We start from the raw sequence: 112,500 nt of genomic DNA on the forward strand, positions 1-112,500 counted from the left end.
CACCATAAAAGTGGTCCTTATGACTCTCATTCCTCTTAAATAACTTGAAGTCTTCTGAAGTTATATAAGATATATAAGAATAGAAGACTAAAAAAGCAGGTTTTTAAACTATCCCTTTAAAGCTGTAGTTTGTTAAATACAGTGGAAAAAAGAGTGAAATATCTGTGGAGTGAAACTGACCTGAACAAAGAATTCCAATCTAAGCTGTATTAATCAGTATTAATGAGGAAATGTAAATGAGATGGGTCTGTTCTGACTGCTACAGCGTGGGTAATTGTTCCCGAGGGTGTGCCGAAATTAACATGAATTTTAAATCTCTTATTTATTATATTTAAAATCCTTTTTATTTAAGTGAGCTAAAACAAAGAAAGAAGTATGAGTCAAACTCTAACATGTCATGTTTTCTATGCAGTATCATGTCCCCAAATATATATGTCTTAATATTTTAGATAAAATATTAATCTCTTAGTTTTTAAATCTAGATTTTTTTCTTGGAAATGGAAGAGTAAAAGAACGTTCGCTTTGACGCGCCCAGGTCGTTTGCGTCTCTGTACAGACTTCACAAGGATCAAGTGGATGGTTTATTTTTATGGCATCCCAAAGGATTATATGTTTGTTCGGAGCATTTTGTTTTGTAAATGAGGTACAGTGTAATGGAGAGTTTGCAAAGAAACTTCTGTTGAAAGATAAAGCAGCCAACTATATTGGATCTGACAGTCTGCATCACAAACCGTAAGTAAATGATTTCATAATGCTTTGTCTGTTAATAATAATTTTATATAGACAATGTTTTTCAAAACTCTAACCCAGCACAGTAGAGTGGTGGCTGACACATTTTTGTAGGCCAAAAACCTGAAGCAAGTTAGCATTTTAGCACTTCCGATTCCATCGTCCCAAAGCCAATTTGTTTGTTAAAATGGGTGAAATAAGGTCCGTGGTTAACACAAGCTCAAGATATTTTAAAAAGACGGTTACTAACAAGTGGCTAAACTGGACAACAGAGGCTGTCGGGGAGATTAAACACCATTACACTGGTATGTTCAGTCCGCTTTTACAGTCTAGTTATGCTTATAACTGTGCTCTTACAAACTATTCTAATTCAAACTTTATGGAAAAATGTTTTTAGATAAAGAATAAGAGTTGTCGGAGGCTTAGTGGTGGTAACTTTGAAATTGCGGGACCTTGGTGTAGTTCGTTTATAGCCTACATTTAGCTTTTTGCTTCTGGTGACTGCATTTAGGCTTCAAAAGTCATAAAAGCTGTGAAAATTATCTTGATGGACAAAATGTCGCAGAGCTTATTTTTTTTGTGATAAATCAAAAGCCTATGGGAAAATCCTATTGGGTTTTTGTCGAGGACGCCAATGAGATGCTAACTGCAGATTAGCCTACAAAGTGACGTCATATGCTGCGTTCATGCCATCTCGTATTTACCGGAATCGAGAGATGACAACACGTGACGTTATATTCTGAGCTGTTCTTGGACTGGGAATTATGCGTTTCCATAGCACCACTATCAACTCCTAAATAAATCTACAGCAGTAAGGTGGTACATGTGGGAGCTTTCAGTAAACTCCCAGCTTACAAGCTACAAGCTGTAATTACGAGCTCTACGAGGACGTGAACGCTTTTTACGAGCTAGAATCTCGTAACTACAGGAATTACGAGGCCGTGTGAACGCACCTATAGTTCCACCACTTGACGCTGATACCAGGGTTGCCAGGTTTTCACAACAATGACCCTTCACAAAGACCCGCCCCCCTTAGTTACGGTTGCTTTGTCCGACAAGCCATGGCGCTGTCACGCCACACGCAGTGAAAAATGCATCGTGTTGACACTGACAACACGTCGACAGACAAGACAGAGCACGTTACTTATGATATTGTACAATGTCCCAGCTTTCAAATTGTGTTTTATTTTTTGTCTTGTTTTTTTTAGAAATTCAAACAATAAAAACCATTTTGTGGCTCTTTAATGTGTCGTGACAGATTGCTGTAGAGCCTCAGCTCAAGCGGCTCGTGAATCGATCATCTCTTCCTACTAGTTCATTTTTAGCATCAAATAAACATGAATGAACATCAGAAGGAATGTTGTTTAAAACGCGGCAAGACGTAAATACACACCATTTTTCAAGTTCAAGTCCACCGAGGTTAATCTTCTAACTCCTGTCTGCTTTGTCGGACAAAATGGCGGATTCACCGTTATGATTGGTTAGATTGCTTGTCAATCAAACTCCCGGCGAAGGGTCAACTGCTACTTAAAACTAGTCCAATCGCATTTCAGGGGGGCTCCCCGATAAAAATCGTGTTCCTGGGGGAAAAAAACACACGTTTTTGGCGTGGTTCCCCTAGTAAAAGGCTAAATATCATGTTATGTGGGGTCACTTCAACCCAACGGTGTAAATGTAGACCAGTTCTGCGGGAAAACCACAGACTTGGCAACACTGGTTGATACTGTTTCCTATGCAATGACTTTAGCCATTCATAACAATGGCTGCCCTTACTAGACGCCCTTCAAAACATATCATTTCAGTCAGAGGGTCCGAATGAAGTTTTTCCATGATGTATATATTTGTTTTTTGTGTTAAAAAAAAAAAAATTATTAAAGGTGCCCTAGGATGTTTTTTCACAAGAAAAGGTGTCTAAGGTCTCTCCTGAATTTGTCTGTGAAGGTTCAGCTCAAAATACCCATAGATTTTTTTTTATTCTTTTTTTTTAACTGCCTATTTTGGGGCATCATTAAAAATGCGGCAATTCAGCGTGCTTCCCCTTTAAATGCTCGCACTCCCCGCCCCCGAGCTCGCAACTCTATAATACATTGCATAAACAAAGTTCACACAGCTAATATAACCCTCAAAATGGATCTTTACAAAGTGTTTGTCATGCAGCATACCCAATTATGTAAGTATAGTATTTATTTGGATGTTTACATTTGATTCTGAATGAGTTTCATAGTTAGCCAATGGGGCTAAAGCTAACATTACACACTGTTGGAGAGATTTATAAAGAATAAAGTTGTGTTTATGAATTATATAGACTGCAAGTGTTTAAAAATTAAAATAAAGACAGTCTTGTCTCCGTGAATACAGTAAGAAACTATGGTAACTTTAACCACATTTAACAGTACATTAGCAACATGCTAACGAAACATTTAGAAAGACAATTTACAAATATCACTAAAAATATCATGATATCATGGATCATGTCAGTTATTATAGCTCCATCTGCCATTTTTCACTATTGTCCTTGCTTGCTTACCTGAATAAATTCTGATGATTCAGCTGTGCACAGATCCAGATGGTAATACTGGCTTGTGTAATGCCTTGAACATGGGCTGGCATATGCAAATATTGGGGGCGTACATATTAATGATCCAGACCGTTGCATAACAGTCGGTGTTATGTTGAGATTCGCCTGTTCTTCTGAGGTCTTCTAAACAAATGAGATTTACATAAGAAGGAGGAAACAATGGAGTTTGAGACTCACTGTATGTCATTTCCATGTACTTAACTCTTGTTATTTAACTATGCCGAGGTAAATTCAATTTTCAATTCTATGGCAACTTTAACATTGTAGTGAACAAGGAACATAATTTTATAATGTTAAATAATCCATTGCATGACCCCTTTACAAGTTACTGCATAACAGGAACGACACGTTAAACACGTGACCCAGTTCTGTTTAGTTTTGGATCAGACTCAAATGTTACCAGACATGTCGGTTCAGCAACCCCTCAGTGTAATAACCTGTTTCCCCGCGGCCTCGGGCCGCCCCATCCACCGCACCTGATCATACCCGTACCTGATCATTTCCTGATTAGCCTGTCACCGCTGTGCTTTGTGGCCCTTAAAGCCTGTATATTCTCTGCGACTGCTCCGACACAGGTTGACATTTCCCTCCGTAGATAAGTGTTTTTCCTCCAGGCCTCAGCGGGGGATATCAACGGAGAGACGAGATGCTGTAATGACCGGCGGTAAACAAACTGACTGCTCTCACGCACTGGAGGAATACCAAAGTAAAACGGAGGTTAGATTCAGTCTCTAGAACGAATTATAAACATATTTACATTAGAAAGTGCAGTTCATATTGGAATTTAAACCGGTTGAAACTGGTCTAAACCAGCGGGTGTTTGGGTGTAGGCTACGTCATTTTGTGTGTCCGACTGCAGCGAGCAAACAAAGATATCAGCTATTGTGGTTGGATCCATCCCCAGAGAAAGAAGGAAAAGTAAATTTGTTCTTATTTAACCGGAGCTGTCCATTCAGTTCCGCCTCAGTGGGTTAAACCCAGCGGAAAGTCCTCGGGGAATCTGTTGCCGCCCTCCCGCGTTCGCCTTTACCTACCTCGCTTTCTCTCTCACACACATTATTCATAATTTAATCTCACATTCCCTCTGTGTAAATACAGCCCGGGCCTTTTCGTCCGTCCCTTCCTGTCAGCAAATACACCACTTCAGTGACATGAAAAAATCCTGTTGGCTGGAATTTTAAAAATCATAATATTATAATTTAATCTAAACACCTTTCAACTGCTCTTCACTCTTCATTAATATGTTATAGTCCAGCCCAAAACAGAAGCTGCAGACTATTCCCGCACTGAAAATCTGCGGAAAGGATGGAAATAGGATCAAATGTGTTAAAGGATTAGTTCACTTTCAAATTAAATTTTCCTGATAATTTACTCACCCCCAAGTTCATCCAAGATGTTCATGTCTTTCTTTCTTCAGTTGAAAAGAAATTAAGGTTTTTGATGAAAACATTCCATCATTTTTCTCCTTAGTGGACTTCACTGAAACCCAAACGGTATATAAGGGTCTTATCTAGAGAAACCATCGCTCATTTTCTAAAAAATTAATAAAAAAGTAAATAAACAAATAAAATTATATATGTTTTAACAATAAACTAGCTCTCTTGTTCTCTATTAGAATTCCAGCATTGTAGACACTGCTAAGTGTATTACTGCCCTCCACAGGTTAAAGTTTGAACTAATTGTTATATACTTGCACTAGCATATTGTTAATGACAATTAAGTTCAAACTTTGACCTGTGGAGGGCAGTAATACACTTAGCAGTGTCTACACTGCCGGATTTCTAATAGAGAAGAAAAGAGCTAGTTCAAGATAAGAGCATTTATGGTTAAAACTTTTTTTTTTTTTTTTTTTTTTTTGAAAATGAGTGATGGCTTCTCTAGATAAGACCCTTATTTCTCGTTTGGCCGTTTGGCCTCAATTGAAGTTCACTATATGGAGAAAAATCCTGGAATATTTTCCTCAAAAACCTTAATTTCTTTTCGACTGAAGAAAGAAAAACATGAACATCTTGGATGACATGGGGGTGAGTAAATTATCAGGACATTTTAATTTGAAAGTGAACTAATCCTTTAAATTAGGGTGTCTGCGGATATTAAAGAGCATTAAAATGCCTTGGATTCACTTTTTTTAAGGTTCACAACTTCACATTCACAAATGTAAGGCCATAAAAAGTATTACATATCCTAAGTAGCACAGAAATAAAGTTTAAATGCAGCCTAGTTTACGGAGGTCTTAAATAATCCTTTTATTATGGCAATTTCACGCAGAGGAGTTAAAGATGCAGTGCTATATGTAAATGAAGTGCTATCAGAGAGTTGTCAATCATTTTGTTTTTTAATGGCTGTGCATGAAAATTAAGAATCAACTTTTGAGCTGGAAATATATTGTGCTAAAGTGTGTAAACTGATGATTTCATGGTATATAAGATTATTCAGATTCTGTACTTCCTTTTCAGTGTTAATATGGCTATAAACTGCATTTTTATACTGATTTATATGCTAACCACTGCAGCAATAAATAAATAAAATCACATTTTTAAGCCTTCACAGTATATTATATATATATATCACTGAAACATAACTATTTAATTAATAAATATTATTATATTACTGGTTTTATCTCAGTAAAATTTGCATTATATTCACTCTTCCTAGTAGCTGAAAAAATATTTTTTAGGCTGTATTCATGGCAAATATAAAATAAAATATAAATAATAATAAAATAATACAATATATACAAATAAACTTCTGACAATATTACAAAATCAAATATATAAACTTTCAATTTAATATTTTATATACATTTTAAAATTTGAAACATCTATTAATCAAAATTCTCAGTAAAAGCATTTATAACATTATAAAAGCTTTACATTTCAAATAAACGCTGTTCTTGGTGAGCAAAAGAGTCTTCTTTCAGAAACATGGGGAAAAAACTATGTAGCTACTATAAAACACATTTCTCACCTATAAAACGTATTTAAACTTCATAGGATATGAGTGACATTTCATACTTAATTTGCGTAGTGTGACATTTCTCATTGAAATGTGATATTCAATGAGAAAAAGTGTAGGATGGGATGGGATTATATCTCTTGGGAATTTATTGGATTGTGAAAAGTGTGCATTACATACCAGAATGAAGTCAGGTGGTTCCATCACATTCTGAACAGCGCCCTCCGGTGTTCTGGAGTTGATGTTGGTGCAGGCAGGAAATGGCAGTGTGATCCTGTAAAGACCGCTTCCTGTGTTCCAGGAGAGCAGACAGGTGGATGCTGGAGTAATGAAGCTTAGTGCCCCAGTGACCTGTGACCTCATGCTGTGAGCGACTGATTGATTGATGGATGGATGGATTGAGACACACAGCAATGCTTCTGTTACTGCTGCCTGCTGACCGCTGCGCGCATCTGACCCTTCATAGCCTTCACCTAACAGAGACGTGACAGAAGAGCTAGTCTGATGTCCACACACACACCGGCTGTGTCCTTCACTCTGCTGCATCTCAGTCATTTAGATGTTGAGATCTAAATGAGATTCCACAGTTAATCAATATTGCATTCCTGAAATTTGTTCCTTCTCAACAGGTCATGCAGTTTCAGGCTGGCTTGATTAATTGGTTTAGAACTACGGAGCCCGGGAAGTCACATGAGAAAAAAAAAGACCCACAAGTCCGTGGCCACAGTTTTGTAATTCGTCCCCTCAGTTTATTAACTGTAATCACAGATTCTTAAATTGTTCCCTCAGGTTTAACAAATCACACCCATGGATTGATAAACCATACCCACAGATTTCCAAGCTGTCCTCTTAGATTTGTAAACCATACACACAAATTCACTATCTGTAGTCTTCTGACACAAGAACAGAACACTCACACTCACACTTCTGTTAACGAATCTATCTGTAAAAAACGAGGCCGCTGGAGCAATTGCTAATGAGAGACGAGCGCGACACACGGCTCGAGAGCAGCAGAACTTTTATTATGCCACAGTCGCCGCTTCCGCTTCTTCCAGTCAAGTGTATGTGGAGTAACGCAGAGCTATTTTATCATATCAGATACATTTGAGTGTTGAAAGTTGTCATAATGCTACTCTGTGTTCGTTCGACGGCTACTATGAGACTCTTGTTGCACACTGCAGTAAGATAGATCGATATTAGGCATGGTAAAACATGGTACTCGTGGTAAATCAAGAGGACTCAAATCAATAAGACTTATTATGTTTAAACAATGATTCGTCTTCTGTCAATGAATGTAACAGTTGCTCATCTGTCTAACAAAACACATAATATTTCAAAGTGTCTTTGGTGTTTCCATGGTTTCTACAAAATAAAACAGGAAACCGAGAGTAACGCGGGTATGATGTCATTGATAGGTGACGAACGGACTGGTTAAAATTGCTTATTTATCTGGATTTAAACATTCTTTGAAATATTTGATAATGTAAGTACACAAGTCAACAAAATATATAACATTGTTCTAGTGGTTTTTAGACATTTTAATCCACAAATCTTACATATGATGCCTTTTACTAGAATATTGGCTGTTTATGTAAAGCACATATTAATGCCTTATTCTGCATTAATATATTCTACATTCTTAATCCTACCCAATACCTAAACTTAACAACTATCTTACTAACTATTAATAACAAAGTCCCTTTAAGACAAGTAATTTCACTCGGCGGCCATCTTTGAAACGCCTCGCGGGCATCCTGGGCATCCATGCAGCTCCTATCTCTTTGAATGGGGAAACATCAAATTCTCCAAAGCTGTTTGCCAAGCTTTCAATTAAATTTCATATTTGAAATCACCAACGCTCGAACGCTCGAAACATGACAAAAAAAACTGTATTTTTTAGGCTGGATCAAGCTCTAATGCGCAGACCTAAATGCGCGTCTCTTATGACTCATTTCGGAGGCGCGCGTCTGACTGTTTCTATAGAAACCAGTGCTTCTAACGGCCGCTGCAGTGATGCGATGACTTTACCAGTCGGCGATTGGCTTTTATTTTGAAGGCGGGACTTATTCCGCCATATAGAGGGTATGCATCGGCGTCACTTTCCCGCCGAAAACGCGCTCCCTCAGCTGGGCTGAGTGGCAAAAGAACCTGCTGCATAACTGGATTAATAAGAGAAACGGCGAAAACGCAAATAAAACTAACAAATTACCCTAAAGATTGGACTCGAAAATGTTTCTTACAACGTGTCAAATAAACCTAATCCATTGACATGCAGCGTGTTTCCTGACATTTCTACAGTATGTGCCCGATTTGACGCAGGGGAAATACATAAAGCAAATCTGTGAATATTTTATATAAATACAATATCGGTAGGTTTAAATCTGCTTAATCACTTATATCAATGTTATATCATCATATTGTCCAGCCCTATATAGTTTTATAGTATAGTTTTTGACAGTGTTGTTTATTTAAAAACACCCAATTATGCAGAATATAAGATGGAAAATATTTAATTGATGAGTCATCAACATAATATATAACAATACAATATATAATGTATGATTTTACCTCAAAATCCAACAATTCGACACAAAATGATAACTGCAAATCCATGTTTCTCTGCTGGAGTCCAGCTGTTTCTGTGAATTGTAGTGATCCATTTGCTTCTTTTTCTGTTGCTTTCTCTAGTTTTTAAATATATACCTCAGGGTTTGTGTCAAATCTGTACAGTCAGCCGCAAAGCTCTTTCCCGTTTTGAATGTGTTTTGTGTGTTTTTCGCGACATTCACGCTGAAAACCAATGCTGCTGCTCAGTCTTTTGCCACTCAGCATGCGTGACCACAGTCCTAACGGTCGACGGTGATGTCACGAGCATACCCTCTACTGCACATTAAACTTTCTCCCATTCAAAACAATACGAGTGACATGTCTTGTGTTATTCTATAGTCTTTGTTAATAAGCAGTAAATTAGGAGTTTATTGAGGGAAAAGTCATAGTTAATAGTGAATATGTGTCCCCCATAATAAAGTGTTACATATCAAACTCTTAACTGCATGCTTAAATTCTAGGCTATAATTTGTAGTGGGGATGGAGTGAAATAGAGAACAAATTAAGTAAGGGATAATGTACATCCAGGCCAGTGTTGCCAAGTCCGCGGTTTTCCTATGGAATTGGGCTCATTTGAACACTGTTTTCGCAGGTTGTTTTTCATGTCTACAGGCTGAAGCAACCCCAAATAACATGATATTTAGCCCCTGGAATGCGAAATTTACCAGGGGAACCCTGCCAAAAAGCGGATTTTACCCCCTGGAATATGATTATTACTGAGGGACCCCCATGAAATGTGATTGGACTAGTTTTGGGTTAGTTTTGAGTAGCAATTGGGCAGGTTTTGTTGTGAAAACCTGGCAACCCTGATCCAGCCGGTACATCAGGACCCCGACGTGAAACGGTGGGGTCTTGCATCACCCTGAAGGAGTATGAAACATACCGGAGGATAGAATTAAATAACTGTATGCAAAATATTGATTTGACTTTTAATATTTTATTAGCTCACCAAATGCAAAACTTCCACAAAGAAAAACCATTCCTAGCAAGCGTAAAGCACTGACTTGACTTCAGTTACCTGGATGAGCCTATGTTATTGGGCACGATTGACCAATCGGAATCAAGTATTCCACAGAGCCGTTTTATAATAATAAGTGCGTCATAATCATGTTAATCTATTTCTTTTTGATATTCTAATACTCTCACTTTTTATTGGTGTACTTTCCTCATTAGTATAGTGCTCGTTAATTAGTGCCAGTCCTCGTTAGTATAGTGGACAGTATCTCAGCATGTCAAACGGAAGACCGGGGTTCGATTCCCCAACAGGGAGGCTCCTTCTGGGACTGTTGTGGCCTATTGGTTAGAGAGTCTGACTTTTAACCCCAAGGTCATGGTTCAAGTCTCAGTTCCAGCAGGTGTGGGGAGTGAATGAAGAGTGCTCTCTTCCACTCTCACACAACTGAGGCATTTCTATCCCTGTATGTAGTTTAAAGTGTAATTTAAATAACAACAATATAAAGATGTATGAAAATAATATAATATTTTGTGTGTCTGTGAAAAAATTGATATGTTCATTAATTTATTTATTTGGAAAGTGTGTGAAAACCTGTTCACCTTGTCAGGGTTTATTTAGAGGTAATGACCAGCTGACTGGAACCAAACTTTAAAGTCAAACGGACGCGTTTCTGCAAATGCCTTCAGATCTCCGGCCACCAGTTCATTCCAGATCTGATTATGAATACCTGGCGGCACAGGTTCACTCTCGACCGCTGTATAAAGAATTGAGACCAAACACTGTGTCTTAATTAAGCAGAAGAGATCACAGCCCACAGAATGACATCAAAGACTCCCAACTCCCTTTCATTTCAGCAGGAGCGATGAGAATGGACACGCATCTCTGTCGGCCTGCTGTCTGTCTGTCTAACATAAAGAGAAGTCCACTCGAGCAGAGGACATGCAGATTTACTCAGCTAACCGGCGAACGCCGCGAAACTCCTCCTGACAGACGTCCTGTTTAATGTCCAAACATCAAAGCAGAAACTCCCTGATGGACGGCACACCGGTTCGTCCCGGGTAGCCAGAAACATCAGAGGATCTAAACAGGATAGGGTTCGATTGCTGGGTCTGAACACAAGTTTGATTCTACCCCCCTCCACCTGTTAGCAAGAGTACTCGTCGCACCTGTTTAACTAGGGTTAGTTCACCCAAAAATGAAAATTCTCATGTAATTCCAAACCTGTATAACTTTTTTTCTTCTATGGAACATTAAACCTTGTCTCAGTGTTTTTGTTGTTGTTGTTTTGTCCATACTGGACCCATACTGAATTTAATTGTTTGGACAATTGTCTGATTTAGTTTCCAACTGTTTTTGGGTTCATTTTAAGCCAGGCATATAGTATTTTTTTTTTTTTTTAAACAACAGATGAGTTAAATAAAACTGCCCAGCAGGTTGGTCAGACATTTAACTCAACCGCTGGGTTTGTCCATTTTTAACCCAACATTTAAAAATGATTGGGATCCATCTGTAAAACTTTATATGCATTAATTCAGAAACAAGCAGTTGTTAAAAGTAAAGATGCAAATTATACTTCATCAATTGGCCCTTCGTTAAGCTCCGCCCCCCTTTGGTTACTGTTACTTACTTAGACAAGCTTTACTGAAAATGCCATAAAAAATGAAAAAGAGATTTCTGAAAATTGAATTGATATTAATCTTATGTAGATTGGAATGAACAGCGACATTTCAAAACATTTTTTATCTGTTTTTCCAGAAAAGAAATAGTTAAATCACATTATAGCATGACAAAAAAGTAGATATTTTTCACAAAATTATATTAAAAACTATCCAAATCCACAGATTCTCATCAGACTTAGATAAAACTGAGGGAAGACTTGCAGAGAAAATGGCAAAACCCAAGTTTCAGGAGGCGATTAGTAATGTTTTCTAAAGTAGGCAAAGAAGAGATCTTTTATAACTTTTATAAGACCTTCAAGACACATTTATGTTTATTTTTCATTAACAGTCAAACAGAGACATCCGCTAACGTGTTTCTTAAGGAACATCTAGTACCTGATTCCCATTTAAAACCACTTTATCAGTATCCTCCAATGGATAAACCTCCAAAACTCCCACCTTCGTATCTGAAAACACATGAATAAGTAAACAGACATGCTTATGTTTGTAAAATGTAGGAATTTCTTATCTTCTTGTGGAAGTATCCAACGCCTGACCTTTTCCCAGAGGATAACAACATCCCAGAGGTCCATCTGTTTGGGGTCTCAATCCCTTGATCACACACACACACACAAGTATTTTCTGCGGGTAACTGTTGTCACGGGCGATTACAACCTCCAGCCATGAGAACCGTTTCAGAAGCAGGCGAAGCAAATGTCAGCGACCTTCACAATGACAATAACCACCATTAAAAATAAATTAAAATGAGTGTTCCTGGAGTCTCAAGATGCTGAAAATATCAGCAGGCAGAATCACAAATTCCCCCGCCGTGTTTTAAAACCACATCAGCCAAGGACGCTGAACAATAGCCAGACAAGGCTTTCAAATCGCATTTCCATCCAAATTTCTACTTCCCAGTGGAAAAGCAAAATGCTGGGTTTTTTTCCACGTTCAGAGAAAAGAGCAACCGCGTCTAACAAATAATAACGCTGTCAGCCTCTGATTTGGCCCTGCGCACCGTGAGCTAGACTTTTAGTTGGCCGCTTGTCTCATGTTGTCCTAGAGATGAGGATAACAATGTCTGTAGTTCACATAGAGATGAGGATGAAAATGTGAACGGTGAGTACTGTTATAACGAAAAACTGAAGATCTGTCTGTGATAAAATGTTGTTTTTGTGTGTTCAAGAGTTTATTTTGTGTTCTGTAGGGTTAGGCTCTCTTGAGCTTGAGTCATGAGATTACAAGTCTGTTATTTGCTTAGAAACGCTGCCGAAATCTGACAGATTTGAAGTACAAAATCACTCCATCAGCTGGAAGATGTATTTGGAGTATTTCATTTGGTGGCTTTTGGTCTAGACTAAAAAAGAACATGATTTAATCCTGGTTCGTCTAGTGTAACCCCTCCTTTTCGAAACGCCCACTCTAAGCGGGACTCAGACCTGGGTCCGCCGGCATGGGAGTCGGGCTCTCTAACAAGGACGCTAAAGACCGCAGTCTCTAGCGTCAGTCACTAGAGCTCCTCTTGAGTTCAGGGAGTGAGGTTTACATGCACAGCTCTTACTAGCCTACGTCTGTTACACTAACCCCCTTAAACCTCACTCCCATCCGGGTCACGGAACCAATGCAGCTGCCCCTGTTTGATCAACCCGCTCTAAGCGGGACTCAAACTGGGAGTTGGGCTCTCTAACAAGGACGCTCAAGACCGCAGTCTCTAGCATCAGTCGCCAGAGCTCCTCTTGAGTTCAGGGGAGTGAGTTGTAAATTCACAGCTCTTTACTAGCCTATACGTGTGTTACACTAACCCCCCTAAACCTCACTCCCATCTGGGTTACGGAACCAATGCAACCGCTCCTGTTTGCACAACCTGCAGGACTCAAACTCGGGTCACCAGCATGGAAGTCGGGCTCTCTAACAAGGACGCTAAAGACCGCAGTCTCTAGCGTCAGTCGCCAGAGCTCCTCTTGAGTTCGGGGAGTGAGGTTTACATGCACAGCTCTTTACTAGCCTATACATGTGTTACACTAAACCCCTTAAACCTCACTTCCATCCGGGTCACGGCACCAATGCAACCGCTCCTGTTTGAACCACCTGCTCTAAGCAGGACTCCAACCCGGGTCGCCAGCATGGGAGTCGGGCTCTCTAACAAGGACGCTCAAGACCGCAGTCTCTAGCGTCAGTCGCTAGAGCTCCTCTTGAGTTCAGGGGAATGAGCTTTAGATGCACAGCTCTTTACTAGCCTATACGTGTGTTACACTAACCCCCCTAAACCTCACTCCCATCTGGGTTACGGAACCAATGCAACCGCTCCTGTTTGCATAACCTGCAGGACTCAAACTCGGGTCACCAGCATGGAAGTTGGGCTCTCTAACAAGGACGCTAAAGACCACAGTCTCTAGCGTCAGTCGCCAGAGCTCCTCTTGAGTTCAGGGGAGTGAGTTGTAGATTCACAGCTCTTTACTAGCCTATACGTGTGTTACACTAACCCCCCTAAACCTCACTCCCATCTGGGTCACGGAACCAATGCAACCACTCCTGTTTTAACCACATGCTCTAAGCGGGACTTGAACACGGGTTTCCGGCATGGGAGTCGGGCTCTCTAACAAGGACGCTAAAGACCGCAGTCTCTAGCGTCAGTCGCTAGAGCTCCTCTTGAGTTCAAGGGAATGAGCTTTAGATGCACAGCTCTTTACTAGCCTATACATGTGTTACACTAAACCCCTTAAATCTCACTCCCATCCGGGTCACGGCACCAATATAACCCCTCCTGTTCGAACCACCTGCTCTAAGCTGGACTCGAACCCCGGTCTGCCGGCATGGGAGTCGGGCGATCTAACGAGGTTAAAGACCGCAGTCTCTTTGTGGAATAGCAAAGTATTCACTGGCTGCACACTTCAGAACACACTCTGCTGTCTGCATACCGTGCAGCAGGGAACTACACATAAGAATGACTTAACAGACAGCATTTTGTGTATGAAGACACCATTATGTCACATCTAATGATCTAGAACAAATTCAAGTGAGCTTTAGAAATAACCAAGTCAATATTTAATGACTCTGAGGCTTATTTCTCTGTAGAAATCGAACCATGAGTTGAAAAATAGAAAACATGGGCATTCATGAATTAATTTGACTGCTCAATGAAACGGCATATTTATTCTTTCCTCCAACTGCCAAATTGCATGTACAGGATAGCGATGACATCATATGCTAAGAAGCTAAGTTAAATATAATAAACTGTAATGAGATTTACACTTTGAACTATATTTTAAACACAATTATTCACAGTACATTCTCTGTCTTGATTGAAAGTGTAAGTCTAAACAACACATCCCTACATGTTCCTCGATGCGGTCTCAGAGACAAAACAGAAAAAAAAGAAAAAAAAACACAGCCAAACCGAACACATGGAGACAAAAATCTGAACTGGATCAACCCTAAATATTACTGACAGAGACTAGGAACTCATTCATATTATAATGGGTTGTTTTCCCAGTCTGTGAAAGTAAATCTGTAAATGATCTCAACAGATTGCTGTGACACTTCCTCTCTTAATCTGATTGTTAACAGCATCATGTTAGCGTTGATGCTGTTTGTGTGTTCAAATCGCTTTAGCTTATCTTTTAGAACCGCATTACCGCTAATAGATAGCTTTCTCTATTTTATTTTTTATTGATCTCCTTAGGTGGCATTCACACAGCTCCACGTTTTTAGAATGCCGCGTCACGCACGAGATGCTGCAAAAGATGCAAGCACAACGGTCAAACATGTCCGTCTAGCATTGAAAAACAATGGAAGGGGAAAACATGCTCTGTGTGAACAGCCCTTAAACAGGGTTGCCAGGTTTACACAACAAAACCCGCCAAATTGCTACGCAAAACTAGCCCAATCGTGTTTTGTGTTTGCGGGGGTAGTGGATTTCAGTAAAAATTGCATTCCAGGGGGTAAAATCCATGTTTTTGGCGGCGTTCCCCTGGTAAAATTCGCATGAGTGCTGACTCATCCCGCTAAACCGAAGTGTACCGCCTGCGGGCGCCACCTAGCTACAAAAAAAATTATAATCATATTTTTCAAAACTACTGCCTTGATCAATACAAAATAGGTGTAATTTGAAAGCTTAGAGTCTGAACTTTACAATGAATGAAGCCAATTTGATTAACTCCTAAGTAGTGCTGAGTTATTTGCTGAAAAATAATAATAAACATTTTTTTTCATAATTTATTAAATTCTTTTTGTACTATGTACTGCAATGTGTCAAAAACATCATACAGCTCAGATAATCATGTGTCATATGTCATTTGAAAGGTCTCACGGAGTAGAATACAAGAAGCATAATTGTTTTGGGCTTTGACTAAATTTTTATACGTGAAGCCCCGCGAGACCCATATGTAAATAATATACCGATGCGGCATTTCTCACATTTTCACTCGTAACTTCATGAAACATGCAATGTCTGCATCATTATTTACAGCAGTTTCTCATGTGGCATTTTCAATTATAACTTCATGAAACATGCATTGATCATAGAAAATGGCACATCATTACTTACAGTGGATACTCCCGATTTAATTGAGTCCAATATCAACATAATCCCTAGTCGATCACGAGATATTCCTAATGGAGGAATGTTTTTAAAAATGCCCATTAGGGGGCGTCAAGGGCTAAACAAAAAGGCTATCTTGGTTCCATAATGCTGTAACTTTTGATTACTTTATGCTATCACCCCAAAATTTGCTCAAGATGCAGGTCACATGTTGCGGAACTTCACCAAAAAAGAACTGTCCTCCTACCTTATTTCCTTCCTGATTTATTTAATGTCAGTAAATAAAAATCTAAAAATTTAAAAAGTTTTCTATCAAACAGATCTCCTTGCTATAGTTTTGGAGTTATGAGTCTTCTAAGAGTGTTTGTTTGCTTATTGCCTCAGCTTTCTTGGCTAAAAAAAAAAAATGTGGCCAATCAAAAACAATTTTCGAGATGGTGATTTCTTTTTTTTACGCGATTCATACAGAAACGTGAAAAATGTAAGCATGAAAGTACACACCTAAACCTCAGTGAGGAGTGCACCGATATGAAAATGTATGAATATTTACTAATGAGATTAGCCACCAATTCGCCAAAATGGAAAACAGTCAAGAGTGTGTTGAATGTGGCAACAAACAGCGATGCAGCATTTTGTCATGCTACATTGCTCCTTTTGGGAAAAGCTATGCTAATTTGAAATCAACTGAGCTACTTTTAGACTACTGAAAATGTAGCTAAGCTATTAGCACCAGTTAATCATCACTATGACAGCAGTCATTTTCTATCCAGTGCTCTTTTAGCGTCTCTTTCAGGAGCAGCGGAATATAATTCTCCTTTACCTGAGCGTAACTCTCCTCTGCTGCTCGGCAATACTGCGCTTGTCATTCCAATGTTTTGTTGCTCTTTTTTTAATCATCAAAGATTCAGGTGCTGGTTTACCAGGATAAAACGCAAGAGAAAGAGACAGCCTTTCATGATATGTATGTGTCTGGCACACTGGAGCTACATGTTACGCCAGCAGAACTTCAGACGCACAATTTCCAGCTGTGTTGATCTACTGGGAAGAACCTGTGGATGTTTATCTGTCATTCTGTTTGACTGGATCAAGATCTTCATCCTGCGTTAAACAGGAGAGGGTGATATGACCAAAATATCACAGTGATTTTATAACAAATCACAATAAATTTGTTTTGCTGGAAATTAGACAAAAAATACTTTATATTTTAAATAATGCAGCATTTTGTATGATGATTCAGGTGGTAATGCCTATTTTTGAACAATACAGTGAATTAAATGGATACAAACCAAAATATAAAACTCTGGTGTTGGTGCAAAAACAGATATAATATAATATAATATAATATAATATAATATAATATAATATAATATAATATAATATAATATAATATAATATAATATTTTAAATATGAAAATATAATTTAATATTATATAAAATAGAATAAAATAATATTTTAATATACTAATAATACACATTAATAACAATATTACTAATTAATTGATTTGATGAATAAATATTAATATAAATATTAATAATAACGATTTGTTTGGGATGCAAGTCAAGGGATGGAAGTCAGATACATTGGGTCTTTTTAATAGAAAAAAAAACTCAAAATGAAAAAAAAATATATATATATAAAATAATATTTAAAATATAAAAATATTTAATATTACAAAAAAATAAGATAAAATAATATACAAAACAATATTATTTATTAATAATAATAATAATAATAATAATCAAATGAATTTACTATAAATAATATCATTGTTAATTTATATAAAATGTATAATTACTATTTTTAAAATATTAATATAATGATAATTATAATAATAAATATTATTCATATTAATTTAATAGAAATAATATAATAATAATAATAATTTATATAATAATTTACTTATATTATATATGAATTTATATAACATTTTTAATATAAATATTTTAAATATTAATTATACCAATAAAAAGTTATATCTTGTCTTGAGTTGTTTGGGATGGTAAAAATAATATAAAATATAAAAATATTACATAAAATATAAGATAAAATAATATACAAACAATATTATTTAATAATAATAACAATAATCAAATGACTTTACTATAAATAATCATTAATAATTTATATAAAATGTGTAAATATTACAATTTATATTTTTTAAATATTAATACAATTATAATGATAATAATAAATAATATTCATATTAATTTTATATAAATAATATAACTAATAATATTAATTTATATAATATTATATAAAAATGTACTTTATATTAAAAATGTTATTTTATTAATTATACCAATAAAAAGTTCTATCTTGTCTCGAGTTGTTTGGGATGCATCCTGCTTTGTCTTTTCGCATTACTTAATGTTTCTTTCACATGTCAAACAGTCCTGCCCATTAGTAGTCGCTCAAATATATTTACCACCATATAAGTGGCATCACAAAATCAGTGTCACTGACTCATTCCTACCATCACACATAATATAACGTCATATCGGCCAGTCTTACTGCTAATTACAGTTTTTGAGTCATGATTTGGGTCTGACGGTAAACTACCCTCGTCTCTGACATGTGGAGGCTCTAAAAATGGCCACGGGTTCTGTAATGTGGTTGAGCGACTCCACCCACGGGAAGACCAGATGATTGTGCCAGCCCAAACTCCCTCCATCTGCTCCCAGAATACTGTCCTTCTCCGCTGAACGTACGCCAAGTGATTCGCATTGGTGGCGCTTCTGCTGCAGTGTTTTTTATGCAACGCGACCTGATGGCATCCGTTGGTGTCAGCACGTTAAAATCACGCATGCACAAAAAGTCTGCTCCTGGTCTGTTGGTTTTTGGGTTACACTTCTATCCCAGTAGCCGACGGGAAGGGTCATATGGTTTAAATGTTCCTGCTGACATTATTCACCAGCTGTCTGAATCACAAGCCTGTCAGCACCAAAGCAAAGAAGCTCTGCAATCTTTCAGCACACATCAGATGTGTTTGTGTGTGTGTGCTTTTAAACGCTGACCGTTAAATGCTGCATTCTCATCTCTGTAACACTGTGACAGAAATCATTGTCTTGAGTTTTGGTTGCTGTTTTCTAGTAATCACATGCACTTTCTGTTTCCTCTTCTGCTCTGACACTGAAGCACTCCTCACGCATGGAGGTGTGAATTCATAACTGCGAGGCTCGTTTGAGGAAGAGGAGATTTAGCGAGCACAATCTGTCTCCTGTTGTTTTTTTTTTACATGTTTTTTGTGTGTGTGTGTGTGTGTGTGTGTGTGAAATTGCTGATGATGGTTTAGATCCAGAAAACCCAGCGGCAAACATCTGTTTGACTTCCAAGCAAGAAAGCAAAGTACAGCAACATCACAGAACAGAATGCCTCATCTTTATTCCGCATGGATTCACATGTACACTCACATAGGCTTAAACATTCGGGAAACTGATAGAACTGAGCGATGTGCTGTAGGAGAACATTGTCATCATGACATCAAATTTGACTCTGTTTACCTTCTTAATTTGTAAATTTCTCCAACCAGCAGACAACAGTCTGATGTATTACTGTATGCCCACTTCTGATGGTCCAAATAAAATTAAGTCCTGCTCATTTCACATAGAAAATACTGCTGATTTGGGCATTTTGAGTTTAAAATAAAATTTATGTGAAATAAAATTGACCATATTTACTCCCATAATAATATTTTTGCACAATGTTTAAGGAGGAAAATGTATGGAAGAGGATAGAAATAGTAAAAAAATAAAACCATCTCGAGATTAAAGTTGTTAAATTTCGAGAAAAAACTCGTTCAATTTCAAGAAAAAAGGCGAGATAAAATGTTGAGAATAAACTCGTTAAATTACGAGAAAAAAGTCGTTAAATTACAAGAAAAAAGTCATTAGATTATGAGAACAAATTCGTTAAATTATGAGAAAAAAAGTCGTTAAATTTCATAATTTAACGAATTTGTTCTCGTAATTTAACGACTTTTTTCTTGTAATTTAATGACTTTATTCTGAACATTTTATCTCAACTTTTTTCTTGAAATTTAATGATTTTTTCTCGTAATTTAACGAGTTTATTCTCAACATTTTATTTCGACTTTTTTCTCGAAATTTAACAACTTTAATCTCGAGATGGTTTTATTCTTTTATTATTGCTTGGCCCTAATCCTCTTCCGCAAAATGGTCTTTGAAATCTTTGATTAAAATGTCATGACTCTGGTTGATACAGTGAAATGATAATTATTTTTATGTTATATCTGATTACCCACAAATGTTAAAATTCTATATTTTTTGTCTAAAAACTAAAAAACTAAAATCAATTGCTTGAAAATCTACAAGTGAAATTAGGCAACATATAATGTACAGTATGTAAAATGAATATTATTATTTTTTTTTTATGAATTGAGCATTGGATGGTATATAAATAGAAAAATATGGGAAATGACGATCATGTACAAAATATATTCAGCATTGACCGATAAATATAAGCAGATATGGTACTGATATATTGTGCATCCCTGCTAATAATAGCAAATAATGATAGAGTTGAAAATAAATAAATACATACATCTTCTTTCAAGTAAATTTTATTGAAAACACAATATGGATGGATGGATGGATAGATAGATAGATAGATAGATAGATAGATAGATAGATAGATAGATAGATAGATAGATAGATAGATAGATAGATAGATAGATAGATAGATAGATAGATAGATAGATAGACTATCTATCTATCTATCTATCTATCTTTGTGTGTGTTCCTTTAAATGCAAATGATGCTCCCCGCCTCCTTTCCAGAAGAGGGCGGAGCTTTAACAGCTCAACAACAACAAAGCTGGAGAATCTCACGCAGCCAAAATGAGGATTGTCAGTAACGGTGTTCAGCCTTACATTGTTCAAACCGGAGTCGACTCTGATGGAGAGACTCAGGAAGAAGTTACAACTTTCAGAATGAAACTGGACATTTCTGAACGGTTAGTGGATCAATTTATGTAGTTGCTGTGGAGTTGATTCAACTTATCCACTAGCATGTGCCGTCATGTTATAATCTTTTGTGCAAAACCTGTATGGACGCCCACATAGCATACCTGTTTGCCAAACAGAGCCATACACACCAGGTTAATGTTTATCATTGCTATCAAATGCTGTGAATGGTCTAATTATTTTTTTCCAAAATATCGCTTGGACAGAAACGCTCCTTCTTTAGCAATCGAGCTTGCCAGGGACAACTTGCAGGCTATCCAAGCTAACGAGACTCTAGTGTTCTGTGTTCGTCTGTGCAGCCAACGACAGAACAGTTAGCATGCTTTGCTCAAACTTTTGCCTTTGAACTGGTACACCGTTGTCGCTTGCAAAAACAAAATGGCGCCACCGTGGGTGGAAACGTGCAGATTAAGTGATGGTAATATTGTAATTCCTACATCACAAGAGTAGCAAAATCTGAACGACTTGTTTTTGCACATGCTTGCAGAGAAAGGCTTACCAAAACAAAGTTACTGGGTTGTCCTTTTTCACGTTTTCTGGGTTGCTAGATGCCCGATTATAGCACTTAAAAACAGATTTTCATGATATGTCCCCTTTTAAATTTGGGTTATTATAATCCAATCAATTCCCAATCAATAAATCCATTTTTTCCCCTCATTAAATAATCAGTATCACTCTTAAATGTGTCATATTGCGTAAGTAAAATGGGTTGTGAATGCCTTTTCATGTAAATAAGGCATGCTGGGGCTTGATCCATTAGTTTAATTGGATTGTGAAAAGTGTGCTATGATATTATCTGTTAAATTTATTTCCCCCATCCGCACAGCAGCCTTGGTTACATCAGCAGAGAAAATTATGAAGATTTACAAAAATAATGTGCACTAATGAATCATGCACAATAAGGCCACGGGCATTCGTTAAGAAAGTAAATAGGGTCAGTTTTAATTTCACATTGACTTTAAGGCATGAAATGGCTGTTCTGGATGCATTAGACCATTTAAATCTCATGCGATTCAATCATTAGAGCTCTTCATGTCACAACGGCAGCACATGACATTTAAACGCATTACTTTGAGAAATCATCTCCGGATGTGAAGCCAGACAGTTTGAACGATTGTCACCCTGTGTTATTTGGAAGGGGAAGATCGTAGCAGGTAAAAATGCTTCTTGTGTTTCTCATTAGATGCGAGAGGCAGCAGCTTTCCCCCGTGACCATTCGGCTGCCTGTAGCACAAGTTTATTTAATAATGCACAGTGTAAATGCATTTCCTCCACATTTCACAGCAGATTTATAGTCCGATATTCTTAGAAATCTCATCTCATTACATTGTGTTTTATAGCAGAAGGCATGCAGTGAGAAAACACACTCGGGGTTTCGGTTTCAGGGAATGGATCAGTGAAGTTCAGAGGTGGGGTTCTTAAAGTTACCATGAAACCAAAATTGACAATTGACCCTTCGCCGGGAGTTTGAGTGACAAGCAATCTAACCAATCATAACACCGAATCCGCCATTTTGCCAAAGCAGCTGAGTTAGAAGATTAACCTCAGTGGACTTGAACTTGAAAAATGGTGTGTATTTACTTCTTTCTGTGTTTTAAACTACATACCTTCTGATGTTCATTCATGTTTATTTGATGCTATAAATGAACTAGTAGGAAGAGATGATCGGTTCACGAGCCGCTTGAGCTGAGGCGCTACAGCGATCTGTCACGACACATTAAAGAGCCACAAAACAGTTTTTATTGTTCAAATTTCTTAAAAAATTACACAGTTTGAAAGCTGGGACTTTGTTTAATATCATAATTAACCTGCTCTGTCTTGTCTCTCGACGTGTTGTCAGTGTCCTCTTTGCTCCGCGATGTATTTTTCACTGTGTGTGGCGTGACAGCGCCATGGCTTGTCAAAGCAACAGTAACTAAGGGGGCGGGTCTTTGCGAAGGGTCAGTTCTTAATTTTTACATGCAAATTTTGATTGATCCGTGCACGTCATTATTTTGAAAAAAATACATGTGCCCTCGTTGCCTTTAATTAAAATAACTTCCCCTCCTCGACATCTCTGATGATGTGTTCACCGGCTCGAGGGTGGGGCAACCTGTCACTCATATGAGATCGACCAATAACGAACCACAACCATCCAATCAATTCCTAATGGACAAAATCATGTCCCGCCCCATTTTTTTGTTGTTTTTTTTGCTGGAGAAGCAGTTTCACGATATACGTCACAATAGAGAACAAAGTAAGCTACTATTGCAACCTCAGTTTCATGCCGACTTTTAACTTGTGACTTTAAATTCAAATAATAAAACAACAGGTTGCAGGATATGCATCAACCTCAAAAATGTGTAATTTATAAAATTCCTATTGTAAATACATTATCAATGCATATTTAAAATAAAAAAAAAAAAGTTTTTTAAAATGTAAAATGTGATCGTTTGAGGTTAGGGTATAGTTATTATAATTAGCTTCATTTAAAAACACTTGAAGTCTATGGCATTCCCTCTTTTAGCTACGTAAATGTGTATGAGGATCTCAATCGGTTTGTCTTCATCAGGTTTGTCTAATTATAAATGGGATTCAGTATCTCCATCTGCTCACAAACACAAGAACTACTGCCAAACAGCACTCTCTGACTGTCTCTTTTTCTATAGCTCTCTCTTCCTGCAGACGATTGATCAACAGCTCCCCCTACAGGTTGTGTTTTTCTCTCGTTTCCTAATATATATGTGACTGAAAAAAGATTTCAGACAAAACGCACGCTACTAATGAGAACATTGTGAAGGCACAGGTTGTGGTGTGTTTTGCATCTGAGCTGTGCATCTTTGTTCTGATTCCAGTTGATTATCCCTCATACCGCGGCTGGCGCGGGTCTCTGTGTTGTTATGGTCCGGTCTCACTGCCAGATTCCCTGAGGAAACTCAGCAGGTGTGTGTTGCTAATCAAAAGCGTCGTAAATGCAACCAGTTTCTCACAAACACAACGCCATTATTTTAGTTTATCTGTTTGTTTATTGTTCTCTTCGTGACTGCGAGGCGTTTATTGACCCAGAGCTGATAGTGTGATACTCCCGCGTGTCCCCGCAGGGTCGTTGGATTGATGCCCGTCACTGATAGTGTTCAGGTCCGATACACACCTCATAACAAACAGCCTTCATCAACTTGAAGCGAGATCCACCAGTCAGAGAAGTGGCTGTTGCCATCACCTGTACATCTAACATATATATATATATATATATATATATAAAATGAAAATACATAAAAAATATTTTAATATATTAAAGTATTGGACAATTATTATAAACAATATTTATTGATAATGTCCTCATTTTTTGTCATATTTAAAAAAAATATTTGTGTTGTTTTAATATTAATATATAATTTTATGTATTTTAATAATAATAAAATACATGAAAATATATTTGAATACATTTATTTCAGTAGAGTAATTCTTAATATTTATTATATTTTTTTCTTGTTTTTTTATTTCTCTTGTTTGAGAAACAAGAGAAATAAAAAAAACAAGAAAAAATAACAATGCGTAAGTAAGCTATTTTCTACGAAGCCCCGGACATGACATACAGGAAAAAAATAGTAGGCTAAATCGTGCGCACAATTTACCAATTCCTTCCCTCGATTTACTATTTCGTTCCCTAGATTTACTAAAACATGCACACGATTTAGTAAATCGTGCGAACAAATGAGTAAATCGTCATGTGCGGGGCTCCGTAATTTTCTGTTATTGTGCGGTCACTTCTGATTCAGTAGCCGCTATAGTTACGGATAACAAAATGCAGTAAATGGTAAAATAATTTGCACTTCAAACCAATATGTTTATGATAACAGTTTGCAATGTCAAGCTGCATAATGGACAGTTTATAAAAATAACTCAAGTCACAATGGCCGCACTTGTTCTTACGTTAATAATAAGGCAAATTGTAGGTGAAAAACAGTATGTGACAAAAGAAGTATGTCCGAAATCACAGTACTTATAAAAGAAGCAAAAAGTACCCGGATCACCTACTACTCCCAGTGAAATTCTGAAGTGTGCATACAATCAAAGACTATAGAATAACACAAGACGCTTCACTTGTATTGTTTTGAATGGGAGAAAGTGCAACGCGCAATAAGGCGGAATAATTCCCGCCTTCTAAATAAGAGCCAATCACCAATTGATATAGTCATCGCGTCACTGCAGCGGCTGTTAGAAGCTCCAGTTCCTATAGAAACAGTCAGTCGCGCGCCTCTGAAATGAGGCACAAGAGACGCGCATTTAGGACTGCGCATGTGCATTAGCTTGATCCAGCCTGAAAAACAAAGTTTTTAGTCATGATTTGAGCGTTTAGAAACAAAATTTATGACACAGTTGTTGTCAGATTTCATTGGTGATTTCAAATATGAAATTTAATCGAAAGCTTGGCAAACAGTTTTGGAGAATTTGATGTTTCCCCATTCAAAGAGATAGGAGCTGCACTTGAATGCCCGAGAGGTGTTTCAAAGATGGCTGCCAAGTGAAATGACTTGTCTTAAAGGGACTTTGATACAATGGATTGGTATGGTACTATACAATGGATGGTACTCAAAGCACTTTATATATTGAAGGGGGGATCTCCTCAACCACCACCAATGTACAGAAACCACCTGGACGATGCGACAGCAGCCATATTGCGCCAGAACGCCCACCACACACCAGCTTATTTATAGAAAGGAGACATATTGATGAAGCCAATCAGTATATATGGGGGTGATTAGGAGGCCTTGTTGATGGGCAGAGGCCAATGGGCAAATTTGGCCAGAATGCTGGTGTATCACCACTACTCTTTTTTTCAGAGGACATCCTGGGATTTTTAATGACCATAGGGAGTCAGGACCTCGGTTTAACATCTCATCTGAAGGACGGTGATTTTTGACAGCATAGTGTCCCCATCACTATACTGGACGATCACCACACAGACCACAGGGTGAGCACCCCCTGCTGGCCTCACACTAACACCTCTTCCAGCAGCAGCCTAGTTTTCCCAGGAGGTCTCCTATCCCAGGTATTGACCTGGCTCAACCCTGCTTAGCTTCAGTGGCAACCATACTTGGGCTACAAGGTGAATGAGTAAGTATAAGCGTTCATTAGTAAGTATAAGCAATTGATCGGGTGGATGCTGATGACTAAAAAGTGAGTTAATCAAATGCTATGAATGTTTGTGCTGGTCGGTTTGGTTGTTAGAACTCTTTACTGAAGAATTTTCTGAAATGCCATGGAGAAAATGAATGGGGAAGTACTTCCCAAAGGCCACTGTAAAAGTGGGCGATCGCTGATGAGGCCTGTTGAACTGAATAACAACCAACTGCTCTGTAAAGCTCAGTGAAGTTATTCAGCAAAGTATGAACAGCAGGGAGATAAAATAATGTCTGTTTTGTGTATCGTGCATATGTGACTCATTTAGCAATCAGAAACTGTTTGGTATTCAAATATTCCACTGTTTTGTCTTTAATTACAGAAAGAGCAGATCTGTCTGACACACTAAGTAAAATAACCTATATCAGATGACTTAAAAAGTAACTAGCTGCTTCAGGGATTTGTGTTTAGTTGTGCACAGCCAGAATTTATGTAACTGGTCCTACTCAACCCGCTCCGAGTAGGATTCGAGCCGGCATTGGAGGTGGGTGCTCTAACAAAGATGCTAAAGACTGCAGTCTCTAGCGCGCCTCTTGAGGCCAGGGGAGTGAGGTTTACATGCACAGCTCTTTCTTCCGTTACACTCACCCCCCTAAACATCACTCCCATCCGGGTCACAGCACTAAATGTAACCGATCCTACTCGACCTGCTTTGAGCAGGATTCAAACTGGCATCTCTGGCATGGGAGACGGGTGGACGCTAAAGACTGCAGTCTCTAGCATCAGTTGCTAGTGTGCCTTATGAGGCCAGGGGAGTAAGGTTTACACACACAGCTCTTACTAGCTTGCTTCTGTGACACTCACCCTCCTAAACTTCACTCCCATCCGGGTCACGGCACCAAATGTAACCGGTCCTACTCAACCCACTTTGAGCGGGATTCGAACAGCATGGGAGGTGGGAGTGCCAAAAAGGACACCAAAGACCGCAGTCTCTAGCGTCAGTCGCTAGTGTGCCTCTTGAGGCCAGCTGACCTCTGTTACACTCACCCTCCTAAACCTCACTCCCATCCGGGTCATGGCACCAAATGTAACTGATCCTATTCGACCCGCTTTGAACGGGATTCGAACTGGCATCTCTGGCATGGGAGGCAGGCGTACTAACAAGGACTCTAAAGACCGCAGTCTCTAGCGTCAGTCGCTAGTGCGCCTCTTGAGGCCAGCTGGCCTCCGTTACCCTCACCCTCCTAAACCTCTCTCCCATTCGGGTCACGGCACCAAATGTAACCGATACTACTCAACTTGCTTTGAGCAAGATTTGAACGGGCATCTCTGGCATGGGAGGTGGGCGTACCAACAAGGACGCTAAAGACTGCAGTCTCTAGTGTCAGTTGCCAGTGCGCCTCCTGAGGCCAGGGGAGTAAGGTTTACATGCACGTTATACTCCGTTACACTCATCCCCCTAAACCTCACTCCTCTCTGGGTTACAGTACCAGATCTAACTGGTCCTACTCGACCTGTTCTGAGTGGCATTCGAACTGGCGTCTCTGGCATGGGAGGCGGGTGCTGTAACAAGGACGCTAAGGACTGCAGTCTAAAGAATCAGTTGCTAATGTGCCTTATGAGGCCAGGGGAGTAAGGTTTACACACACAGCTCTTACTAGCTTGCTTCTGTTACACAAATCCCCCTAAATTTCACTCCAATCTGGGTCACGGCACCAAATGTAACCGGTCCTACTTGACCCACTTCGAGCGGGTTTCAAACTGGCATCTCTGGCATGGGAGGCGGGCGCACTAACAAGGACACTACAGACCGATTGGCTCAAAAAAAGAGCGCTTATGAGGAATACTAATGGATGAATGCTAACAACCGCTCTCTCTGGGTATATAGACCTCAGTGTGTGCTGATCGGTGCTAAATGATGAGATTTTAGCTTAACAAACTCCATTTAATGATAACCTTGTCTGCTTTCGACTCCCTGACTGTAGTTCACATTGCATGCCAGCTGGATATCGACTAACAGGTTGCCAGACTGTCCTTTAAAACAGAAAACGCATCCCAGTGTGTTTTTTAACCAGTCTGAGTTTGTTTTAAAGCAAGAGGGAGAGAGGTTTATGTCTCGGAGGGTTTCCTGTTCTCCTTCCTGCTGGGGTTAGTTTTACTCCTGGAGATTTTTGATGAGTTCTTTTGGAAAACATCCCAAAAACACTGCTTTCCCTCTCTCTCTTTCTCTCTCCATCTTTTTCTGCTCTCAGCGTGAGAGAACAGGAGAATTTACTCAGACCCAGGAGGAGCTCGGTGATGGGGGAAAGAGAAATCATCATGAATACAAATACAGAGAGAGAGGGTGAGAGAGAATTGAAAGGTCTCCTGTTCTTCTGAATGTGTTTTTTGTTTGTGTCTAGAGGGGCATCTTGCTGTAATTATTGACTTTTCTTTGTCTAGCTCTTTTTCATCCTCTTAGAGAGAGGGAGGAGTAGAAGCCTGTCATCTGTTCCCCAGCGACTCTCACTCAGGTTAAAATGCCGAAAATCACAGAGTGGCTGCGGTGTGTTGTAGTGAACACAAACATGCGTGTGTGTGTCTGTGCAATTTTGTAGAGGTCTGACTTATAGGGTCAAATCTTGGAAAAAAATATTGTACATTGTAATCTGCATACCTATATTCATGGATAAAAGGTTTGTTGTTTCACAACACAAATTTGTTCTTATGTTCAAACATTGATGAATTCAGATTATTCAAAATCAGTGGGTCTTTTGTTTACAGAAGAGGATTAGGGCCAAGCAATAATAAAAAAAATAAAACCATCTCGAGATTAAAGTTGTTAAATTTCGAGAAAAAAGTCGAAATAAAATGCTGAGAATAAACTAATTAAATTACGAGAAAAAACTTGTTAAATTTCAAGAAAAAAGTTGAGATAAAATGCAAGCAGTATCAATAATGTTAAAAATGTGATGTGCAGTCAAATGTCCCAGTGTGTGTATTTTGTTTAAACACGTGTTTTTCTCACCGATATGCTTGTTGAGTTTTGTGGAGTTTTGACATGTTTTATAGACACAATATTGTTTCTTAATCAAATGTGGTGAAACCCCTCCCCTACACACACAGCACCCCCATCCTAAAACATCTTCCCACGCCCCTGCTTAATACACTAATAAACATCTCAGTATACGTTTTCACTCAAGATAAGGCATAGAAAGATCTTCAAGCCAAGTGTTTGTGTTTCATCTGGCTTTAAAGGAGACCTATTATGCCCTTTTCACAAGATGTAATATAAGTCTCTGGTGTCCCCAGAATGTGTCTGTGAAGTTTCAGCTCAAAATCCCCCACAGATCATTTATTATAGCTTGTCAAATTTGCCCCTATTTGGGTGTGAGCAAAAACATGCCGTTTTTGTGCGTGTCCCTTTTAGGGGTGACCCTGAATAGTCGACGATTCGGTGCTTCGATAGGAGGAGCCTGATTCTACTACCAATCTCACAGTCGAATCTTTGCAGAGGTGTTATGAAATGAGATATGGCGGTGCTCAATATCTGATTTCACATAGACCTAACGGTTTTCTCCCAATAAGTTAATATACTATATAATATAATATATATATGCCTATTATGATAATGCTGTAAATGAAAACGAGAAAAGAAAGCTTTTAATAAATCTTTTTAATGTGCGTGAATAAATCCAACCAGCAATGTGACAGAGTTAAATTTTACTTTCCATGATCCGTGACCGACAGAGGAGCAACTTGGCGGCAGGGATTAAATCTTTAACAATGTCTGGGTAAGAAAATTTTAAGTGTGGAACTGGATGCACTTCGAATGGTAAAAGATTATCCAAAAAAAGTAAGATGCATGGTGTGCCAACAGCTCATTTCCTACCAATCAACAACAAACATTGCGGCGCGCTTCTGCCGACCAACGTTATCGAGCTGACTAGTGCACTATTTGAAAAGACTCAAATGGACACAGTCAGATCGCGTGAAAGGTAGGGTACAAGTGATTTCAAAACATATCAGCTCGTTCTAATTTGATTTTTGGATGCTGTGAATGTTTAGCTAAAAAGACTGCCACTCCAGTTTAGCATTTGTCTCTGCAGTTGAAAAGACAAAGTTGACAATTCTGGCTATGCTTTCGTTATTTTAATAATTTCGTTAATTTTTATTTATTTATTTATCACTCTGGGTTACATAATTTAACTATTTGTGGTTTTGAATATATGTTCCCTTGCACTTCAGGCATTTTGAAATTGTGACTTGATTATGACTATTTAATTTTTTTTTATTATTATTTATTAGAATGGTATATTCTGTTCTAATTCAATTCTGAAAATGTATTTTTGATTGTTTTTCTGTGCATCGATGTTGCACTGTAGATAAACTTTTATTAGCATTTAGCATTGTTTTTCTTATAGATTTGTGCTACATTGGCTGTAATGTTCACAATGCAAAACTCTTTCCATCCAAAAAACATTTGGTTAACCAATCATAACAGAGGTCATTTACATATAGGAAAATGGTCATGCCAAACTAAATTATGACTTTTGGTTAATGAAATCTTGACATAGAAATATGGCCCTTTAAGATGTTTTTGTGGTTGAATCAAGATGATTTATTTCCAGTCTACTGAAGAAAGTGTGCAATCCAGAAGTATGTCTGTCTGTCTAAAAATATTTGTAAAGAACATCAGTGATATCTGAATCCAGTAATGAGAAACCATCAGCATATCCGCTGATTACTATGGCAAAGAGCCACACACATTCAGAATACTGGCCAAACATTGGCAGAATGTTGGTTCGATGCTGGCAGTTCAGCTTGAGCAGGTCATTGAAAAGCATTAATAAAGACATACCCAGAGATAGAGAAATCAGAATCATAATGCCACTTTAGGTGATCAAGGACTGAACAGACAGCTGTGCAAAGTCCAGGAACATCTCCGCTTGTTCCGTAAGTTGACCCAAACGGTGGAATTCTGGACTGAAACTGTGCGAAACTCTCACCTAAACAATATCTCATACAGCAAATAGTATTTGTTTACAGGAGGAAGAAGATAGTCATGAAGACGTAATTGCAGGCATGAAGACACACAATCAACAAACCACCTCTTTGAAGTATGTCCAGCAGAGGGCGGTATTCTCAAAAGTACCCCTGCTGCCCACTAAAAAATGTCTTGACTAAACACTTACTCCTTTTAGGCTTCGTTCACTAGTGAAGATTATCATGATGAACAAATGGTGTAAGAATCATAAACTGCCAATGGAAAATCCTATTGGGTTTTTGTCGAGGGAACCAGGGTGATGTGAACTTCCGGATTGGCTTACAAACATACTGTACTTCATCCCTGCAGTGCTCTATTTTGATCATTTGAAGCACTAAGAAAACATAATGTTTTGAACAGAGTCTAAAGGGTATAGTATTCTGAGGTAGGATTGAATCCTGCACAACATTTAGCGGGTTTTAGCACACTCACATTTTCTTGTAAAAGTCTAGTTTATGTTTTGTTTTTGTAGAGCATAACTGAGTTTTGCTCAGGAGAGAAAGAGATATTTTGGTTCGGCATCATTTCTAAGGACTATTTTAGAGGATAATGCAAATAAAATTTTATGAACCCATTGTTAAAGCACTAAAACAAAAACACTCCAATTTAATGGCTCGTTTAAGCTGCTGTACTGTAAGTGATGTTAGAACTGATGCTAACATCCACCAATCTCCATTCCTGCAACTACATCTCCAAATCCTGTCTGCGAATGCACGAAATGATTGACAGGCAAAGAGCCATCTTTAAGTCTTCTGATTGGCTAACACTCATGACTGCTGTCAAAGAGACGTGTGATTTCCCAGGACACCTATTTCAGTGGCCTCGAAATGTATTTGGACTCTTAAGTCACTCTAAAAATTGCATGAGTGTCATTCCATTAGATGATTAAATATGAACCCAAGTGCTATATGCACTCAAATGCTGCAGGAGCTTTTTTTCAATTTTTGCTCAGAATTGGTGTTTTTTTTTTTTATTTTTTTTTTTAGTACATGTATGATGAACACAATCGGAGATATGTTTAAAAGTTTCCTGGCTCTAAAGTCGGGGGGCTATTTTGAAAGCAAACACACAAAATGCATCCATTCATCATAAATATAATCCATACGGATCCAGGGGGTTAATAAAGGCCTCCTGAAGCGAAGCGATGGGTTTTAAGAAAATCCATATCCATATTTAAACCTTTATTAAGTAAATAGCAATTCTAAGTCATTTCCATGTTCTATAAACAGTTTTATAGGCACACATTTTATAGAAATGGTAAATGTTTTGCTTTAAAAAATGAATGCTATTTGTTTAGAATAAATACCACTTGATTTGATATAATGCAGAGACATTCAGACATTTTAAAGTATGTCTTATGCATCCAAACATTCTGTGGGGCCGCTATCTATCAGGTAGTAGGGATATTTTCTGTGTGGGATTAAAAAAAATGGCTTACAGCAGCTTTAAGCTCTCCCGTAATTTGATACCAGTGACTCCTGTGAATAGCAGAAACCGAATGTGTCGGCGAGCAGCGATACGGCGCTCCTGAGCTGACTAATATAAACATGAGTGTGTGGGATTCCAGATGATGTCATGACTAAACATTCTAACACTGGTGCTGTATGACCACACACACACACAACCACAGTTTATTTTTAACTTTCTAATGGCACTGTGACAATGAGTCTTTGTGAAGGTCTGGAAACTGTTTTTGGGGTGATTTGGAAGGGTAAAGAATTTCAGCAACACGCGTTTTTTGTGTAATCAGAAACGCACAACCGTAGACATGACGGGAGGAGGGCGTTTTCAAATGGTTTGTGTTTGTTAGGGGTCAAGTGTGTGCGTGAGAGTTCATTTTTAGCTCAAGATAAGACTAAACACTATTCTGCACAGCTGGTAAGCATTATACTTGATAATAATTAGCGGTGTTTGCTAAAATGTGCTGTTTTGTCTATAAACAATTGATTTTCACCTGGCAGATGATAAAATGTGGTAAGACTCATAGACTGATAATGAAGGAGGGACTCAAGCCAAGGGTAGACTGCCTTGCAATGCCTTTGCAACCACCTTGAAATGCCATAGCAACTACTCAGAACACCATAGAAACCACCTTGCAGAGTCCTAGCAAGTATTTAAAACCTTTATTTATTTAGCGCTTTATACAGTGATACAAACAGAGTTCACTTCTGCTGTAAAGCAGGGATAAAAAGAAAATAGAGTCATTATTTAGCTAAATTAAACAAAGACTATAGAGATAGGAATAAGGTTCACTCCTGTTATTTATGAATGGGAGAAACTGCAACGCGCAATATGGCGGAATACGTCCAGCATTCAAAGTAAAAGAGCCAATCGCTGATTGATAAAGTCATTTGCTGCGTCCCAATTTGCATACTATGCGTCCTAAATAGTATTCGAAAAAAGAATTAGTATGTCCCAAATCGTAGTATGTTGAAATGAGTATTCCAAAGATACCCGGATGGTGTACTTTTTTCCGGTTAGAATTCGAAGTGCAGATCCGTGCACACTTCTAACGGCTAATATTGCCCATAACACATTGCGCTGTGGACGAGGATTTGATTAGAACTACAAATACGAATAAAAAGTGTTTAAAAACTACAAACATGACGGACGTGCGAGGTACAACGGTTAAGATAAAGGCCTTGAATGATTAATAAGCAGTGTCTAACCTGACAAAAAGATATGTTATCCACATTATATTTCATCTGCAACAGCATTGTGAACTTTTATAACGATGTGTTAGGTCATTAACTTTTAACTGCATCATTATGCAAAGATGAGGAGAGTTGAAAGACCCATGACTGGCAGATCAACGTGCGACTACATTTCTCTCCGAAACGGTAGGAAAATAAATTTAATTCAATGTGGAGGATTTTAACTGTGACAAGATGATTGACAGGTAGTTTAAACAATTACAGGTTGAGTAACTAAGCAACAGAACGTCCGTTAAAGACGCAGTTATGACGAGGTAGTATGTCCCAAAACTTGAATACTCTTCTACTACACACTCAAAAGTATGTACTTTTTCTTTACAAAAACAGTACATACTTTTAGGACGTAGTATAAGTAGGCGAATTGGGGCGCAGCAATTGCGTCACTGCAGCTGCCGTTAAAAGCTCCGTTTCGGTTCCCATAGAAACCTGAGACTCGCGCTTTGCTCTGCACATGCGCATTGGTGCACATCAACGCTATTTGGGCGAAAGAAACAATATTTATTGGACAGTTCGTGTCAGATTTTGTTGATGATTTGAAATATTATTTAATTGTGAGTTCGCCAAGCAGTTTTTGAGATTTCAGGATTCCCCCATTCAAATAGGCTTGGTCTTGGATGCCCGAAATAGCTGCCCGGAGGCGTTGCAAGTATTCCCGCCAAGTGAACAGATTTTCCTTGAAAGGGACTTTGGCTGAAATCAGTTAAGTGTTGATTCATTTCGTTCAATAACTGTGTAAAGTGCATCATTATGTAATGAGTGCAATTCAGCTATAAAGCAGCTGTAGAAAACATCCATCTCAGTTCAGTTCTCATCCAATAGTGTCAGTGCAGTCAGATCAGTAATGTTGCTGCATATTAGTATATGAAAATATGCAAACTTTTGTTTAACTTAAAAAGTTATTACTGTTCATGCTAACAACTGATAAATAGTCTTAAATTGATGAAAAATGCTTTTATGGAATAAAAAGTTCTATGAACTCATTCAAAATCATTTTTATAAGATTCTTAAAGGGATAGTCCACCCAAAAATGAAAATTCTGTCATCATTTATTCACCCTCAAGCTGTTCCAAACCTGTATAAATTTATTTGTTCTGATGAACGCAAAAGAAGATATTTTGAAGAATGTTTGTAACCAAAAAAATGTGGAGCTCCATTGTATTTGTTTCCATACTAAGAAAGTCTATGGTGCCCCACAACTGTTTGTTTACCCATATTCGTCCTTTGTGTTCAACAGAAGAAAGACATTTATACAGGTGTGGAACAACTTGAGGGTGAGTAAATGATGACAGAATTTTCATTTTTGGTGAACTATCCTTTTACGGTTGTATCCTCATCTTCTTGGATTGGTTATAAGGTACTTTGGAGATTAAAAAAAAAGTTTTTCATGTCACATTTTAGGTTCTTCAGTTCACCATATTGTTTTCTGTGATCTTTAAAGCATCATTACATAGATGGATCACTAGGGAACTAGTCACAAAATAAAAGTTGCTACAAACAGAAGTTGCTGGCAGGATGTTTTAGTGTGTCAATGTTAGTTTGTCACTATGCCGATTAACAGGGTGTTTTGGGTGATTGCTTAATAGTAAGTAAAAAAAAAGAAAACACTCTTAAAAATAAATATTTCAAAAGGGGTTTTTGTGGCGATGCCATAGAAGGGTTGCCTAAAGAACTTTTTAGTGAAAAGATAACCATTTTTCCTTGGTTTGAAGAACATTTTAATAACCTTTTCCACTATAAAGAACCTTTTGTGATTTGGAAAGATTCCATGAATGTTAAAAGTTCTTCATGGAACCATGGATTCCAATAAGAGAAGTGTATGAGGTTTTAGTCCTTACATACTGTATGGCATCTAGGTGATTATTTCACATATTTTATAATCCAATCTTCTGAACTTTAAAGGTTTAGAGAAACTCTAAGGTCCGTCTGCTTTTTGAATGAAAGCTGAATCATTTTACAGAGCACAGAGGATGGAAATTGGGGGTGGAGAAGCACAAGAGAGAAGAAAAAGAGGTGTAGTTTTTCCAGAGGGGCGTTGAAGGGTTGGGCAGGGGTGTGTGTGTGTTAGGGGCTGGATTTCTCTTTGCATTTGGGGGGGTTCAGAGTATCATTTTCATCCGTGTCCGTCCCGCCCCCTCCATGAGTACACCCTGCACACGCTCCAAGTCCCAAAGTGGCCACAGAGACTCTGAGACTCGGACTAAAGTGGCAAGATGAGCGCCCTGTGTCCGCTCCTGTCTGTCCTGTTTCCGGCACTGCTGTACCTGCTCCAGACTGTCCATGGAGGTAAGACCGCCCACTCTCTGTGTTTTATAACTAATAAGCCAGTTAAGCATAATATCATGTGTGTTTGCAAAACTTTTTAAAAGTTGCATTATTGTGTATTCTGCAAGAATATGGAGCTCAAGCTCAGTGGAAAAGCTTCTCAAAGTGTGTGTGGAAGGTTTCCTCACAGAAAAACTCATTCATACTTGTGAGGCTCGACTCTGTTCTGCCGGTGTACAATAAACTCACAGTTCGCCGACCCCTCCTTCTCTCGCTTCCGTTGAGGGCTCTTTGCGTGCATTGGGCAGTCTGGCAACGGCTCACGCAGATCAGAGGTCCTGAAATAAAGAGTCACTTTCAGAGGTGTGGATCAGCTGCCCTACACACAGATGTTCTTGCTTTTCCGCTCTTTAGTGGCGCCTGTGAGACCTGCAGTCTAATTAGCATGTGAGTTAAAGTGGCCCTGAAGTGAGCGTTGTTCAGCTTCGGATCAAAGCATTTCTCCATGACCAGCTGCCACAAACTCACATGATGGCAGAGATACCGGCAACACCAGAATTGATCTACAATGAGTGTTTGAGCTGGTATAATATCAAGTGTTTTGGCACTTATGTCTTGTATCATTACACCACATGAGGGCCGCGTGTGGAGATGATGAAAGTAAGAGTGAATAGTAGAAATGTATGCTTAACGGTAGCTGTAAGACAGCATGGGTGTGGCAAGGTGGGCGTGGCCCAAGCAGATGTTGAAAAATGAAGAGTTTATTTAACCTTTAGACAAAATATTAAATAAAAAAATGTTTGCATGATTTTTGTTGATGCTTTTAAAGGATTGGTTCACTTCAGAATTAAAAATTCCTGATAATTTACTCACCCCTATGTCATACAAGATGTCAATGTCTTTCTTTCTTCAGTCGAAAAGAAATTAAGGTTTTTGAGGAAAACATTCCAGGATTTTTCTCCCTATAGTGGACTTCAACGGGTTGAAGGTCCAAATGTCAGTTTCAGTGCAGCTTCAAAGCACTCTACACGATCCCAGACGAGGAATAAGGGTCTAATCTAGCAAAACAATCAGTCATTTTCTAAAAAAAAAAAAAAAAAGTATATACTTTTTAACCACAAATGCTCATCTTGCACTGCTCTGTGATGCGCCACGCATTACGTTATCATGTTGGAAAGGTCATGCTTGTCATAGGCAGAAGTACCGACCCAGTGTTTACAAATCAATCGTGAAAAGACTAAGTCAAACAGACTTTACAAAAAAAGGTAAAAAAACGATGTCGGACGATTTCGAAGTTTTCGCACTACTGCAGTACTTCCGCCTACTTCACGCATGACCTTTCCAACATGATTACGTAATGCGTGGCGCATCGCAGAGCAGTGCGAGACAAGGATTTGTGATTAAGAAGTATACAATTTGTATTGTTTTTTAGAAAATGACCAATCCTTTCGCTAGATAAAGTCCCTTATTCCTCATCTGGGATCATGTAGAGTGCTTTGAAGCTGCACTGAAACTGACATTTGGACCTTCAACCCGTTGAAGTCCACTATAGGGAGAAAAATCCTGGAATGTTTTCCTCAAAAACCTTAATTTCTTTTCAGCTAAAGAAAGAAAGACATGAACATCTTGGATGACATGAGGGTGAGTAAATTATCAGGAAATTTTTATTCTGAAGTGAACTAATCCTTTAAGGCATCAGGCTTTTATGGCACTTATAGTATGATATGGTAAAAATATTGAGCTCATAATTAAGTAGGGAATTCAAAAAGGGAATTTATTCAGCTGCTCAAACTAAACAAAAATATGCAATTTGATCAGATATCAATCCCCCTATCAATCAGATGACAGAAGGCATGTAGTAGATTGCCTGCAGCAGGATTGTCAGCAACGTTTTGATCGTGTTGATAATTTAGAGGCCTTAGAAATTAATGTATCAAAAATGTAAGTAACCTTTATAGGGTTAAAGGAATGTTCTGGGTTTAATACAAGCTTTATCCACAGCATTTGTGGCTTGTTTGTTAACATAAGCTCCGTTTATGATTGGTCAGTTTTGTGTTTGAACTTCCGTTTTTGTGGTAGCTGTCGAAGAGTGATTAGCTGGTTTATTGTAGAGTTAACGATAGTTATTATGAGCATTGTAATGTTTGAAGCGAATGTCAGTTAACCTGGGAAGATTTTAAAACAAGCGCTTCATTCATAAATTCGTAAGATCTTACCTTCATGTTGTCAAAATACAAACAGGAGACAGAACACAATGAGCGCATTGCTAAAAAGGGGAGGGGCTACAAAAGGTTAATATCTTTATGGCACTTTCAGCATTGTTTGTTTCAGTGATCTGACATGTGAACATTTTGCTCAACCAATGGCATGAGTTTGGGCGGGGCTTCCTGTTTGATTGGTAGATGGCAGGAGTTTTTGGGAAACCTATTTGAAAACAATCATTATTTTTACATTCCACCCAATGGGATTATAGACAAAGACACTAATGTTAGTGGGGACTTTGCAGGGTTTAAGCAGACGAAGTCAATGCAAATGTTGAATAGTTCACAATAAGATCAATAACATTGATTGGGTTAATTATAATTTCATGGCCACTTTAAATTGAATCATAAGACATCGGAGACTGTGACTGTCATGGTGAATCAGGTTTTTAGATATTACTGACTCAGTAAGCCATGTACCAGCAACATCTTTGGACTATGAAACCTCCAAGCTGCCGTCTGTCGCCACGGCAACACGTTACACAAAACAGGCCTGTGAGCTGGTAAGTATTTAAGGCTATACAAGGAGTGTGTGTGAATGCGTCTTGTGATTGCAGCAGTGCATATGTTTGAGTTCGGGTTGTTGGCAGGGTAATAAATGTTTGTACAGCTCTGCACATTAGATTAATAAACATAATATTTGCATTTGTAAATTGATGAGATTAGTTCGCTGGTCTCAGAGAGAGCTGCAGTTTCCAACGCGACAAGGGGCATCTCAGAAACAGAAGGCAAACATTTATCTTTGCTGATCTCTCAGTGGTCTGCTGTTTGTGATCGGATAATGGGACCAATGTTTCAAGATTATTTGAATGTGGACCTTGAATGGAAATAGCATGCCTCACAGAAAGTTATAAATCTGTCTATCCATCTCATGATGCTAGTTTTAGGCAAAGATTCATTCTCAAAATCAGATTTCCTGATTCATTTCAGATTTCGATTTGATTACACTCTCGTTCATTTGCATTTATTTCAGTTACAATGTTCATTAAGGTGACGTGAAAGAAACTCTATCAGTGGTAATGCTGTAAATTATACAGTGTGGTGTTTCAAACCAGTAGCTTTTATTAAATTAACCCTCTCAAAAGAGTCATTACTTTGGGGAATTGGGATTAACTGATTGCAAAGTATGTGTCTGAGACTCTGAATCACTTATGAACTGAGCCAGTTCATAAGAGTCGTTTGCTCATGAATCGATTTGCAGTGGTCATGCTTTATGTGTTTCATTTACTAAAAAGAACTGGTTCTTCAGAGTCATTTGTATTATAAGTCAGGCTACACTGTTTGCACGGTATGTGTTTAATTCACTAAAAGGAACTGGTTCATAAGAGTCATTTGTTTTTGAATTGGACTACACTGGTTGTGCAGTACTTGTTTGATTCACTAAAAGAACTGGTTCATAAGAGTCAATTGTTTTTGAATTGGACTACACTGGTTGTGCAGTACGTGTTTGATTAACTAAAAGAACTGGTTCATAAGAGTCGCTTGTTTGTATTGATTACACTGGTTGTGCAGTAGGGGTTTGATTAACTAAAAAGAAATGGTTCATAATGGTTTGTTTGTTTGTGAATCAAACTACACTGGTCATGTTGCATGTTGTTTTTGTGCACAACCTGCGAGGACAACTGAATTGAAAGACATTTCTTGTCATTATTTTGCAGTACACACTCTTTTATTTCACAACTCAAGTATTTAATTAATATCTAGATTGTGATTAATCTAAAAATCTATATTTTTTACCAAGCCTCATACCTTTACTATGTAGGTGGACGGTTCCTGGCCAGAATAGGCTGCAATTCAGCCAGACTTTAGTCAATATATAGTCAAACGTCTGGCTATGCGAGACTAACTCTACTCCAGTAGTTGAGGTTGGGTCTACAGCGTTCCCATCTGCAGTCCCCATGGAAACCTGCCGCCCACGCAGGAATCAATGCAGAAAGTTTGAAACCCTGATGCTTGAGACTTTCCCTCCTCACTGTCCTCCTCAATAAATGATATGTCAGTATGAAACACCATACACACACACAACCTCGACAATACCAGACCGTAGGGAAGAGATAAACTCCATACTCCATATTCCTGTCATTTCATATTCATCCAATAGAATCTCATGTGGCACTATGGAGACACAGAAGTATTTGTGGGTATATATATGCCATGGTCTGGGCAGTCGCCCCGACAGTGACTCTTGGCCAAATCACTGTCACAATAGATCAGGTTAAATTTTCCATCAAAATCATCACTCAACCATTGGCCCATAAACAGACCTAAACACACACACACTCCCTATAGGCATGTCACTGTGTGGTATGTGAGTGTTTTATCCTTTTTGTGCCCCAGAAATTCAGAATTACCTCTGAGTAAACTCTTTTGGGCTTACATTTTTTGTTAAGTCAAGCATCACTATTACTTCTGCTAGTACATGCATTTATGGATTTGAACAAACCCCTAAATATTGGCGTGCCATTTGGATGTTTCTAAAATGCCTTAGGAGACTCAAATTATTGACAGATTATTGACAAAATTATTGTGGACATTGTAGCTCGGATAGCTTGGTCATTAAATAATTTGAAATTAATATTGATGATAGTGTTTGAGTTTATATTGAGATCTCTGTTATTTGATTGGAGACTGGGTTTGAATTTATCCATTATTATAAATTAAATTTTTTTTTTGTTTTTATTTATATTTTATTTAACTTTAACTTTCTATTTTAACACTTAAATTTTATTTTAACCTTTAAATTTAGTTTAGCTTTCTTTTTCACTATATCATTAACTCTTAGTTATCTCTTCTTTTATGACAAAACGCCTCTGCGCCATTAATGCGTTATTGCGGCTTTCCATGTTTTCACTGTTATACCCTAGGGGCGCTATCACACATATTCTGAACGACTACAGTATCTCCAAATCGAAAACATAGGCAAAGAAAAAGCAGAAATGAGCGATCTAATATGTAAGCAGATGCATATGAAAAATAATGCGATCATCAACAATAAACAGCATATAAATCAAAACAGCCTAATGTTATAGAGTGAAAGGTCAACCCAGGAAGTGGTTAGGATGCTTAGGGGGTGTTGATGGACTTGATCTACTCCATCTATGTTCTGATCATCGTACTGAATCTGATCCAGATGTAGTCTTTGACAAAAACATGATTTTTGGTCAGCTTTTTGCTCAAAATATTGCTTTTTTTTTATGAAACTTGCCCACATTCAAGTGTTGATTAAAAAAAAGAATGCATGAACCTAGAATAAAACAGGTTTTTTGTTATTCTGGGGGCCATGCCATTTTTGTGAAAATGACAAAAAACTCTGACATAGGCTGGCAACTTTTTTTTTTTTTTTTTAAATGCTGGCAGGGAAAGAGTTTTTTTTTTCAGTTTATTTCTTTTTTTTTTAAGATTTGTTTTTGGGCGTTTTTGCAAGATATTATTATAGGACAGTAAGAAAACAAGAAGCGAAGTGTGAGAGAAAGAAGGGAACGGGATCGGGAAAGGTCCGCAAGCTGGGAATTCAGGTTCGTGTTGCCTGAAACACAGTGGCGCAATATGTCGTGCTGCCCACGAGGCTATCGGCACCAACAGTTTTTTTCATTTTTATTTTAGTTTTAGTATTTTAGGCCTGCCAAAGTTAATGCATTAACTAGCATAATTTAAAAATGTTTAGAAAATTGTAGTGTTATTGCTAAATAGAGGTGTTTTTGTTAATTTTTTTATTTATTGAAGCTGACGAAAATGTTTTCATGGTTTTCATTTTCAAGTTTTTTTAACCCTCAAACAGCCTTTGGGACAAATGTGGCCAAAATCATTTTGTTGTTTTAAAATGCTGTCCTTTGTGCAGTTTATATTTGTGCATTTTTTTTTTTTAAATGAACAAATTTTTGTTATTGTTGTTTTTTAATTCTACCATTTTAACTTGTGATAAAATCTAAGAATCAAGGTTAAGTTCGTTTCAACAATGGTTTATGGTTTTCAGCCTATATGCAGCCATTGAGTACTACTGTCATATAGTGGCCATTGATATTTTTGTTATTTTTATACCAACATATGACACCAGATAATAACACAGCATTGTTATCATAGTTTTTCACCAAACTTTAAGCCACTGTTCACATCTCCTCTGAAACTTTGAGATTACTGGCATCTTTTTCTCAGGGGAAAGATCTCAGAAGTAGGGGACTTCTGCAAAAGTTCTCATTGGCGTGTAGGAGAACAATCAAATTGAATATTAAAGAAACCTTTGTGTGTTTTTTTTATTAGAACATTATCCTGATGAGTTTATGAAATAAGTTATGAAAGAGCATCTGGAAAGTTTTGCTGTGCTCTTTCGAATGAGAGCTTCACGAGTTAATAGTTAAAGTTTTACATTGATTTGGCCTGGTGGAGTCCCTGAGGGGAAGTTTTGCATGAGTCATCTTCATGAGACAGAACAAGGAGCACCACAACATCACACAGTTTCCTCAGAGACAAACGCTTTCCAGTCTGCTGATCAGGAAACTAGGCCAGCAGCCACCATCTTGGCTTGACAAGATCATTTACAGTGCGGTATCGCTGGCTCTGGAGAGGGGCACAACTGTCCAACCGCTGGGATTGAAGCCCATGCAAGAACAGATGGATGAAACTACATCTGTAGTTCACAAAACTCAGGAAAATTTACAGGATTTTACAGTGGCGATCTACACAGGACAGTATTTATGGCAGACGGTGTATAAGATATAAATAAATTCCTGTTTCTCAATCTTAGAAATCCCATGACAGCACTAAAAATAAAGCTTTGCAGACTGATGCAACAGGAGAACCTTTTAAAGTTCTGCAGTTCTTTAGAAAGAAGAATGGTGATTTAAAGAACCAGGAGAGATTGATGTTGTCTTTGTGAACAATTAATACCAAAACAGTAGGTTGATCTTAAGTACCTACACTAAATAAAAATGCTAAAATGTACCATGGTATTATGTTTTGTTGATGCTGATTCCAATAGCATTTTAAATACTTTAGAGTAAAATGTAAACTAAAACGTACTGAATATTAAGCATTCTATAAAAATGCCATGCTACTCAAATTACCATGGTATCATGTTAAAAAGCATGGCACTTTTATATATACCATAGTACTGAATGTTTACCATGCTATTTACATTGTACTCCAAGGTACTTCAAAAAATACCATGGTACTACGTTAAAAAACATTTAAAACACCAATGTATTTTGATATTATACCATTAAACCGTATATGATTATATACCATATTTTTTAAACATGGTACCATAGTATTTCCAACAGCATGGTATTTTTTAAATTATTTTAGAGTGAAATGTAAATGGTATGGTAAACATTCAGTATTACGGTACAGTATATACCAAAATACCATAGTATTTTTTTTCATAGTACCATGTTAACTCCCAATACCATGGTAATCTTGGAAGAACATTGAAGAACAAGTAAATTAATATTGTAATCATTCAGTACCATGTTATATATCAAAGTAACATGGTGATACCATTATTTTACCATGGTACCATCACAGTACTTTTGAGTTGTTGCCAACTCAAGAACTCTATATAGCTAAAATAGCTAGACTCAAACTTTTTCATTTGTGAACAGTCTTATCTACAAGTGATCTTCCATGTTTGCAACGCTCTCTGGTTTGGCTATAGTCTGTGAACGGAGGGGCGATGCTAGAACTTTCCATTGGGATCCTCACGTAGCCGTTAGCATGCCTGCGTGTCAGCTCTGACTTCTGTCCTGCATTAAACCTCCATCCAGCCAGAGGCGTTCTGGGTAATTTGCAAACATCTCTTTAGAAAGGCACTCTCTGGAGACAGAGTGGAGCACTGGGACAGTCCTTTCTGCAGTGGAGGGGATAAATATAACCCGCTCTCAAACGGGGCATGTGCTGCCTCAGAGGCTGCTGTTAGCAGACTGGGTGGGGTAACAGGTCGTTACTGTGAGTCACAGGGACACAGTTATTCCGTCATCGCAGAATTCTGTGAGCTTAAAATAAGTAGGAGGGAAGGAATTATATGAGCAGAGTGCCAGGGAGGGTGAAAGCTGTCAGTCACAGACCTCTATAGAACAACTCAATCTTTAACATAGCAACACAGTCTATGCTCTTTTTAAAGGGATAGTTCACCCAAAACTGAAAATTCTGTCATCATTTACTCACTCTCAAGTTGTTCTAAACCTGTATGAGTTTGACATGAGTTGAACACAAAAGAAGATATATTGAAGAGTGTTGGTGGATGAACTATCCCTGTAATGACTTTGTGCTTAATGTGTATTTTGTCTTACTGCACTGGCAGATTTATTCATTTCTTTTAAGTACAAACCAGTGCAGTAAGACAAAATACATTTATATTTAAGATACAATTTATGAAAATAAGTCTTAATATCTTATGTAGTTTTGCTACTCGAGGGCATTTGTCTTTTTTCAAGGATTTTCACATAATTTAACAAAAAAATTATACAAAAACATTTTTGTAGTGTAACACAGCTCTATACCACAACACAGTCTTTTATCATAACACGCTGTGCCACAAAGCTCTATAACGTAACTCTATACTGTGACACTCTATAACAGAACTCTATAGTGCAACAGGGCGTATAAAGCAACTCTATGGGGCAACGCTCTATAATGCAACTCTATACCGCGACGCTCTATAGTGCAACTCTATGGTGCAACACACTCTATAACATAATTCTATACCATGACACTCTATAATGCAACTCTATAGTGCAACATAGTGTATAAAGCAACTCTATACCGCGACGCTCTATAACGCAACTCTATGGTGCAACACACTCTATAACATAATTCTATACCATGACACTCTATAATGCAACTCTATAGTGCAACATAGTGTATAAAGCAACTCTATACCATGACGCTCTATAACGCAACTCTATGGTGCAACACACTCTATAACATAATTCTATACCGTGACACTTTATAATGCAGCTCTATAGTGCAACAGAGTGTATAACGCAACTCTATGGGGCAACACGCTCTATAATGCAAATCTATACATGACGCTCTATAACGCAACTCTATGGTGCAACACACTCTATAACATAGTTCTATACCGTGACACTTTATAATGCAGCTCTATAGTGCAACAGAGTGTATAACGCAACTCTATGGGGCAACACGCTCTATAATGCAACTCTATACCGCGACGCTCTATAGTGCAACTCTATGGTGCAACACGCTCTATAACATAATTCTATACCGTGACACTTTATAATGCAGCTCTATAGTGCAACAGAGTGTATAACGCAACTCTATGGGGCAACACGCTCTATAATGCAACTCTATACCGCGACGCTCTATAGTGCAACTCTATGGTGCAACACGCTCTATAACATAATTCTATACCGTGACACTTTATAATGCAACTCTATAGTACAACAGAGTGTAAAAGGCAACTCTATACAGCAACACTCTCTATAATGCAACTCTATACCATGACGCTCTATAGTGCAACAGTGTATAAAGCAACTCTATACAGCAACACGCTCTATAATGCAACTCTATACCGCAACGCTCTATAGTGCAACTCTATGGTGCAACACGCTCTATAACATAATTCTATACCGTGACACTTTATAATGCAACTCTATAGTGCAACAGAGTGTAAAAGGCAACTCTATACAGCAACACTCTCTATAATGCAACTCTATACATGACGCTCTATAACGCAACTCTATGGTGCAACACACTCTATAACATAATTCTATACCGTAACACTCTATAATGCAACTCTATAGTGCAACATAGTGTATAAAGCAACTCTATACAGCAACACACTCTATAATGCAACTCTATACCATGACGCTCTATAATGCAACTCTATGGTGCAACACGCTCTATAACATAATTCTATACCGTGACACTTTATAATGCAACTCTATAGTGCAACAGAGTGTAAAAAGCAACTCTATACAGCAACACTCTCTATAATGCAACTCTATTCAACAACGCTCTATAATGCAACTCTATGGTGCAACACGCTCTATAACATAATTCTATACCGTGACACTTTATAATGCAACTCTATAGTGCAACAGAGTGTAAAAAGCAACTCTATACAGCAACACTCTCTATAATGCAACTCTATTCAACAACGCTCTATAACACAACTCTATGGCGCAACATGCTCTATAACATAATTCTATACCGTGACACTTTATAATGCAACTCTATAGTGCAACAGAGTGTATAAAGCAACTTTATACAGCAACACTCTCTATAATGCAACTCTATACAACGACACTCTATAACGCAACTCTATGGGGCAACACGCTCTATAATGCAACTCTATACCGCGACGCTCTATAGTGCAACTCTATGGTGCAACAGAGTGTATAAAGCAACTTTATACAGCAACACTCTATAATGCAACTCTATACAACGACACTCTATAACGCAACTCTATGGGGCAACACGCTCTATAATGCAACTCTATACCGCGACGCTCTATAGTGCAACTCTATGGTGCAACATGCTCTATAACATAATTCTATACCGTGACACTTTATAATGCAACTCTATAGTGCAACAGAGTGTAAAAGGCAACTCTATACAGCAACACTCTCTATAATGCAACTCTATACCATGACGCTCTATAACGCAACTCTATGGCGCAACATGCTCTATAACATAATTCTATACCGTGACACTTTATAATGCAACTCTATAGTGCAACAGAGTGTATAAAGCAACTCTATACAGCAACACTCTCTATAATGCAACTCTATACCATGATGCTCTATAACGCAACTCTATGGTGCAACACACTCTATAACATAATTCTATACCGTGACACTTTATAATGCAACTCTATAGTGCAACAGAGTGTATAAAGCAACTTTATACAGCAACACTCTCTATAATGCAACTCTATACAACGACACTCTATAACGCAACTCTATGGGGCAACACGCTCTATAATGCAACTCTATACCGCGACGCTCTATAGTGCAACTCTATGGTGCAACAGAGTGTATAAAGCAACTTTATACAGCAACACTCTATAATGCAACTCTATACAACGACACTCTATAACGCAACTCTATGGGGCAACACGCTCTATAATGCAACTCTATACCGCGACGCTCTATAGTGCAACTCTATGGTGCAACATGCTCTATAACATAATTCTATACCGTGACACTTTATAATGCAACTCTATAGTGCAACAGAGTGTAAAAGGCAACTCTATACAGCAACACTCTCTATAATGCAACTCTATACCATGACGCTCTATAACGCAACTCTATGGTGCAACACACTCTATAACATAATTCTATACCGTAACACTCTATAATGCAACTCTATAGTGCAACATAGTGTATAAAGCAACTTTATACAGCAACACTCTCTATAATGCAACTCTATACAACGACACTCTATAACGCAACTCTATGGGGCAACACGCTCTATAATGCAACTCTATACCGCGACGCTCTATAGTGCAACTCTATGGTGCAACAGAGTGTATAAAGCAACTTTATACAGCAACACTCTATAATGCAACTCTATACAACGACACTCTATAACGCAACTCTATGGGGCAACACGCTCTATAATGCAACTCGATACCGCGACGCTCTATAGTGCAACTTTATGGTGCAACATGCTCTATAATATAATTCTATACCATGACACTCTATAAAACAACTCTATATTGCAACAGTGTATAAAGCAACTCTGCAACACGCTCTATAATGAAACTCAGATACAGCACTCTATAAAGCAACTCTATAGAGCAACAGGGTGTATAAAACAACTCTATACAGCAACACTCTCTATAATGCAACTCAGATGCAGCACTCTATAAAGCAACTCTATGGCACAAAATGCTCTATAATGTGACTATACCATGACGCTTTATAACGCAACTCTATAATGCAACAGGGTGTACAAAGCAACTCTATACAGCAACACTCTCTATAATGCAACTCTATACCATGACGCTCTATAACTCAACTCTATGGCGCAACACGCTCTATAATGTAATTTTATACCATGGCACTCTATAACACAACTCTGTATTATGACGCTCTATAACGCAACTCTATGGTGCAGCTTGCTCTATAATAAAATTCTATACCTTGGCACTCTATAACACAACTCTATAGTGCAACAGTGTATAAAGGAACTCTAAACAGCAGCACGCTCTATAATGCAACTCTATATTATGACGCTCTATAACGCAACTCTATGGTGCAGCATGCTCTATAATAAAATTCTAAACCATGACACTCTATAACACAACTCTATAGTGCAACAGAGTGTATAAAGCAACTCTATACAGCAACACACTCTATAATGCAACTCTGTAGCGTCACATGCTCTATAGTGTAACTCTATACCATGATGCTCTATAAAGCAACTCTAAACCACAACATGCTCTTTAATGCAATTCTTTTGTGCAACTTTCTCTGTGATGCAACAGTGTAGTGCATCACAAACTACAAAACAATTCCATAGTGGAACGCAGTTGATAAATCACCACTATTTCATCCACAGCACACTCTATAACACTGACTCTTGAAAAAACAGAACATTACTGCTGCCACTGTGTATGTGTAGAGTGTGTGTATTGTTTGAAGTGTGTGGGTGGGGGGTAATAAGTTCTCTAATACTTCACCAGCCTCTTGGGGAAACATTAGCAAGGGCAATTATCCATTAGCAACTCTGTGGACGTAAATGAACCTCCTGTTTGGGGGTCTCTAACGATGTGAATTTATTAACCAAATGCTCCAGTCCTCTCACAGACACAAAATGGGTGTTCTCTGGGTGTTTGCATGCTAAGAATCCATATGGATCATTTTAATTGCAGTCGATGGTAAATTAAATCCAGGCCATTAAATGCTGCATGTTCTGTCTCTAAATTCCAGAGAATTTTGACCCCGTCCTCAGCATAAACACCGGAATACATCAGAATCTTTACACCTCAAATATTCCCCACAAGGCATGTTATCTATTATAAATGAGGTTCTTCTGCAATGGTTTCTGTCATTACTCATTAATATATGATCCTCAGAGCTGAATTTAAAGTAAATGTTTGACCTATTCTCCACCCAGGCCCGTTAAAGTCCAGTTAGAGGTCTCCAAAAGCACGACAGACCACCGGAGAGGAATCAAACAGCCGCTCTACAGTCCGTTTGCATAACAGACAGTAAACAGCCATGAGTTTAAATCGATAAACTCTCGTAATGAAGTCAGAGGAGCTCTAAATGTTGGTCAGGTCTGGAAGCTTCTGGGGAAGGTCAGGGAATCGAAGGGCGAATCTGCTCAGAGAATTCCAAGCAGCTCCTTCAAAACCCTCCATCTGCAAGCGAAAGAGCCGAGCTGCATTCTTCAAAAACAATGATAAGATCTAATTATCATTCCATATTTCCAGCCCGCTTGCAAGCCAATGAGCAGAGCCTGAAGTGACCCTTGGAGGGAATTGCATTTTGATGGATGCGAGAACAGCTGCTAGGAATGCTGGAGAGCCGTGAATTTGACTTCTGTTCTTTGCTATGTGCCACCAACACAATGCTCACACTCTTGTAATCCGCTTTGGTACTAAAGTTCGCATTTCGTAAATAGTTTTCCATGTGTCATCTCCGCAGATCCAGTAATGTCTGAAGAATGCAACTTCAGGATGTTGCACAGAACAAACAGAGGTTTCCGAACAGCGCCAGTTCAACTTGGCAGTCTGTTTGGCAATGTGAAGAGCTTTCAAAAGTCGTGGAAAATTTGAGGATGATGGACCAACACAACTGCATTAATCTTATAATACAAAGTCAAGGACAAAGCCGAACTATAACGGATATGTTGGAATGGCTGATTCAGGCATTACCGAACATCTGTGACTAAGTAAACTGCTCAGAATTCCTGCCGGTATCTGGATTTGATAGTCTATTTAGTGAATATGTTTCTAGACTATAAAATACAAAGGAAAAATTTGAAAAACTTCCACAGACGTGTGGTGGAAAATTATGATAAAGTTATGAAGTGTGGTTGAGTGAAAGCTTTGTCTTCTGTTTTGAGCCTCTAGATTTAATTTACATCAACATAATGTCCATTTATTACAATAGTTAATATAATATTTGATACCTGACATTTATTAAAGTCAGCTTTAAAACTGATTACTTTCTTCACACCAAATCGACATTTATGTTTTATAAATGACTATTTTTAGCTGTCATATCCAAACTCCAGTCAACTCCTAATGGATAAAATCAAGTAAAGTCAGAATTGCGTGATATAAAGTCTGAATTGTGAGTTTTAAAGTCAGAATTACATGATATAAAGTCTGAATTACGTGATAAAGTCAGAATTGTGAGTTATAAAGTCGTAAAGTCGTAAGTTATAAAATTGCGAGAAATTGCAGTTCTGACTTTTTTCTCAGAATTGCTTTTATTTTAATTGTTTTTATCTCGCAATTCTGACTTTATCACGTAATTCTGACTTTATATAATGCAATTCTGACTTTATCTCGCAATTCTGACTTTATCTCGCAATTCTGACTTTATCTCGCAATTCTGACTTTAAAACTCACAATTCTGACTTTATATCTCACAATTCTGACTTTATCTCGCAATTCTGACTTTAAAACTCGCAATTCTCACTTTATATCTCGCAATTCTGACTTTATCTCGTAATTCTGACTTTATCTCGCAATTCTGACTTTATAACTTTATCTCGCAATTCTGACTTTATCTCGCAATTCTGACTTTATCTCGCAATTCTGACTTTATCTCGCAATTCTGACTTTATATCTCGCAATTCTGACTTTATCTCGCAATTCTGACTTTATCTCGCAATTCTGACTTTATATCTCGCAATTCTGACTTTATCTCGTAATTCTATTTTATATCATGCAATTCTTTATATCACATATTTCTGACTCTATCACATAATTCGGACTTCACAGTATAACTCGCAATTCTGACTTTGTCACATAATTCTGTTTAAAACTATTAAAAACTTTGTTTCATTGATTATCCATTTCAATCATTAATCTGTCAAATTGGGGAAGTCAAATAGGTTGTTTCATGTTGATCCAGAATTATTTTCATTGGGGAAAGAAAGAGTTCTTGATGCTCCCGCGTGTAGATTAACAGGTCGGATTTCATTGGATTGTTGGATAGAAGTGATTTTTCCTTACGCTATGAGCTACAAATGTCATGCTGTCCATCTTCCAGTGATCCCTACGTACAATTTGTTCTCAGAACTTGTTTTATTAGATGTATTAATGTGATGGACAGGCCTGATGCGTCAGTCTGGAGGGAAAGGAAGTGTGTTTTTCTAAATAAAGAGTTTTGTAGAGCTGTGCTGTTGTCATTGGCAGAGCGAGGTAAGACGGACAACGCCCTCGACCAACAGCCAAACCATTTGGCACAAAGATTAGGGAGCTTCTGGATGAAGCCGTTATTCAAACAACTTGTGAAACACGTCTCCTTTTTTGGTACTTTTTATTCAGAAAACTGTATTTTTTCCTCCCCCCTTAGTTTTCCATGATGCACCTTGGTCGGAGGGGTTTCAGCACAAAGACCCTTTCTTACAGCAAAAAAAAAGACTTTTGTTGAGACTATTGACTTTATTTGCTCAGTTTTCCCTTTCCACCCGGCCCCCATCCACCCTCTCCCCTCCTGTCGGCCCCTCCTGTCTGAGTTGGATTCGTCGGGTGCCTTGTAAAGGGTAAAAAAAGCAACTCTCCCTCTTATGAGCGCAAAACCACTTCAAGGACTGCAGTGGCAGCAGTACTCAGGGCAGTGGTGATCCTGTCTGTGTGGCGGCAGGGAGAAGATCCCAGCCCTTTCCGTCTAACGAAACCATAATGACTCAGTTGAGTTAATCAGCGGAAATGAGCAACGTTGACAAGGTGCTACGGCCCGCTGTGATTCACAGACACGCATATGGCACACGTGTAACTAGGTGAGGGACTCTGAGTAATTGCTTGACTGAAAGAGCATGTTTCTGTGAGATTACAAGCTTTGTGTTAGCACTCTATAAACATTGAGATCTTCAAACGCAAAAGGAGTAAAACGAAAATTCACACAAACACACACACACACACGTTTACTAAATTAGGAGATAACTCAGACTTCTGCTGTTTATTAAAGTTAATTATATTTATAATAGCTAGTTAATAAATATTATTACAGTTACAGTTCATATTATTATGGTTATTAATAATTATTAATTAAATATTATTATTATTATAATGTGGTGATACTTTAGACTTGTTTTTATTAGAATTAATAATAATTATAAAAACAATTAATAAAGACAATTATTAATTTGATTAATAATTATTAATTAAATATTATTAAAAATATTATTGTTATTATAACTATTATAATGAGGTTATACTTTAGACTTCTGTTTTTATTAGAATAATAATTATAAATACAATTAATAAAGACAGATATTAATTGTATTAATAATTATTAATTAGATGATGATTATTATTATAATTATTATTATTATGGTTATTAATGATTATTAATTAAAAATTATTACAATTATTATTATTATTATTATTATAAATATTATAATGAGGTAATACTTTAGACTTCTGTTTATATTAGAATTAATAATAATTATAAATATAATTAATAAAGACATGTATTGATTGTATTAATAATTATTAGTTATATTATTATTATGGTTATTAATCATTATTAATTAAATCTGATAAAATAGTATTATAAATATTATAATGAGTTGATACTTTAGATTTCTGCTTCTATAAGAGTTATTTATAATTATAACTACAATTCAAAAAGACATTTATTAATTTTATTAATAATTATTAACTAGATGATGATAATTATTATTATGGTTATTAATGATTATTAATTTAATATTATTACTATTATTATTATTATAAATATTAAAATTAGGTAAAACTTTAGGCTTCTGTTTATATTAGAATTAATAATAATTATATTATTATTTTTATGTTATTAATGATAATTAATTCAACATTATTAAAAATATTATTATTATAACTATTATAATGAGGTGATACTTTAGACTTCTGCTTCTATAAGAATTATTTATAATTATAACTACAATTCATAAAGACATTTATTCATTTTATTAATAATTACTAATTCGATTATTATTATTATGATGATTATTAATCACTATTAATTAAATATTATTAAAAATATTATTGTTATTATAACTGTTATAATGAGGTGATACTTTAGACTTGTTTTTTATTAGAATTCATTATCATTTTAAATACAGTTAATAAAGACAGTTATTAATTTTATTAATAATTATTAATGCAATTATTATTATATATTATTATTAATATTTTACATAACGAAAATGCTGAATAGATAAAAATTTCATTAATAATAACTAAAATTAGTCATAATTAAATTATGAAAAAATTACAATTTTAAAATAATTTTTGAAATGTCTATTTTTTTTTAAATCATATTACTTTTAACTTATGATTTCTATCAGACTAAACCAGTATTTTTCATGGACAGCTTTAATTCTTTCCTTTATTTATGAATCATTTTTCCCATGAGGATGGTCTCAAACCAAGTTTGTCAGATTCCAGGGACCATTTGTACAGTCGAAGTACAGTATGTAAACATACACTTTACACTCAAACACTTTTAGTGTTTAGCATGGATGAGCGCTCTGGTTATTGACATTTAAAGGACATCTTGATGTTTGTGGTGTTCAGAGGCAGTTTAGTGTGAAGAACAAGTACCGACCTCGGTGTGTGTGTGTGTGTGTGTGTGTGTGTGGATTGTGCAGTAGCTCAAGGGATGGGTGGAGTTAGACACCCTTGTCCTGCGGTCACACACACACTCCCCATCTCTGCCTGTCATTAACTCTGATTGATGGCTCTGGAATGGTAGCAGGGAGCATTGGCCACACGAACAGCGATTCGTTGCAGTGCTTAGGAAGGTTTTATCTAATCCAAACTAAGTAGAACTTGATACAATTTACGGCTTCATAACATAACAGCAGTATCACAGGCAGTGTGCTTTAGCTAGCCAATAGCCCAGCCCTGCCTTTACATGGATCTCTGGAATATATTATTTATTATTATAGCAAAATAAACCACTTTAGGATATACAAAACCCTTCTACTTCTTGTCAGGTGTCCTGATGACCATACGCCAAGGCTAGCCAATCAAAACCCAGGGTCATTTACATATAGGCTTAATGGTACACTGGCAAAAACAGGCTGAGAGTCAGAGAGAGAGTGAATATTGTCATAAAAATAAATTAGGGTTTGTTTAAAAGGGAAAAATGTGTTAAATTTATAAGTGTTTTCTATTTAATCATGTCTGATTTTCTTTATTAGTGCCTTTTGTGATCCCACCGCATGACTAGTTCAAGCACGCGGTCTGAATTGGCACATAAAAAGCATAATAATATGAAATTGGTAAGAGTTATGAAACCATGATACGTTTGAATATATAAAAAGCCATCAAATCAAACTTACACTGATATTAAATTTATGAGGCAATTAAAAGCTTTTGCAGTTCTTGCTCCTGATTTTTGGCATTTTGTTGTTTAACATCTTGAAGGAATCTTGAGAAATGTGTTGCAGGTTAATTTAGTGTGAATCACTTCAGTAAAAGGTTCAGTCAGCAAGAGATTCGATGGACCTTAGTCAGAGTAGATGCCATATTTAATTTGACGTGAATGAAACGAGGCTGTGAGGAATGTTCTGGAGTTTTTGCTAAAGCAAGCATCACTATTATTTGAACAGACACTTAACCTTAAGTTTTAAACTTCTGTGCATAACATGAATAAGATACCTCGAATCGCACAATGAGTTGAATTGTGCTTTCTAAGCAATCAGTCTTACAATTTCCACCAAAAAGGAGCAAAATAATCAAGCATTATTTATGTTTTTTGCACAAAATTGCAATCCTTAATGTAGTCAATCAACTGGGGAATTATGGTGATATCTATTAGTTAAATTTCTACCCGATTAACCTGGGGTGTCTTGCTTTAAACCTTCAGGCAAGTCGATTGGTTATGTTGGTGCTAGTCTTGCATATCCAGACGTTTGACTATCAATATCAAGATTTGTCTACAAGAACTAATATAGTCAAAAAGGGATTGTCTGACCAACATACAAAGTGGCAAACCAGTTTAATTCTTGTTTAATTTTTTTGGGGCGGGTTAATCTGAAACCAGTGATACCTTAATAATAGACTGGCGTGTGAACGAAGTAGCTTATTTCCATTAATAGCGCAGCAATTTTTGATAAAGACAGTGTCAGTCTGACAGAATGCATTCGTCTGTATACGCCCCACAGCTCTTATTAGGAGTCTGTGAAATTAAAAAACACTAATCAGATGTGAAAGATGTGTCACAGAGTGTTCTGGAATGCACTTTAATAGTGTTAAAAAGAGGTTTGCAAATTGGTTCCTTGTGTTGTTTGCTAGCAAAGTGTTTACTGAGTGAGATGTTTTCACCTCCTGAGAAATGCCTTTGAATGTGTCCAGGAACGCCCAGTATGTTAAAATGAAGCGCCATCGTGGTGTTATGAAGTGCGTCTTTGGTCACAAGCCCTCAAGAACGACAACAACGAATAGATGAAAGAATGAAAGGCACATAGTCTGTTAAACAAAGAGTCTATAGTTGTGTTCTGAGAGTTTCAGACAGAGCCCATGTTGCCTCCGGGTCAATTTCTTTCATCAAGCCAAACAATAATCCCCAATCTGTGTGAGATTTCAGTTATCAGTTTGAAGAGAGAGGAACACTGTGAGGTGAGACTGAGGTCCATCAGAAAAGATCCACATTCGATAAGAATGATCTGTCCTGTAAGCTTAGATCTTCTGATTTGAGGACATTGAGTAGACTGTCACTCTGTTTCAAACCCTGAACTACAAAAGCTGAACTACTTTTGAAAGGGTCCTTGTTTACATTTTTTACTTTCTTTATTGTGGAATGTTGTTGTTGAGCATGAAAAAGGTTTGCTGTTTTCTGGCCTGATGGATGGATGGATGGATTGATTGATTGATTGAGTGATTGTATGGATGGATTGATTGATTGAGTGATTGTACGGATTGATGAGTGGATGGATGGATGGATGGATGGATGGATGGATGGATGGATGGATGGATGGATGGATGGATGGATGGATGGATGATTAATTGGTTGATTATGGTTGGATGGATGGATGGATGGATGGATGGATTGATGATGGATGGATGATTGATTGATTGATTGATTGATTGATTGATTGATTGATTGATTGATTGATTGATTGATTGATTGATTGATTGATGGATGGATGGATGGATGGATGGATGGATGGGTGGATGGATGGATGGATGGATGGATGGATGGATGGATGGATGGATGGATGGATGGATGGATGGCTTGTTCATGACATTTTGTAAAGACAAAAATAGTGGCAGATAGATAGATAGATAGATAGATAGATAGATAGATAGATAGATAGATAGATAGATAGATAGATAGATAGATAGATAGATAGATAGATAGATAGATAGATAGATAGATAGATAGATAGATAGATTGATAGATAGATAGAAGGACGGACGGACGGACGGACGGATGGATGGATGAATGATTTGTTCATGACATGTTTTGTAAACACAACGACCACCATGAAAGTTAGATGGGTGGACGGATAGATAGATAGATAGACAGACAGATGTCTGGATAGATGGATGGATGGATGGAATTCATTTACATATTTTGTACACACAAAGACAGCCAAGAAAGTCCAGAAAGATCTTTGTCTCTGTAATTAAAGTTTCAGGGTGTATTTTGTGGTTCCTGCTTCATTCCTGAAGGCTTTCCTGCAGTTGATCATTGTAATCTATCCTCATAATGTGAAACATACGAGCGTGTCAACAGCAGTGGCTACAGTTATAGGCCTATAGCATGACATATGACCCCTACAGGTCAGTGAACACCAGGGGTCACCCATATGTGTGTGTGTTTAAAATATAGTGAAGGCAAAGCAGAGACCAGTGAAGGGTAACAGGACCTGCGGGAGCTTTGAATGTCTCCTCAGAATTAGGCTGATTTATAGTCCCTCCTATGGGCAGGAGACATCCTTCACGCTAATCTACACCAGAAACAGGAGAGAGACCTACAGAAGACAAGAGTTTTAAAACCTAGTGAGCATCTTTTAATACATAGGCAGCATCCTTCAAAGAATCCTTTTCTTAACTCTTTCCCCACCGGTGTTGTTTTAAAAAGTCACCAGCCACCCCCAGCATTTTTGACAATTTTCCCAAAAATTCAGTATATGGCAGATAATAAAGCATACACAGTAGATAACCATGAATTACACACTAAAAATCTTCTTGTTTTATCAGGAAATAAGATAGAAAGAAATGTCCAGTGATTCTATTTTATTTAGACTTGAATCACTTGAACGCATCGTAACTCGAACTCGTATATTAGAAAATTCACAGATGCCGGCATTATTTTTTTATGTCTTTGCTCTTCTCCTTCCCATTTCTGACTCTCCTCATGTTCGGCATCTCCCGGCAGATATTCATCCTCATCTGTCTGGGGCCGCATCGATGAAGTGATAGTGAGATGGGCTGAAAATTTAATCTATGCTCAGAAATGCATAAAAACACACTCCTGTCTGCTTTGACTTTTACAGCGTGTTATAGATGTATGCGTCTGTTTTACGCCATATGAGGACTGTACAAGCATCTGTCTTCGAGATCAGTCACCCACACAGTGGATCTCAGAGGCCAGTATATGTTAAATGTGTTGTATGATAAAAGGCTGTGTTTTTCAGCTACAGAGAGAACTAAGGGTGTTTAAAGGGCACATTGAGGAGACGCTGACATTCAACAGGCTAGGTTTAAACACACACACACACCTCCTCTGCGGTGATCTCCAGCCGAGCCACATGTTTAAACCATTACCCCTCCATCAGTGAGAGTTTGATACTCTGCGAGCCCTGAGCTAGCAGAACCATCTCATCTCTACTGCCTTAAAATCAGACACGTAAACCTTACGGATTAGAAACAGTCTCTGATTATAATTAAACTCCAGTGGTTTTCCCACACACACACACACACACACACACACACACACACACATAAATGCTGAATCACTCTGCACTCCTGGAAAAGGTTTTATTAGTGCAGTATGCTATAAGGCAAGATTCACTGTATCTATTACTCATATGTAGGCCTTGAGATCTGAATAAACTCCTAAAGTATAATTTAACTTTAGTCTTGGACCGTTTGTGTTATGAACATGAATGATAACTCAAGTTATGTGGCTTATTAAGGTGAGGGATTTTTTTTTTATTAAATCAGACCGAATTATGGCATGTGGCTACATTGTCAATTCATTGTCTACAGGTCATTTTAACTCATTTTTTAAAACCTTGCCTAGCTGAATCTTGTATAACTTAAAAAATTAAGTTAAACTGGTTAAATTATTTTAATGACTTAAAGTAATGGAAAAATGTTGCCATGACCTTGATCATATCTTTTTTTTTTAAAGTGTATTAAATAGGCAAATTAATCATATAGCCTAGTAAACGGCCACCTAGCAACGTCCTAGCAATCACTCAGAACACCACAGCAACTGCATAGCAATGAGACAAAAAACACCCAGAAAAGGGTTAACACATCATAACCCTATAGCAACTGCATAGCAACACCCTGGTAACCACCTAGCAACATCATACTGACTGCTTGGAGTGCCACAGCTACTGCATAGCAATGAGATTAAAAATAACACTCAGAACAACATAGCAAATGCATAGAAACTCTCAGGCAAGGGTTAACACATCAAAACCCTCTAGCAACTGTATAGCAATACCCTGGCAACATCCTAGTGACCACTCAGAACACCACATCAACTGCATAGCATTGAGACAAAAACACTCAGAACAACATAGCAAATGCATAGTTACACCCAGAAAAGGGTTAACACATCATAACCCTCTAGCAACTGCATAGCAACACCCTGGTAACCACCTAGCAACATCCTAGTGACTGCTCGGAGTACCACAGCAACTGCATAGCTATGAATGAGATAAAAAAAAAAACACTCAGAACAACATAGCAAATGCATAGTACACTCAGGCAAGGGTTAACACCTCAAAACCCTCTAGCAACTGTATAGCAACACCCTGGCAACATCCTAGTGACCACTCAGAACACCACAGCAACTGTATAGCATTGAGACAAAAACACTCAGAACAATATAGCAAATGCATAGTGACACCCAGAAAAGGGTTAACACATCATAACCCTCTAGCAACTGTATAGCAACACCCTGGTAACCACCTAGCAACATCCTAGTGACTGCTCGGAGTACCACAGCAACTGCATAGCAATGAATGAGATAAAAAAAAACACTCAGAACAACATAGCAAATGCATAGCAACACTCAGGTAAGGGTTAACACCTCAAAACACTCTAGAAACCGCATAGCAGTGCCCTGGCAACCACCTAGCAACATCCTAGTTATCGCTCAGAACACCACAGCAACTACATAGCAATGAGATAAACAATACTCAGAACAACATAGCAACTGCATAGCAACACCCTGGCAACCACCTAGCAACATCCTAGTTATCGCTCAGAACACCGCAGCAACTACATAGCAGTGAGATTAAAAAAAAAAAAAACTCTTAGAACACCATACCAAATACATAGTGACACCCAGGCAAGGGTTAACAACTCAAAACCCTCAAGCAACTGCATAGCAACGCCCTGGCAACCACCTAGCAACATCCTAGTGACCGCTCAGAACAACACATCAACTGTATAGCAGTGAGAAAGAAAAAAAAACTCTTAGAACACCATAGCAAATGCAAGGGTTAACCCAGCAAGGGATATCACATCAAACCCCTCTACAAACCACATAGAAACAACCAGGCAACCACCTAGCAACATCCTAGTGACTGCTCAATACACCACAGCAACTGCATAGCAATGAGATAAACACTCAGAAATCATAGCAAATGCATAGTGACACCCAGACAAGGGTTAACACCTCAAAACCCTCTAGCAACAGCATAGCAACACCCTGGCAACCACCTAGCAACATTCTAGTGACCACTCAGAACACCACATCAATGTGACAACCGTCTAGTTGTGCAGAAATATAGGCTAAATGCAGAGTGCCGAAGTGTTTGTTTGAGGTTTAGGGGTTGAGTTAGGGGACAGAAAATATTATTAGTTTAGTATAAAACGTGGAAAGTCCCCACAATTACAGAAAAACAAATATGTGTGTGAATTCTGGGTGTCAGATCGGCCTCTCTGATCAAACACCAGCACTTATTCTTACAGCCCAGAGGAATTCCTGCACACACAAACACACACACACGTACATTTACAAGCATAAAGGTTCAGTTGTCAGTGTTTAAATCGCTCCACAACTACACTAATGAGGTGATTTATGTGAGAGATTGGTAGCTGAATGAAGTGTTTCATGCAACGAGTTGATAGAAATCAGGAATTGACCTCATGCTAACAGCACAAGGCTTGCGTTGTTCGACGTGTTCCCCACATGACGATATACATCGAGAGTCAATATTTACACAATGGTTATGTAACACATCTGTGTTCAAGCACAGCTCCTTTAAAGGCTTCATGAAATCGAAATCAGTACTACTTATTTCCTTAATCAAGGTTTCTGGTTTTATTTTGTGTGCAAATAAGCAGTGCATGTCTTTTTAAAAGAAAAAAAAGTGCTTTCATAATCTTCAATCAAATAATAATAATAATAATCTTCTCCATCTCCGAAACGAAACACAAGGCCACTTGAAGAGGGAAAATAATATTAATCAACTTTGTGAAAAAACAAAAGTAGGTTTATTTTTTTGCCCGTTTTATCGTCCAACAGAAGAAAAAGAAAGATAACTAAGAAAAGCAGTTGCAAACCTCTCCTCAACAAGCATCACAATTTGAGCTAACGCATGTCTGCAGCACAACGGGATGGGTAATGTGCCCTAATTTTAATATTTAGGATTAGGGATTTGTTTAAATCACACTAAGGCCTGGTTTCAAAGACAGGGCTTAGATTAAGACAGGATTAGGCCTTAGTTCAATTAGGATATTTAAGTAGCTTTTATAAAAAAAACATTACTGGAGTGCATGTGTATATACTTAAGTATATAGAAATTGCTTTAAGCTGCCTTAGCATACTTTTCACAATCTTAATGATTATATTCTTGGAAATAGTTGCCATAATGGATGTTAAATGCATTGTGATTGTTCTCTTTTGCAAGGAAAATACATTGTCACTCAACTCATGCTCGGTCTGAAAGCTGCAGAACTTGAGTTAAAGGAAGTTTGGGAGGTTTGCTCCCATGGGACTGTTTCTCGACACTGCGGCAGGCCAGGAGTCAAAGGTCATGTTTTAAGGTCAGAAAGAAGCATCCGGCCAAGAACTCCATTCACAGACTGTGAGATTTGCATCTGAAATCACATACTTCCTTACCATATAGTAGGCGAAAAACACTATGTGACGAAAAAAGTATATATATATAAGGAGTAGGCAAAAATGACTCTGATGACCTACTACTTCTGGTGAGATTTTGAAGTGTGCATTTGATGGACACTTTTCTATCCCATGAGGCCACGTGAGAGGATTTGTGAATGGCAGTGAAGCAATGCAACTGATGCTGGTAGGTCACAGTGACAACATGTCAAATCTAGTATGTTCGAATTACTATCATACTACACACATTCATACTAGTACTTTTTTTCACAGTTGTGAAGTAATTGCCTATTCAAAATAAGTACCTACTCAAGAGAGTATGTGATTTCAGACGCAGCCAGTATCTCCCTTTTGCATGCAGGTGACATCATGCCAACGGGGCATTTTCTCGCACTGCTGCGGTGAATCTAACGTCAGCTTCTAAATATTCTACTGGGAGCATCTGAAAGTGCTACGTGTACGCTAGGGAAAATAATTCAGCTTGTTCCCTCGTTCTCTGGACATGAGCTACTGCAAACCAAACATGGGCCTCAGCTCCTGTGGAGCGCAATAACAGTCGTTTATGACGTCTGCACATTAAGACACATTTTCTGGGTCGTTTTATTCACTGAGCGGAGTGAGAGAAGAAAAAATTTGGAATTGAATTGTGAGGAGTTTTTCTCTCCAGATGCTCATGTACCCCTCGTACCTTTTACCTTCCCCCACTTCCTGTTCAGCAGCAGAATCCAGAGCTCTGACCTTTAGGATCAAACATGCATGGTTTCTAGCACACAAATGCATTTCTGTTTTAAGACGTTCTTCTTGGTCTTATTATGCGAGATTCATCAGTGCTTGTGATTAGAAAAATGAAAACTTTCATTAAAATGTAATGTCTCTGCTTTAAAACGACTTATCTTTTTGATGGCATCATCAAGGCCACTTGAGTCCACTTATTATAGCTTTCTTGCACCAAAAATGCCTTTAATTTAGCTATCATGACCACTTTTCTTACTCTCACCTACCGTTAGAATGAATTAAACAGACTAAATATGTAAATATACATGTAAAAGACCTCTGTTATGAACTTTTCACATGTGAAATGAGTAATACCAAGTTGTTAAAGGGGACCTATTATGCCCCTTTTCACAAGTCTCTGGCGTCTCCAGAATGTGTCTGTGAAGTTTCAGCTCAAAATCCCCCACAAATTTGCCCCTATTTGGGTGTGAGCAAAAACACGCCGTTTTTGTGTGTGTCCCTTTAAATGCAAATGAGCTGCTGCTCCCCGCCCCCTTTCCAGAAGAGGGCGGAGCTTTAACAGCTCGTGCTTCAGTTGCTCAACAACAACAAAGCTGGAGAATCTCACGCAGCCAAAATGAGGATTGTCAGTAACGGTGTTCAGCCTTACATTGTTCAAAACGGAGTCGACACTGATGGAGAGACTCAGGAAGAAGGACGTTTAGGACGTTTCTGAATGGTTAGTGGATAAATTTATGTAGCTGCTGTGGAGTTTGATTCAACTCATCGACTAGCATGTGCCGTCATGTTAATCTTTTGTGCAAATCCAGTGTTGAATTGACCCTCGTTTGTGAAGCGGTCCGGCGTAAAATGGTGGCAATAACACTACAACAACTCTTCCTCTTCTCTAAAGCAGCCCAACATGGCCTCACCCCATTTGTTCTGTGTTCTGGGGGGCGGGGTTTGTTGTAGTCCCTACCAGCCGTTTGTTGTAGTGCTTAAACAGTGATTTCTGTAAAAGAAAATATCCCCCTTTGAGCATGTTGTTTAAGCTCAAACAGCAACATTACGCACTAATTAAAGTTAAAAAAGAGTAATCATAATCAAACACCCCTTTAAATACTCAATTTACGGATCGATTGTGAACGTTAAGAGTATTTCCTCAGTTTTCAAACTGTTAATTCTTGTAATTCTTGTTTAGCATGAAATGACTCCTTTAAGTATTTGTTCTTTAACAGTATAAACACGTTCAGTGTTTTGCCACTCACACAGAACACAGAAGACTCTTCTCAGCCTCTTATAATCACTTTTGTCTCTCCTCTGTTTGCATTCAGTGTGTTTTAGGCACATCTGCAATTACGCTTCATGTTTAAGCACAGAGTGGTGATTTCTCATGCATGGCTGGCTCTCATATGTGTGAGAATGTGTGCACGCTTTTTGTATGTAAAGGTTGAGATGGTTTAATTAATATCAGTTTCAGCAGCGTGATGTGGAAACGGTGCAGTAATTCCCCCTGAGCGTGCGTTTGAGAGAAAAGAGGAGCGATATCTGAGTGAAATGTGAGGGAAGGGAATAGAGTCAAACCTCTGTGGGTCAACAGTACATTTGAGTTCAGTTACATGTGCTCAGGGTTCTGTAAAACAGCTTTTGTCTGACGTTACCCCTGAGAAACATCTTCAGCTCAGCTCATGGAATAATCTCTGATAGCATCCAAAAAGCACTTTCAAAACTTCAAATCCTCTGTAAGAAAAACTACTAAGTTTAAAGGGGCCAAATCATGGAAAACTAGATTTGTTTAATAATATTTATGGAATATATACTGTAGACATATACTAATGACATACACTAAATAAATGCAAGAATACTAAGAGTAATATGCTAGTATGCTCTTGTATTATTGCTGGAGATTAATTAGTGCATTTTCTGCAGGTTACATCGTTAAGCCACTAGGTGGCAACAAGCAACTGTCTTTAAGAATTAATTATTTACTCAACCGATTCATTCACGAACGAAACTACTGACTATGGTTGTTATGTATGGTTGTGTCCAAAATCGCCCCCAATACCCTTTGAGGGGACAGTCATTTGTAGTGGTGTTTGAAACCATTGTGGACATTATCAAGTGCACTCATTCAATCCCACAATGCACTGCAATAACGAGTGTACAACTGATGTACGCCAAAGACTATAGAATAACACAAGATGTGTCACTCGTATTGTTTTGAATTGGAGAAAGTGTAACGCGCAATATGGCGGAATAAGTCCTGCCTTATAAATAAGAGCCAATCGCCGACTGGTAAAGTCATCGCATCACTGCAGCAGCCGTTAGAATCACTGGTTTCTATAGAAACAGTCAGACGCGCGCCTCCGAAGAGACGCGCATTTAGGTCTGCGCATTAGCTTGATCCAGCCTGAAAAATACAGCTTTTTGTCATGATACAAGCGTTTAGAAACTAAATTTATGAGCCGGTTGTTGTTAGATTTCATTGGTGATTTCAAATATGAAATTTAATCGTAAGGTTGGCGAACAGTTTTGGAGAATTTGATGTTTCCCCATTCAAAGATATTGCATGATGCCCAGGATGCCCGAGAGGCGTTTCAAAGATGGCCGCCGAGTGAAATGACTTGTCTTAAAGGGACTTGTGCTGCGTCCGAAATCGCATACTTCCCTACTATATAGTATGCGAAAAACAGTATGCGAGGCGAGTAGTATGTCCGAATTCATAGTATTCGAAAAACAGTAGGCGAGAAGTACCCGGATGACCTACTGCTTCCGCCCGAATTCTGTAGTAGGCATTCGATGGACGCTGCGCTATCCTGTGATGCCACAGGAGAGATGATTCTTCATAATTCAAAAATGGCGGAAAGCGGCGATATGCGGCTCATTCAAGTCCTTCATTTCCTCAGGGAAAAACTGTTTGTTGTGGTTAAATTGCACTTGTTTAACATAATGTAAGTAAACGGCTGACTTATTGAAAGTTTAAACAATGTAATGAGAAGATTAAGAGTCGGTTGTAAAAAGATGTTTAATCATTATTACTGACAGCACATCAAGCTAACCAACAGGTCGAGATAACGTTACATCCGCTTGTTGACACTGTTTTATTTAACGGAGACGTTCGTTGTTAAGCAGTTTAATGAGATTAGAAAACTTAACGGACAGCAACATTCAGGCAGCAGTAGTTTATAGGGCTCACAGTTTGTAGTTTTTTTTTTTTAGAATATGTATATTATTATCATTGTATTTATTTGTATATATTGTATATAATATTTAGGCCATGTTGTGCATTTCTCTCGCCCTCTCTGTCTATCTACACACTATTTATATATAATGTATTCAAGTTTGTTTATTGATTCATGTCTTTTGTTTCTCGTGTATTTTTATATGCATTCATTTTAACAATAAATTGCTTAATTTCGTTGCTTCAAATCAGCCTCTGTCGTGATATTCACAGATGTATTTTTATTCTGAGGTAAAATTTCCTAGCTAAATAGGTGATTATACTTTGACATATTTAAATTTGCGCGCTGTTGTGACGACGCATGACAAGTGACAACATTAACATGGCGGATGTAGTACGTCTGAATTCCATTCATACTACCCATATTCATACTATATAGAACGTACTGTTTTAACGGTCGGGAAGTACGTTCAAATTCAAATGTAGTACCTACTCATGTAGTATGCGATTTCGGACGCAGCCTTGGTGTACGCTCAAGGACTATTCTAGAGAATACCCATAATGCACTGTGAGAGTCACGCTCCAAATGAAGTCCCGCTTCTCGACCAGAAGATGTCGCCACAGGTGAATCATCCATCCAGTCATTTTCCAAACTGCTGCTCCAATGTGACTACAAAATTTCAGCCCTTCTGGCGTGTTCAGTGTCCGAATTCATTCACTCCTTCAAGTGAACTACATTAGTGGATATATTAATGTAGGGAATAGTGAATGAGGGTATAGGGGGTTGTTTTAGGCTCAGCCTATGTGTGAATTATTGAATCATTCACTCAACCGATCCTTTCAAATGCTGATTCGTTCAAAAGCTGATTTGTTCAGTAATAAAACAATTAAAGGGGTCCTTGATTGTGATTTTACTTTTTTAACTTTAGTTAGTGTGTAATGTTGTTGTTTGAGCATAAACAACATTTGCAAAGTTACAGCGCTCAAAGTTCAATGCTCAAAGTTCGTGAGATTCTCCAGCTTTGTTGTTGTTGAGCAACCAAATTGCGAGCTGTTAAAGCTCCGCCCTCTTCTGGAAAGCGGACCGCGAGCAGCAGCTCATTTGCATTTAAAGAGACACACACAAAAACGGTGTGTTTGTTGAGTGAACACATAGAGTAACGTTATAACATCATTTTCAACACACTCAAACGTATCTAATATGATAAACAGAGCTGTGTTACCTCATACTCATGACCGTAAAAGCAGAAGTGGCGCTGGCGACTGTGTCATAATAAAAGTCCCGCTGCTCATGAGGCGTGTGTTGAGCAATCGCTCCAGCTCCTCGTTCAGCTCCACAACACTCGCTCCTGCTCTGCTTCATACTACAGTAACGTTAAAAATCGCATACATGAACATGATCTCTTCCCGAGTCCTATCCCAATTCTATTCCACCGTCCGTTGAGGTGAAGACCACATGTCCCAAGATTCCGTGCTATGCCTTTGTTTTGAATAGGCCTCTAGCGGACCTCTAGCACCTTTAATAGGGATACTCCTTTTGCACTAGAATGACTTTTAAGTTGTTATTTGCTGAAAACCTTCCCTTTCAGCAATAACACTCAAATCTCATATTCGTGTATATTCAAAAATATCTTGACGTACTTTTTATGATTTTAGCTTAAATGAAAACATGCATGAAAGGATAAAGTATGTTTTTTATTATTTCTTGAAGGATGTGTCGATCAGAACATGTTATGAAGCATAGTTATTTTTCATATAGGGTATAGGCTTTTTGAGGGAGAAAAAAATGGTAGGCCTACATATTTACTGATGTGTCATCATCCTTATTTTCTTGTAAAATAATATCTTGACAGGCTTTGATCAACGCAGAGGCTGTTTTTGATCTGCCATAGCAACAGATCCCCACAAATAGCTGAGAGTCTATATAGAGAGACTCCAGTAAAACACAGCTTTAAGATTGATGTAATTACAACCATCCCTCTCTCTCTCACACACACACAGCCACTACATAACCAGAGGAACAAATCATCAGCAAAACCGCTATTTACTATGTTTAATCTTACCGGCAGCTCAGCGGTTTGTTTTAGGAAACATAACGGTCACTCGTTGTTACCATGGAGATCACACATGAAAAGATGTTTGCCATGTTTTCAGATGTGCTTTTAAAAATTGATATTTTAGATTAATTATTTGTGTTTGTTCAAATAGTGCAGGCGGAATGCAAACAGAACTGGTTCAGTGACTCATTTTCTTCAGAAGTGACCGTATTCTTTTTTGGGGGAGTTGTGTAAATGTAATTTGTGGACGAAAGCTCAGGTGAAAGTTCAGACGGTCATATTATAAGAGCAGGTGTATGGTGCAGAGACTGGATCGAGTCCAGGCCCGTTTTACTGGCGCAGAGCTAATCTGTGGAGAGATCCATTTATTCCCCATGACTGCAGCCGTGGACAACAAATCATTCGCGAGGCAAATGAGCAAGAGAGTTAAGGTCACCTTCAGAGAGGTTTGGTCTAGACACAGTATAACTGTGATTTAAAAAAAATGAAAAAATGCTTCATTATGGATTATTTTAGTCTGGTTCCTCTACACATGTCTTGTTTGGCCGATTAAACAGCAGGTTGCTTCCGCTGGATTCAGTTGTTTCTGCTTCCGTGTGAATGTTCCGGATGTCTGACAGGGTTTTGAGGAACTAGGGTGCGTCTGATTCATTCACAGGATGGGGAGACAGAGACCCACTCAGTTCCCTTTGAGCACTAAAAATACAGACTGCAGCGGCCCTCACGACAGCGCCATCTGCCCTGGCAGACGTCCAGGGACATACACATGCACAAACACACAGTTTCCCAGGGCGAAGGATGCGAGAGCAATAGGAGCATCATATGATTAGTGTGACTTAAAAAGCAGAACTGCATCCCAATTCACTTACTGTCTGTGCTACATAGTTTGCAAGATTAGGTTGAGTGCATCGCAAATCATAGTGTATTAATATTATTTCCAGTGCACTTTTGTGTGCATCCAAGCATGCTTACCGGTTAATATTACCAACAACTTTTTCAGTGGCAGTATTTTTGCCATTCATTTTTCCCATAAGGATTTTTAAAATGTCTTCATTTACAAGTTATGAGCCATGAACATTACAAACTTTGATTTTAAGCAAAAAAATGATTCGAAAATATGACAAAAAGACAAAGATACAAGACTGAGTACTTAGTGGCTTTATGGCTCATGAAGAACTCATATTGAATTAAAAATAATGGAGAAATATATTGATTTAAAATATATAGAAACACTGTATTTTACATTTATGCATATTATAAATAAAAATATTTGAAGTTTGATTCACGACTCTCTGATTGGTAGAGATTTCTCTGCAGGATCATGGGTAATGTAGTTTTTCACCAGCAATTCCACTGTTGAAAATTATTATTTAAAATAGAAGTTAAAGGTGCCCTAGATTCAAAAAATTGAATTTACCTCGGCATAGTTAAATAACAAGAGTTCAGTACATGGAACAGACATACAGTGAGTTTCAAACTCCATTGTTTCCTCCTTCTTATATAAATCTCATTTGTTTAAAAGACCTCCGAAGAACAGGCGAATCTCAACATAACACCGACTGTTACGTAACAGTCGGGATCATTAATATGCACGCCCCCAATATTTGCATATGCCAGCTCATGATCAAGGCATTAGACAAGGGCAGCCAGTATTAATGTCTGGATCTGTGCACAGCTGAATCATCAGACTAGGTAAGCAAGCAAGAACAATAGTGAAAAATGGCAGATGGAGCAATAATAACTGACATGATCCATGATAACATGATATTTTTAGTGATATTTGTAAATTGTTTTTCTAAATGTTTCGTTAGCATGTTGCTAATGTACTGTTAATTGTGGTTAAAGTTACCATCGTTTATTACTGTATTCACAGAGACAAGAGACGTCGCTATTTTCATTATTAAACACTTGCAGTCTGTATAATTCATAAACACAACTTCATTCTTTATAAATCTCTCCAATAGTGTAGCATTAGCCGTTAGCCACGGAGCATAGCCTGAAACTCATTCAGAGTCAATGTAAACATCAAAATAAACACCGTACTTACGCGATTAGACGTGCTGCATGACGAACACTTTGTAAAGATCCATTTTGAGGGTTATATTAGCTGTGTGAACTTTTTTTATGTTGTTTAAGGCAAGCGCGAGCTCTTGGGACGTGGAGCACCAGATTTAAAGGGCCACACACCCTGAATCGGCTCATTTTGTAATTATGCCCCAAAATAGGCAGTTAAAAAAATTAATTAAAAAAAACCTATGGGGTATTTTGAGCTGAAACTTCACAGACACATTCAGGGGACACCTTAGACTTATATTACATCTTTTTAAAAAAAAGTTCTAGGGCACCTTTAAATGCAATGTGGGTTGATGGCTTCAAATGGTCTTTAAATGTTTATAAGTTATAGTTAAAAATCCATCCCCTATGGAGAAAATTAAAGGATTAGTTTTTTACTTTAAAATGAAAATTACCCATTTTCCCATTACTCACCCTCAAGCCATCCTAGGTGTATATGACATTCTTCTTCTGACGAACACAATCAGAGTTATATTAGTAGATATCCTGACACATCCAAGCTTTATAATGGCAGTGAACGGGACCAACTAGCATGAAGCTCAAGAAAGTGCATCCATCCATCCATCATAAACGTACTCCACATGGCTCCAGGGGGTTAATGAAGGCCTTCTGAAGTGAAGCACTGCATTTGTGTAAGAAAAATATCCATATTTAACAAGTTATAAAGTAAAATAACTAGCTTTGTAGACCACCTTCCATATTTAACTTATGAAAAATAAGTGTAACACAAATGCACCTCTTCACTTCAGAAAGCCTTCATTAAGCCCCCGGAGCCATGTAAAGTACGTTTATGATGGATGGAGGCACTTTCTTCAGCTTCATACTCGTGACCCATGTTCACTCCCATTATAAAGCTTCGATGCATCAGGATATTTATTCATATATCTCCGATTGTGTTCATCAGAATGAAGAACGTCATATACACCTAAGATGGCTTGAGAGGCCAATTTTCATTTTAAAGTGAACTAATACTTTAATGGGATTTTTACTTCCAGAACCCAACTGTTGCACTCTATAGAAGTGGAGTTAGTTTGTTTAACAATGTGTAACTGATGGTTGTGTGAATAACAATTTTTTCTATTCATAGTATGTCCAATACTAGCATTCTGACTTGCTACATACTTGCCATCACCGATGAAGTATGTACTTTTAGGCCATAGTTGAAGCATGCAGTTTGGAATGTAGCCGTTAAAGGACAATTTGAAATGCATGAACACATTTTACTTCCATAATCGGAGATATTCCAGAATGAAAAAGAATATTCAACAATATTCATCAAAGTGGGCATTACACAGAAAGTTTGGAGGTTAAGGGACTGAAAAGTAAGAGGGATTCATCACATGAGCGGAAAATACGTTTTAAAGGCGAAGCAAGTTATTGATTTTAATGAAGACAAAAGTCCAGGGAAGGTGTATTAATACAGTAAATTTGATTTCATGTTGGTTTTAAGTGGATTTATTATTCCACCAATGCCAATTAGATTTTGTAATTCCACTTTGGCACACACAGATTCCGTGTTTAGGTCTAAATCTGCCATCACTCTCCATTTTTCCACTCGGGGTTTTCTTTTCAAACAGTGTTCCCCTCTTTAAAATAACTGGTGTGTAAAGACAGATGTGCCGTTTGCATTAAACTGATGGAGTATTGTAATCAACTAACCAACAGAATAATGATGCTCATTCAAAAACAAAAGCCTGCCGCCTGTGTTTTTAGCACGCAATGAGACGTGACTGGCCTATAAAGATGAGAGCTGAGTCTTGGTTAAATGTATGGTGCATGTTGGATTCTGGAATGGTTGGGGGTCTTCAACACATGTGTCCCATTTAGAATCCCCTCAAAGAGCTGTAATGAGTTCCAGATTCATACATGCTGGCGGGGCTCACTGTGGCCCTTGTGTCTTTCCTGGTCTGAGCATGCTCAGTGCGCACCGACGACGAATTGAACCTCAGAGTCCTCGGGCTCCAGTTGCCCATTCTGCTTCCCGTGTGCGCCGTGAATATTCCAACAAAAACAGATCTCATGATCGTAAAGCTGAGGGAAATATTCCCAGCTAATTCCATCTATTCTCTCTCTGGCCCTTGCATATCTCTAGTGTGTTTCAAAGGTCGTTGAGCACTGATATAAACTAAATCAGACTAACAGGCTTCAGATAAATGTAGCTTCATTAAAATTCATCTCGCCTCTTTGGGTTTTCTCTGCTTTATATGCTATCTGAGGGTCTCAGATCTGTGTGGACAGTCTTTGGCTGGCTCAGATCTAAATGTTACAACCTTTTCAGCATTATAGATTATTGTATGAGAGATCATATAAGCCTCAGTGTTTTGCTCTGCCTCCCGTTGTGTTTGGCTCTTTCGGTGAGATTTATGTGTTTGTTTTTTTGGAGTGCATTGACTGAATGTATATTGGGCGTATCTGTGAGAACCTTTCGCTGAACTGTGAAGATCTCTGATGCTTTTGATGCACCACTCACTCGGAGTGCAAATGAGTGTTTCAATTACTCTAAAGAGGGTCTTTGTTCATAAAATAGATGTTTTGGCACATTAAAATTGTTTACTCCTATTGTTTTCTGCACATTCAGCTCACTGTAACATTATTTATGCTGAGTATTCTCTCAAATCATTTTATTTCCTTTGTGCATGAGTACAGAGGAACAAACAGAAACACAACTGGGCTGGTTGCCATGACTTAGGAGTTCGCTTTTAGCTAATGATAGTAAATTTTGCTGAATGATTTCAGATGCTGCCTACTCTAAGGATATTTATTAGGATAAATAAGTAGGCTACTTTAAAAAAATGTTCATGTCATTCCAATACCCAGACTTTCCATCCAGATGATTGTTTTCCAAGTGTCAATAGCTTTGTGTTAGGAACAAATTGAAATTTAAGTCACTATTTACTGGTAATCTTTCTTGTTATTTGAGCTGTGTTATTATAACTGAGTTCAAGTAAAAGAGTGAACTCAAGAATCAGATACCTGAATGAATCATTCAGACTAGTTTGTGAACCTGATCAAATGATTCATTCAACAAGTGTAAGTAAATGTTGACAGAATATTTTTTATTTTTGAGTGAACTATTCCTTTAAAGGGTTACTCAAGCCACCCTAGGTGTATATGACTATCTTCTTTCAAACAAACACAATCTGAGATATCTATATTTAAAAATATCCTTGCTCCTCCAAGCTTTATAATGGTTGTGAAGGGGGGCAGAATTTGAAGTAAAAAAAAAAAAAAAAAAGCATCCATCCATCATAAATATAATCCATATGGCTCCAGGGGATTAATAAAGGCTTTCTGATGTGAAGCGATATAAAAAATATCCATATTTAAAACTTTATTAACTATAATAACTAGCTTTCAAGGTGCCGTAGAACCTCTTTTTAAAAGATGTAATATAAGTCTAAGGTGTCCCCTGAATGTGTCTGTGAAGTTTCAGATCAAAATACCCCATAGATTTTTTTAAATAAATTTTTTTAACTGCCTATTTTGGGGCATCATTAAATATGAGCCGATTCAGGCTGCGACCCCTTTAAATTCTCCCACTCCCCGCCCATGGAGCTCGCGCTTGCCTTAAACAACATAAACAAAGTTCACACAGCATTTAGAAAGACAATTTACAAATATCACTAAAAATATCATGCTATTATGGATCATGTCAGTTATTTTTGCTCCATCTGCCATTTTTCGCTATTGTCCTTGCTTGCTTACCTAGTCTGATGATTCAGCTGTGCACAGATCCAGACGTACTGCCCTTGTCTAATGCCTCGATCATGGGCTGGCATATGCAAATATTGGGGGCATACATATTAATGATCCAGACCGTTACGTAACAGTCGGTGTTATGTTGAGATTCGCCTGTTCTTCGGAGGTCTTTTAAACAAATGAGATTTATATAAGAAGGAGGAAACAATGGTGTTTGAGACTCACTGTATGTCATTTCCATGTACTCTTGTTATTCAACTATGCCAAGATAAATTAAATTTTTAATTCTAGGGCACCTTTCACCAGAAGGCCGTACGATTTGATTTGCGGTGGAAGAGTAACCTCTGACACGACGCATGACGCAATGACCATTTGTTTGAACCGCGAGAGACGTCTAAGCTTACGATACTCCAACATCCTGCGTCATACTTTGCGTCAGGGGGTTACTCTTGTGGCGTAAGTCAGCTTGCGCAGTATGCATACGGTCCTCCACCAGAAGCTAGTTATTTGAATTTATAAAGTTTTAAATATGGATATTTTTCTTACAAAAACCCATCACTTCGCATCAGAAGGCCTTTATTAACCCACTGAAGCCGTATGGATTACCTTTATTATCCCCATTCACTACCATAATAAAGCTTGGAAGAGCAAGGATATTTTTAAATATATCTCCGATTGTGTTCGTCTGAAAAAAGATGGTCATATACACCTATCCCAGTAAATCATGGGATAATTTTGGGTGAACTAACCCTTAAATGCAAATGAATGAATCATTGTGATGTTTCTGAAGTATTTTTAACCTTAATTTATCATGGGCAGAAATTTACCATAGTAAATTTGATCAGTACTTGCTACTACTTTCTTTAAAACCATAATAAGTTAATATGTGATGTTTTTGTTGTGTAACAATAGTATATTACTAATGTAATCATGGTACATTTTTATCAAGGAGAGGGAAAAAAATGTAAATGATCTGGGATAAGGGAATAAATGAGTCATAAACTGACTCCTGACCCTCTACCAAGATGTCTGACCATAGTTCCTGTGAGAATGTTCCATTTCTGGATCTGTTCCATAATTCCATGGAGGGGTTTCCCAATGAGTCTGGCCATAAAATGTAATCGTTGTGTAGATACTGTTTATTTGGCCCCTGAAAACCAGTCGAATGGGGATCTCCTTGACATACGGCCCAGGAGTGATGTGTGTATGATTTAATAAAGAAGTAAAAGCAATTGAGAAAAAAATCTAATTTGCAGTCCAAGGCAGGTGGCTAGCCTACATTAACATACAGCTGAACATTTCTACACTAAGCTCTGGGAATCCTACAGCAAAGAAGTTATATAAACATTCTCAAGGGGCCAAAGCTGGAACTCTCCAGAACACTGTCTTTTCTACACAACAGCTGACAAGACAGCTGGAAAAGTTTTCAATTCAAACCTCCATCTGCTGTGTGCCTTCCCACTTCCAAATTCACACGCTAATGGTGCATGTCATCATTAAAATATTTCTAATATATAAAAAAAAATCTTTCTCTTTCTGTGTTTGCAGCTTCCTATTTTGGGGACAGCTACTGTCGAATAGATGCCATTCAGGACCTGTCAAGTTTTGAAGTATCGCTCCAATTTAAAACAGGCAGACGAAGCGGCCTGCTCCTACTGGCAGCGGGACACAGAGATTACCTCTCGTTGGAGCTCTACAATGGCAGATTACAGGTGAGATACATTTTGGGTTCAAATCCTTCAAGGGTAGATTATAAACTTTTCGATCAGCAACTACCATGCATGTGACCTAAAGTCAACTCATTTACATTAGATGACTTCTAGTAGTTTTGTTGCTGTAATTCACTGTCAGTCTGAATGCTTTTTATGTGTTAAATTGCTTATGGATTGTAAATTACTATTTATGCACTAAAGACAGAGATCAGATTTGGCAAAATCAGAGAGCACAGGGTGCAATTCTTCAAACTGCAGATTATAAACCCATACTGACTACACAAATAAATACAAACTCCAGTATTTTCTCATGGCCCTTCAAGATTTCAGGCCCCCAGAATGAGCCACACACTGAGAAAATCTCTTGTGAGTTTTTGAGAAGCAGCCGTTTGGTTTGTGGTGAGAGGGATGACTCACATTCGCTTCCAGCTCCACTATGACAGGATCGTCACAGTTTTTCAGCTCAACACATGGAAAAAGCTTCCACAGCTAGAATGAGTTACTGGTTTGCTCTGAGATATTTATTCTTCATCTGTCGCCTCCCTAGAAAATGGCTCCCGCTCCGCACAGATAAACACAGACGCTCAAACTGCCTGCATTATGCTGCTATATGAAACGGTACCAAGACCATTTCATCGGTGGCAGGATTTGTCATTAAAAACGCATTTCTACTGACATATTCAATTCATTCAGATTTACTTTTTTCATCTTTGGAGGCTGCAGATCTGAAATGAGATCTGTGATATTTTCAGTGTAAGTGCCTACACAGTGTTTGAAATAGTAGGCTGATCCAGCAAAGCCTGTATCAAATTTCACAATTGGATGCATGTATAATGCACTGTGAAAAATCATTGTCATAGTCAGTACCTTTGTCTTGTTTTGTAGTAAAATGTCTAAACAAGATAAATGTACCTGAGATGTAAAATTGCAAAAAAACATTAAGATAAGATTTACAGGTGGAGCAAAGAAACCCCAAACCCTTGAACAAACCCTATTCCTAACAAGGACAAGTATTAACCTTTTAAGCGTGCAATTCCTCCGGCACATTTGTGATACAGACATGAATGTTACTTTAAATGATACCCCTAGAAACAATTCAGAATATCTTACAATTGCATAGCAATGTACTACAAACACAGCTTAGAAACTGCACAACAGTGCACTGCTAACCACTCACAACACCCTAACAGAGAGGTCTTCAACCTTGCTCCTGGGGACCCACTATCCTGCAAACTTTATTTCCAACCTGCTTTAACACATCTGCTGTGTGTTTTTGAGCAATCTTGAAGAGCAGGATTAGATAATTCAGGTGTGTTTGATTAGGGTTGGAACTAAACTCTGCAAGACAGTGGGTCCCCAGGAGCAGGGTTGAAGACCTCTGCCCTAACATCATGGCAGAAACTTGTAATAAAAGTCACTTACTTCTTATTTTTAACAGCCACTTTTGCTGTTTAATCATTTGTTTCTGTGTGTCTCTTTACAGGCTAGGATTGACATGGGATCCGGAGAAAAGGTTCTGGCCTCCTCCATGGGTCTCCAACTCAGTAACCTTCTGGACCATCATGTGTCTCTCATTCTGAAAGACTCCAAACTCACTATGGTTGTGGACAACCTGTACACAACCTTCATCCCAATGGAGGGTACAGATGAGGACCTGAACATTGACCAGGGCGTGTTCCTTGGAGGCGTGAGAGACCTGGAAGTGGAGTACCTGAGCACAGCTGTGCCCTCCCTACGTGGGTGCATGAGCAATGTTGTATTTGAATCTTATGACTTCGATATTCTAGCTACAGCAACTCCACTATGCTATGACACCAAGGAGACCTGCAGCAGCGAGTTTGAGGCAGGCGATGAAGACACCACAAGCTTTATCAGCCCAGACTCATTCATTTCTTTTCCTACCTGGACCAAACCTAGCTCAGGCTCCCGTAGTCTGGAGATGCTTATGAAGACGACAATTGAGGATGCTTTGTTGCTCTTCCACCCAGGACACCAGGCAGACTTCATTGCAGTTGGAATGGCAGGAGGGTTCTTGAAAGGTGTAATCGACCTGGGAAGTGGGATGTATGTGCTGGACAATGTGGAAGTCAAAGTGGATGACGATCAGTGGCACAGGGTAACCATTCAGATTGAGCCTAACGAGTTCCAGATAAATGTGGACAGTCAACTGGTTTCACAACCTCTTAATGAGACTGAAAAGCTGGATCTAGTGGGGAACCTATACCTGGGAGGCATTCAAAGGAAGATGAAGGATGTGTTTCAAGATGACTTTTTGACTCGTGTGGAGGAGGAGATCACAACTGAGTCTTTTATTGGATGTTTAGGAGAAATCAAGGTGAATCAGAAAGGCAGAAGCCTGCAGGACGCTCTGATAACTAAAGACATTCATGTGAAATGTGAAGGGGAATTTGATTATTCTACTTATGATGATGATTTGGAGTCAACAACTTCACCTCCAGTAATAACACACTTTGATGTCAATATTGATGGAAGACATTGTTTCTCTACTGAGGACTTACCAGAGATGTTCCACAATGTTTCCAAACTTTTGGACATCACTCCTCTGCTAGTTTCTGAGGGTGGAGAGGCCTTTGTCGACATTGTAAACCTAAACCCAACATTTAACCTAAACTCTGCAGGTGTTCGTCAATCTCAGATCATCTTTACTCTGCTTAACAATCCCTGGTATGGACAGATTGATATGAACTCAAGACACTCAAAGAAGTTTACCCTTCTGGATGTTGTCAACAAGAAAATCAAGTATCTCCATAATGGCAATGAAAAGTATGGAGATCAAATCCAACTGGAGGTCATTGCACATGGAACGAATCTCCCTGAGTGCTTGAGTGTTGCACACCAATATGTGCTACCAGTGGAGATCATCCCTGTCAATGACATCCCTCAGCTCAGTGCAGGTGACATCTCAATCACAGCTAATGGGCGCACACGTTTAAGTCCAAATCTCATCAAAATCTCAGACTCGGATAATCGTTGTGATGAACTCAAGGTCACAGTCACTTCGGACCCTACTTCTGCTGGATATCTGGAGAATGCTCAACAGCCAGGAGTAGGTCTACAAGAATTCACCTGTAGACAACTGAAAGAAGGAAATATCTACTACATTCACAGGGGAGGAGAAGTGACAGGACTTACCCTGCAGGTTTCAGATGGAGATTTGGTTAGCCAGTCAAGCACATTTAAGTTGCTCATCACCCAGCCACAGATTAGTCTGGTTACAAATACTGGCCTCATGATCACTTGGGATAGCAGTGCCCCTATTGGAATACAAAATCTGGCCATTTCTGCAACTCCAAAAACTGGAGATGTTGTTTATAATATCACTCAACCACTTCTATCTGGAGAACTGCAGTTGATATCAGACAATGGGGTACCAAAAAGAGTCACACTATTTCATCAGTCTGATCTCGAGCAGAACCGACTGAAATACATTCCCAACCTCACAGCCGATCACAGCAGCACAGAGACCGAGTTTATTCACTTCAATGCACAGCTCGGACAGGTCATTCTCCCAGACAACAGATTTATCATCAAGATCATACCTGCCGTTGTGGGAATAGCTAAAATGGTTCCTCTGGAAGTTGAAGATGGGCAGCAAAAGGTCATTAAGCCTGAGCAATTACAAGCTTTTGTGGGGACAGGCCAAACTGATTCAAGAACTGTCCAGTACGTGATTCTGAAATGCCCAGCCCAGGGAGTCTTGATGTTGCTTGATAAAGACTTGTCTGAGGGTGATACCTTTACCCAACAAGACATTTTGGATGGTTTCATCAGTTACAGCCCTCGTGTCCGCAGAGCAGTTGACTCTGAGGATCAGTTCCAGTTCAAAGTATTCGCAAAGGACCAGTACTCCAGAGAATACACTTTTCCGATCAAAATCAAGGCTGATTCTGATGCTCCTTTCCTAACCAACGAGAGACTTGTTGTGCTGGAAGGTAAAGAAAACATCATAAATAAAGAATATCTCTGGGTTCAAACCTCCACTTCAACAGACTTTGTGTACAGAATAACACAAGATCCCAAATATGGTCGTCTTATCAGAGACTCTCCACCCGGTGAGCAAAGATTTGAGGGTGCAATTCGGGTCTTTAGCAATGAGGATCTTTCTTTGAACAGGCTGATTTACAAACATGATGGATCAAAAACAAGCTATGACCAGTTTAACTTTCTGGCTTTTGATTCAAGAGGTGGCAATGGTGGACAAGATGAGGGTCATGAGGTACTGAAGGGAGTGTTTAACATTGCAATACAGTCCAGGAATGAACATGAGCCTCAAAGGATAATTCACAAACCTTTTAATGTTGTCAGAAATGGCCAGCGTTTATTAACCACCAATGACATTCTGTACAAAGACGATGATTCTGACTTTAATGACACCCAACTAGTTTATGCGAGAGTGGGAATTCTTTCAGGAAACATCGTCTCCTCAGTAGACCCAACACAGCCTCTCTACCGCTTTACCCAGGCTGACCTGAGGGACAGGAAGGTTTTGTTTGTCCACCATGGGGCAGATCGTGAGCGATTCCAACTTCAAGTATCTGATGGTTTGCACAAGGCCACAACTGTACTTCAGGTGCAAGCAGGTGACCCTTATCTACGTATAGCCAACAATACCATGGTGGTCATGGACCACGGTAGCACCAAGACGCTGAACACCAGTCTGTTAAGTGCAGAGACCAACATGGACATCAGAAGTGCAGCTGAGATCATTTATGATGTGACTTCTGCTCCCAGTGATGGTAGGATTATAGTCAGTGGAATTGAATCTTCCACATTTACACAAGAGGACCTGACTAAGGGTGTGGTTTCCTACGAACACAACGACCAGAGCCTTAGCTCAAAAGATTCATTTGCCTTCACTGTGCAAGCTAAGGGTTGGTCCACACAGGGCACTTTCAAGATTAAGATATTCAAGCAAGGTTACCTGTCAGAGCCGCAGATTGTGTCAAACAAGGTGGTCATTGCATATGAAGGGGAGCACTCTGTTATTGACCAAACCCATCTCAAGGTAAGGCTAAATTTCTTAAACGTATTTAGGAAAAATATGAATTAATTTTCTTACACTGTTGGCAATTATTTTTGACAAGATATTTTCCTTGTTTGAAGTACAAATCAAAAAAAAAAAGAGATTTAAGTGTAAACCTGTGTAAAACTGTTCTTAAAATTTTACATCTCTATTGTCATCTGTGGTTTAAACATAAAATTGCACGTTTCTGCTCAATATCTGAATCATTATTCTAGGCTTACCATAGTGAATCAGGGTATGGCACAAATAGTTTTTAGTGTTGTCAAAAGTGCCGACTTCGATACCAAGTCGGTACTGAAATTTTAAAAATGTGCCGTTATGAGCGCTGCTGAGCGGATTCTGATTGGTCATTGTGTTCACACGCTCATCAGATATGTCTGTGATTGGCTACAATGATCAACGCTTCAAAAACATTAAAGACATCAATGTAAATAGACATCAGTGACACTCTTTGCCGAGCGCTTACACAGATACGCACGGGAGTGTTTGAAAGCAGGCCGCTGTAGACGCCAGCTTTCAAACGCTCCCGCTCCCACTCTTAAAATGCTTTCAAACACTTTCATGTGCTTTCAAATGCTCCCGAGCGTTGACCATTGAAGGCAATCACAGACATATCTGTTGAGTGCGTCAACACAATGGCCAATCAGAAGTGTTTACGAATCCGCTCAACAGCGCTCAAAGCATCACATTTTTAAAATTCCAGTAACGACTTGGTATCGAAGTCAGTATTTTTGACAACACTAATAGTTTTGAACACTGTTTTTTTCTTTCAATACTTAAATTTCATAAATTATTGACTACTGCAAAAAAGTACAGTTACCAAATTCAACTCAACAGTTTACACATAAATGGTTTTATGAATGTATTAAAAGGAAATTTGCTCTACTTGTGTTTCAGGAATGAGACCATGAAAGTCATATTTCATATCAAGTTTTTATTCAAAGGCAAAAAGCCAGTGATTTCAATGTTTGGCCAATTTTAAAGAGCAAAGTACTGTATGTCTTTTACATGAATACAATAGAATAGAAAAGAAACATATTAATTTCACTTGTAAAATACATGACAAACACCTCACATATTGCATAAATATTAAGATCAATTTACAAAGTTCTCCAACAGTCCTTAATGATAATTTGTGTTCAACAGCTGTTGTATTACAGTTGTGGAAGGTTCCAGAACCGCAAGAACACTTCTCCCAAAATCCCCGAATGCTAGGCTCATAAATCTATTCAGGAGCTGTTTTGCATTTATTTGCAAAATATGTGTTTTAGAAAAAGGCCTCTGCAGTGGTTCTAGATATGCTATATTGTTAACGCTCCATTGAGCGTACTTTCAGTAATTACCCAAGTGTTGCCATAGAGGAAACAGTCTCCACTTAGATTCATTAGGACATTTGTGAGTGCCTGACATTGATTTATATCTTTGCTACTTTTTTCTCTGGGTATTTCTGGGATTTATCACATGTTAAATAGTGGGGTTGGCATAAATCTCAAATATGATATCAGCTCAAGTTTTCTCCAATGTACCATTCAGAGCCATTAAATATATCAAAACATTTTATGTGTTTTTAAATTATGTTAATATTGCTCTAAGATTTAAGCTGACCCTAAAGGGATAGTTCAGCCAAAAATGTAAAGTCTTTTACTCATCCCCGTGTTTTTCAACACATAGCTCTTGAATATTATTTCCATATGTTCAGATATGTCAAGTTAAGTTGCAGCAGTGATATTAGATGTCATTTGTTTCATGACCTAACATTATTGACATGGTGTGATGAATCTTGATGTACCATATTTAAATGTATGCAAATACAAATTCTTTAACAGTTTGGATTTGGAATGACATGACAGTGAGTAAATGAACTCCTTTTAAATACATTTGTAAAAGAGTGTACAGTATGTTGTGAATGAAATATTATGCATTATTATTATTATTAAAAGACCATCTGTAGGGATATGCAAGCAGCTTCTTTTTCCAGTTTCTAAGTTCTGCACTCGTTTGAAGGTCTTCTTTTCATCTTCTTAGGTGGAGCAGACAGACATCCAGCCCAAAGAGATGGTGTACTCCGTCAAAGACTTTCCACGGTTGGGTCATGTGGTCAAACTCAACAATGACTCGGACGACACAGCATCACCCGTGCTGGACTACATTCATTCCTTCACGCAGGAAGACATAAACCGGGGTAGAATCCTTTACGTCTCTGCCTCCCTGCAGGGCCGGGACCACTTCACAGCCGACGTCAGTAATGGCTTCACCACCGTAGAAGATCTGGAGGTGCAGGTGGACATTGTTCCACGCATCATACCCATCCAGGTGGTCAACCTCACCGTGAGGGAGGGTGGATCAGTGGCGCTGACCCAAGAGGTTCTGAATATCACACACCCCTACTACAGGTCCATTAACATCGAGTTTTTTATCGAAGAACCACCTCAGCATGGAGATATCAAGTATCTGGAGGAGGAGGACAGACTTATTACCTTCTCCTGGGAGGACGTGAGTGCCAACACATATACAATTATAGTATTTATTAATATTTTGAAATAGCTTTTATTATTTTAGATTTTAAGTTTAATTAAAGGCACAATATGTAAGATTTTTTAGATTAAAATAACCAAAAACCACTAGAACAATGTTTAATATTTTGTTGTTACCCACGTTACCCTTGATTTCAGGTTTTATTTTGTAGAAACCATGGAAACTTTCATTAGCAATCGCTCCAGCTGCCTCGTTCTGCTCCAACGCCTTTCAGCCCCACCCTGTTTCATACTACAGTAATGTTAATAAATCCCTGAATATGAAAAATTACATATTGTGCCTTTAACTTTTATTAGGGGTTCAAGGCAAGCACATAGTGCCAAAACGTTCTCAGTGGGCGGAGCCACATTTACTAAAATGGCTGTAATTCTTGAACGAAATTAGATATTTTCACTAAACTTGGTACACATATGTATGAGTGCAATCTTTGGTCACAGTAAAAAAACTACTGAAAATTGGCTTGCAGTGTCTTGGTCCAAGGGGGCATGATAGTCTGTGAGGACATTTGAGTATCTTGAAAACATGACTGCCATCGGCCAATGAAGTTTGAGCACCTATTAGACAAGGTTAATGGAGGCTGATAGGAACAAAACTCTGTGGGCATGTTCGACTCATAGTCCTAGAGGTCTATAAGAATTTTAAAAGAAATCGGCCACTAGGTGGCGCTAACAATTTTTACGTCCCTGTAATCACGTGGTGTTTCACACATACACACAATATTCATATCATTTGATAGATCTCCTCATGTTGAACAACTTTGCCTCAAGAACTACTACTATCAATCAAATTGTTCATTAAATATTTGTTATTAGGTAAAAAAACACACTTTTGCGAACTTGCCCTAGGTTTTTTGCCTGATAGTAAACAAACCAGTGCAGTACAAGCGTCTGGACTCTCTAGATCAAAAATTATCAAAAAAAAAAAAAAAAAAAAGTTGAATTGTACCCTTTTGTGTAACTATAACTTAACGTAATTTATAAATGGCCGTGGCAAAATACACTCAAAAGCCTATAAATCCTAAACGAAAACTCAAAAATTCACGAAAATAGGTGAGCACATGCACTATATGATTCTAAAGAAACATGCCAACTTTTATGGAGATTGGACCATAGATGGCGCTACAACTGTTAAAAAGTTTTAACTGTCTGTATTGGCTGTAAATGGTCTTTTCCATCTATGAATGAGATTGTTACATGCTTGCTAAATGAAGCAATACCAATTTTTTATTAGTTTTTGGGGGTTCTTTATATTTCTATATAGCTTTCATTTATTTTATTTCAGTTTTTGTCATTTTAGTACACTGACACAAAACAAAAAAAATCTGTCATGTCTCTGACTTTCTTTCTTCCATGGAACACAAAAATGAGATGATGAGATGAACATGAGATGTTTTATCCAAAAAGGACATAAAATCTCCTTAACAGCAGTCCAAATGATGCATAATACTATATTCGACTATACTGATGCGACAAGAATGAAAATGCTCATATGCAAATGAGATTTAAGAGCTGCACTGGAGAGCATCAATAAATAACTGACATTTCCTCACATAGAGCTATATCTGATGACTTCAAAAGACTTGAAATGTTGTGTGAGAGTTGTAAAGACCACTTTTATGGACCTTTTATGTCTTTTTTGGACCTTGACAGCCCTTGGTCTTTTGTTTTCAATGTTTACTCGAGCAGCTTGGAAATGGCTGCGAGTTTCACAGGAGGAAGAAAGTCACGACATGAGGGTGAGCAGATGATGACAGAATTTTCATTTTTTGGGTAAACTCTTCTCATTTGTAGAGGAAACGGTGGGAACAACTAATGATGCCATAATTACAGGCTTGTTTGTTTAGTTTGTTTGTACTTTGTGTCTGCAATGAGAGTTAATTCTTCTCACGATAAAAGAGCTGCACTGGAATCAGAGGAGCTGTCATTGGCTTTAATTAAAAGGGCGAACAGCCTTGTGTAATGATTTCTCGGAGACTACCAGGATCCCTGCGTAGCATTTTGCCATATCGTTGAGGAACAGTCATGCGTAAAATAGCATTTTCTGCATCTTAATTACAAGTCGTTCACAGAATAACAGCTATTGTGGTGGACCTTGATCATGCATGTCTGATGCTCGCTGTGTTTTAGAGGCTCAAAGAAACAATTTCTCTTTCTCCCACTCTCTTTTATGTCTCGTCTAAGCCCTTTTTGTTTCCATTGGGCCCCCCGAAACTACTGTGCGTTATGATATCTAGCGGATTGGCCCAGAGGTCTTCTAGTGGAAAGAATGAACAGGGAAAGACTGGCGGTAGAATGAGTGTGCTGTTGTTTGAGAGAGCGGTTAGACATTGCTCTTATGACTGCCATTCTGACTTGATGGAAATTCTGACTTGCGCTTCCCTGCTGCCGCGGGCCAGAATAAACTAGTCCATTTATCCCGCAAAATAAAGCATTTACACCGCGCCGCCAGGCACGCTACATTGAGAACAGAGATCAGGTTAACTCAGAAGCTATTCAGCCAGAACAGATGAACTTTCTGGATTATTTTCAACTTCAAGCTCAATTTCTGTGACATCATAGTGTCAGTTTTATCTGCATATAGTTGAAATAATTTAATGTGTGAGAGATTAGCATCTTCACTACAGGTTATAGCAGGAACATCACAGGATTTATTGAAAGATCATATCATACTGTGGTAAACGTCAATAAAACAGCTTGTACGCTGCAAAAAAGTCAGCATTTTTGACTTGCTTTTCAGTAAACATTCTTACATTAAAGGTGCCCTAGAATTTAAAATTGAATTTATCTTGGCATAGTTGAATAAGAGTTCAGTACATGGAAATGACATACAGTGAGTCTCAAACTCCATTGTTTCCTCCTTCTTATATAAATCTCATTTGTTTAAAAGACCTCTGGAAAACAGGCGAATCTCAACATAACACCGACTGTTACGTAACAGTCGGGATCATTAATATGTACGCCCCCAATATTTGCATATGCCAGCTCATGATCAAGGCATTACACAAGGGCAGCCAGTATTAACGTCTGGATCTGTGCACAGCTGAATCATCAGACTAGGTAAGCAAGCAAGAACAATAGTGAAAAATGGCAGATGGAGCAATAATAACTGACATGATTCATGATATCTTGATATTTTTAGTGATATTTGTAAATTGTCTTTCTAAATGTTTCGTTAGCATGTTGCTAATGTACTGTTAAATGTGTTTAAAGTTACCATCGTTTCTTACTGTATTCACGGAGACAAGACTGTCGCTGTTTTCATTATTAAACACTTGCAGTCTGTATAATTCATAAACACAACTTCATTCTTTATAAATCTCTCCAACAGTGTGTTAGCTTTAGCCACGAAGCACTATCAAACTCATTCAGAATCAAATGTAAACATCAAAATAAATACTATACTCACATGACCCGAAGTATGCATGCCGCATGCATGACGAACATTTTGTAAAGATCCATTTAAGGGTTATATTAGCTGTGTGAACTTTTTTTATGCACCGTTTTATAGTGGAGAGCTCCGGGGGCAGGGAGCGCGTGATTTAAAGGGGCCGCAGCCTGAATCGGCGCATATTTAATGATGCCCCAAAATAGGCAGTTAAAAAAAATAATTAAAAAAAATCTATGGGGTATTTTGAGCTGAAACTTCACAGACACATTCAGGGGACACCTTAGACTTATATTACATCTTTTGAAAAAACATTAGGGCACCTTTACATTAAGATATATTTACTTAAAAAGCAAAATGACAAAATATATAAAGTATATTAGCACATTTTTAGAGGCCATTTTCCCAAAAAAAAAAAAAGGTTTTATGACAGACAATATTTAAATAATTAAATCTACACAATGGTTTGACTTTGACTTTGATTTTTCTGTCAAAAACTAAGGGACTCAAAATGACAAAGCAGGTCACATATGCTTTTTCTGTTATTGAAAACAGCAGTGTTGACATTTTGAAGGTCTAAAGTTGAAAATAACACTGAATATTCCTTTCAGCGATTGAGACGCAGCAGGACATGAGTGGTGTAAGATTGACAGATATCTTATGCAGCGAACATAGCTCTCAGATCAGAGAGAGAGAGGGACAGGATAAGAGAGAGAGATAGAGAGAGATCACAGATGGAGGACAGATTGAATTTGAAGTTCAGCATCAATGTCTTGTGGTGGCTTTAGTCCAGCTGTCAGAATAACTTCATTGTGTGCAGCCGCTCCACTCTACATCTTAATACACAATGTTTAACCGCTACTGCGCTCTATGTTTCCTTTCTTCAGTTATGCAATTCTTTCTGAAACAAAACTAATGCATTCCATATGGAGCGAAACTACTGCGCAGGAATGGAACCAAAGTGGAATTGTTCCTAAATTAAAGACGTCTGCGTCATGCTCATTATCGGCTGAATGTGGAGTTTCTTTATTCTGTGTTGTGGAGTCAGCGGTTGGTTTGTGTACCGGCGCTCACCGCTGCCACACCAGGGGACAGATTGTAATGATAGCTTACGGTGCAGCGTAGTAGCAAACATTCATGACGTGCTGAGATGAAAACATCTCAAAAACAGCTCAGGGCTTCAAAAAGAAAGAGAGAGGAAGAATATTAGCATCTCACGGCGAAACAATCTGGAATACATTTTTCTTCTGCTATCAGTTTCTTAAGAAATACAGCTTTTCTTTGCTTCATTCATTGGCCTTGAGGACTTTGAGTTTACATTGGATAACGAGTGGCAAAATTGTCGTTCCAAACCTGTATGACTTTCTTTCTTCTGTGGAACATAAAAGAAGATGTTTTGAAGAATGTTGCCATTTCAGTTCCCATTGACTTCCGTTGTATTTTTTGTTCACCAAAACTGTTTAGTAACCATCAATTTAAGTTCTACAGAAAAAAAGAAAGTCAGGTTTGAAACGACATGAGGGTGAGTAAATGATGACAGAATTTTCATTTTTTTGGTGGAATATCGCTTTAATATTATTAACATTAACATTAAAGGATTAGTTCACTTTTAAATAAAATTTTCCTGATAATTTACTCACTCCCATGTCATCCAAGATGTTCAGTCAAAAAGAAATTAAGGTTTTTGATGAAAACATTCCAGGATTTTTTCCATATAGTGGACTTCAATGGACTCCAAACTGTTCAAGGTAAAAATTACAGTTTCAGTACAGCTTCAAAGGGCTTTAAATGATACCAGACGAAGAATAAGAGTCTTATCTAGAGAAACAATTGGTAATTTAGAAAAAAAAAAAGTAAATTTATATGCTTTATATAAAGAAAGTGCTTCCGCCAAAACCGCATTTCCATATTCTTCAAAAAGTTTACGCTGTACGTATGTCCTACACCTTCCCTATCCGGTTTTGGCGGAAGCACTTGGAAGGCAATCATTTGTTTATAAAGCATATACATTAAAAAAAAAATTCGAAAATGACCGATTGTTTCGCTAGATAAGACTCTTATTCCTCATCTGGTATCGTTTAAATCTCTTTGAAGCTGCACTGAAACTGTAATTTTGACCTTCAACCGTTTGGTGCCCATTGAAGTCCACTATAAGGAGAACAATCCTGGAAAGTTTTCATCAAAAACCTTAATTTCTTTACAACTGAAGAAAGAAATACATGAAAATCTTGGATGACATGGGGGTGAGTAAATTATCAGGAAATTTCTATTTGAAAGTGAACTAATCCTTTAATCTCATTAATATTAGCATTATCAAGGATTATTTAGAGGATGTTATGTCACAAACCTGTCCATGTTGACATCTGTGACCTTTTTGACTTAATTCCACCAAGTGGCGGATGAATTTGCTTCTCAACCGTAAGTAGAGTTCGATGTCAACAATAAAAGATATGATTAGCATTAGCGCGCACACACACTTAGAAACAATGGGCTGTGGTATTCAGGCGAGTCGTGACGTTTGCCGTTTCTTTTGTTCCCACTTTTCCCTCTCATTTCCTGTCCTTTCTCTACTATATTATTAATAAAATGGCAAAAAGGTCAAACAGAAAATAAACAAAGATTCTCAGCCACTAATGTGTTACCTGAAACATTTCACCAGTGTTAGAAAATTGACATCTTCTGTAAGCAGTCGCTAACAGTATTGATTTCCTGGCAAACACAATGATTTACTGACCAAACAGCGACAGAAACTAAATGAAGCTCAGCTATTCTCTACAAAAGCTTCTGTTTTTTCAGAGCTTGTGAGTTAACGGTTAGCATACATGCTGTGACACATTGTGCCATACAATGCAATAATGGCTTCTTACGAAGTTCTTGTTTTCCAGTTGAAATATCTAATCAAACTGAAATTAATATTAATAATATTAAAGCGATAGTCCACCTAAAAATTAGAATTCTGTCATAATTTACTCACCCTCCTTCCAAACCTGTAGGTCTTTCTTTCTTCTGAGGAACATAAAATAAGACATTTTGAAGAAAACATCAAAACATTTAACCTTTATTACAAATTACATCTTCTGTATACAGTTATGGATTTCCTTATGGATTTCCTGACAAACATGAGACTTTGCAGACTTAACGATGGCAGAAAGAGTGAACCACAGCTTTTCTTGGCTAAAAATTCTGTTAGCGTTAGCTATGGCGAACCCTAACTCTGACGCTTTGAGCTGTGGTGCTCGTACTGATGAAAATATGACAAAAAACATCAAATGCAGCTATATTTGTATGTTTTCTAAAGAAAATGTGAGTGCTCATGGTCATGGAAGTGTAATTGTTAAGGTGTTCGTACAGTTTATATGCCTTTAGGTTGTGATCATCTGGAGTGGGTTGAAATCTGTACAGCATATGACAAACGGCAGACGTCTGACCTCCTGCGCCGGACACACTAACATACTTCAATTTCACAAGACACACTCACAGCTGTGGGACTGCCTGGAGTTTTGCCTTATGTTTGTTTGACTAAATCTGCGTTTTGTTTAAAAAGTGCATCTGACCACCCACATAGTCCAGTTTAAATCCAGTTTGTGTGACGGATGTACATTTAATTATGTGATGAAAACAACTGAGAAACGGCTTGTTTGCTGTCTGCATGGAAGAACAGCTTTATTATTCACAACCATGTTGAAACTTTGCAACTACATGTCAACTAACTCAGTAGTAGAATATTAGAAGACTGTTTAATATCTGTCAGCACTTTATTTTGATGGTTCCCCAACAGACATTCTACTGACTACAAGTAACTTTGCAACTACATGTCAACTAACTCTTATTAGAGTATTAGAAAACTGTCTGTTATATATTTGCTAACACTTTATTTTGATGCTCCTCAACAGACATTCTACCGACTACAAGTAACTTTGCAACTACATGTCAATTAACTCTCATTAGAGTATTAGTAGACTGTCTACTTAAATCCTGCCAACACTTTATTTTGAAGGACCCCTGTAACAGACATTCTCACTACAAGTAACTTTGCAACTACATGTCAACTAACTCAGTAGAATATTAGTAGACTGTTTAATATCTGCTAACACTTTATATAAGTGGTCCCCCAACAGACATACTCACTACAAATGCAACTACATGTCAACTAACTCATTAGAATATTAGTAGACTGTTTAATATCTGTCAGCACTTTATTTTGATGGTTCCCCAACAGACATTCTACTGACTACAAGTAACTTTACAACTACATGTCAACTAACTCTCATTAGAGTATTAGAAAACTGTCTGTTTAATATCTTCTAACACTTTATTTTGATGGTCCCCTTCAACAGACATTCTCACTACAAGTATCTTTGTAACTACATGTCAATTGACTCTCATTAGAGTATTAGTAGACTGTCTACTTAAAATCTGCCAACACTTTATTTTGAAGGACCCCGTAACAGACATTCTCACTACAGGAAATTTTGCAACTACATGTCAACTAACTCAGTAGAATATTAGTAGACTGTCTGCTTAATATCTGCTAACATTTTTTATTGATGCTCCTCAACAGACATTATACCGACTACAAGTAACTTTGCAACTACATGTCAACTAACTCTCCTTAGAGTATTAGTGGACTGTATGTTTAATATCTGCTAACACTTATAAGTATAAATATAAACTCTTCTAACTATAAACCGTTGTTTCCAGCCAGCTGCCCTAGGCACGTTCACAAGTTCAGCTTGACATAAACATAAGTTTGTTTGAGAAGTAACACGGAAGCACAGAGGACCACCGTATAAATATTAGTATTTTTCTGACATGCACCTATTGCTTGACTTCAAAAGACATTGATTCATCCACTGGGGTCATATGGATTCCAGTCACGATTGCTGTGTGGGGTTTTTGAACCATCAAACAAGCAGCACCCATTCACTTGCATTAAATGGGCTCACAGAGATGGATTATTTTCCTAAAAATGTGTGTTTATCTGAAGAAAGAAATCATATACATTAGGGATGGCATGAAGGTGAGTAAATGAGAATTTTCAATTTTGGCTGAACTATCCCTTGTTTGTTTTATCTTTTTGGAGGGAAACTATATCTACAGAATTTTAAAAAGCTGTTATCATTGTCCTTTCACTTGGAAAATGGCAAAATAAAGCCACTGTAAAAACCTGAAATGCCCCAGTGGTCAGAAAAAGGATTAGGTGTGTGTGTGTGTTTGGATTTCTGATATCTGTTGTGTATGTCGTGTGTGTCCTCAGGTACAACAGGGACAGGTGTACTACCACCACGACAGCAGTGAGACCACAGAGGACAGTTTCACTCTCACGGCGTCTGCTTTTGAAATCACCCGCCGGAGTGCATCTCTGATAGTCGGCATCACCGTCGTCCCTGTGAACGACGAACCGCCTCGCATCAAACGCAACACTGGACTGGAGGTACACCAAATCAGTCCATTTTCCCCATTTTAAACTTTAAAGAAGCTTCTAGAAAGGAGACGTAGTCGGAAAATTCAGAGCGACTCCCTCCGCTGGAACACAGAGTGTCATTCATTGCTTGCTCGATGCTTTCTGTGGTTTCTGGTCACCCTGGAAACTCATATTTTTGGAAAACCATGATGGTGGCAAGAATTCAGCTTCTGGGCTGGAGGGAAAACAGACCAATCAGAGATGCCGCTTGACTCCCGCAAAATGTGAAATAATGATATGTGTTTTTCCACATGCAGATAGTTCACTTTCACTCGCTCGCGCTTTCTCTCGGTCTGTCTCTGAATCAGACGTGCTTTAATCCAGGACACCTCAATTTTCAGTGGTTACTGATGATAATAACAGAGAAGATCCAAATTCAGACCATCTCTTTCCAAAATTGTCAACACAATTGGGTGATCTCACAAATTATAGGATCATATTTCACCCCAAATTCAAAAGAGAAAAATAGATTTAAAAGTATAAAATATATAAATAATAGATATTAAAATTATATTTAAATGTATTTTATAAGCAGGAAATATATTTTTATTGCACTTTTTTTAAGCACATTTCCCCAAATTCTTAACATGCGAGTCTCATTTGCATTTTAAAAATTAAAATTATTTATATTATGATGTTTACAATTATAGTTTTATTTTGATACAAATTAAATTAATTCTCAGTGTAAAAAACTTAAAAACTAATTTTCATCTCCATACTGTGGAAAAAACTAAATTCATGGTATCTATGAAACTTTTGTGAGATTCATCCACACAAACGCACACACAGTAATATATCAGACGCACCAGTCCAATCAGAGAGAAAGATTGCTGTTTCCCATCAAAGCAGGTCTCAGCACAGCATGCTGGTATTTGATTTGCCATGCAGCTTCTAGTCCATGTTACATCTATTAAATATTGAGTATGAAGAAACAGCAATTTCCAGCCCAATTTGGGAGATATTTGTCTTATAAACTTTAGTTGCACTGTACTCTGGTCTAGTGCTACCATCTAGTGGAAGCCAATGCACATGCTTCACAGAAAATGGTGTAAAGGTCTTTGAATGGTCACCAGGGGGCAGTGCACACAGTTATCTGGTATGACTAATATTTACCCTGTTAATGACTGCATTATCTTCCATTATATAGCACTCGCAGGAAGAAAGGAGATGCACTTAAATCTTGAAGGTCACATTATGTTGAAACTAGATTACTAAATGATAATGAACTTGTGGACCTTTCTGTTCCAGGGCACTACGCCATGTAGTCAATTCCAGTTTTTCCTTCCTCTTCTACGCTCGGTCTCTCAGGAGAGCGGTAGATGGAGGCAGGAACAGATAAATGTGTGGTGATGTGTGGCAGCCCTGCACTCTCCCAGCTGAATTTGATCGTTTAAGAATGTCTTTCAGCAACTTGTCCATTACACATCCATTAGAGCAGCATCAGAGGAGACATAACTGCCTCTTTCACATCCCAACAACTCCAGACAGTTAGACACCTCTGAAAACAACAGTTTAGGTGTTCCATCATGTTTATTGGTTTGTTTATCTCTCTTTGTCTGTGTGTGTGCTCTCTCCTTTCAGCTCCTAGTTGGCGAGGAGTCTGAAATCACATCCAATATGCTGAGCAGCGATGATCTGGACACCCCTCCAGAGGAGTTGGTGTATTCAATCGAGATACCCAGCAATGGGATTGTTGCCTTTAAAGCGTCTCCACATGACAGTGTGGACAGTTTCACCCAGGCTCAGATTAATAATGGAGAGGTTTTATTCATTCTTCAGGGTGGGTTGAAATGGATTTCTCTGAATTGAGTCCTTTAAACCTTTGAAAACAGAATAAAATATTAGCTACTACAGAGATACCAGTAGGCTATCTGAGGATGGACCAGAAAAGAGATTGGGGCCTGAACATCATGTAGAGCACATAGCAATTGCATTGTGTTAACCACCACTTTCAAGGCCCAACCACCATAGTAACATGTTAAAAACCAGCCAGAGCACCTTAAAGAAATGCATAGATAAAACCCACTCAAAATGATTTAGCAGCCACATAGAAACACACATAGCAATGCTTACATGCTTAAAATGTGCAAAAAACTATTTGGAACACTCTAGAAACATATCAAAAACACCTTGGCAATTGCACAACAACATGCTAAAATCAACTCAGAACACTTTAACAGTCATATACAGCAGCAGCATGATTAAAAAACATTAGCAACTGCATAGCAAAATGCTAAAACCCACACCAAACACCTTGGCACACATATAATAACACGTTAAAAACAACTCGAAACAACTTGGCAATCATATAGCCTAGTAAAGCATGATAAAACATTTCAGAACACCTTAACAACCGCATAGCAATTTGTTAAAAAAAACTTTGAACACATTAGAAATCATATAAATTAGCAGCATGCTAAAAAGTATTCGCAACCAAATAACTTTTTATTTAAAGACCCCAGAAACCAATACATTGAAGACATGACATTAAGACCTTTTTTTTTGTCCAAAGGCCTTAATAATAACAAAAAACACAAAGATATGACATCCAAAGTATGTAAGGTAGTACAACTAGATCCATTTTATCTAATCCAAAAGGTTTTAATTATATTTTGCTACATATAAAGGTATTTTAAAGATTTTGAAGTGTCAAAAGGTCATTTGGTTTAACCGTCCAATACAGCCATTTCATTAGTGATTAAAATGTAATAAATGTATATATTTTTTTATTCAGGCATGATTTTATAACATCATATATCAACATAGTGCAAAATTATAATAAAATTATGTGTAGAAGTCGTTTGTTATGAGAAAGAATGTCCGGAAAAATTAATTTCATTGATGTCTTTCGGAGTAACCAATAAAAAGGGACCATTTTGGATCAAGTCATGTGGTCAGAATCATGTGATAGGATGTGACATCATTCAGACACCTCCAAAGGCCACATGGTCATGAAGCAAAGTAACTCTCTTTTAACTATATGAAAAATTCATAATTTCACTTGCTCATACGCATGTCCCAAAACATCAGGTCATTCGGTACAACCGCTATAAAACATGGAAAATGTTGTAACATTTTTAAAAACTTAATTGTCCTAGCTAGATATTTGTTTGAAAATATCGTCATTCGGTATAACCAAAAGTGTCATTCAGTAAAACTGAAATTTTGGTTAAACCAAATGACTTTTTGGTGACAAATTTTGTCCATATTGTAAAAAAATGACAAAAGCAGTGTTAATTGATTGTAAAAACCACAGAATCTCATTGTTAACACTTAATAAAACTTCAAAAGTTAATTATATCTCCATTATGTTTTTTTTACACTTTTAAAAACCTTATCCGTCAATGACCCACCCCCCAAAATGGTTCATGATAAGGAAAGGTTACTTTGATAAATATGATGTGCTGCAAGGAGCCATTAAAGAACCTTTAGGCCTATTGAAAGAGTGTAACATGATGTAGTGGTGAATATGATTGCTTGTGTCTGATCTCAGGCTCAGAATCGGGTGGGTTCAGCTTCACCGTGACTGATGGAGAACACACTTCACCTCTCTACCGCTTTGCTGTCAAGGCAAGACAGCTCACCATCACCATGGAAACGGAGGGAGAACTCATGGTCTTCCCAGGTGGGCTCCACACATCCCAAGCTTAGATCTAAATACCTGTCTCTCTTTGGGCCAATGGAATGATCTTTATTGGCCCTGAGAGAAAATTTTGTGTAAAACAAATTTTCAGAAAGGCAGATCTTATCTGGAACAACCTAATAGATCAATTATGTCAATTATAGCTGTATAAAATCATTGAAGTGATATGATTTGTTTGATGATGTTTGTCAGGCACCAGGCAGGTGATCAGTGGAAATATTTTGCGGGCTATAACAAGTGAAGACGGTGATGAAATCACATACTCTCTGGTGAAACCTTCTCGCTTGGGACGAATAATCAAACCTAACCAACTTGGACAGTTTGAAGAGATCACCAAATTCACACAGACTGAGGTAAATAATGTGAACATATACTTGCAGAGGAAAACAGCAACACATACAGCTAAAATTTTAGATTTAGATAATATTGCCAAAAAAAGTTTTGTTTTGGCATTGTAGTAAATCCCTCAAAATGCTGTCAATATTCCATTGTAATTCCATCATTGACCACAAGAGGGCATCATTGTTTGTGTAGATCTTATTAGCAGACAGTAGAGGGCAGCATTATGCTCTCATTATGGTCAGGCTTTTGCTTGTTCAATCTAAACTTATGAAGTGTGCAATTATTTCAAGTTCAGAACTAAAACTCTATTCATTTATTGCTATAATTGGTGGCTGTCTGTGTTCAGTTGGATGCAGGTGCTGTGTATTATGAGCATCAGATGCCGCCTGAGCCCTTCTGGGTCCTGAAAGATTCTGTTGAGCTGTCCCTCACATCGCCTCCAGCAACAGAGCTTCATCACAGCCTGCCGGTCACTGTCTCATACTATGCAGCCAATCGAAACGTCTCTTCTCAACTCTGGAAGAACAAAGGTAGCTGCCAATTAAATGTAATTTTTGGGAGTAGGGGTCTGATACCCTTTATCATTTGATACAAAAGTGAAACGAATACTGAGAATGATTGGTAAATGTGGTGGAAACAGGATTAGGACACATTTTAGGCTGCATTTAAACTTGCATGTTCTGCATGAGTCAATATGGTTGGAGCTTGTAAGGCAGGGTTCCTCAAATCTGACTTTGAAAGGCTGCAATTTGTCTCTAAGCAAGCTAAACAAGGTCTTGAAAAAGTTACTAGAAAATTACAGGTAGGGGGGAGTTTGACCCTTTTGTATGTTAAACTCTAGACCACAGCTCTGACACTTAAATCTAATTTAAAGGAGTTTTCTCCAGAATTAAAAATTTCCTGATAATTTACTCACCCCCATGTCATCCAAGATGTTCATGTCTTTCTTTCTTCAGTCGAAGATAAACAAGTTTTTTTGAGGAAAACATTGAAGTGGACTTCAACGGGGACCAACGGGTTAAAGGTCCAAATTACAGTTTCAGTGCAGCTTCAAAGGGTTTTACATGATCCCAGACGAGGAATAAGGGTCTTATCTAGCGAAACAATTGTACATTTTCTTAAAAAAAAAAAGTTTCACGTTGGAAAGGCAGAAGTACTGACATAGGCGTGACATAGGCGGAAGTACCGACTCAGTAATTACAAAGTGAATGTGGTTAAAAAGTATATAAATTTGTATTTTTTTAAAGAAAATTACCGATCGTTTCACTAGATAAGACCCTTATTCCTTGGTTGGGATTGTGTAGAGCTCTTTGAAGCTCCACTGAAACTGCAGTTTGGACCTTCAACCCGTTAGTCCCCGTTGAAGTTCACTATATGGAGAAACATCCTGGAATGTTTTCCTCAAAAAGCTTAAATGTCCCATTTTTCGTGGTTTTTTTGAAGCTTTGATTGTGTTTATAGTGTGCAATATAACATACTATAAACAGTATTTTTCACATAATTTACTTTTCTGTATACCGCTGTTTCCACTGTCATAAAAACAGGCTGATCACTTCCTTGTTCTATGAAGTCCCTCCTTCAGAAATACGTAACGAGTTCTGATTGTGCCAGCGGTTCCTGTGTTGTGATTCGTCAGCAGCTTAGCGCTCCTTGCCCGGAAAGGTCACGCCTCTTACCATAACGTGTGCTGCACATAGTTTTACATGTGGATTATAGTGGTGTTGTGCCGAATTAACACAAAAGACAATAATTCCCGAGAGACTGAATTCTTTAATCTCCACAAGCAGCGACAGAAAATTTACAACGTTAGCACTCACTCAGAAGAGTACCTCATACAGAAAACAGCCATATACATAAACATAGTCCCCTCTTGTGGCCATTATGTGCACTGCAGTCCAACATTAACTATTGCAGTAAGGATACCACAATTATAATTTTCGGGAACCGAGTTAAACATAAATTGTAACCATTGAGCTCTAAGTACAGCGTCCCTTGGAAGGCCAAACAAAGGTGATTGGACTGCGGGATGAAAATAACAGCGTTTCGACGACATGGTGACAAATACACTCTACAAACACAACTCTTGCTCTTCTCCGTGGGAGCGCAACAAGACCACGCCCCCTTTTTTGTGTATTCCTGTGGGCGGAGGTTAGTCAAAAAACTGTTTTAGTGACGTCATTACAGAAGGAAGTAGAGGGATGTAGTCCAAACTGGCCGTTCGATGTAAGGCGACTTCTGTTAAATAAAATATCTCGCTTGGCATTGAACTTTGAGCTTTAAAATTTTACAGATTTTATTTATACTCTCACAACAACATTACACACAAACTAAAGTTTGAAACATTCGATCACGAAGAACGGGACCTTTAATTTATTTTCTACTGAAGAAAGAAAGACATGAACTTCCTGGATGACATGGGGGGGTGAATAAATTATCAGGAAATTTTAATTCTGGAGTGAACTAATCCTTTAATTCTTTGCCTTTGGTATTTTCTTAATGTATTGCAGGTGTGTCCGTGGTGCAGGGGCAGTCTAAAGTGATCGACAAATCTGTTCTGGATGCCTCTAACCTGCTTGCCAGTTTGCCTGAGCAGAAGCGGAAGGGGCAGGACATCGTCTACGAAGTTCGTCGGTTCCCCGTTCATGGACGACTCACTCTTGGAGGGTCTGACCTGCCCCGTGACGCTCCCCATTTCCTGCAGGACGATGTGGCACGTGGTGATCTGGAGTACTATCATGATGACTCCGGAGCATCTTCTGATAGCTTCTCTTTCCGTGTCCATCTGAACCCCAGTGGCCGAACCCCGCAAGTTCAACCCGGTGCCGTGGTTCTGGAGGAGATCTTCCTGATCTCCATCAGACGGCGAGACTCGAACCCACCAGAACTCGCAAGCTTGGACCTGCTATTAGAAGCACTACAGGGTTCCACGACCATCATCTCCAAAAACTACCTCAACACGGTCGACCAGGACAGCACACCAGACGAGGTCCGATTCACCATCTCCAAGAGCCCAGCTAATGGATATCTCATCTACACTGACAATGGAGACCGAATCAACCAGTTCAGCCAGGAAGACATCAACACTGGGCGGGTTGCTTTCGTCAGTGATGGAAGTCTGTCTGATGGCTTCATGGAATTTATAGTATCTGACGGGAAACACCAAACGGACCCGTACACACTGCATATTGGAATCCTGGCCAGGTCTCTAATACTGAACAAAGCTCCAGAGATCCACGTAAAGCAGGGAGACGATGAGACACTGATCACCGAGGACATGCTGAACACCTCCACTGGGGGTCCCGTTGAGGAGGAGGTACTCTATAAGATCACCAACGTCCCAAAGTACGCAGCTGTAATGGTGGACAGACAGCCGACCTCAGCTTTTACACAGAAGCAGATTAAACAGGGAAGAGTAAGCGTCCGTTTTGTGAAGTCCACCTCACCGAGAGATAGCGTGGCCTTTGTGGCCCGAAGCAGGGCAGCGAACGTGTCCTCAGTCCTCAACATTACTGTGAAACCACTGGCGAAGGTGGCCCAGAATCCCGTGCTCCCCAGAGGTGCTATTGTACTTGTAGACAGGAAGTTGTTGGATGCAACACCTCTGGCCAACAAGACCAGAACATCTCCAACCTTCAGCATGATCCAACAACCTCAAGGAGCTCGGTTCATCAAGAGGGGTGGGCCGGATGATGGCCAACCAGTGAGCTCCTTCACCCAACGAGACCTGGATGAAGGACGGGTAGCTTTGGAGATCTTAAACACAACTGCGGGTCAAAACGTTGGAAGTCAAAGTCAAGATGAAGCACGCTTCCTCCTAAAGGCGCACGGCGTTCCTCCTGCAGAATGCGTCTTGCCCTTCCACGTTGTTCCTTACGACCCTTCTAGAGTTTATGGCGCCACACTGCTCAAAGTTCCAGCGGTGTCCGTTTCCGACAAGAGTGAGGCAGGTCAACCCGAGCCCAGGTGGAGAGGAGATGGCGACGTGGCTCCTGGCAGCACTGGAGCCACTCCTGTGGTGTCTAGACGGAACACGCTGTGGGCTATCCTTATTCCCATCCTTGCCATCCTCCTACTCATGCTCGTGGCTGCACTACTGGCATACTACTTAGTCCGACGCAACAAAACTGGGAAGCACAATGTCCAAACAGTGGCAGCGAAGCCCAAGAATGGAGAAGTGAATCAGGAGACTTTTAGGAAAACCGATCCTGCAAACAACATCCCCATGTCAAACGTGGACTCCAAAGGGGCAGATCCTGAGTTAATACAGCACTGTCGGACAACAAACCCAGCACTGAAAAAGAATCAGTACTGGGTTTGAGATGGGGAGGCGACCGGACACTTGTGTTTTCAAGGCCTTGAATCATTCCAGTCAGTGTTATACAGTTTTCTTGCCATTATTGATGCTTAAGAATTAAAGTTCAGCACATGTCTGAGTTTAGGGTTTCTAAGGCCCTGTTTAAACCTGGTATTAACACGCATTTTGGTTGATCAGATCACAAGTGGACGACACTAAATGCAGGTGTAAATGGGGTGTAAAACGTTTTGAGTCTGCTTTTGACCACTTCCAGAGGTAGTCGGAAACGCATTCGACCGGATTGCTTTTGTAGTGTAAACGCTCATGCATTCGAACACCCACTAAAGACCGCCTGCTCTCCGCCTACTGACTTCTTATTTATGAAAAGTGTGCTAGCCAGACAGATTTTAAACTTTGTCGGCTGAAGACCCAAGTTTGGTGTAAAGATGAAAAATGTACCAAGCACAATGTTCTCTCACCATTCCTGATTTCTAAAACACACTCGCAGTGTTCGATGTAGTCTTGCGGCTTTCAGAGCAGAAACGAAAGCTGATGCTCTCGGTATGTTTTTCCATCATCTCTGGGAGCGTTCATATGTAGATTGCGCAAGCTTATTTTGACCATCAGGTCAAAAGATCTGAAAAAAAAAAACATACATTTAAGCACTCATAGACCCTCCCCTTGAAGAACTGGTTGAAAGTGGATTGATTAAAATACCAGGTGTAAACAGGTATGTGTCTCCCTCGTCCACTTGCGATCCGATCGACCAAAACGCATCTTAATATCAGGTGTTAAGAGGGCACAACCAGATCTGTGTGTGTGCTGATGGTCTAATAGTCATTTTTCAGCTGAGGCTGAATTAACAAACTTTTAAGGTACTTTTGGACAAGAACATAGCATATGTTTGAACAATCCATTGTATGTATGTTTAGGCAGTAAATTGGTTAAGATCTTATTTTTCAGTGTTATTTACGTTTATGTTTTGTGTTTGTGTTGCTTTTAAACACTGATCAATATATGTGCGTTTTTCCCAGTAACCTGTTTTCTTTTGTGACACATTGTGCAATTTAAAATTGCTCTGACAATTTGGCACCTTTGTGATCACTTGCTTCAAGGAATATTCTGAGTTCAATACAAGTTAAGCTCTGTCAACAGCATTTGTTACATGATGCTGATTACCTGAGAAAATAACAAAAAGTCATGCACTTATAGTGGAAGTCTATGCAGCACACAGAAACAAGATTTCAGCATTCTACATGAGACTGCTATGTAAAAATTACTTACTAATCTTGTCTGTGAAATGTTATCCAAAATTTAAACCAGTTATGACCGTGTAAAGCCTGTAAACTAGGTGAATTCATCTGTTAGAAACGTAGTCCCAGCTTGAAAAGCATGATTTAGACCAGTTTTTCTCAATCCTGTTCCTGGATGCACAAATGTCTACCGCCTCTACGCATCACATTTGAGCTTCTGGAAGAACCAATGAGATTAATTCTCATGTTACGCAGCACGTTTGAGCTTCCGCTAGAGATTTGTTCTCATTTTTGGGGGAAATAACTCTAAATATAAGTAGCTTAACAAAAAAATCAAGCAGCAAATTTCAGATTTTAAACCCTTTGGAATTCATTATCCTATAGACTCCCATTGCAAGTGCTTATTAAGAACTTTTTTTCTTTGGTAACTGACAGCATAATAATCATAATATTCTTAATTAAGCTCAAAGTATGCTTTGGCATGATGTCAATTTCAACATTAGCGCAATTTTGAGGGAAATATTGATGGGTGCACTATGTTTCAACACTCAGAGATGTGCTGTGGCTTGTTGTAAAGAACCAGCCAAAGATGTAGGGAAAACTGCAGATGATAAAGATGGAAACAACAACAGTCAGAATGTTTGTACAACTCATTTGAAAGTGTTTAGCTGTCTAAGCTACTTATTCTTTGTACTTCAGAGCAGCGAAATCACAGATGTCACAGCTTTGTGCTGTCCTCTACAGGTCAGGCGGAGTATTACAATGCAGTCATAGTGTGGTCAAAAAAAGGCTAGTATGGCAGGTGGACAAATTAAATCTTTAGTTCTGTCAGATTATGGTGCTAGTGCCACTTTGAAATCATATCATGCCTGCTTAAATAAGCCATGTTATGTTATATTCTCACTTTTCTCAAAATTTGATGGATCAAGAGAATTCACATTTACTAATCCTCATATCAGTCATGCGAGTAAAACAAATGCTTTTAGTTATTTTTCTATAAATCTATCTTTTCTACTCGGTTTGTTGTATTTGTTTTGTCCGTAAATGCTTTCATCCACTGCACTGATTACAGGCACTGAAGAACTGTAAAAGTTTTCTCCTCCAGAACTGCAGCCACGGACAGGAAGCGAGTCAGCAGTGGCTGAATTCACGCTGCAGTGTTCTGATTGGCTGCAGGGAAGATATGAGGTCATTATTCCTCAGGCTGCGGCGACTATTTTCCAGAGCTGTTTCTGAGTTCAGTTCACACAACTTTTAAAGGAAAATGTGTAAGTTGCATGCTTGGGTAAAAGTATGTCTGCACATACACATTTTACAAAATTATGTCTAGGGTGTAGAAATTATATATATATATATATATATATATATATATATATATATATATATATATATATATATATATATATATATATATATATATATATATTAGAAATACAGTGATTGCAAATGAGGAAATAAAGAAATTAAATTATAATAATTCACCAAAAAAATTTAATTCTGTCATAAATTTACACAACCTTACAGTTCTTCAAAACTTTGTGTCACTTAAATTTAATTAATATACTTTTATGGTACTTTTTGGGTGTAAAAAACACCCATTTCGCTCAATTTTACATGTTTGGATCGACCTGAAGATGAGTAAACAGAATTTTAATTTTCTATCCCTTAAACGACTGCCCATTATCACTGGTTCTCTTTGGATTGCAGTTAATTATTGGGATTTTCACTGGCTGAACTGTATAATTAGATGTTGGTTGTTTGGCTATTTTTTCTTATCTGAAAATAGCGATGTTCCTTATAATCATAGACCAATTCCTCCTCGTCATTCCTGAGTGTAATTATAGAGAGAAACGATCGTTTCCCAAGGTACTGCATATGGAATTTATATCACTGTTGATCTGATTTTCCCTTTTGTTTATTAAGCTAGTATTAACTGCATATCCTGGGGTTATGATATCCCATCTGTGACCTCTCAGGACATTTATATCTGTGTTTCTGCAGAGCAGAATTGAGATCACATGAAAACTCAGGTCATCAATGGTGTTTGTTCTCTGGGTATTTATGGGGATATGTCAGCCTTAAACCCAAACCATGTACAACCCCAATTTATGTGTTTTTGGATTATTCTGTTTGCTTGTAAATATATAATGTCAAATCACAAAAACCTGTCATGAGAATCAAAATGCACTTTCCTCCAGCTCTTTAAAGATTACATTTGTGGGTGAGAGTTTTCATTTCCAGTGTTATAATTTATTTTTTAGCATCTATATTAAGTTTAGTTTTTGCTCTTTTAAAAGTTTGTGAACTTCATTATGTCCCTATAGAAAAAAGTAATATGTTATGGTCCCAACAACATAAAATAAAAAGTGGAAAAAAAAAAAAAAAAGGTCTTTGTTTGGATTTGCTTTTGTTTTTTGGAATTATGCATCCACATATTTGTTAAACATTTTAATATAAAATAAATGCACTTTTAAATGTCACAATTTTATATATTTAAAGGGTTAGTTCACCCAAAAATGAAAATTCATTAATTACTCACCCTCATGTAGTTCCACACCTGTAAGACCTTCGTTCATCTTCAGAACACAAATTAAGATATTTTTGATGAAACCTAAAGAGGTATAGGCTATGGTCCAGGTCCAAGGTCCAAGGTCCAGAAAGGTACTAAAGACATTGTTAAAACAGTCGACATGACTCCAGTGGTTCAACCTTAATGTTATGAAGTGACGAGAATACATTTTGTGCGCAAAAACAAAAATAACTTTATTCAACAATATCTTCTCTTCTGTGTCATTCTCATACGTTATGTTTACGTCCAGCACTTTTATGTCAGAACGGCGACTCATTATTGGCTGGCTCCTGTGTCAGCATCACACGCATGCGTCCTGCTCACGTGATCAGCTTCACCCAATCTTGAACCAGCATTCGGACGTAGACACGGAAGCAAAGTCCCTTTCAAGGAAAGTCTGTTCACTCGGCGGCCATATTTGGAACACCTCCGGGCAGCTATTTCGGGCATCCAAGACCAAAGCTGCACTCGAATACTTCTCTACTATACAGTATGCAAAAAACAGTATGCGAAAAGTCCCTGGATGACTTACTACTTCCGACGAGATTCTGAAGTGCGCATACGATGGACACTTTACTATCCCGTGAGGCCACGGGAGAGGATTTGTGAAGGGTTGAAGGGATGTAACCGACACTGGTAGGTCATGTGATAGTAACAACATGGCTGATGTAGTACGTCCGAATTCATTCATACTACACGCATTCGTACAATATAGAATGTACTTTTTTAACAGTCGTGAAGTAAATTTAAATTCAAATGTAGTACGTACTCAACAGTACGCGATTTCGGACGCAGCTCAAGTCCTATCTATTTGAACGGGGGAATCCTGAAATCTCAAAAACTGGTAGGCGAACTCACAATTAAATAATATATTTCAAATCAGCAACAAAATCGGACATGAACTGTCCCATAAATATTGTTTCTTGTGCTCAAATAGTGTTAAAAAAGCGTATTTTTCAGGCAATGCGCATGTGCCGTCCAAAGCGCAAGTCTCAGGTTCCTATGGGAACCGGAGCTTCTAATGGCAGCTGCAGTGACGCAATGACTTTATCAATTGACCCTTCGCAAAGACCCGCCCCCCTTAGTTACTGTTGCTTTGTCCGACAAGCCGTGGCGAAACAAAATCCCGGCTTTCAAATTGTGTAATTTTTTAAAGAAATTAGAACAATAAATACTGTTTTGTGGCTCTTTAATGTGTCGTGACAGATTGCTGTAGCGCCCCAGCTCAAGCGGCTCGTGAACCGATCATCTCTTCATACTAGTCCATTTATAGCATCAAATAAAAATGAATGAACATCAAGGAATGTTGTTTCAAACGCGGAAATACGTAAATACAGACCATTTTTCAAGTTCAAGTCCACCGAGGTTAATCTTCTAACTCCTGACTGCTTTGTCGGACAAAATGGCGGATTCGGCGTTATGATTGGTTAGATCGCCTGTCAATCAAACTCCCAGCAATGGATCAATTAGCGATTGGCTCTTTTACTAAGAAGGCGGGATGTATTCCGCCATATTGCGTCTAATAAGAGTGAACTTCTAATAAGAGTGAACTTTCTACATATTCTTTAATGGAAGACTTCATATATCTCTCGGATTTAATCAAAAATATCTTAATTTGTGTTCCGAAGATGAGCGAAGGTCTTATGGGTGTAAAACGACATGAAGGTGAGTAACTAATGACAGGATTTTAATTTTTGGGTGAACTATTACAATTTTACATTGAATGTAATGTTATTATTATTAGTAGTAGTATTACTACTACTACTATTATTATTATTTTAGTATGTTTCAACTACTGCAATGGAGGTTATGCGCCACAAACTTCCGTGTTCTGTAAAACAGATCGCCTCGCTTCCGGTTCAGGTCTTCTGTATGTGCTTAGCAAATATAGAGCCGTTTTACTCAAGATACCTTCACATGAGCGAGCAAAGATGAGCAATCGTGATGTCCATCGCATTTATAAGTCTGTCAGTTGCAGCATGCAATGCTTGATTTTGATCAGCAGATGGCGCAAGGGTGTCCATCAGTATTTCGTGCACTCTCATGTGCGCTCATTCTTTCCTACCAGCGGCCTTTTCGCTCTCTCTTCACACTTTCTTGGCTCTTTCTTTGGAATAAGACTCACTGTCAAACGCTCCATAGGCTTGTTTCTGTTGCTGACATGCCTGTGTTCAGCATATTGCATTGCCACCATTTACAGATGCTTTCATTGTGTTTAGCAGATAACTAGTTATTTACTTGCCTTGAGAGACTTTTGTTTTGAAGTGTCTCGCCATATGGATCAAAATCAAAACAGCTCAGCTCAACCAGCCAATCAGGTCGAGCTCCACATGCAGTTGACACACCCACCTTAAAAAATGTTGAACCCAGAAAATAGGAGTAAACAGTCTCAACAGTGAACTGACATTCAGTGTAATGCAGGTGAATGGTTTTAAATTCTAAACGTATTTCTTTTCCATCATGGATTGATTAATGTTTGTTACAATCACTGATGATCTATATAAATGATATATGTGTAGATCAGTGCATAATGATGTCATATTTGGGAAAGAGAATGAATATAAATTAAATATACACTGTGAAGTCAAAAGTATGCAGACACCCCCCTTGTAATAACGGGTTTGGCTATTTACTAGCAGGTGCAAAAACTGGAAAAACTGTCATGCAATCTACCTAGAAGAGCATTCTTAGATGAAAAAGGGCTGGGTTTTTTTCCAGGATGACAGAAGTATGCTGTATATTTGCTGCCTTGCACATTTCAAATGCAGAAACTGGAAACATTTGCATGGAAATGCAGAAGGGCTTCATGGTTTGCTGAGTCTTTCAGTCTTAAAGAAAGAAAGGCTAAGGTTAAGGGTCAAGGAAAAAATAGCAGGGTCACCGGTTCATTCTTTCTCTCCTGTCAGTGGTCAGATGTGTCAATGATGATGTGTCTCAATTCTGGTGTGTGTGTGTGTGTGAATGAGAGAGAGAGAGAGAGACAGAGAGTGTCAATGCTGGTATGTGTGTCTCAATTCTGGGGTGTGTGTGTGTGTGTGAGAGAGAGAGAGAGAGAGAGTCAGTGCTGGTGTGTGTGTCTCTCAATTCTGGGGTGTGTACATGTGTCTGTGTCAATGCTGATGTGTGTGTGTGTGTGTGTGAAAGAGAGAGAGAGTCAATGTTAGTGTCTGTGTGTGTCAGTGCTGGTGTGGGTGTGTCAATGCTGGTGTGTGTGTGTGTTTGTGTGCTTTTGTTTATATTACATTGTGAAGACCAAATGTCCCCACGATGTAATATAAACCTGAGTTCACCTACATTGTAAATTAATTAATAAAAATACTAAATGATGTTTTTGTGAGAAAATAAAGGTGTGCACAGTTTCCTGTGATGGTTAGGTTAAGGGTTAGGGGTAGGGTAGGGGGATAGAAAGTACGGTTTGTACAGTATAAAATGCATTGCGGCCTATGGAAAGTCCCCACAATTCACAAAAACAAACGTGTGTGCGTGTGTGTGTGTGTGTGTGTGTGTGTGTGTGTGTGTGTGTGTGTGTGTGTGTGTGTGTGTGTGTGTGTGTGTGAAATCTCATTGACTGCTAGGGTGTTCAAGGTGGTTGCCAGGGCATTTCTATGTGGTTGTTAAAGTGTTTTTTTTTAGCACGTTGCTATGCAGTTACTAGGGTGTTTGAGGTGGTTACGACTATGCAGTTGTTAAAGTGTTCTGAGTGTTCTTTAGTATGTTGCTATGCAATTTCTAGGGTCTTCAAGGTGGTTGCCAGGGCATTTCTATGTGGTTGTTAAAGTGTTTTTTTTTAGCACGTTGCTATGCAGTTACTAGGGTGTTTGAGGTGGTTACGACTATGCAGTTGCTAAAGTGTTCTGAGTGTTCTTTAGTACTGCATGTTGCTATGCAGTTGCTAGGGTGTTCAAGGTGGTTGCCAGGGCATTTCTATGCAGTTGCTAAATTTTGCTTTTCTAGCACCTTGCTATGCAGTTACTATGGTGTTTGAGGTTGTTACCAGGGCGTTGCTATGAGGTTGCTAAAGTGTTCAGAGTGGTTTATATCTCATTGCTATAAAGTTAATAAAGTGTTAAGGGTGTTTAAATGCAGTTGCTAATGTGTTTCAGTGTGGTTGCTAGATGGTTGCTTAGCGAAAATGTAATTCTTAGGGGCCGTTTACATGACATCGTTTTCAACTAAAAACAGAAAACTTAATATGCCGTTCATTTACACAACAACAGCGTTTTGGGGGCTGAAAACGCAAACTTTTGAAAACGGGGTTCAAACAAGTTTTTGAAAATAAAACCGTTATCATCTCCATGTAAACCACAAAAACGCAAATTTGTGAAAACATATGAACATTACATGTTCAGTCTATAGCAGCGTAGTGTTTTTTTTTAAGTGACATTGCCATCTACTGGCCTGGCAGCATAATACAGCGTTTTTAGTTTTCTTGGATCAGTGTGAACGGGGATCATTTTGACAATTTTTTCAATCTGCACACGAAAAATGCAAAGGAAAAACGTTTCATTTTTTAGTACATCATTGTCATGTAAACATACCCTGAATGTTAGGGATTTGATCAAATCTGTTACTGTACATATGAGCAACAGTAATAGAGATACTTGCCTTAGCAAGTACCACTAATTAACTAAGCAAATTTGCAGTTTATATATTTCCTTGACCCAAAACATGTGTGGTTCATATGCAAGGGCCCCTTCTCCTTCTGTTCATTCCGTCTGGGTGAAATGTGCCTCACAGTTCTGTTTTTTTTACATCCTGCATATGTGTTAACATTTCCAACCTCTAAATTAGCTTTTCCTGCTTCCAGTCTGCTATTACAACACCCTTGTTTCCATCTGAGGTCACCACAGAATCTGTGAAATCATCTTGCAATCTTGCTTTTTATTGGTCGAAATAATATTATAATGGTCAAAAGTGTTTATGGTGGTCTGATACATTAATAGGATTAGGTAGTTAAAGTTCAATCTTCTCTGGAAGAAAGCAGCCAGCAGGAAATATTAAGTGTATTGCCCTAGTTAGAGTCTGCATGTCTGGGTATGTGATCTGAGACTTGTCGTCATTGTCTCTGTACTGCAGGGACTTTGGTTTCCATAGTGCTGCTTTCATGGAGAGCCTGATGCGCAGGGATAACAGAGATGATATGCAGTCTGGGTAGACCGATAGTTTGAGGAATGAGCTCTGGAAAGGCACTTAAATGGTCTCAACATATAATGAAGAACATGAAGAACTTTTTTATCTTCAGAGACCTCAAAATCCCTCTACAGTGAAACAGTTGCATGTCAGATTAAACATTGCATGTCAGATAATGTTTCTGTAATGTAAAGTTTATTTGTAGGTTAGATGTTTTTCTGTCCCAGAACCTTGTGAACCACCGAGAGGAAGAATTCAGAAAATACTGATGATGGTGAGTTGGCACACATCCTGTCGCAGCAGGATCAGGCTATTTACTGTATCTCCCTCTGTTTTCCCTATAATACGCCCAGGATTTTATCGGCAAATAACAGGACAGAGGCTCATTGGCAGTGATGTTATTGACTCAGACTGGAGCAGGGTTTAAAGAGAGTGGCCGCTCTGCTTTCTGTTTTCTAGAGCCTGAACTATTGAACTGTTCCATGATTCATCCATGACCTCACTATTTTATAACCTGAATAAAATGTGATCTGTAATACATTATTCAAAAATGTCATTGCTCTTGAACAGTTTTGTGCTCTAAAGCGCCACTACTCTAATTTTACTGCTGTAGAAATGCCTATTTAATAAACTTGCTGCTCTATAATGGCTCTGCTCTGTAAATATACTGCAAACTTCAGTACTCTACAATTGCTCTGTTCTAGAACAATCTAACGCCATTCTAGAACCGCTCTGCTTTATAGAACCACTCTTCTTTACAACATCTCTATCACTGCTCTGCTTTTCTTTACTGCTCTACTCAGCTGCTCTGCTTTGTTACGTCACTGCTCAGTTATGTAACATTGCTTCTCTACAATTTCTCTGTTCTGTTATCTGACTGCACTTGAACCGCTCTACTTTTGTAACATTTCTGCTTTATAGTTGCTCTGTTCTACAACTCGAATTCTGGAAATGTTTGGACATTTTTTTAAATTTCAATAAAATGAAAACTAAAAGACTTTCAAATCACATGAGCCAATATTTTCTTCACAATAGAACATAGATAATATAACAAATGTTTAAACGGAGAAATTTTTACACTTTTATCCACTAAATTAGATCATTTAAAATTTGATGCCTGCTACAGGTCTCAAAAAAGTTGGCATGGGGGCAACAAATGGCTGATAAAGCAAGAAATTTTGAAAAGATTTAGCTGGGAGAACATCCAGCAACTAATTAAGTTAATTGATATCAGGTCTGTAACATGATTAGCTATAAAAGGGATGTCTTAGAGAGGCAGAGTCTCTCAGAAGTAAAGATGGGCAGAGCTGTGAAAGAGTGTGGAAAAAGATTGTGGAATACTTTAAAAACAATGTCAAATTGCAAAGACTTTGCAAATCTCATCATGTACAGTGCATAACATCATCAAAAGATTCAGAGAAACTGGAAAAATCTCTTTGCGTAAGGGACAAGGCCGAAGACCTTTATTGGATGCCCGTGGTCTTCGGGCCCTCAGACGACACTGCATCACTCGTCGGCATGACTGTGTCAATGACATTACTAAATGGGCCCTGGAATACTTCAAGAAACCACTGTCGGTAAAAAAAATCCGCCGTGCCATCTGCAGATGCCAACTAAAGTGCTATCATGCTAAAAGGAAGCCATATGTGAACATGGTCCAGAAGTGCCATCGTGTCCTGTGGGCCAAGGCTCATTTAAAATGGACTGTTTCAGAGTGGAAAAGTGGTCAGGCGAGTCCAAATTTGACATTCTTGTTGGAAATCACGGACGCCGTGTCCTCCAGGCTAAAGAAGACCTTCCAGCGTGTTATCAGCGTTCAGTTCAAAAGCCAGCATCTCTGATGGTATGAGGGTGCATAAGTGCATATGCTTTAAACATTTGTTATGTTATCTATGTTCTATTGTGAATAAAATATTGTAAAATATAAGTTTTTTAGTTTTTATTTTATTCAAATTTAAAAAAACATCCCAACATTTCTGGAATTCGGGTTATATAATTTTACTTTCTCTATAATCGCTCTGCTTTTCTTTACTGCACCGCCCACTCTAATCGGGCCTCAAACACAGGTCCGCCAGCATGGGAGTCGGACGCTCTAACAGTCGCTAACGTCAGTCGCTAGAGCACCCCTTGAGTTCAGGGGAGTGAGGTTTACACGCACAGCTCTTACTAGCCTATGTCTATTACACTCATCCCCTAAACCTCACTCCCATCTGGGTCACGGCACAAATGCAACCCCTCCTGTTTGAACCACCTGCTCTAAGCGGGACTCAAACCTGGGTCCGCCAACATGGGAGCCGGGCGCTCTAACAAGGAGGCCAAAGACCGCAGTCTCTAGCATCAGTCGCTAGAATGCCTCTTGAGTTCAGGGGAGTGAGGTTTACACACACCGCTCTTATGCTGCATTCACACGGAGCGTCATCGTTAACGCTTTACTTTGAATGGGTGATGTCATGCATTGTCGAACTGAATTGTGGGTTCCGTTGCGTCGCTTCACTCACAATGTTGAAGATTTCTCAACTTTTCAAGCGGCAACGCAGGTGTCAGCCATTCAGATCACCTTATGCAAACACCCTAGAGCAGTCGCTAGCCAATTGTGTTCATGCAACACCGGAAGGTCAAGTCAAGTCAAGTCACCTTTATTTATATAGCGCTTTTTAAAGATTGTGTCAAATCAGCCTTACATTCATAACTGGTACATAAATTTTGGCTGCACAGCAGCTCTTAAAGAATAGTGTCAATGCAGGCAGATCAGAAGCACTGTTGAATAAATGTCAAGAATACTGTTGAATATCAATTGTCAAGTCAAATGTCAAGTGTCCCCAACTAAGAAAGCCAAAGGCAACAGCGGCAAGGAACCCAAACTCCATCAGGTGACATTAGGTGGCAAATAAGTGGCAAATAGGTGTTAAAATGGAGAAAAAAACCCTTGGGAGAAACCAGGCTTAGTCGGGGGGCCAGTTCTCCTCTGGCAAACAGTGCTTTGTTGCGATTCAGGTTGCTATCATAAGTCTGATAGGATCGCAACAATCAAAGTGTTTATTTTAGTTCCATCCAGTTGAGGATCGTATTCATCACGCCGGTATGGACAGTTTGTTGAGGAACTGTGCTACTGGTTGTCGTGTTGATGAGGCCTTCACAATGGATGATCTAGTCGACTCGATCTCTGCTGATACTCCAGGGCTGCGTTATGGTCGTGTCATGGCGCCGGTCCTTGGTCGAAAGTAATTCGAGTAATGTGATTGGCTGTTATCACTATAACGCTCACGTCAACACAAGCTTCAGACGCGTCCTCCGTCAAGTGTTGACACTGAAGCCCCATGTGAATGAAGCATTACTAACCTACGTCTGTTACACTCACCTCCCTAAACCTCATTCCCATCCGGGTCACGGCACCAACGTAACCCCTCCTTTTCGAACCGGCCGCTTTAATCGGGACTCAAACCTGTGTCCACTGGCATGGGAGTTGGGCCTTCTAAAAAGGAGGCTAAAGACCACAGTCTCTAGCGTCAGTCGCTAGAGCGCTTCTTGTGTTCAGGGGAGTGAGGTTTACACACACAGCTCTTACGTCTGTTCCATATAGTCACTCTGT

At 38.4% G+C, this 112,500-nt stretch overlaps 1 protein-coding gene and 1 long non-coding RNA gene across 9 annotated transcripts in view; one reads left to right on the forward strand and one right to left on the reverse strand.

Moving 5' to 3' along the window:
• Positions 1-4,228, reverse strand: part of LOC137015573 (uncharacterized) — a 40,673-nt gene extending 36,445 nt beyond the window's left edge. For 7 of the 8 annotated variants that reach the window (XR_010894001.1, XR_010893999.1, XR_010893998.1 and 4 more), the window contains exons 1-2: positions 3,800-4,228; positions 3,257-3,430 (exon numbers count right to left, since the gene is read on the reverse strand). This is a non-coding gene — a long non-coding RNA (uncharacterized lncRNA). The remainder of the gene's footprint in view (positions 1-3,256; positions 3,431-3,799) is intronic. The other variant, XR_010894000.1, reaches the window with a different exon arrangement.
• Positions 4,229-36,026: 31,798 nt separating this feature from the next.
• On the forward strand, positions 36,027-102,570 carry cspg4 (chondroitin sulfate proteoglycan 4). The gene is made up of 10 exons (XM_067380295.1): positions 36,027-36,130; positions 75,090-75,253; positions 76,737-80,279; positions 82,323-82,790; positions 91,474-91,650; positions 93,262-93,460; positions 95,174-95,305; positions 95,516-95,676; positions 96,012-96,195; positions 98,173-102,570. The coding sequence occupies exons 1-10, from the start codon at positions 36,058-36,060 to the stop codon at positions 99,981-99,983; spliced, it is 6,912 nt and encodes a 2,303-aa protein (XP_067236396.1). The 5' UTR covers positions 36,027-36,057; the 3' UTR covers positions 99,984-102,570.
• The last annotated feature ends 9,930 nt before the right edge of the window (positions 102,571-112,500 follow it).

The sequence above is a fragment of the Chanodichthys erythropterus genome, chromosome 24 (assembly GCF_024489055.1).
Source record: "Chanodichthys erythropterus isolate Z2021 chromosome 24, ASM2448905v1, whole genome shotgun sequence".
NCBI lineage: Eukaryota > Metazoa > Chordata > Actinopteri > Cypriniformes > Xenocyprididae > Chanodichthys > Chanodichthys erythropterus.

Coding starts and splice junctions, on each gene's coding strand:
- cspg4 (XM_067380295.1), top strand. CDS start 36,058: ATGAGCGCCCTGTGTCCGCTCCTGTCTGTCCTGTTTCCGGCACTGCTG. Junction 80,280..82,322: donor TTGACCAAACCCATCTCAAG/GTAAGGCTAAAT, acceptor TCATCTTCTTAG/GTGGAGCAGACAGACATCCA. Junction 91,651..93,261: donor AACGCAACACTGGACTGGAG/GTACACCAAATC, acceptor CTCTCCTTTCAG/CTCCTAGTTGGCGAGGAGTC.